The 144179-nt window shown below is 38.4% G+C and overlaps 5 protein-coding genes across 6 annotated transcripts; 3 read left to right on the forward strand and 2 right to left on the reverse strand.

Moving 5' to 3' along the window:
- Nucleotides 1–22390: 22390 nt before the first annotated feature.
- LOC117297698 (hyalin-like) lies at nucleotides 22391–24531 on the forward strand. The gene is made up of 3 exons (XM_033780844.1): nucleotides 22391–22463; nucleotides 23392–23649; nucleotides 24158–24531. The coding sequence occupies exons 1-3, from the start codon at nucleotides 22391–22393 to the stop codon at nucleotides 24433–24435; spliced, it is 609 nt and encodes a 202-aa protein (XP_033636735.1). The 3' UTR covers nucleotides 24436–24531.
- Nucleotides 24532–25818: 1287 nt separating this feature from the next.
- Nucleotides 25819–66684, forward strand: LOC117297699. The gene is made up of 34 exons (XM_033780845.1): nucleotides 25819–25834; nucleotides 28462–28584; nucleotides 29834–29968; nucleotides 30865–31179; nucleotides 31476–31610; nucleotides 32308–32439; nucleotides 33412–33669; nucleotides 37338–37460; nucleotides 38719–38853; nucleotides 39743–40057; nucleotides 40240–40374; nucleotides 47719–47850; nucleotides 49942–50088; nucleotides 50952–51257; nucleotides 51905–52213; nucleotides 54150–54443; nucleotides 54626–54766; nucleotides 56035–56193; nucleotides 56534–56637; nucleotides 57484–57697; nucleotides 58036–58147; nucleotides 58489–58635; nucleotides 58980–59169; nucleotides 59377–59419; nucleotides 60529–60695; nucleotides 61628–61844; nucleotides 62377–62487; nucleotides 63030–63193; nucleotides 63492–63605; nucleotides 64358–64428; nucleotides 64766–64806; nucleotides 65168–65264; nucleotides 65933–66038; nucleotides 66418–66684. The coding sequence occupies exons 1-34, from the start codon at nucleotides 25819–25821 to the stop codon at nucleotides 66487–66489; spliced, it is 5280 nt and encodes a 1759-aa protein (XP_033636736.1). The 3' UTR covers nucleotides 66490–66684.
- A 10118-nt stretch (nucleotides 66685–76802) lies between these two features.
- LOC117297700 lies at nucleotides 76803–78490 on the forward strand. The gene has a single exon (XM_033780847.1). It carries the CDS (start codon nucleotides 76803–76805, stop codon nucleotides 78426–78428), a length of 1626 nt encoding a protein of 541 aa, XP_033636738.1. The 3' UTR covers nucleotides 78429–78490.
- Nucleotides 78491–89524: 11034 nt separating this feature from the next.
- Nucleotides 89525–116944, reverse strand: LOC117297558 (kinesin-like protein KIF2A). Of its 2 annotated transcripts, XM_033780654.1 has the most exons (19): nucleotides 116754–116944; nucleotides 115245–115339; nucleotides 114055–114244; nucleotides 111203–111205; nucleotides 109114–109227; nucleotides 108146–108264; nucleotides 107861–107956; nucleotides 106448–106502; nucleotides 106147–106309; nucleotides 103966–104056; nucleotides 101603–101758; nucleotides 100903–101045; nucleotides 99162–99283; nucleotides 97482–97681; nucleotides 96846–96913; nucleotides 95693–95840; nucleotides 94378–94479; nucleotides 92621–92693; nucleotides 89525–91398 (listed from the first exon to the last, which is right to left on the reverse strand). In XM_033780654.1, exons 1-19 carry the CDS (start codon nucleotides 116806–116808, stop codon nucleotides 91259–91261), a joined length of 2133 nt encoding a protein of 710 aa, XP_033636545.1. In that variant the 5' UTR covers nucleotides 116809–116944; the 3' UTR covers nucleotides 89525–91258. The 2 variants fall into 2 exon arrangements, with proteins under 2 accessions (XP_033636545.1, XP_033636546.1); XM_033780655.1 differs by lacking the exon at nucleotides 111203–111205 and having other exon boundaries at nucleotides 91259–91398.
- An 8096-nt stretch (nucleotides 116945–125040) lies between these two features.
- On the reverse strand, nucleotides 125041–132839 carry LOC117297850 (alpha-amylase-like). Its single transcript, XM_033781013.1, has 3 exons — nucleotides 132639–132839; nucleotides 128944–129173; nucleotides 125041–128072 (listed from the first exon to the last, which is right to left on the reverse strand). The coding sequence occupies exons 1-3, from the start codon at nucleotides 132782–132784 to the stop codon at nucleotides 125734–125736; spliced, it is 2715 nt and encodes a 904-aa protein (XP_033636904.1). The 5' UTR covers nucleotides 132785–132839; the 3' UTR covers nucleotides 125041–125733.
- Between the last annotated feature and the right edge of the window lie 11340 nt (nucleotides 132840–144179).

Raw genomic sequence — 144179 nt, forward strand, 5'->3', positions numbered from 1 at the left:
TTTATATCTTAAAAAATTCATTAAAAAACCCTGATCCGAAACAAACAAAATTGAAGAAACGCAAAAACAAAATGATGTTTTCCCGAAAATACTATTAAACGAAAAAACAAATATTGCAATTCATTTTGTTAGAAATGTCCTCATCTGTGCAAGATACTGACATTTCCACAGTTTTGATGCCATGTTTGGTCATTAAAACAAATGGCTTTGCTTGCAAGAAAATTCATCCCTTTTTGAAAATTTTACTAAGATTTCCACAGTTGTTTTTAATGTTTGGTCATTGAAACAAAGTTAATGGCTTCAGTTGCGAAAAAAGGCATTAATTTGTTAAAGTTTCACTCTTTTAAATGGTCTCGCTTGTAAGTAGGAGCAGCTCGTACATTTGACTGAAATAATTCAAAGACATATGATTCAGAATTGAGCATAGTCAAAATTTGTCCGTACTCAACACACAAAGGAATTAAGTGTGAGCAACTCAGAGTAACACCAGGGAAATTGTCTGTACTTAAAACACAAAGGATGCAAGAGCAACTCAGAGAAACACTTTCAGGGAAAGTGTCTGTACTCAACACACAAAGGAAGTGTGAGCAACTCAGAGAAACACTGGGGAAAGTGTCTGCACTCTACGCAAAAAGGAAGTGTGAGCAACTCAGAGAAACACCAGGGAAAGTGTCTGTACTCAACACACAAGGGAAGTGTGAGCAACTCTGAGAAACACTGGGGAAAGTGTCTGTACTAAACACACAAAGAAATGTGAGCAACTCAGGGAAACACGGGGGAAAGTGTCTGCACTCAACACACAAAGGAAGTGTGAGCAACTCAAAGTAACACAAGGGAAAGTGTCTGAACTGTACACACAAAGGAAGTGTCACAACTCAGAAAAACACTGGGGAAAGTGTCTATACTCAACTCACATAGGAAGTGTCAGCAACTCAGAGTAACACAGGGGAAAGTGTCTGTACTCAACACACAGTGTGAGCAACTCGGAATAGCACAAGGGGAAGTGTCTGTACTCAACACACACATAAAGTGTGACGCACCCCTGGCACACCCCGAAACGTTGAATAATCTACAAAAACAATAAACTAATAAATAAAAAGACAAATTTTGTTTGACTCCTAAGAATTTAGACACTAAAGTGTCTCGTATTTCAGTCATGCAACTCTGTATTTTGATAAAAGATTTGACATTTCCATAAGACCAGGCACAGCAAGATTCTGTGCTGTGTTTTTTACATTGTTATGGCTGTGAAAACCAAAACCCTACAAATCAGATATTGCATGCCTGCTAATTGCTGATATATGAGATGGGCCAAAACCCGTGGGGAAAAATTCCCATGCCGGCTCCACTATATGGCAACTTATAAGTTTGTCAACTTCATACATCAGCATACATCTAAATTTAGTGAGCTTAATGAATGTGCTACAATAGCGAAACATTCTTCCAACTCAGCCCTAGACAACGTTTCAGTTTATAAACTTGATAATTCACGACACAAAGTAATAGTATGAGCCACTCATAGTGGAAGTGGGAGAAATTCACAACACAAATTGGATGTGCAAGAAATTCACAACACAGGGGGAGTGCAGAATTTCACAGGGGCAAGTGTGATCAATTCTCAAAAAGGGAAAGTGTGAACAATTCACCACACAATTAACAACTTAAAATCTATACCTGTAATCTACAACTAATTACAAACTGTACAAAAAGGTTGAGGCATCGATGTTGATGGTTGTATGATGAGCTGCAAACTCCTTGTGAATATACGACACTCTCTGTCTGGATTTTAGTTGATCTGCAGAAGATGGAAAAAAGGGAACAAGAACAAGATTTAACATCTTTGTTGATATAGCAATCATCATTTATTAATAAGGCAATGTAAAACATATATGCGACTCAATGATTGAGGCACCCCAGGGTAGAACTCTTAGTCGCACAAGTACTCTTTGGAGTTTAGTAAATGTCGCATCACACTATGCTTCTTGATTACAAGCCATGATAAAGAGGCAAAAGTTTGAAAGTAACCAAGGAATTCCAGGGTATTAACCCAAACTACTTGGATTTTCCTTAGAAATATTAAATCTGTTTGTCTCAAACCAATAATGTTTACATACCTGTAAAGTTGATTGATTGCTCAAGGCAGAGGTATACACTCCCACTCTGAATGAAGATCTGACACTCTCAAATGTCTGGATTAGTTGATCTGAGTAAATGAAACAAGGTTAGAAAACGAGTTTAAAAGCCATGTACAGATATTTTAAAGAGCAAATTCATTTGAATCTATAGACCATGTAACCTGTGACATCAAAACATGTTTAAAGAAGATCCATCACCGAGGCTGGACTTCTATTCCTGCTGGCATGATATGTTCATGTAAGAAAACGTTGTATGATAACTGTAATGTCTGATTTTTATCAACCTTTGATATAATACCCCCTGATACCTCATCTAAAACAAAGGGGGAATTTTACAAGACAAATTAACAATAATAAGTTGGGGGGGCTAATCATCCTTACTTGCAGCTATATATTTTTTTGACATCGAAATCGCTGATGTCACTTTTATAATCATATCGTAATATCGGATTTTCGATATATATCGAAAAATTTCGATGTTTTGAAAATTTCGATGTTCCTAAATGATATCGAAAATACCAAAAGAGTGTCCGATTATTTAAAAGAAATCTGTGTTTGAGTATTAGAAAAGCCGTCGTCGTTATGTAGTTTCATCATTTTGAGTTGCCCTATTAAATAAAATACGTTTTACAAGCAAGTATGTCTGCATGTTCTTTGTGTTTTCGCTATCAGCCGCCGGCCCGCCGCAGAAGTTCACGACCCCGCGGGGAGCGCACGGTAAAACCTCAAAAGAAACCGCCGCTGCTACCCTAGCCTATCGGCTGTTTAAGATGCAACTTCCCATTGTGCATGTGATCAAAATCAATGCGTCTTCATCACAGCATTATTGACTTTGCAAAAATACCCCGCAAAAACTTCCCCGAATCAACAAGACAAAACAAAACAAGGAAGAAAACAATCTTACAATAATCTTTCTATCAATCCAAGGTATCGTAATGGCGTCATTTTGGTCAAATAAAGTTCGGGGGGTCAGACAAAAACAAGTTGAAATGTAACCTTATTAAACTGTCAGTCTATGGTATAAATATTTCTACCTCCATGAGTATACCAAGTGCTGTTTTTAGGCTTCCATCTTGCGTGCGGGAAATACTCGATATATCGAGTATACTCGATATTAAATTTTCAATATATCGATAATGGGAAAAAACCGACATCGACGGACGTTATCGCACCAGGGTCACCTTGGTGAGAGGCGAGCGCTTTACTCGCAAGCCAACCATGTCATCCTGAGATAGTGTTTAAAAAGGAGTGCATCATACCTTTGATAGTATTTAGATCTACGAAGTCTACTCCTGAAGGTGTAGTTTGGGTCTCTGTCTGGGAGTAGGGTTGACTCTGGAGAATGCTTGATGAGCAGGACAGTCAGTTGACTCTTGACGGTTCGCTTCTCCAAGGGGTTCACTTGCAAAGGACAACCCAGTGGTTTGAGTTCATCAGGGTGCCTCTAAGCATCATCTCAGGACTCTGATGGTCATGCATGGATCCTGTTTGGACAGAAAAGAAATAAAAACAATAAATACATGCAGGGTTACAGTCTTTGCTAAACAATCATACGTTGTTGTAAAGCAGTCTAAGTCTCAGCATGGAGCAATAGTCTCAGTTTGTGTGAAAGGTTCATCATATTTTGAATTGACAGAGTGATAAAAGGGGCATGTCGTGGTCGATCAGTTTAGAGCATCGGACTTAAGCTGTTTTTGATTATCAGAGTGTTATCGAGTCCAAGCAGTGTCATACGCTGAGATAGTGTTTAAAAAGGAGTGCATTATACCTTTGATGGTATTTAGATCTACGAAGTCTACTCCTCAAGGTGTAGTTTGGGTCTCTGTCTGGGAGTAGGGTTGACTCTGGAGAATGCTTGATGAGCAAGACAGTCGATTGACCTGAGGGCTCGCTTCTCCAAGGGGTTCACTTGCAAAGGACGTCCCAGTGGTTTGAGTTCATCAGGGTGCCTCTAAGCATCATCTCATGCAGGACTCTGTTTTGTCATGGTCATGCATGGATCCTGTTTGGACAGAAAAGAAATAAAAACAATAAATACATGCAGGGTTACAGTCTTTGCCAAACAATCATACATTGTTGTAGAGCATTCTATAGTCTCAGCATGGAGCAATAGTCTCAGTTTGTGTGAAAGGTTCATCATATTTTGAATTGACAGAGTGAAAAAGGGGCATGTCGTGGTCGAGCAGTTGAGAGCATCAGACTTAAGCTCTAGGCTGGATTTCACAAAGGTAGTCCTAATATAGGACTAGTCCTCGGCAATGCTAAGAGATAGGACCAGCATTGCCTAGGACTAGTCCTAAGTTAGGACTACCTTTGTGAAATCCAGCCCAGAGTGTTTTTGATTATCGGAGTGTAGTTTCGAGTCCAAGCAGTGTCACTTGATCATGCAGTGGGTGTTTTCCTTGCTGATAAACTTAGTTAGGTGGTAAACCATTCAAACTGATAGTTAAGTGAAGGAAACACATTTATGCATCTGGCAATTACATCAACACAAACCAAATTGATACACGCTCTTTTTCCCCCAAACAGAGGACACTGGCCAAAATATACCCTTTAAGGCAATTTTACAGCTTGGAGGTGATTGGCAAAAATATGAGCGAGTGCCAGCTGTCGCCAGTAGCAAAGTGGGACATCTCATGTTTGAATGGGAAAGGGAAATAATTGTTTATCTTACCTTTGGTTCCTTGAGATCGCCAGTGTTCATGTTTGGGGCTCGAACGGAGGACGATGGACGGTTTGTTAACTCTTGGGCGGGGTAGGGGTGTCTCTCCTGAAGGCTCGAGCAAGAGGAGTGGTCGACTCTTGACTGTTTGCTTATTCAAGGGGTTCACCTGCAAAGTACGACCCAATAGTTTGAGTTAATCAGGGTGCGAAAAAGCTGAGTAAAAACATCACTGCGTGCGCGTGTCTTCGGTAACGCAGCAGTGTTACTGCAAGGCATATATTACTAGCATTCGGCTTCTAGTTCTACAATTAAAAATTGTAGGCCTACGCTTTGTTTGTTTTGAAAGATCTTTCATTTTTAATCAAAATGACAAAGATCTACTTGTATGTTATATAAAACAAATAATGAATGTTTTTCATTCGTGCAATGGTGCGAATAATGATGTTCATTCGTTGAAAGCTGGAATGTTCCATTCAACTCGTTGAATAGAACATTCCATCTTTCAACTTATTATATGAACATATTCGCACCATTGGATTGCACTCATAAACATTCATTAAAATCATTATGTGTGTACTATGTTACTTTTTGTATGTGTACTGTTGCGGTCATCCAATCCGAATCCAACCAAAACAAAAATTACAAACTGACAAATAAAAAATAAGTTTCTTATTTTAAACATTAAGCTCCGGACACCCAGAATGCAATGCGAATCATAGAAAATGTGTCTGTTTCTTTAATTTTTGAAGAAACAACTAGGCTACAGAAAAACTTGATTTATATCAGAAATAACGATTCAAAAAAGAAACTAAAACTTACCACAATGTTCCTTAATACTTGTAAATATGTGGCTTAAAAGGTGTAATTTTTGATGGTTTTCCAGTCGAGCGGCCTGGCAATTGTCTACGTGTGCAGCGCCATCTTTTGGAAACGACCGCGTAACACCTCAGTCAGAAAAAAACCCACCTACGCCGGGATCTTTAAGGTCCTGTATTAAAAACTACATTATGTTTAAAAATTTATCCAAAGCGATCTTCAACTTCTGTCAAATAATTTAGCTTGGATTGCTGATGCCTATATATTTAATGGCAAAAAGCATCTTTATTTTCACAGCAAAATCTAGCAGGCGGAGGAATATTTCAATAAGTAAATTCGGGACCTAACACTTTTCACTACGGGGGTGTTTTGTTGTATTTCCAACACCCCAGCAAGAAATAAAATGGCCACCGCTCTCCACCCAGAATGCAATGCGAGTCATCGAAATATTGTCGCTACTTAATTTGGAAGAAACAACTAGGTCAAAGAAAACAACTTTATAGTGAAAATTTAAAGAAAGATAAAATAAATATCTCCTGGGAAAGTTTCAGTTGAATAATGGTGCCTACTTGTTGAGAACACAGCACATTTTCAGGCAATTTCAAGCAAAATTTGATAAGTATACATACCGGCTAAAGTCCATTGTACACATTTTAGAGCAAAATTTGATGAGTAGGCCCTACAGTACATAGCCTTGTAAACATTTTCCGGCAAATTTTAATAAGTATACAAGGTTATAGCCTTGTTGCAGTTCTTGGCAAATATGTTGCATTTTTAGGTAAAGTTTGATATGCAACTAGGCTATATTTGCCTTGTACACTTTTTCAGGCAAAACTTGATGAGTACACAGCCTTGTTCTTTTCAGGCAAAGTACATAAGTTCTTTTAAATATTTTCAGGCCAACTTGACAAGTACACAAGGCTATAGCCTTGTTGCAGTTTCATGGCAAATTTGTTGCATTTTGAGGCAACATTTGACATGTACACATTGCTATAGCCTTGTAAACATTTTCAGGCAAATTTTGATAAGTACACAAGGTTATAACAGCCTTGTACACATTTTCAGAAAATTTGATAAGTACACATGGCTAAAGCCTCGTTGCAGTTTATGGCAAATTTGTTGCAGTTTTAGGCAAAATCTGATATGTAAACAAGACTAATAGCCTCGTTGCATTTTAGGGCAGGTCACTTAAGATGGAAAGCATGTCAGATTAATATTCAAATCATAAATTGAAACAATACTGTACAAATAACTTGCCGGGAAATATTAGGAGGGTAAAATTCTGCATTTCAATAATTTGATGTTTAATTCTCATTTTATTTCAATTCTTCAAACGATTTACAGGACTTCCAATTAACAAATAAATAAATGGATCTTTAACATTCCTCTAAAAGACCTAAGAAGGTCAAACCGAGGGATATATCTCTTTATAAATGCAGATATATAAATTAAAACTATCATTTCAAATTTCAAATTGGTCTTGATTTTGAGATAATATCGTTGAAAAATTGCAGTGAATATTTCCATAGAGAATCCCTAAATACGACTACAAAATCTTAAAGACAGTGAACACTATTGGTAATTGTCAAAGACCAGTCTTCTTACTTGGTGTATCTCAACATATGCATAAAATAACAAACCTGTGAAAGTTTGAGCTCAATTGGTCGTCGAAGTTGCGAGATATGAATGAAATAAAAAACAACCTCGTCACACGAAGTTGTGTGCTTTCAGATGCTTGATTTCGAGACCTCAAATTCTAAACTTGAGGTCTCGAAATCAAATTCATGGAAAGTTACTTCTTTCTCAAAAACTACGTCACTTCAGAGGGAGCCGTTTCTCACAATGTTTTATACTATCAACCTCTCCCTATTACTCGTTACTAAATGAGGTTTTACGCTGATAATTATTTTGAGTAATTACCAATAGTGTCCACTACCTTTAAGGCACTGTACACGTTTGGTAACTACTCTGTTGTTGTGATTCTTGCCATGTCTTTTTGTTAGTTTGCATTTCTAGCGCATTTGGGTAACACATGCATTTTTGTCTATCTTGCACTCAATACACTTTGAATTGCTTTGCATACATCTTTGAATTGAACTTATTCAGCAATATGTAAAGTTACCCCGATTAGTTAAATTGAAGGGCATAGGAATAATCTCACACACAAAAATGATTACCTCAAAATACTTCAAGAAAGTTGTACACATTAACATGGTAAATTAGGCTACATACTTTGTGGAGTTTTTACAATAGGCCTATTGCACATTATTTTACAAAGCAGTGTTGCATATTAGACCTTTATCACAGTGCAGCCATCTTGAATTTCTCCTGATGATACAAATGTTACCAAACCGAGGCTGGAAGAACAAACTATAGCCTGGTTCCTAAATGCAAAATGATTATCAGCATTCATCATTGTTATTCGATACCAGGAACATGACCAAGATGGAGGCAGCATGATAAAGGTCTATACAGACTAAACCGGAGCTTTTTTTGTTTTCTAACTTTTCTGAGAACTGTAATGTGCGATTAATTTGGTTAAATTCTCCAACTTCATTCAACTTAAGTATTGTTCAGATTTTTCCCTCATTTGAAGTCAAAAGGTTTTTGCACAAAGTACAAACATCTCATGATTTAGTGGATTGTTTTGGGGTTGTTGTGTTTGTTTTTCTTTACAAAAATTGCACCATCTTTAGAGTTGCATTCCTATAAAAACTACTTTGACACCATCAAAATCAAACAGGGTATTGTACTTAAAGTAAATAAATTTAATTGTTCATAATGAACTAATCATGCTTGGAATGAGGCAAGGCTTTTATTAAGTACAGAGGTATTTGTACAATCTGTGATTGGATTTTGATGGATTCAAGATAAAATCACAATAAGGCTTCATCTGAATTAGTGGCTTAGGATTAAACCTACTTAGGATGTGGCTCGATTGTCACATGTGCCAAAGGATAGAGCGAGGCCCATAGCAACAGCTGCAGCCAAATCCGTATAACCACAAATTCAGATATGGAAAAAGATTGTCCTCCTCTTGAGTGTCCACTTGCAGTAAAGCCCGGTTCATACTTCCTGCGACTGGGATGCGATGCGATGTGATGTGATGCAATGTGAGAAATCACGTGGCTGTTTTTGCAGCAAAAGTTTTGCAGAAGTTGGGCACAAGTCAACTGATGAGAATTATTCATTGTCAATTTGTGACCTAAAAATTGGTATCGCAGAAAGTATGAACTGGGCTCTTGGGCCCCATCATGGTCCAGCTTCAGTTGAGGTGAATCATCATTTGGCTACAGAACTGACACAGTCATTTCTGCAGTTGTTGACAGTGCGAAAACATCACTATCGTACATCATTTGTGAAAGTTAAACTTGTAGTGGAGAATCGTCTCGCTAGAGTTGATAGTCGATTATTTGACAGTTAGTGGCACACAGTTAGAGGCAGTGGTGATCCTCGACGTCATTATGAACAATGACGCAGTTATTCAGCTGTCAGGTCCAAAATGAGGGGGTTATCCTCAACATCCCCTATGTCACTTGGTAAGGTTCAAACTTGTAGTGGAGATGCCTCTAGCTGGAACTGACAGTCCTACAGTTAACGGCGCACAGTCCAAAGGTGGTGGTGATCATCAACATTATTATGTCACATAAACGATGAAGCAGTTCTTCAGCCGTTAGTCTGTGGTGGTTATCCTCATGTCAGTTGGTAAAATGTTAAAACTTGTAGTGAGTAGCCATCTGGCTAAAGACTTAACACAGTTTTTCATCAGATGATAGGTCATCAACTTCCAAGATCGTAGGTAAACCTCATTTCCCTTAGCCACTTGAGCGGTTGAACTTGAAGCGGAGAATCATTTAGCAAGACTTGCCAGACTTCAGCTGGTGGCACTCAGTCCCAAAAGTGTTGGTACGCCTCAAGAGATCAAAGGTCATCGTCTCAATCTGTGGTAGAAATTAAACAATTTTAAAAGATGAGTTTAGAGAAACTATTTCAATTAAAAGTGTTAGTTGTTTTGATCCTCCAGTGTGAATCAAAGTTCACTCATTGAACAAGCACAGATAACAAAACTCAACATCCCGGGTTCAGTTGGACTTTCTGTGTCAAATAAAAATCTTTTCTGACAATTTTGACCTCCTATTTTAATAAGTTTCCCAACAGTAAGTTGAATGGTGTGTTTATTGCAAACTAAGACTGTTTCAAATTGATGATATGAAACCTTCACAGATGCTGATTTTTAAACATTATCCTTTTGCCAAATTTGTAGTTGAACTGACTAAATTTACTTCTATTTTTAATAAAGTTTTACACCAGTTTGCAAACTTAAGGATGGGATGAATGTGTTCTTTCAACCGATGACTTGAAACCATCAAAGGTGCTAACTTTGAACAAATATTCCTTTGCCAAATTTGTAGGATGAACCTTTTCTTTAGAAAAAAGTTTTCTAACTTACCAAGTGGTCTCAGTCCAAAAAGTGTAGCTATATCCTGAACACCGCTTCAACAGTTCAATCTGTAGTGGGATGGGGAGTCATCTGGCTCACTTGACAGTAAACTGGCTAGACTTGACACAGTCCTTCAGTCCAGATTGGCCTCAAGAGGGTATCTCCAAGATCATCGTCTCAATATAAAAGCAGCTCTATAAAACTTGGCCCAGTTCTTCAACTCATTGCCCACACAAGATGATGATTCCAGGTTGTGTTTTAAAAAATCTTCTTCTGCCAAAATTGGCTTTCTCTTTAGAATTAAGTTTTCCCTCCATATCGGGAAGTAAAGGACGGTAATGAACGTATTATTTCAAAGCAAGGATTTGAAACATTAAAAGATGCCAATTCTTTAACCAAGATTTGTTTACTTATTTTGCTTTATGGGACATCACAGGTCTGATACTTCACGTTGGCCCCATGCCCCCCTCATAGGGATGCCCTTTTCCAAAGAGAAAATCCCTTGGTGCCCTTACTCTTACAAAAACACAGGCCCCTGTCTACTAACATCAATGTTTTGTTCTAAAACTTACCAAGTGGTGGTCTGTACGTTGTTGGGCATTTTGCAACTGTAAAACTAACGAGATTTGATACAGTCTTTTTTCAGCTGGTGCTACAGTCAACAGGAATTTAACCTCAATGTTCTGGGTGTATGCCATCTCCCAGATCATCGTCTCAGTCTGAGGTAAAAAAACAACAATTTCTAAAGATAAATTTGTACAATTTTTTTGTATATGTATTAATTTTGTTTTTACCCAAATACACAAATGTGTGTTAGGACTGTAAACAATACTTTTCCCGAGCTCTGTGAAAACAAATCATAGGCATTTTATTCGGGTGGGATTAGAACCCCTGACCTTTGCAATTCTAGAGCAGTGTCTTACCAATAACCGACTACAGGATTCAAGCTGCCTCTAGCTACCGAGCAATCCAGGTTGTCTAGTTGGCAAGACACTGCTCTAGAATAATATTCATATGATTTGTTTTTAAAGAGCTCTGGAAAGTACCGACTATACAGTGCTTACACACATCGTTGTACATATGTAAAATCAAAATTAAAATTTCTTATCCCCGATGCAATCTAACACACATCAGTGTATTGGTAAAAACCAAAATTAATGTTCTTTATCCCCGATGCAAATTTAACATCTATTATATCCTTGCGGTACCTGCTGCCAAAACATAGGATTCGAACTGCATCTAGATGCCGGGCAACCTCGGTAGTCTAGTTGGTAAGTACTGCTCTAGAGTTGCAAGGATCGTGGGTTCGAAACCCACCCGAGTAACATGCCTGTGATATTTTTGTACAGGACTCGGGAAAGTACTGAGTATACAGTGCTAACACACATCGGTGTATGGGTAAAAACCAAAATTAATACCGATGCAATCTGTTGAATTGTTGATGTAGCTGTCCGTTTTTCGGCGTAATAATAAAGTCTAAATGCCATCATGTGCAAGACAATTCTCCGATCAGTTTTTAACCATGAACAAACACAGACATGACGTGACACAATACTCCAGGTTTTGTTGAACTTTTGTGTTTTTTGTTAATTCTCTGATGAACTTTGTATGTATTGAAATTTTCCATCAGGGTCCGATTTCATAAAGCTGTACGGGTCAAGCTGTGTTAAGCAATAATTTTCTTTGCTAAGCAAGTTTTTAATGCTTACATGCTTTATGAAATTGTGCCCTGATACGTTACCAATCTCTGCATGACTCCATTCTCTGCTAGTAGACATCACGCCATCTCAGTGAAGACTTCAGCACAAGTTCATCATCTTGAAGAAAACATTCGCTCTGTGGACAAAAAAAGTCTACAAAATTAACATTTTGGGTCACATCAATGGGAGACTTTTGAACACTAGGTGGCAGCAGACTAACCCTATTGCAAGTACTCAGTACCGACGTGTTATGCGTGGAATGAGGTGCATGCTGGTCTAGCTAGAGAAGTTTGATCCTTAGCTAGACCAGCATGTATCTCATTTAACAGTTAGCACTTGTGCAATGGGTATTTGCAAAGAGATCTACCTGGTATAAGTCTGCTGCCACCTAGGGTCTTAGAAGTCTCTGATCAGCCAAAGTAAATTTCACCATACACACCTGAGCTAACTACAATACTTTACCAAACGGCGTCATACACAGAGCAGCCATTTCTGCATATAAAAGAACAAGCATGGTGCATTATTAGTCTCCTTTATTATTATTATTTGTAATAGCCTTTAAGGAGAGAAAGTCTCAAATCAGCCAAAGTAAGTTTCACCATACACATCTGAGATAACCACAACACTTTACCAAACGACGTTATCTACTGTGTCCCAGAGGTGCCATCTGCAAAAACAAGCACAAGCATGGCACATTGTTAGTCTCAAATATTGTTATTATTTGTAATAGCCTGTGGAGGGAATCGTACAGTAGCTATATAGAGAAACGTTAATACATTGTGCAAGCGGAGAAAAGACTAGTTTTGCTTTCCAACTTTACCCATAAGCCTTTATTTTATTTGAGGTATGGCGGATGTGATAGGAGTGTACATGTACTGTGTGGTTTGGGGGTATTTACACAAATTTACCCAAACCAAATTTACCCAAACCTTACGAGGTTGTAGCATTGTGTCCGCCATAGACCAGCATGCATCTTATTTAACAGTTGCGCTTGCGTAATAGGTATTTGCAAAGAGATCTACTCGGTAAGTCTGCTGCTACCAAGGGTCTACAAAGTCTCAAATCAGCCAAAAACAGAATACATAATTGAGCTAAAAACAATACTTTACCAAACGACGTATCGACAGTGTCCCAGGATCTCTGAAAAAACAAGCACAAGCATGGCGCATTATTAGTCTCAAATATTATTATTTGTACAGCCTGTGGAAGGAATCGTTAATAGCTGTGGAGAGAAACGTTAACACATTTGTACAAGTGGAGAAAAGACTATGCTTTCCCAGTTTACCCATAAACTGAGGTATGGCGGACGTGATATAAGAGTATACATACTGTTTGGTTTGGGGGTATTCACACAAATTTACCAAAGCCTTACAATGTTGTGGCATTGTGTCTGCCATTATCTCAAAAAGGCTTAACCTAACTGATACTTGACCAGCAGCCAATATCACAAAACTTAACGCAACTGCGTAAGTCCACTTGTGCAATGTTTATGGCGTAACTTGTGAGCCACAAACGTTGCGACTTACGTTGGATTTGCGCAGTTGCGTAAAGTTTTGTGAAAATAGACTGCTGTTTTTATACTCAACCATTTGTTCCAAACTGCCAACCACCGATTTCCAGTCACTCGGGGACATCAGAGGGAGTCTTCATCGTCTACTCAAATTCCGCGAGTACCGATGACAGCGTAGTTCTTAGTCTTAATTCAAGACAATATCTAATATTTATTTAGGGACATGTTTTTACTGTCAGTAGCTGAAACTGCATTTTTTGCATCACAGCCTAGGAAACTAGTTGAGCATCTGGAAATAAAGACTAAGTACTACGCCAGTCACACCTCATACTTAACCTCATATACTTAACCTGTTGCGGCCACCTGTTGAGAAAGAAGACATTTAGTCTTATCTCTAGGCCTAACTATAGGCCTTTAATGGCTCATCATTTATACTTACCCAGGGTGCGTTTGTGCAGTCGTAACCAATAACTGTTTCAATTCATTGGCTAGTGATTAACCAATGGCCAATACAAACAAAGCAGTTATTGGTTACTGACGTGCAAAACACACCCATTGAGGCATCACTGACGTCTGTCTTTCTTCTCTAGATAATCTGCTCTTTCCCGTATCTTGTCTTCTCTCTCGCCGTCTGCAAGTTCTTTTCGCTTTATCTTGCTTTTTTTCCGCTTTTTTTTTCGCAGCGCTCCAGGGAAGGATTTGCAATGAGCCCTACGGGCTTTAAACTAAGAGATTTGCATTTTGTGAGATTTTAAAAGGCTTCCCCCCTTCAAGGCTTTAATTTAAACCTAGATCTTAAAAATTTCTACACTCAGAATTAATGTAAACACTTATATTAGGAATATGTAACTATGTATTTTAGTTGTTCAAAAAGTATCTATTTAATACTCCTAAATCGAGCATTAAACATCACAAGAGCAATGTTGTTTATTAATTATCTTATTATTATGTACTTTTTAAGGACTTAATTTAATAAACATTTTTACATACTAACATTTAAACATTGTTGAGTTAACAATTAAGTTAATAACACAATTTATTAATATGACAACTGACAATTTGAAGTATCAACACCGACAGAATCTTCCAGTAAGACTAGTCTCCTAATTAAAAAGCATCACTGGCTTCGACCAATATGCATAAAAAAAATGCCAAGAAACGTTTGAAGACGCCTTGAAAGAATCATAAGTAAGGACAACATCAACAAGATCGCAGATTGGGGCAAGGGGGCGTTACAAAGGGGGTTGGACTCTGCAAGAGAGCGGGTTAGATCTTCTCTTACACTTCGAAGTCTTTGTCTTGTCTTGGTCTTGATCTTGACTTAGGTCAACTTGCGTAATCCGACCTCCACTAAATTGGCTCGAGGATAACTTTCCGTATGGTGCCACCACTTTTTCACTAATTTTTACAAAAAGGGATTTCTCAGTGAGGTATGTTAGATACTATGTTATTTCCTATCGAATGAAAAAGTGGTGGCATCATACAGATATTTGTCCTGGCTCTATGAATAATCTAACTGTTGCTTCATCTTTTTGTTTTTGAAAGGTCAACAATTTTGAAAGGTCAACAATTATGACAGGTCAACAATTTAGAAATGTCAATAATTAAGGTTAACTGTCTTTCAGAATCATCGCAGCTCATAATTAATAGAGTTGTACTTGTCAATCAATTCAATTCAATTTTCAACTAAAATAATCATGGTTTTTGGGGTTGAACAAAGAATTGACTAGAGTGGGATTCGAACCAACGACCTCCGGATTAACGTGCCGGCGCTCTACCAACTGAGCTATCTAGCCCTATATTGGCGGTGTCCCTATTTTGTCAATATCTTTGTTAGAGCACATATGTTTGTGAGAGCACATATGTTTGTTTTTCGTATAGTGCATCCATTAAACTTTTTTTGTAAAAGTATATGTCTTTTCTATAAACTGTACTAGTTGTTTTTTTACTGCCATTCCAGAGTTCTGGATAAGTAAGTGTACTGCATCTTTTAAACTTGCCTTAAAAAACTTTTTGGAGACAGTCCATGCTTCCATAAACCTTACTAGATTTTGTTTACTGCCATTCCAGAGGTTTTTTTTAACAGGTGAATCGTAAAAGCGAACTTTTAATTGAAAAGTGGAGGTCGGATACACGGCAAAGTTCTCCTTACCATGGTCCATTGGCGAATCTCAAATGTTGTACGTCCACATACCACACGGCAAAGTTCTCCTTACCATGGTCCATTGGCGAATCTCAAATGTTGTACGTCCACATACCACATCCATAGATCTTCAACCACACATCCATAGATCTTCAACTCCCATCTGCCTGACCAAGATCTACATGATGATGTAAAAGAGAATCAGAAATTTAATAGAAGGAAATTTACATCTGTCCAGATGCCAAAGAGACATACAAAAAAACTATAATATTAACAATATTAATAATTTTGGTTGTTAGTTACAATGTGTTTACATTGTCCTTTCTTGTCCTATAAACCAGCATGCTAAAAACACAATTTGAGAAAAATATGACGACCATTTGCAAAATGATTTTAATTGAAAACATCACTTGGCACATCATTATTACTTTCACAATAAAAATACAAATTTTAAAAAAGGGACATTTTGCTGAAAAAGATAAACTGCTACTAGGTTAAGAAATCGTAGCTGATCAAATTAAAGATGGTATTGTTCAACAATAACATAATTGGCTTATTAGAAATGTGAATAGGAAACATTTATATTCCTTTTGTAAAAATGAGCAAAACAGTGTTGGCAGGATACGGACAGTCTTCTTTTTTTAGTAGACTGGGATAAACTACTTTAGTTGAAACCACTTGTCTCACCCTTAAAGTTTAACAAGTTGCTGTACACATGACTGCCCATGAGTGTGGTGAAACGACCCCAAGTTTTTTTGGCAGAGAGCTGAAACTGTGAAGGCCCCAATGCATGCAAGGCCCATGTCATCACGCGAGGCAATTTACAGGCCAGTTCGAGGCAACTTATGTTTCTTATCGGGCAAGACATCGTTTGAAAAATTACTCAAGTGCTACCAAGGTGGTCTTGTAGCGGCCAAAGTGGTCTTGGTTGAGCCTCAAAGCTGCCTGTAAAAGTTGCCTTATGTGACAAGACCTTAATGCTCCCCGCCCGAGCCTTACCTTAACCGTCAGGGTCCATGTGTTCAGCTAGCATGCCATGGCCGTGATGTTCCTATCCGGATCACAGCATGGAGGAAGAAATAGCAGCTACCCCCTCCCCCGCCCACGAAGAGCCAATTTAAGCTCAACATTTTATTTTAAAAGTTCGTAGTCGGAACACGAGAACTTTGTGGAACTCTTGACATGTACTGAATGCTCAACAGTGAATTTTGTTTTGAGGAGGCCTACTGCAGTTTTATTTTTTTTTAATTTTTTTTTCTCCAGTGGCAAATGATTGTGATCCCCCAAAAATGAAAACGGTTCTTCGTATGTTCTATGACTACAAGATTTTGGTGGGGAATGTCACAAACCTAAACGTGCAATAGCTTTTGTATAAAAAGTTCTGAATGCATGAGGCTTCTACTACTCATGAATATCGTAAAATTAACAAATAAAGTTCTTCAGAAAACGCGACGTCCAAAATGAATGCCGAGAGATACGGCAATGGCGGTCCATCCTCCAGCGCGACTTGTCCAGTAATGCCCAGCCCGTGCCCATCCCATGCCATGCGGTATGTATTGACTACAGTGGCTGCTTCAAAAACGGTGGGTAGAGCTCGAGAACAATGAAGACGTTTTCAATAAGACATTCCAATTACATTCCTTTCTCTTTTTTTCTTCCCTGTTTGTACCGTAAAGTCCATGCTTGAGAGGAGTCCACTTAACAAATATTGTACATTTATCTTTGGTTTTAAATGCACTAGACTGCAATCTGGGGCATCATTCTTCATGTTTTTTTGTCCGAGTTTATAAAATTTTGGTAAAAAAAAAAAATCACAAGGGGTAGGTTCAACACTTCATCATTATTGGGTCCAAAAGTTAAAGAAAAAATATCATAACGAGTGGAGTTAGTCCAGCATTTTCATGATATAAGGGGGTAAGTTTTTATCAAATTTGGGTCCAAACATTGAAAAATAATTCACAAGGCATCCAATATTTTACCCAATTTGGTTATAAAATGAAAAATTCACAAGGGGTAAGTAAGTTCAGCATTTTTAGTAATTAAATTGAGTCCAAACTTTAAAAACTCACAACGATTGTTCGGCATTTTTTATCAAATTTAGAAAACTAAAAAACGGTAACGCTCGAAAAAAAAAACCTGTACCCGAAATATACATTAAAACAACAATCAGCTGATTTCGGATGTATACATTCACAATTAAAGACAATGTGTTTAACATGTTTAAATTGTACGTGTTTCTCGCTATTTGTTTTACTCATCACTACACAAGCCCAAGTTTGCCAGGATTTTTTTTTTAAATATACATGATTGATCACATTGAAACGTGAGCATGGGGTAATTGCTCACTCAAATATTTGAATCTGAACAAGCCTGAAGCCACAAATTTTGTGCAACAAGGATGTTTTGCTGTTATTATTTTCTTGCAATTTCGATGACCAATTTGAGCCCAAATATTCACTGATTTGCTATTTTATGGGATACACTAAGTGAGAATACTGGTCTCTGACACTTATTTTTGTGCAATTTTGACGACCAGGTGGGTCCAAATTTTCACAGACCTGTTGACAATTGCCAAAAATTTGGCCCAGGTGAAGCTGTTTTCCTACATCCATAACACGTTTAAATTCCACCAGCTAAAATGATAATTAACTCACTAAGTCTGATACTGGCAAATATATTTATTTAAAGGCAGTGGACACTATTCGTTGTTACTCAAAATATTTATCATCATAACACCTTTCTTGATTACGAGTAATGGGGAGAGATGGATGGTATAAAACATTGTGAGAAACAGCTCCCTCTGAAGTGACGTAGTTTTCGAGAAAGAGGTAAATTTCCACGAATTTGATTTCGAGACCTCAAGTTTAGAATTTTAGAACTATTGGTAAATGTCAAAGACTAGCCTTCACAGTTGGTGTATCTCAACATAAGCATAAATAACTAACCTGTGAAAATTTGAGCTTAATCGGTCATCGAAGTTGGGAGATAATAATGAAAGAAAATACACCCTTCTCACACGAATTTTGTATGCGTTTAGATGGTTGATTTCGAGACCTCAAGTTCTAAATCTGAGGTCTCGAAATCAAATTGGTGGAAAATTACTTCTTTTTCGAAAACTATGTCACTTCAGAGAGAGCCGTTTCTAACAATGTTTTATACCATCAACCTCTCCCCATTACTTGTCACCAAGAAAGGTTTTATGCTAATAATTATTTTGAGTGTCCACTGCTTTTAAGACATAAATAATTTCCGGATTGTTTTCTATTACCATCGTCATTAGACCGTGTAAGTTTTACTCTTCAAGACGAGTTTGTTTTATTACCAGTTCTGTAGTGTTCCTTGAAGACACATACACAATGTTTTAATACAAATAAAAAGACTAGTTCAATAGAAAGGCTCACTATCCAACTCCTTCGAGAGAAGATGACATACAGTTACGCAAACGAGGGCCAGTGTCACATGCAATTATTTCATCTATGCAATACTATCCGGAGTACATTATTGCATATGCAATACTGTTTGCCGGACGGTTTTGCATATTCAATCGTGTCCGCCCGGACGCTGCTGCATAATGCAATTGTGTCCGCCCGGACACATTTGCATATGCAAATGTGTCCGCCACCGTGCAAAACCGTCCTTGTAGTATATTAAACGCCCTTGGTCGATGGAACACGTTCGCCATTGTTTGCAAGCTAAGGGCATGTCATGAATGTCATGGAAAGGTTCGGCCGTTGGGTATTCGCTGCAATCATAAAACGTGAATATTCATGCTGCATACGTAGGTTCAGGACGGTTTTTGCATAGCCCCGGACACGATTGCATATGCTAAAGTGTCCGGAGCGGACAGTGTTGCATGGCGGACACAGTTGCATCTGACACCGGTGTCCCATGGAAATCTGCCCGAGATCTCGTCCCCCATAATGGAAACTAACATGGGTTGAAGGTGGATGATTCACAAGAGGGCGCTAGCAGAGGAAGTTTGTACACAGATCCCCATAATAATTTACTTTTTTAAATGGGGGTGAACCCATTATGCCTTGAATTTCAAGTTAAACCATACCATACCATGCACCCAAGAGAAGGGTGTCAATCAACATGGGTCAGGAGAACAACGTTGTCAACACTGTACATTGTTTATGTTTTACCCATTTCTAAAACATTGGATCGTTAACAAAATTCACGAGTCACAAGGCTTGACTTTTGACGACATTAAAGCCAACATCGTGAATTATTGTCATGAATATGGCGTTAATGATGTGGTTGAGCACAACATGGAGGAATAAATTATTCCTCCATGAGCACAAGTAGTGATTTTCTCCCATGGATAGTGGCGTCAATGTGACTATTCTTCATCATGCAGTGATGCTAATTAAAACGTAAGAAAAGACTTTACTTTAATCAGGAAATGAAACTTCTTTGCTAAACAAAACCAGAACAAGCATGTCAGTGTTATTTTCCTACTAAAAAAATAACACTGCCTTTAGTTCCTTCTCAATTAATAACTGTTAACACAGGACTGTTCAATCAGTAATTAGGTTTATTCCGGGACAGTCTCATCATCATGAACTCCAACTTTTTAAAGCTGGAGTTGATGTTTAAAAACTCTTGCCAGGTTAATACAACATTTATGAGACTCAGCTTTTTTTCAAAAACTTGTCTTTATCAGTTATTCGCTTTAGCGGCTACCCTGCCACTTTCTGCATGTACATTAGTTTTTGCTAATAGTTTCCTTTGTAATCTCTCCGTGCATTTTTTTCACAGAACTCGGGAAAGTACTGGGTTTACTGTGCTTAATTTTAAAGACACTTGACACTATTGATAATTTTCAAAGACTAGTCTCCTCACTTGGTGTATCTCGACATATGCATAAAATAACAAACCTGTGAAAATTTGAGCTCAATCGGTCGTCGAATTTGCAAGATAATCATGAAAGAAAAAAACACCCTTGTCACACGAAGTTGTGTGCGTTTAGATGGTTGATTTTGAGACCTCAAATTCTAAACTTGAGGTCTCGAAATCAAATTCGTGGAAAATTCTTTCTCAAAAACTATGTCACTTCAGAGGGAGCTTTTTCTCACAATGTTTTATACCATCCATCTCTCCCATTACTCAAGAAAGGGTTTATGATGATAAATATTTTGAGTAATTAGCAATAGTGTCCACTGCCTTTAAGGGTAACAAGGACGTATTATAATGATACTTTGTGGATAGATACAATTTATGTGGAAACACATTAGAAATGGAAAAGAACATAGGTTACACAATTTTTGATTTTCAGGGTTTTTTTTTTGTGGTAACATAAGCCATTTCGAGGTATGGTCGACACGATACTATACCGCTGTGAGGCTTGGGTAAAATTGTTTGTATACACGCGAACCCAACAGTGAACTCCTACTCCTATAATAATATAGTTTCTCAAAAAGGCCAAGTGTAATTAATAGATTTGAAGTGAATTTCTAAGTTTCACTTCATTATTGAGTCATTCCGTCAGACTTAGTTTCACTTTCAACAAAAAGTAGTTTTTAACAAAAAGTAGTTCTATAAAAGAAGACATTGATACAACCGCCTCTATGAAAACATGTGATGTTCCCGGATGTGCAGTGGAGTTGTTGCACAGCGTAAAACAGATTAACCGTGAATTTGTCTTTTAGAACCTTTTTGCAAAGCGTGGAAAGCGGGTGTCAAGTTCATTGGCAAGGGACTCAGGGACTGACAACCCATGGTTGAGCGGTTCCGCAAAGCCCACCTATTGTAATGGTAAGTTCTGCAAGGTGGGGTTTTGTAGCGGCACCAGACTGTCGGTCCATACAAAGTTCTTTATGTGAATTGCTGTGCTGACACCATACGATAGCTTTAGTGGTATTGAATGTCTGATGTCTAACCATGGTCGTACGCGGAAGTAAAATAAATTACTAAATAATTTGGTAAAAATTGTGTTTGTATGAGTTTGTTTCACCATGGAGTCAAACAAAAACACGAAAACATCGTATGTACATCGTATCGTAAGTAAAACTCACTTGACTTTCTTCTTTCCGAACAATGTCTAAAAATGTGAAAAATGTGAAGAAAAAAATCAGTAAAAATGTGGGAAGGGGGTCTTTGCGTAAAAAAACACCCATGCTTAGTATATCCAGCAGACTATGCATGAGATGCCTACTCGTTAAGTTGTAACATTCAAATTATTTCATACGGTTTTGATTTTTCTAGAAATCTCGAGCTGCAATGGAAGTTGCGATGGTAGGTCTTGTCTACTTTTGTTTGATACTACTTCCAACATGTCAAGGTAAATATTGTCAAGTTGTCCCTGATTGTCGAATATCAGTTAGATAAGTAGACAGGTCAATTTGGTGAAGCGGCTCCCTTTGAAAATTTGAGCTCAATATTTTAATGGTTGTCGAAGTTGCGAGATAACTTTGAAAGAAAAAAACACCCTTGTCACACAAAACTGTGTGCGTTCATAGATGCTTGATTTCGAGACCTCAAAATCTAATTCTAAGGTCTCGAAATCAAATTCGTGGAAAATTACTTCTTTCTGGAAAACTATACGTCACTTCAGAGGGAGCCGTTTCTCACAATGTTTTATACTATCAACGTCTCCCCAGTACTCGTTACAAAGTGAGGTTTTATGCTAATAATTATTTTGAGTAATTACCAATAGTGTCCACAGTTTTAAAAGTTTTAGTTTTACAAGTTTTAGTTTACATTTTGATAGAGTCATTGGTCTTCATAGATAACGAGCCTCAATAATTTCCAAGAGATCTTGATGCACCAACCTCTGGTAGAACTTTGGACAAATTGCCCAAGCAGAGCAGATTTTGGACCGTCTCATAGTCAAAAATCTCATCAAGTTATAAAAAGAACACAAAGAAAAAAGATCAATTCTCTTGTTGAGGCTATACTCGATGCAGTTACACAATTCTTGATCTTGTTTGTTTACAGCTCAGTGTAGTGGTTTACCATGTGCCATCGATGCAACTTGCATGAATGATGGCATGGGAGGTTTTACCTGTACATGCAATGCTGGATATATTGGAGATGGATTGACTTGTGTCGGTAAGAGTGTATTCTTACTTTGATTTTGTTTTTTGTGCTGTCGGTTTGCCCTTGTAATTCCTATAGCCTACTGTATGTTTATTGTCTGACTGAGTTGACACACAGTGACAGAATACCGCATTGTGAATTTTCCTAAATTTTCGTTAATTATGTAAAAAATAACGGACAATAGACGAAGGTCTGTGGCAGACTTGTTGACCGCACCAACACAGATGGCAGCTATGTATGCACACATACAACAGGCTACACTGAAGATTGAGTCATGTGATAATAAATGCATTTATGTTACACAAAAAACTTGTCTCTTACCTTTTATGAAATTCTTAAAGGTGATTTGGAAGTTGATTGATAGACATACAGCCATAATTTAAATTGTCTGTGGACCTTTTCTTAAAAAGTTTTTCAAGCCAGTTTCATATGACATTTTTATGTCATAGGTATTCATGTATAGTACCAGAATCCAAGATTTCAAGTTGTAACTTGTCTAAGTTGTAACTTGAGCTACAACTATATTTTAATTGTTAATAATGAATTAACTTTGAATCAGTTGAGAGGAGTTTCCAAATATTTTCTTCTTCCAAATCTAATTTAATCTATCTCTTTGGATACTGAACTTCCACAATATCAAGCACTTGTCTGTCAGATGAAGTGGCAGAAGCTGGGATGACTTGCTAGCCAATTTTTGGAGCTGTCAATAATGGATTAGGTTTCAAAAAGTTGAGAGGGGTTTCAATAAATATATATTTTTCAAGAACTTGTCCGTCAGATCATAGAGCTAGGACCCAAATGGTCAGATATAGATGAAGTGGCAGAAGCTTGGATGACTTGCTAGCCAATTTATGGCGCTGTCAGTAATGGATTAACGGTCACTAAGATGAGAGGGGTTTCAAAATATATGTTTTCCAAATTTAATATGTAACCTCTTTAGATACCGAGCCTCCACAATTTCAAGATGGAACTTGTCCGCCAGATTTAGATGAAGTTGCAGAAGCTGGGATGTCAGACAAAATGGTGTCTTGGACTGATCCATCAGCTACTGATAATACCGGTGTTGCTCCAACTATTGTATGTACACCACCGTCTGGCAGTAATTTTATGATTGGTACTCAAGATGTCACATGTACAGCTACTGATGCAGCTGGGAATCAGGCTACACCAAACTGCATTTTTGAAGTCGCAATAACAGGTTACTTATATTTTATTTGACTTCATCTTCCTCAACAGTTTGGACTTTTCTTTATATCATCAAGAAAAACTGATAGATCCTTCTTATCAATATATATTTTAAATCATTAAATTCGATTTCATTCTTGGATTAGACCAGAAAAGAACATCCCCACTCAGTTCAACATTGTGGTGCCATCATTGATTTCTTGTCAAACTTTTGTGGTATGATAAAAATAAATTATATTTATTTCATGAATCTGCCGCCATAGCAAAATTGTTGTAAATTTCTCAATCTTCATCATCATTTTTAAGTAGCAAACAATAATCAACACAGACGGCGGTTATAGTTGCGTGTGTAAAGCTGGCTACATGGGAGATGGAATAACGTGTACAGGTGACATTATTTACAGAGCTTGCTTGCCAACTTATGGAGCTACAACTCATCTGCATTGTCAATAATGAATTCACTTTAAATCAGTTCTGAGAAGTAATTTGTTTTGCAAATTTAATTTAATCTATCTCTTTAGATACCGAGGCTCCACAATTTCAAGATGGAACTTGTCCGTCTGATATGGATGTAGTTGCAGGAGCTGGGATGGCATACAGAATGGTGTCTTGGACTGATCCATCAGCTACTGATAATAGTGGTGTTGCTCCAACTATTGTATGTACACCACAGTCTGGCAGTAACTTTATGATTGGTACTCAAGATGTCATATGTACAGCTACTGATGCTGCTGGGAATCAGGCTACACCAAACTGCATTTTTGAAGTCGCAGTAACAGGTTACTTATATTTTGTTTGACTTCGTCTTCTTTAAAGGTTAATCAACGTCAATACCTTCATCATAATCTTCATAATGTTTCTATAATCAATAATAACCATCCCGTCTTCAAAACCGTCTCCGTCATCAACTTCTTAATAGTTATCTATTATCATCTACTTAATAATCTCTGTTATAATCTTCATAATCATCTCTATCGTCATCTTCAAAACCGTCTCCATCATCACCTTCTTAATCAATCTCTATTAACATCCACTGGATAGTCTCTGTTATAATCTTAAGAATCATCTTCATAATCATCTTCATCATAATCTCCATCATCTTTATAATCATCTCTGTCGTCATCTTCAATTTTCACTGAACCTATTGTTTTATCCCACCTTCATCAACACCTTTTGAAGGGTTATTTCCAAAAGGATCGTTAAAGTCATTGGTATACATGTACCTGACCCCCTGACCTGACCATTTCTTCTTCAATATGTCCCAAGAAATTAATCCAATTCTTAAATGTTAAATCCTGTACCTCTGTGTAACGGACAGTTCTTCATTTCTTGTTCAGTATACATATCTTATTGTACCTGACTATTACTTTGTATTCTACTTTTTCTTTTGTTGCATCTCATATTTAAATGCCGCCTTTCTCATCTGATTATTCAAACTTCTCCTTCCATTATTTGTTCTCCGACTTAAACACATTCTTCAAACCCAAAACCTTAGTCTTTTCTCTCTGAATGGCTGTCTTTGTTGGTATGGATTTCTCTTTATATCATCAAGAACAAACTGGTGGAGCCCTCTTTTCACAATATCCTTCAAATCGTTAGATTAGACTTAATTGTGGATTATACCAGACTGGAAGACCAGCGTTTAGTTCAGATGAAAGCATTGTTGTCATCGTGCTGCCATCTTATTGTTCACTGTTACTACTTTGTTTGTACTTCTTCTTTTGGTGCATCTCATTATAATAATCGCCTTTTACATCTGTCTATTCCAACTTCTCCTTCCATTACTTGTTCTCCGATTTAAATACATTCTTCAAACAAACCCCAAACCTTTATCTTTTCTTACGGAATGGTTGTCGTTATTGGTTTGGATTTTTCCGTATATCATCAAGAACAAACCGGTGGAACCTCCTTTACACAATATCTTTTGATTCATTAGATTATATTTAATTGTTGGAGTAGACCAGACTGGAAAGCCAGAGTTAAGTTCAGATGAAAGCATTGATGTCATCGTGCTGCCATCTTATTGTTCACTGTTGTTACTTTATTTGTACTTTATTTGTTGCATCTCAGATTAATAACCGACTGTCTCATTGGTCTACTCAAAATTCTCCTTCCATTACTTGTTCTCTGAATTAAACACATTCTTCAAACAAACCCAAAACCTTTATCTTTTATTCTCGGAATGGTTGTCGTGACTGGTTTGTATTTTTCCTGTTATCATCCAGAAAAACCAGTGGAACCTTCTTTTCACAATTTCTTTTGAATCATCACATTAGATTTCGTTTTTGGAATAGACGAGAAAGGAAGACCCGCAATTAGTTTATTGTTGTCATCGTGTTGCCATCAGGGATTTTTGTGCTGGAAAGACAACTAAATGGTCTCATGCATCTGGTGTCATGGCAAGATTGTTGTAAATTTCTCAATATTCATCTTCAATTTTTGGTAGGGAACAACATCAATCTAATTCCTTATCCAGCAAAACTCTTTCAGTGTCCATAAATCTTGAGGTGGTGCCCTTAAATCTTAAGGTGATGCCAAGGGATGTGACAAAGACAGCAGTCATTACAAACTGTGAGAGCTCATTTTCAGCACAATGACATTGTTAACAGGGCTTGCTAGCCAACTTATGGAGCTACAACTCATCTGAATTGGCAATAATGAATTCACTTTGAATCAGTTCTGAGAAGTAATTTGTTTTGTCAAATTTAATTTAATCTATCTCTTTAGATATTGAGCCTCCACAATTTCAAGCTGGAACTTGTCCGTCTGATATGGATGAAGTTGCAGGAGCTGTGAAATTCTAAACTTGAGGTCTCGAAATCACATTCGTGGAAAATTAAATCTTTCTCAAAAACTACGTCACTTCAGAGGGAGCTGTTTTTCACAATGTTTTATATTATCAACCTATCCCCATTACTCGTAATCAAGAAAGGTTTTATGATAATAACTACTTTGAGTAATTACCAATAGTGTCCACTGCCTTAAACAGCTATAATCAGTAAGCTTGATGTTTTATGGCATACCATATACCTGAAAAATATTCCAGAATTGTCGGCTACGGCTGTTTCCGACGTCATCATGCGTTGAAGATTGGAACGTTCTAGCAACACCCTAAGCAACATTCGTTGTCATAGATGCAGTTCGGACACCGCTTACCTATTTTATTTAAGTGTAATCATCTTTTGCCGTTAATGTTGAACCTGTTTCGTTTTGGGAAGTTTGCGTTACTTTGTAAACCGACAACTCGAAGCAACGTCTAAACAAGGACTGACTTTGTCATCAGAGCGTAAACGATCTAATTTACATCTTTAAGTTGTAATAAGTACTAATTTTGTTTTTTGTTGATGACAGTGAGAAAGGACCAGCCTGATTTGGTCTTATTTTTCTAACTTGGCTCACTTTTGAATAATTTGTCTGTTTTTTGGGAAGATTAACAATTTTGTTTTAACAGTAATGTCTCCAGTTGACAAAAAGAGACTGTTTTATTGGACAATTTTATACAACTGTTACTCATGTTAGTAAAATGAGAAAGTATTATTCAATGTTTGAAAGGATTCAATCAAACAGTCGACTTCCACAACAACATTTCCAAATGAAGCACTCCACTGTCTTTATATTCATTTTAAAACCATTATACACTATCGGTAAACAGTATTGTCCAAGTCCCACACTTCGTGCATGTATCACAACTTATATATAAAATAACAAACTTGTGAAAATTTAGGCTCAATCGGTCATCGGATTCGGGAGAAAATAACGGGAAAACCCACTCGTGTTTCCGCACGTTTCACCGTGTCATGACATGTGTTAAAAATAAATCCATAATTCTCGCTATCAAGAATTTATATTGTTTTAACGTTTTCTCAAAAAGTAAAGCATTTCGTGGAATAATATTTCGAGAGAAGTCTTTCACCATTACCTTCTGTAAACCCTGTAAATTATTTGTAAATCTGTGAACTTTTTTTTTTTTTTTTTGTTCTTTTCCGAAAGTGTATAATGGCTTTAAAGGCAGTGGACACTATTGGTAATTACTCAAAATAATTATTGGCATAAAACCTTTCTTGATGACGAGTAATGGGGAGAGGTTGATGGTATAAAACGTTGTGAGAAACGGCTCCCTCTGAAGTGCCATAGTTTTCGAGAAAGAAGTAATTTTCCACTGATTTGATTTCAAGACTTCAGGTTTAGAACTCGAGGTCTCGAAATCAACCATCTAAACGCACACAACTTCGTGTGACAGGGTTTTTTTTTCTTTCATTATTATCTCTCAAGTTCGATGACCGATTGAGCTTAAATTTGCATAGGTTTGTTATTTTATGCATATGTTGAGATACACCAACTGTGAAGGCTAGTCTTGGACAATTACCAATAGTGCACACTGCCTTTAATGGAGTGTTGAATACCATGGTACTGATGGTTGACTAGACTTCCAAACGAGTCATTCGAGTATATGTACAGATATGTGCAGAACTGGGAATATGTGTGCTGGTCAATGGACAATCACGGGTCAACTAAATGTGCCAGTCGGACTTGCTCGAAGATGTCCCTTCAGAAAGAAAAACATAGCTTAATAACAACACTAAACCATAAAAAACATACATGTTTTCATGACCTGGAGGACTTTTGTACTACTTGTTTATTAATTCTAACAACTAAAAAACATTGAACTTGTTAACATTTCAAAATTTTGTTTTAACACACCGATGAGTCCCTTTTGTAATCCAAACACTAATACTTCGATGGTGACATTTAGATAAAAAGCTGTCAAAGAGTATTAATTAGAGGTAGGCAGAGAGCAAATTATTATATTTTTAATTTTTAATAGATTATAACGAATGTGAATATGGTCCAAGTGTCTGTGACGTGAATGCCGACTGCACCAACACACCAAGCAGCCATACGTGCACATGTAGAGCTGGATACACTGGAAATGGAGACACATGTACAGGTAGAGTTTATTTCACCTCTTAACTTTATGAACACTGGTGTACATGTGAAGTTAATATTTACAATAGGATTTATAAAGATGTATAGACTTTGAAAGGCTGCAAAAGAGATTAATGGTGGTGATGCTTCTTGTCACGCGACGCAGTGAGACTCAAACCCAAGACCAGCTTTCCTGTGTCATTTTCTCATCCTCACCACAGACGCTACTCTGTGTTATTTTATGTGCATTACAGTGACCATCTCTCAGTAAGGAATGTAGCTTACTCCCATTGCACCTATTTGACTATTCGGCAATACATATTCATATTATTTTTGCCATGACATTCGTAGATGAGTCGACTGTCAATGAAAACCACTTATGTTCAATTACGGTAAATATATTTATAAGTTTATTTCATAAAAACATTACAAAGGAATGAACAGTACGACAACCGATATGGTTGAATTGCACTAGAACATGTACAGTATAAAACATTTCTTTAAAAAGAGCTAAAAGGTTAAACGGTTTAAACACACAATAGGTGATGAGCAAGTATTACAAACAATCAAAACAACAAACAATCAACCAGCACTTAACCAACAAGAATGAGACTTCGAAAAAATAGATGTAATCAAAGGGACACATTGTGGATAAAAAGCCAGCATTAAAATCCATACAGTTCAATTTAAAAGAAGTAGGGAAAAAAAGACACATACATACACCAACAACTTTGAAAAGAACTAAGCAGATGAGAAAGGGATACAAATAGCAAATGTTTGTATTGTATTCAGTCGTGATTGAATGCCTGTTTTAAACATTCTAATATTTCTTGCCTTCAGGCATAATAACACAAAATGTGAACCACTCTGTAAAAATGAATCGCATGTCGCCCAATGCAGTATTAAGTAATGGACAGTTTAATGTGGAAAATGAATTTAAAAAAATATAAAAAATGATCATACTTATGTCTAATTTGTATCCTTTTGCACACAATGGTAGTTTAAAATATCATTTTACTTGTAATTCGTTTTTAAAAAAAATGGTGTAGTGGCTAATTTCAAACGGGAGTAACTCAGCAACGCGATAAACCCCAAAGCTTAGACACATTACCAAATTACTGCTGCTGATGTGTTCTTTCCAGCCATGCATACAACTCAATTCCTGAAATTGCCTACATCTGACTCATTTTCACAGAGCGGGTCACAAATTACCTTTAATTTAGTATGACTTACAGATTTAAATTTTATTGAATTTTGTTGACTTCTTCTAGAATGTGATGACGGGAAATATGGACTGAATTGTGCCTCAGAATGTTCCTGTGTATCACGTGGTACATGTAACAAAGTGACTGGTCAATGTACATGTAATCCTATACCTGGTTTTGATGACGCTGTATGTGACAAAGGTAAATATCTAGGTTTGTTTGTAACACACTTAGACTCTATGGGTCAAATTGAAGAATTTGGAGACTCCAGGGCCCAATTTCATAGAGCTGCTTAAGCACAAATTCTAGCTTAAGCAAAAAAATCCTTGCTTAGTAAAATCAGATTACCGATTAAGACTCCACTCAACTGTTATGCTAAGTAAACAACAGCTAAACACTAGTTACAAGCAATGTATATGGCATGACATTTTTGCCAGTAACATGTGAAAAATAAGCAAGCTATTTTCTTTGCTTAAGCAGCTCTATGAAATTGGCCCCTGGATTGATTTGAAGTTTATTTTCTCCACTGATCCTTGTGTCCATCACTCTCCTCCTCAATAGCATTTTATCTGGACATGAATTCAACCAAGCTATCTTTGACAATGCCAATATGATATTTTGAACATGTTACACCAAATGATGTAAACTGCACAGAACACTTACGGATACAATAAACCAGTTTAGTAATGTTTTTGGGTGGGGAGGGGATATTTATAACGTGTTGCCTTGTAGTAAACAAGTGCAATTAAATAAATAAATTACTCAATTATAATGTCAGTATAAAAAATAATTATTGTTAATGAGTGCAATGGTCCGAATATTTTCATGAGTTGAAGGATGGAATGTTCCATTCAGCGAATAAAAATATCCTCATTGTTACGAATGAAAAACATTCATTTTTTGTTTTATACAACATCCAAGTAGATCTTTGTCATTTTGATTGGAGGATGCAACTTTTGAAACTAATGACCAGGGCACTAATGCAAAGGACATTGATATGTTATTGTAAAATAAGAACTTGTTATTATTGTTATTATTAGAATAAAATATTAAATGATAAATTCAATAATGATACTTTAATCATGATTGCTTTCCAGTTGACTTTCAGATGTCATTGACACGAGCTGATGGTATGACTGGACCTGTTCTTGACACTCAAGCCATCGATGATGTGGAACTCATCTGCACTGTGAATGTATTACCAGCAGACCTGGTTGGCCCTGTTCTAATAAGATACCCAGATAGGAATGAATTCCCAACCACACTTGATTCCAATCAACATGTCTATAGAGAGACAGTTATGGATGTACATCCAGGAGATAGCGGTGACTACACCTGTGTCATCAAAATCCTTCCTCGACCATCTGATTCCATTGAAGATAAAACAAGTGTTTACAGTCTATCCGTTGTAGGTGAGTCAATAGGAATGATGACAGTGTAGGAAGATTCTATGTCACTTGTTCCAACCTTGTTTCACATTAACATTTGACTTTATCTTCAAGTGCGCGCTAATCCTCCAATCCTCCTTCGGCCTCGTTGGATATGGGACGCAGAATCGCTATATTTTTCCGTATTCCACTCGCGCTTGTGTGATAACTTATATTATTTACATGTTCTACTCTTTTGTAACATTGAGAATAAAAAATATGTATTACAATGTTACTATTTCCATATTCATTCTCTTACCATAACATCAATAACATTGCAGATCTGGATGAGTGTGCAACAAACATGTTTCAATGTGATGTCAATGCCAACTGTGTTAATGAGGATATGGAGGGAGGATACAACTGTGTGTGTAATGATGGCTACAGGTATTCTGCTGATGGGAGCACTTGTGAAGGTTAGTCCAAGACAGACACTGGTCTTACAGACACAATGATTTCATTGGATACAATGATTTCATTGGATACAATGGATGGTTTCATTGGATACAATGATTTCATTGGATAAACATGCTGTGACGCAAGCTTTCCTTATCTGTGTTTTGATTGGTTCGAGATGACGAAGTGTCAGCTTGCACTTTTGACCCTCTGCATGCAGCAATAAGCAAGCACAATGTGAGGTACGACATATAGTGTTGATTTATTCACTATGTACTACATACATGAACTGACTGAATCTCTATGTGAAATTAATGCGCTATCGAGGTACATTTGTGAAGATCCGAACATCCGATCATGCAAGTATCTGGCGTTATTCTGGATCCTTTTTGTGTGACGTCAGATGTTCAGGCTAAGTGACGTAAGATGTTCAGTCCAACTTAACAAAATGTGCCCTCTATGGTTACCATACTCACTAGTATTAATTTGAGTTTTCAATAAGAGTGTATTACCAGACTACATGACCCGCTTCAAACCACACTTTGTCGGGTCCCTGCCTCCATACTTACTGCTATTAATCTTTCATTATGTTACTAATCAGACTTATCATAAAATAAGAGTTGAATTTGATTCAAGCAAATCTGTCTGATACATATCATGACTGATTAACTATTGTCTATAGTCTGTTAATTTAAAGTGTATGATTATCATTGACAGATATTGATGAATGTACGGATGCTACAGTGATGCACAACTGTGTCATGAATGCTGACTGTACCAATACAGCTGGCAGGTTTTACTGTACATGTAAACCTGGCTACTCTGGAACTGGAAATGTTGCATGTCAAGGTATTCAGTATTCTAATCTTTATTGATAATAACCCTCGCATGTAGGCATTATCATTCGCAGCTCTGGCCTCATGTTTATGTTCAGTTTAATATAAGGTAATAATAATCAAAGGGTATCTCCTTATGCAAGGCCTCAAGGCCCTTGACATGATATAAAAATGCATACTTGTAAAAAGCAACACTAACTATAGAAACTACACGTACAGTTAAAAACTATAACAAAACACAAAGGAGCAAAACTTTTTAAAAGGGTAGATACTCAAACGAAAAACTGGCTGTTTTAAAGTAATAAGGAGTACAATGTTTGTAGGATGACTGTCTAAGATTTTACTCTGTACACAAGAAATAAATGCAATTCATTCAGAAACCATGGTGTTCGTGGAGTTTAAAACTCTCTCTGTGCAACCAGAACACGCTATTTGAACTGTGGGCTTTGCATTATTGCGATTGATATTGAGCTCAGGCCTGATACTTCATGGAGGCAATGAAGGCGATTGCTTCCATGCCCCCTGGTCATTGCCTTGGTGCACTTGAGATGCTACAGTAGAAATTCACAGTTAGGGTGCCCCTTTTTACCGTGGAGAAAATGCCTTGGTGCCCTTGCCCTTTCAAAAACGAAGCATGCAGGCCTGTGAGCTACACTGAATATTTACTAATGAGGAGGGCAGAGATTGTTCTTGTGATTGATTTTAGTTTGGTGCGCTTCATATTAGCAGCACAGTCACTTGAGGTTGTGTGCTTTCAGATAAAAATTTACTTCGCGACCTCGCCTAATTCCGGGGTCTCGAAATCAAAATACCTGAAAAAGTACTTCTTTCTCTCAAACTACGTCACTTCAGAGGGAGCTGTTTCCCACAATGTTGTATTGTCACCTCTCACCTCTCCCCAAGAAAGGTTTTATGCTAGTAATTATTTTGAGTAATTACCAATAGTGTCCACTGCCTTTAAATCTAATTTAATCTATCTCTTTAGATAATGAGCCTCCACAATTTCAAGATGGAACTTGTCCGTCTGATATTGATGAAGTTGCAGGAGCCGGGATGTCAGACAAAATGGTGTCTTGGATTAATCCATCAGCTACTGATACTACTGGTGATGCTCCAACTATTGTATGTACACCACAGTCTGGCAGTGACTTTATGATTGGTACTCAAGAAGTCATATGTACAGCTACTGATGCAGCTGGGAATCAGGCTACACCAGACTGCATTTTTGAAGTCGCAGTAACAGGTTACTTATATTTTGATTGACTTCATCTACTTTAAAAGTTAATAAACGTCAATACCTTCATCATAATCTTCATAATGTTTCTATAATCAATAATAACCATCCCGTCTTCGAAACCGTCTCCGTCATCAACTTCTAAATCATTATCTATTATCATCTACTTAATACTCTCTGTTATAATCTTCATAATCATCTCTATCGTCATCTTCAAAACCGTCTCCATCATCATCTTCTTAATCAATCTCTATTATCATCCACTTGATAATCTCTGTTATAATCTTAAGAATCATCTTCATAATCATCTTTATCATAAGCTTCATTATCATTATCATTATTATCATTTTTATAATCATCTCCATCATCTTTATAATCATCACTGTCATCATCTTCAATTTTCACTGAATCTATTGTTTTATCCCACCTTCATCAGCACCTTTTGAAGGGTTATTTCCAAAAGGATCGTTAAAGTCATTGGTATACATGTACCTGACCCCCTGACCTGACCCCCCCCCCCCTGATTTCTTCTTCAATATCTCCCAAGAAATTAATCCAGTTCTTAAAAGTTAAATCCTGTACCTCTGTGTAACGGACAGTTCTTCATTTCTTGTTTAGTATCATTCCTTTCTCATCTGATTATTCAAACTTCTTCTTCCGTTACTTGTTCTCCAACTTTAGCAAATTCTTCAAACCAAAAACCTGTATCTCTTCTCTCTGAATGGCGGTCTTTGTTGGTATAGATTTCTCTTTACATCATCAAGAACAAACCAGGTGGACCCTTAGTCACAATATCTTTCAAATCATTAGATTATATTTAATTGTTGGATTAGACCAGAAAAGGAAGACCCGCAATTAGTTCATTGATGTCATCGTGCTGCAAACTTATTGTTCACTGTTATTACTTTGTTTGTACTTCTTATTTTGTTGCATCTCATTATAATAATCGCCTTTTACATCTGTCTATTAGAACTCCGCCTTCCATTACTTGTTCTCCGACTTAAACACATTCTTCAAACAAACCCAAAACCCTTATCTTTTCTTACGGAATGGTTGTCGTTATTGGTTTGGATTTTTCCTTATATCATCAAGAACAACCCGTTGGAACCTTCTATTCACAATTTCTTTTGAATCATTAGATTAGACTTCGTTTTTTCGATTAGACGAGAAAGGTAGACCCGCAGTTAGTTCATTGTTGTCATCGTGTTGCCATCAGGGATTTCTGTGCTGGAAAGACAACTAAATGGTCTCATGCATCTGGTGTCATGGCAATATTGTTGTAAATTTCTCAATATTCATCATCAATGTTTGGTAGGGAACAACATCAATCTAATTCCTTATCCAGCAAAACTCTTTCAGTGTCCATAAATCTTGAGGTGGTGCCCTTAAATCTTAAGGTGATGCCAAGGGATGTGACAAAGACAGCAGTCATTACAAACTGTGAGAGCTCATTTTCAGCACAATGACATTATTAACAGGGCTTGCTAGCCAACTTATGGAGCTACAACTCATCTGAATTGGCAATAATGAATTCACTTTGAATCAATTCTGAGAAGTAATTTGTTTTGTCAAATTTAATTTAATATATCTCTTTAGATATTGAGCCTCCACAATTTCAAGCTGGAACTTGTCCGTCTGATATGGATGAAGTTGCAGGAGCTGGGAAATTCTAAACTTGAGGTCTCGAAATCACATTCGTGGAAAATTAAATCTTTCTCAAAAACTACGTCACTTCAGAGGGAGCTGTTTTTCACAATGTTTTATATTATCAACCTCTCCCCATTACTCGTAATCAAGAAAGGTTTTATGATAATAACTACTTTGAGTAATTACCAATAGTGTCCACTGCCTTAAACAGCTATAATCAGTAAGCTTGATGTTTTATGGCATACCATATACCTGACAAATATTCCAGAATTGTCGGCTACGGCTGTTTCCGACGTCATCATGCGTTGAAGATTGGAACGTTCTAGCAACACCCTAAGCAACAGTCGTTGTCATAGATGCAGTTCGGACACCGCTTACCTATTTTATTTGAGTGTAATCCTCCATTGCCGTTAATGTTGAACCTGTTTCGTTTTGGGAAGTTTGCGTTACTTTGTAAACCGACAACTCGAAGCAACGTCTAAACAAGGACTAACTTTGTCATCAGAGCGTAAACGATCTAATTTACATCTTTCAGTTGTAATAAGTATTAATTTTGTTTTTTGTTGATGACAGTGAGAAAGGACCAGCCTGATTTGGTCTTATTTTTCTAACTTGGCTCACTTTTGAATAATTTGTCTGTTTTTTGGGAAGATTAACAATTTTGTTTTAACAGGAATGTCTCCAGTTGACAAAAAGAGACTGTTTTATTGGACAATTTTATACAACTGTTACTCATGTTAGTAAAAGGAGAAAGTATTATTCAATGTTTGAAAGGATTCCATCAAACAGTCGACTTCAACAACAACATTTCCAAATGAAGCACTCCACTGTCTTTATATTCATTTTAAAACCATTATACACTATCGGTAAACAGTATTGTCCAAGTCCCACACTCCGTGTATCACAACTTATATATAAAATAACAAACTTGTGAAAACTTAGGCTCAATCGGTCATCGGATTCGGGAGAAAATAACAGGAAAACCCACTCGTGTTTCCGCACGTTTCACCGTGTCATGACATGTGTTTAAAATAAATCCATAATTCTCGCTATCAAGAATTTATATTGTTTTAACGTTTTCTCAAAAAGTAAAGCATTTCGTGGAATAATATTTCGAGAGAAGTCTTTCACCATTACCTTCTGTAAACCCTGTAAATTATTTGTAAATCTGTGAACTTTTTTTTTTTACCGAAAGTGTATAATGGCTTTAAAGGCAGTGGACACTATTGGTAATTATTCAAAATAATTATTGGCATAAAACCTTTCTTGATGACGAGTAATGGGGAGAGGTTGATGGTATAAAACGTTGTGAGAAACGGCTCCCTCTGAAGTGCCATAGTTTTCGAGAAAGAAGTAATTTTCCACTGATTTGATTTCAAGACTTCAGGTTTAGAACTCGAGGTCTCGAAATCAACCATCTAAACGCACACAACTTCGTGTGACAAGGTTTTTTTTTCTTTCATTATTATCTCTCAAGTTCGATGACCGATTGAGCTCAAATTTTCATAGGTTTGTTATTTTATGCATATTATGTTGAGATACACCAACTGTGAAGGCTAGTCTTGGACAATTACCAATAGTGTACACTGTCTTTAATGGAGTGTTGAATACCATGGTACTGATGGTTGACTAGACTTCCAAACGAGTCATTCGAGTACATGTACAGATATGTGCAGAACTGGGCATATGTGTGCTGGTCAATGGACAATCACGGGTCAACTAAATGTGCCAGTCGGACTTGCTCGAAGATGTCCCTTCAGAAAGAAAAACATAGCTAAATAACAACACTAAACCATGAAAAACATACATGTTTTCATGACCTGGAGGACTTTTTTACTACTTGTTTATTAATTCTAACAACTAAAAAACATTGAACTTGTTAACATTTCAAAATGTTTTTTAACACACCGATGAGTCTTTTGTAATCCAAACACTAATACTTCGATGGTGACATTTAGATAAAAAGCTGTCAAAGAGTATTAATTAGAGGTAGGCAGAGAGCAAATTATTATATTTTTAATTTTTAATAGATTATAACGAATGTGAAGATGATCCAAGTGTCTGTGACGTGAATGCTGTTTGCACCAACACACCAGGCAGACATACGTGCACATGTAAAGCTGGCTACACTGGAAATGGAGACACATGTACAGGTAGAGTCAACTCTCACCTCTTAGCTTAATTAACCTAGATGTACTTTGTAAATTAATAATTACAAGAGGATGTATAAAGATGTATAGAGTTTGAAAGGCTGTAAAAGAGATTAATGGTGGTGATGCTTCTTGTCACGCGACGCAGTGAGACTCAAACCCAAGACCAGCTTTCCTGTGTCATTTTCTCATCCTCACCACACACGCTACTCTGTGTTATTTTATGTGCATTACAGTGACCATCTCTCAGTGAGGAATGTAGCTTACTCCCATTGCACCTATTTGACTATTCGGCAATACATATTCATATTATTTTTGCCATGACATTCGTAGATGAGTCGACTTTCAATGAATACCACTTATGTTCAATATACGGTAAATATATTTATAGGTTTATTTCATAAAAACATTACAAAGGAATGAACAGTACGACAACCGATATGGTTGAATTGCACTAGAACATGTATAGTATAAAACGTTTCTTTAAAAAGAGCTAAAAGGTTAAACGGTTTAAACACACAATAGGTGATGAGCAAGTATTACAAACAATCAAAACAACAAACAATCAACCAGCACTTAACCAACAAGAATGAGACTTCGAAAAAATAGATGTAATCAAAGGGACACATTGTGGATAAAAAGCCAGCATTAAAATCCATACAGTTCAACTTAAAAGAAGAAGGAAAAAAACCCACATACATACACCAACAACTTTGAAAAGAACTAGGCATATGAAAAAGGGATACAAATAGCAAATGTTTGTATAATTGTATTCAGTCGTGATTGAATGCCTGTTTTAAACATTCTAATATTTCTTGCCTTCAGGCTTAACAACACAAAATGTGACCCACTCTGTGAAAATGAGTCGCATGTCGCCCAATGCACTATTAAGTTATGGACAGTTTAATGTGGAAAATGAATTTTAAAAAAATATAAAAAATGATCATACTTAGGTCTAATTTGTATCTTTTTGCACACAATGGTAGTTTAAAATATCATTTTACTCGTAATTCGTTAAAAAAAAAAAAAAATGGTGTAGTGGCTGGTTTCAAACGGGTGTAACTCAGCAACGCGATACGCCCCAAAGCTTAGTAACATTACCAAATTACTGCTGCTGATGTGTTCTTTCCAGCCATGCATACAACTCAATTCCTGAAATTGCCTACATCTGACTCATTTTCACAGAGCGGGTCTCAAATTACCTTTAATTTAGTATGACTTACAGATTTAAATTTTATTGAATTTTGTTGACTTCTTCTAGAATGTGATGACGGGAAATATGGACTGAATTGTGCCTCCGAATGTTCCTGTGTATCACGTGGTACATGTAACAAAGTGACTGGTCAATGTACATGTAATCCTATACCTGGTTTTGATGACGCTGTATGTGACAAAGGTAAATATCTAGGTTTGTTTGTAACACACTTAGACTCTGTGGGTCAAATTGAAGAATTTGGAGACTCCAGGGCCCAATTTCATAGAGCTGCTTAAGCACAAATTCTAGCTTAAGCAAAAAAATCCTTGCTTAGTAAAAATCAGATTACCGATTAAGACTGCACTCAATTGTTATGCTAAGTAAACAACAGCTAAACACCAGTCACAAGCAATGTATATGGCATGACATTTTTGCCAGTAACATGTGAGAAATAAGCGAGCTATTTTCTTTGCTTAAGCAGCTCTATGAAATAGGCCCCTGGATTGATTTGAAGTTAATTTTCTCCACTGATCCTTGTGTCCATCACTCTCCTCCTCAATAGCATTTTATCTGGACATGAATTCAACCAAGCTATCTTTGACAATGCAATTATGGTATTTGGAACTCGTTACACAAAATGATGTAAACTGCACAGAACACTTACGGATACAATAAACCAGTTTGGGTATGTTTTTCGGTGGGGAAGGGATATTTATAACGTGTTGCCTTGTAGTAAACAAGTGCAATTAAATAAAGAAATTACTAAACTATAATGTCAGTATAAAAATAATGATGGTGCGAATATTTTCATGAGTTGAACGATGGAATGTTCAAATCAACGAATGAAAAAATTCTCATTGTCACGAATGAAAACAATTCATTTTTTGTTTTATACAACATCCAGGTAGATCTTTGTCATTTTGATTGGAGGATGCAACTTTTAAAACTAATGACCAGGGCACTAATGCAAAGGACATTGATACGTTGATGTAAAATAAGAACTTGTTATTATTGTTATTGTTAGAATAAAATATTAAATGATAAATTCAATAATGGTACTTTAATGAAGTTTTACATGATTGCTTTCCAGTTGACTTTCAGATGTCATTGACACGAGCTGATGGTATGACTGGACCTGTTCTTGACACTCAAGCCAACGATGATGTGGAACTCATCTGCACTGTGAATGTATTACCAGCAGACCTGGTTGGCCCTGTATTAATAAGATACCCAGATAGGAATGAATTCCCAACCACACTTGATTCCAATCAACATGTCTATAGAAAGACAGTTATGGATGTACATCCAAGAGATAGCGGTGACTACACCTGTGTCACCAAAATCCAGCCTCGACCATCTGATTCCATTGAAGATAAAACAAGTGTTTACAGTCTCTCCGTTGTAGGTGAGTCAATAGGAATGAACACAGTGGAAGATTCAATGTAACTTGTTTCAACCTTGTATCACATTAACACATGACTTTATTTACATGTTCTACTCTTTTGTAGTATTGAGAATAAAAACTATGTATTATAAAATTACTCTTTCCATGTCTGTTCTCCTAATATAATACCACTACCATTGCAGATCTGAATGAGTGTGCAACAAACATGTTTCAATGTGATGTCAATGCCTACTGTGTTAATGAGGATATGGAGGGAGGATACAACTGTGTGTGTAACAATGGCTACAGATATACTGCTGATGGAAGCACTTGTGAAGGTTAGTCTAAGACAGACTCTGGTCTTACAGGCACAATGATTTCATTGGACACAACGATTTCATTGGATACAATGATTTCATTGGACACAATGATTTCATTGGATACAATGATTTCATTGGATACAATGATTTCATTCGATACAATGATTTCATTGGACACAATGATTTCATTGGATACAATGATTTCATTGGATACAATGATTTCATTGGACACAATGATTTCATTGGACACAATGATTTCATTGGACACAATGATTTCATTGGATATAATGATTTCATTGGATACAATGATTTCACAATGATTTTATTGGATACAATGATTTCACAATGATTTCATTGGATACAATGATTTCATTGGATACAATGATTTCATTGGATACAATGATTTCATTGGACACAATGTTTTCATTGGATACAATGATTTCATTGGACACAATGTTTTCATTGGACACAATGATTTCATTGGATACAATGATTTCATTGGATACAATGATTTCATTGGACACAATGATTTCATTGGGTATAATGATTTCATTGGATACAATGATTTCATTGGATATAATGATTTCATTTGATACAATGATTTCATTGGATACAATGATTTCATTGGATACAATGATTTCACAATGATTTCATTGGATACAATGATTTCATTGGACACAATGATTTCATTGGATACAATGATTTCATATGACACAATGATTTCATTGGATACAATGATTTCATCTGATACAATGATTTCATTGGATACAATGATTTCATTGGATACAATGATTTCATTGGATAAAATGATTTCATTGGACACAATGATTTCATTGGACACAATGATTTCATTGGATACAATGATTTCATTGGACACAATGATTTCATTAAACACAATGATTTCATTGGATTCAATGATTTCATTAGATATAATGATTTCATTGGATACAATGATTTCACAATGATTTTATTGGATACAATGATTTCACAATGATTTCATTGGATACAATGATTTCATTTGACACAATGATTTCATTGGATACAATGATTTCATTGGATACAATGATTTCATTGGATACAATGATTTCATTGGATACAATGATTTCATTGGATACAATGATTTCATTGGACACAATGATTTCATTGGACACAATGATTTCATTGGACACAATGATTTCACTGGATACAATGATTTCATTGGACACAATGATTTCAATAAACACAATGATTTCATTGGATACAATGATTTCATTGGATATAATGATTTCATTGGATACAATGATTTCACAATGATTTTATTGGATACAATGATTTCATTGGACACAATGATTTCATTAAACACAATGATTTCATTAAACACAATGATTTCATTGGATTCAATGATTTCATTAGATATAATGATTTCATTGGATACAATGATTTCACAATGATTTTATTGGATACAATGATTTCACAATGATTTAATTGGATACAATGATTTCATTTGACACAATGATTTCATTGGATACAATGATTTCATTGGATACAATGATTTCATTGGATACAATGATTTCATTGGATACAATGATTTCATTGGATACAATGATTTCATTGGACACAATGATTTCATTGGACACAATGATTTCATTGGACACAATGATTTCACTGGATACAATGATTTCATTGGACACAATGATTTCAATAAACACAATGATTTCATTGGATACAATGATTTCATTGGATATAATGATTTCATTGGATACAATGATTTCACAATGATTTTATTGGATACAATGATTTCATTGGATACAATGATTTCATTGGATACAATGATTCCATTGGATACAATTATTTCATTGGACACAATGTTTTCATTGGATACAATGATTTCATTGGACACAATGTTTTCGTTGGACACAATGATTTCATTGGATACAATGATTTCAATGGATACAATGATTTCATTGGACACAATGATTTCATTGGGTATAATGATTTCATTGGATACAATGATTTCATTGGATACAATGATTTCATTGGATACAATGATTTCATTGGATACAATGATTTCATTGGACACAATGATTTCACAATGATTTCATTGGATACAATGATTTCATTGGACACAATGATTTCATTGGACACAATGATTTCATTGGATACAATGATTTCATTGGACCCAATGATTTCATTGAATACAATGATTTCATTGGACACAATGATTTCATTGGACACAATGATTTCATTGGACACAATGATTTCATTGGACACAATGATTTCATTGGATACAATGATTTCATTGGACACAATGATTTCATTGGATACAATGATTTCATTGGATACAATGATTTCATTCGATACAATGATTTCATTGGACACAATGATTTCATTGGATACAATGATTTCATTGGATACAATGATTTCATTGGACACAATGATTTCATTGGACACAATGATTTCATTGGACACAATGATTTCATTGGATATAATGATTTCATTGGATACAATGATTTCACAATGATTTTATTGGATACAATGATTTCACAATGATTTCATTGGATACAATGATTTCATTGGATACAATGATTTCATTGGATACAATGATTTCATTGGACACAATGTTTTCATTCGATACAATGATTTCATTGGACACAATGTTTTCATTGGACACAATGATTTCATTGGATACAATGATTTCATTGGATACAATGATTTCATTGGACACAATGATTTCATTGGGTATAATGATTTCATTGGATACAATGATTTCATTGGATATAATGATTTCATTTGATACAATGATTTCATTGGATACAATGATTTCATTGGATACAATGATTTCACAATGATTTCATTGGATACAATGATTTCATTGGACACAATGATTTCATTGGATACAATGATTTCATATGACACAATGATTTCATTGGATACAATGATTTCACAATGATTTTATTGGATACAATGATTTCACAATGATTTCATTGGATACAATGATTTCATTTGACACAATGATTTCATTGGATACAATGATTTCATTGGATACAATGATTTCATTGGATACAATGATTTCATTGGATACAATGATTTCATTGGATACAATGATTTCATTGGACACAATGATTTCATTGGACACAATGATTTCATTGGACACAATGATTTCACTGGATACAATGATTTCATTGGACACAATGATTTCAATAAACACAATGATTTCATTGGATACAATGATTTCATTGGATATAATGATTTCATTGGATACAATGATTTCACAATGATTTTATTGGATACAATGATTTCATTGGATACAATGATTTCATTGGATACAATGATTCCATTGGATACAATTATTTCATTGGACACAATGTTTTCATTGGATACAATGATTTCATTGGACACAATGTTTTCGTTGGACACAATGATTTCATTGGATACAATGATTTCAATGGATACAATGATTTCATTGGACACAATGATTTCATTGGGTATAATGATTTCATTGGATACAATGATTTCATTGGATACAATGATTTCATTGGATACAATGATTTCATTGGATACAATGATTTCATTGGACACAATGATTTCACAATGATTTCATTGGATACAATGATTTCATTGGACACAATGATTTCATTGGACACAATGATTTCATTGGATACAATGATTTCATTGGACCCAATGATTTCATTGAATACAATGATTTCATTGGACACAATGATTTCATTGGACACAATGATTTCATTGGACACAATGATTTCATTGGACACAACGATTTCATTGGATACAATGATTTCATTGGACACAATGATTTCATTGGATACAATGATTTCATTGGATACAATGATTTCATTCGATACAATGATTTCATTGGACACAATGATTTCATTGGATACAATGATTTCATTGGATACAATGATTTCATTGGACACAATGATTTCATTGGACACAATGATTTCATTGGACACAATGATTTCATTGGATATAATGATTTCATTGGATACAATGATTTCACAATGATTTTATTGGATACAATGATTTCACAATGATTTCATTGGATACAATGATTTCATTGGATACAATGATTTCATTGGATACAATGATTTCATTGGACACAATGTTTTCATTGGATACAATGATTTCATTGGACACAATGTTTTCATTGGACACAATGATTTCATTGGATACAATGATTTCATTGGATACAATGATTTCATTGGACACAATGATTTCATTGGGTATAATGATTTCATTGGATACAATGATTTCATTGGATATAATGATTTCATTTGATACAATGATTTCATTGGATACAATGATTTCATTGGATACAATGATTTCACAATGATTTCATTGGATACAATGATTTCATTGGACACAATGATTTCATTGGATACAATGATTTCATATGACACAATGATTTCATTGGATACAATGATTTCATCTGATACAATGATTTCATTGGATACAATGATTTCATTGGATACAATGATTTCATTGGATACAATGATTTCATTGGACACAATGATTTCATTGGACACAATGATTTCATTGGATACAATGATTTCATTGGACACAATGATTTCATTAAACACAATGATTTCATTAAACACAATGATTTCATTGGATTCAATGATTTCATTAGATATAATGATTTCATTAGATATAATGATTTCATTGGATACAATGATTTCACAATGATTTTATTGGATACAATGATTTCACAATGATTTCATTGGATACAATGATTTCATTTGACACAATGATTTCATTGGATACAATGATTTCATTGGATACAATGATTTCATTGGATACAATGATTTCATTGGATACAATGATTTCATTGGACACAATGATTTCATTGGACACAATGATTTCATTGGACACAATGATTTCACTGGATACAATGATTTCATTGGACACAATGATTTCAATAAACACAATGATTTCATTGGATACAATGATTTCATTGGATATAATGATTTCATTGGATACAATGATTTCACAATGATTTTATTGGATACAATGATTTCATTGGATACAATGATTTCATTGGATACAATGATTCCATTGGATACAATTATTTCATTGGACACAATGTTTTCATTGGATACAATGATTTCATTGGACACAATGTTTTCGTTGGACACAATGATTTCATTGGATACAATGATTTCAATGGATACAATGATTTCATTGGACACAATGATTTCATTGGGTATAATGATTTCATTGGATACAATGATTTCATTGGATACAATGATTTCATTGGATACAATGATTTCATTGGATACAATGATTTCATTGGACACAATGATTTCACAATGATTTCATTGGATACAATGATTTCATTGGACACAATGATTTCATTGGACACAATGATTTCATTAGATACAATGATTTCATTGGACCCAATGATTTCATTGAATACAATGATTTCATTGGACACAATGATTTCATTGGACACAATGATTTCATTGGACACAATGATTTCATTGGACACAATGATTTCATTGGATACAATGATTTCATTGGATACAATGATTTCATTTGATACAATGATTTCATGGGATACAATGATTTCATTGGATACAATGATTTCATTGGATACAATGATTTCATTGGTAACAATGATTTCATTGGACACAATGGTTTCATTGAATACAATGATTTCATTGGATACAATGATTTCATTGGATACCATGATTTCGTTGGATACAATGACTTCATTGGATACAATGATTTCATTGGATACAATGATTTCATTGGATACAATGATTCCATTGGATACAATGATTTCATTGGACACAATGATTTCATTGGACACAATGATTTCATTGGACACAATGATTTCATTTGACACAATGATTTCAGTGGACACAATGATTTCATTGGATACAATGATTTCATTGGATACAATGATTTCATGGGATACAATGATTTCATTGGATACAATGATTTCATTGGATACAATGATTTCATTGGTTACAATGATTTCATTGGACACAATGATTTCATTGAATACAATGATTTCATTGGATACAATGATTTCATTGGATACAATGATTTCATTGGACACAATGATTTCATTGGATACAATGATTTCATTGGACACAATGATTTCATTTGATACAATGATTTCATTGGACACAATGATTTCATTGAATACAATGATTTCATTGGACACAATGATTTCATTGGATATAATGATTTCATTGGATACAATGATTTCACAATGATTTCATTGGATACAATGATTCCATTGGATACAATGATTTCATTGGACACAATGATTTCATTGGACACAATGATTTCATCGGATACAATGATTTCATTTGACACAATGATTTCATTGGACACAATGATTTCATTGGATACAACGATTTCATTGGATACAATGATTTTATTGGATACAATGATTTCATTGGATACAATGATTTCATTGGACACAATGATTACATTGGATACAATGATTTCATAGGATACAATGATTTCATTGGACACAATGATTTCATTGGACACAATGATTTCATTGGATACAATGATTTCATTGGATATAACGATTTCATTGGATACAATGATTTCACAATGATTTTATTGGATACAATGATTTCACAATGATTTCATTGGATACAATGATTTCATTGGATACAATGATTTCATTGGATATAATGATTTCATTGGATACAATGATTTCATTGGATACAATGATTTCATTGGATACAATGATTTCATTGGATACAATGATTTCATTGGATACAATGATTTCATTAGATACAATGATTTCATTGGATAAACATGCTGTGACGCAAGCTTTCCTTATCTGTGTTTTGATTGGTTCGAGATGATGAAGTGTCAGCTTGCACTTTTGACCCTCTGCATGCAGCAATAACCAAGCACAATGTGGGGTTCGACATATAGTGTTGATTTATTCACTATGTACTACATACATGAACTGACTGAATCTCTATGTGAAATTAATGCGCTATCGAGGTACATTTGTGAAGTTCCGAACGTCCGATCATGCAGGTATCTGGCGTTATTCTGGAGCCTTTTTGTGTGACGTCAGATGTTCAGGCAAAGTGACGTAAGATGTTCAGTCCAACTTAACAAAATGTGCCCTCTATGGTTACCATACTCACTAGTATTAATTTGAGTTTTCAATAAGAGTGTATTACCAGACTACATGACCCGCTTCAAACCACACTTTGTCCAGTTCTTGCCTCCATACTTACTGCTATTGTTCTTTCATTATGTTACTAATCAGACTTATCATAAAATAAGAGTTTAATTTGATTCAAGCGAATCTGTCTGATACATATCATGACTGATTAACTATTGTCTATAGTCTGTTAATTTAAAGTGTATGATTATCATTGACAGATATTGATGAATGTACGGATGCTACAGTGATGCACAACTGTGTCATGAATGCTGATTGTACCAATACAGCTGGCAGTTTTTACTGTACATGTAAACCTGGCTACTCTGGAACTGGAAATGTTGCATGTCAAGGTATTCAGTATTCTTATCTTTATTGATAATAACCCTCGCATGTAGGCATTATCATTCGCAGCTCTGGCCTCATGTTTATGTTCAGTTTAATATAAGGTAATAATAATCAAAGGGTATCTCCTTATGCAAGGCCTCAAGGCCCTTGACATGATATAAAAATGCATACTTGTAAAAAGCAACACTAACTATAGAAACTACACTTATAGTTAAAAACTATAGCAAAACACAAAGGAGCAAAACTTTTTAAAAGGGTAGATACTCAAACGAAAAACTGGCTGTTTTAAAGTAATAAGGAGTACAATGTTTGTAGGATGACTGTCTAAGATTTTACTCTGTACACAAGAAATAAGTGCACTTCATTCAGAAACCATGGTGTTCGTGGAGTTTAAAACACTCTCTGTGCAACCAGAATACGCTATTTGAACTGTGGGCTTTGCATTATTGCGATTGATATTGAGCTCAGGCCTGATACTTCATGGAGGCAATGAAGGCGATTGCCTCCATGCCCCCTGGTCATTGCCTTGGTGCACTTGAGATGCTACAGTAGAAATTCACAGTTAGGGTGCCCCTTTTTACCGTGGAGAAAATGCCTTGGTGCCCTTGCCCTTTCAAAAACGAAGCATGCAGGCATGTGAGCTACACTGAATGTTTACTAATGAGGAGGGCACAGAGATTGTTGTTGTGATTGATTTTAGTTTGGTGCGCTTCATATTAGCAGCACAGGCTGTTACTCCGAATGAAGCTAACATGGTTTAAAGCCATTATACACTTTCGGTAGAGAAACAAAAAAAAGTTCACAGATTTACAAATAATTTACAGGGTTTGCAGAAGGTAATGGTGAAAGACTTCTTTTGAAATATTGTTCCATGAAATGCTTTACTTTTTGAGAAAACATTCAAACAATATCAATTCTCGATAGCGAGAATTACGGTTTTATTAATAGCACATGTCATGACACGGCGAAACGCGCGAAAACAGGAGTGGGTTTTCCCATTATTTTCTCCCGACTCCGATGACCGATTGAGCCTAAATTTTCACAGGTTTGTTATTTTATATATCAGTTGTGATACACGAAGTGTGGGACTTGGACAATACTGTTTACCGAAAGTGTATAGTGGCTTTAAGGAATGAAATAATTGGCCCATTAGTGACCGGGGGTAATAATGTTGGAGCACCTTCCCCAGTGTGGTATAGAATCAACCTGACAAGGAATTCAGTTCTTTGTAATAAGGAAATGTGTGTATTTTAAATGCTAACCCAAAATGTGCGGGCATCAGTTTCAACCTGTGCACACAAATTGAAGCCTATTTTGTTTTCTGCATAAAAGTTCTCTGAAATGAGATCCTTCCTCAATCTTGCATAACGCCATGAACATCTGGGCCTGGACGACTTCAGACGGTAGCACGTCTGGAATCATGTCTTAGCTCCCTATAGTTACTACATAGCTTCTCAATCTTGCATAACACCATGAACATCTGAGCCTGGACGGCTTCAGACGGTAGCACGTCTGGAATCATGTCTTAGCTCCCTATAGTTACTATATAGCTTCTCAATCTTGCATAACACCATGAACATCTGAGCCTGGACGGCTTCAGACGGTAGCACGTCTGGAATCATGTCTTAGCTCCATATAGTTACTACATAGCTTCTCAATCTTGCATAACACCATGAACATCTGGGCCTAGACGGCTTAAGACGGTAGCACGTCTGGAATCATTACTTAGCCCCCTATAGTTACTACATAGCTTCTCAATCTTGCATAACACCATGAACATCTGGGCCTAGACGGCTTAAGACGGTAGCACGTCTGGAATCATGTCTTAGCTCCCTATAGTTACTACATAGCTTCTCAATCTTGCATAACACCATGAACATCTGGGCCTAGACGGCTTCAGACGGTAGCACGTCTGGAATCATGTCTGAGCTCCCTATAGTTACTACATAGCTTCTCAATCTTGCATAACACCATGAACATCTGGGCCTAGACGGCTTCAGACGGTAGCACGTCTGGAATCATGTCTTAGCTCCCTATAGTTACTACATAGCTCTGGTTTAAAAGATTAACTACTTATGTGTTTGTAACTTTCCCAGTCTGCAATCAGGGTTACTATGGATTAGGATGTACTCAGGTTTGTACGTGTGTAGCACCAGTACCTGCACTAAATGATGTCATGTGTAACAATGTTGACGGTACATGCAGCTGTGATCAAGAATTTCCAGGAAAAGCTTGTGATAAAAGTAAGTTACTCTTAATGTGTTCACAAACATTTGAAGCATACTTGGCTAATAATTTATTAGTTATATGTGGTTTCCAAAAGGTAATTATGTAGAGACGCGGTAAGGGAGAGCCGGTCCTGTAATTAATAAAGGACGAGCATTCGCCAAAATACAATCAACGATAATAAATGAACAAGCCAATGATGTCAATGCGATAATAAACTTCTCCTGTGTAGGTTTATTTCATTAAACCCATAGCACACAAACAAAAGTTACAACACTACAGTATGCATATACATTACAGTTACACAATGCACAATGAAAGTTCACAAAGAGGTCAAACATGTGGCTTCCATGCTACACACACACGGACGGACGCACTACACACGATCTATAAATAATCCGATCCAAACATTACCCTAAAAATCACACTAATTCAGGTATATGAGGGTTTAAGCATAAAACAATACTCACAGAAAGCTCTATGACCCTACCGCTCCCATAACAGGAGCATGGCCAGAGCCATGCTCCCTATAAAATTACAGAAAATTACCACTCAAATAAAATGTGCTCTTCAAACAACGAAGCTATTTAAAAAGAGAAAGATCGTCACATGACAATCGTAAAAGTATACTTCTTAGAAACAATGAGGGCGCACTTGGCGGATCCCTACAAATACATAAGTGAAAAATATATTTTTATTTATATGCATTTTTTTTTTTGAGAAATGCTGCCCTTTAGTGAAGTTAAATGGTTTGTTAAATGGTCCTCTTTTTCATATTTTCTGTAAAACTATTAAATGCAGGTCATACAAGTTGACCCAAGCATTTAATACCAGTCTTATATTAATCATATTATTGTGATACTTTGTTTGTATGGAACAGGTGATCTCCTTGTTACATTGACATCGGACCCCTTTCCCGTCCTGGACACACCAGGAGTAGACAACGTAGCATTAGTTTGTTCCGTCAACCTCCATTCAAGGGATCTTGATGGGTCAGTTGATATCACTTTTCAAAATGGCGCACAGATACCGAGTACAACATTAAGCAATCCCTCTGAAGGCAGATATGAGCGGACTCTAAATGACATCTCTCTGGCAGACAGTGGTACATATAGATGCACAGCTACAACCAGGATTAATGGAGTACCTTTGACGGAACACGGAGATGTCACCTTGGATGTTCTTGGTAAGTCAAACATTTTTAACTCGACAAAGTCAAACTAGGGTCCTCGGTCTCGGGCAACAGTTGTCTTGACCAAGATTGTTGGTCAAATTCAAACAGGATCTTTCACGCGGCGCAGAAACAAATGTCCTGTGTCACAGAACTTTTCTCTTTTGTGGTGTTAAAGGCAACTGATATCCCCACAGCCAGCATAAAATCACTGATGTATGTGTTAATTCCCAATTATTTTCCCTCGCTGTCATGAACCAGCCCCTAAACATTTTTTGTTTTCTGGTATAACAGGGTATATTGCTCAATACCCCTGCTTTCCAGTTTCACGTGTATTAAACGTGCAACAGACAGCATGCACGCACAAAGTTTACAATGTTATTTTTGCACTGTCCGTATGACGAGCATGGGGCCTTGACAATAACAATACGCAGTGTTCAATATTAAAACTGAAAGTAGGTTATATCTTTTTATACCACCCTCCAATTTGAGCTTGTGATTGGTGGATTAGCGCAAACTGGAAGATAAAACAATTTAAGTACAGTGTTGGCCTCAAATTGATTATAACTGCACAATAATACTCAAAGTATGACAAATCTCTACCCAGAATGGCTGTCCACTGATTATGAATTATAAAAGTTGTCTTTTTAATTTTTTTCTAGCACCTGGACGAATCATTTCGGTCACTGAAAAGGTAGAAGGTGAATTAATGGCAACTGTCTCAGTTGACTGCATAGTGTATGCAGATCCTGCTCCAACTATCACCTGGTATGATCCTGACTCAATGGTGATCGTAAACGATAACTTGAAATACTCAGTTTCATACTCATTGGACGTCGGCCAGGGGCGACTGACCAGTTCTTTATCTGTGAGGAATCTTATCAGAGATGACGGTGGAAGTTACAAGTGTGAGACTCAAAATGATTTAACAGATGAAAAGGATGAAAAGCTTGCAGAAGTTGTCATCATAGGTAAGGAGAATTAATGATGAAATTTAAATAATGACTAATAATTGATTGGTTGAAACTACATTGATATTAATTTCCTATCTTACTAACAGAAAGTTGTGTGTTATGACCACTAAAGATAAGGTCATTGATTGGTTTTGCACAACTTTATAGTAAGTTATAATAAAAGTCACATGTAAACCAAATCTGCCTCAGTGTTTAAGAATGTATGTGCCTAAGCGCCTGCACACACACTTTTGGATTTTTTTTTTTTCACATTTGGAAACATTTATCTAATAAATAACGTAATCGCCGACATAAACACGTTGTATTATACCATTGAAAAGAGGACAAAATTCGCTGTTGTATGATTTCAAACTCGTCTCACTTTATACATGTATGTGCCATAATGATTTACAGTTTTGTGGAAACTTGAACAACTGAAGAATAAAAAAGGGTTGCTTCTTGGACAATCAAAAATACTGATCATAAACCAAATTTGAAAAGAGTATCGTGGCTGGACAGAGTGTTTCCTAAGCTTCAAAATGATACATAACTTGTCGTCACGTTAGTGTACATGTACCATTTGACATTACATGTATAACAGTCAACAACAAAATGTTTTCCTTGAAAATTGTCTCTGTCTTATCGGAAAAAATTCAGCTCAAACATTGATCAAAATTTACATGAAACTCGGCGAAGTATGGCAAAAAAACTGTAGTGTATGTTGAAGCAAAAAGATTGTGGGATACATTTATCAGTCTATAAACTGTCCAAAGGGGTTTTCCAATAACGAGGAGCGTAACAAGCAAAAATTTCGCCACGAAGCTCTGCGTTTGTAGCAGTTTTTTTTTTACTACGGTTTAACACGCAGCTTGGCAGATATGGGTTATTGTATGTATATATGAACCAAAATATCCTTTGCACCAAACCAAATGTATTCTGCTGATTGGTAGTGCCTTGTTACATCCGAAAGTCAGTAGTATTTCCCGAGTGATAATGCCCTCTAGTGATAAATGTAAATCATTGGTAAAACACGTGTGTTTAATAACACTTTTTGAGTATACATGTACATGTAAAGCAGAATCTACCAGTACATCTGTACATGTACCATTATGGTGCTTTCGGAATACATGAAATTAATCAAACATGTACGACTTTGGCACTGAAAGAGTTCAGGAAATGTGATTTACAAGTAACCAGAACAAGATCAGAAGTCTTATGATGTGACCTTGAGATAACATCATTGCTTTCTTTCACTAAAATAAAATATAGTATTTGTGATAACAGGTTTGCAGTATCACAGTATACAAATATTGACTGCTTCGAGTGCTATGGTTAATACTATGACTCCCGAGGTGATCCCCGGAGCGTTCTATTTTCCCAAGGCGCAGCCGAGGGAAAATGGAATGGTTCGGGGATCACAGAGGGAGTCATAGTTTTAACCATTGCACCAGTAAAAGCAGTCAATATTTGTTTTATAACACCCCAATGTTTCTAAATACTGTACTATTATTATTAAGTTACAGACCTGAATCCACGGACGACGCGAATACAGATTGCAAAAACTTTTACTGTGCTGCATGTAGTGTCGTGCAATCCGAAATGGTTACAGACTATTAATTTATCATCCTCGTACACTCAACGGACGTCTGGGTACTGCACGCCGTGTGCTAGTCTTCGGACTAGCGCACGGCAAACCGACGCACTATCACACGGCAGTCGTCTAGCAAAACTAAGACATGTCATGTGACGGGCTCTAAATCAATGAGTAGGCAGAATACTTGTAAGGGGTGTTATAATAGAAATTATGGACCTCAAAGTCAAAACTCTCACATGATTGTCCTTCTCATGGTAAAAACATAACAAAATGCAGTTCAGGAATGTATTAAAATGGTTGATTAACTTTCGAAGTTGATGTTGATTTTTGTTCTGTCACACCCATTTTGTGCTTTTACAGAGGTTCCAGAGGTAGGCCCCGTGGCTGCCACTCCTGTGAGCTCCGAGGCAATTGATGTGACTTGGGTAGTAACATATGATGGTAATCTACTATTCACATGTATAGTGGAGTATAGAGTAGATCCAAGTGGCATATGGATGGAATCTACACCGGGTCCTTCCCAACAGTCTCAGGCACATCAAGTAACTGGATTGGAAGCCTTCACTTTATACTCAATACGAGTTACTTGTAGGAACAGAGTTGGAAATGGTATACCTTCTGTACTAATCACTTCAGTTACATCCGAACAAGCTGGTAAGAACACACACACACACACACACACACACACACAGTATAATCATTTTCAAAGCAAAATTAATATTGTGATTGGGAGTTACCGGTGCATTCCACAGGGTTAAACAGACATGGAAACAATCTGAAGTACAATTCAGAATAACATTTTCATTAACCCGTTTTTGTTTACGTTTTGTGTATAGCCCCAAGTGCGCCTCGAAACCCAGAAGTAACCGAAGCCACTTCTGAGAGTCTTACTGTAGCATGGGAAGAACCTGAAATGAAGAGAGGAACTATAGCATCGTATCGTGTAACAGTTGAAGGAGTAGTAGAAACCTACCAGAGTAAGTCATGGCTCATTGTTGGACTTTTGTTCTGATCACGATGATCAGGGCCTGATTTCATAGAGCTGCCTAAAGCACAAACAAATTAGCTAGTTGGTAAGACACTGCTCCAGAATTGCAAGGGTCGTCGGTTCGAATCCCACCCGAGTAACATGCCTGTGATATTTGTTCACAGGACTCGGGGGGGGGGGGGAAGCACTGAGTATACATGTACATTGCTATTCACACATCGGTGTATGGGTAAAAAGCAAAATTAGTAAACAATTTTTGCTTACTAAATTAAAGTTACCAGCCAAAATACCATTTCACGTGTACCAATTGTAACTGGTATCCTGCTTTTTTTCCTAAACAGAACACCGTTAAGCAATATTAATTGTTGCTTAAAGGCACTGGACACTATTGGTAATTACTCAAAATAATTGTTAGCATAAAAACTTACTTGAGCAATTGAGAGCTGGCGATAGTATAAACATTGTGAGAAACTGCTCCCTCGGAAGTAACATAGTTTTTGAGAAAGAAATCATTTCTCACTAAAATATTTTAATTGAATTCAGCTGAGGTCTCAAACTCAAGGCATCTGAAAGCACACAACTTGTGCGAAAATGCTGTTTTTTTCTTCCATTATTCTTTCGCAACTTTAATGACCAATTGATCCCAAATGTTCACAGGTTTGTTATTGTATGCATGTTGTATACACCAAGTGAGAAGAGTGGTCTTTGACAGTATTACCAATAGTGACCAGTGCCTTTTTAAAGGCAGTGGACACTATTGGTAATTACTCAAAATATTTATTAGCATAACACCTTACTTGGTAACAAATAATGGGGAGAGGTTGGTAATATAAAACATTGTGAGAAACAGCTTCCTCTGAAGTGGAGTAGTTTTCGCGAAAGAAGTAATTTTCCACGAGTTTGATTTCGAGACCTCAGATTTAGAATTTGAGGTCTCGAAATCAAGCATCTGAAAGCACACAACTTCGTGTGACAAGGTGTTTTTTCTTTCATTATTATCTTGCAACTTCGAACGACCGATTGAGCTCAAATTTTCACAGGTTTGTTTTTTTATGCATATGTTAAGATACACCAATTGAGAAGACTGGTCTTTGACAATTACCAATAGTGTCCACAGCCTTTAAGTAGCCCTATGAAATTCGTAGAGAAGTAAACAGGTGGTTTATTTTGTCAAGATGACTTTGTTTCTTGAATACTCATCATGAGTAAATGTCATTTACAGAGAATAATCTTTTCCACGTTACACTGAATCTGTAGCTTCAGGTCCTGGTAATCCAGCACCTCTCTTCCTCAATGTAACTGGACTGAATCCCTTCACAAATTACAACCTTTTTGTAACTGCATTCAACGAGGAAGATTTAGTTCAGCTGATGGGAGAAGATTCAATGACAATTACCGAGAAAACGGCTGAATCCAGTAAGTATTAACTCGGGAAAATCAAGGAAATAAAACCAAAGAGTATAACAGAAGAGAAAAAAATGACACGCATGAGTAGTGTGAGTTAAGTAGAACCCAATCTGAATAATAACAAAGTTTTGGAGAATAAATGAAGCCACAACCTGGCGTTTGTGGCCTGATAATGGAAGAAGATAGTCTCAGAAAAAATAACTCAGGAAAGGCATAGATGAAGGAACACCAGGAATCGTCAAAAAAACAGGTTGGGAGAATCGTTTTTTAGAATTTTTACAACGCCGATTATTGTCGTCTGGCATTCATGTTTACAACAAGCTAATTGCTTTATTTTATTTTTTTTAAGCACCAACATCTCCACTCAATGTTAAATTGAACAGCACGGGCAAGACGTGTGTCGTCACTTGGGATCGACCTCAAAGGGAGAATGGCATCATCATGACATACAAGGTAAGGTATTATTGTCTGCTATAGATTATTGTCATCAAAAAACAAGTATTTATCAGCTTGACAACAGAAAATCTTGTCTTGGAATTGGTTTTGATAGAATCGCAAACTATAGAACTGAGAATCAAATTTTTTTTTTTACTTGTATATTCTGCGAATCTCAAACTTTATGATCTTTCATTTTGGTTGCTCTATACGCTAAGTATGGACATCTTGCCCTGTCTAGTCTCACTGGACTGCAATTTTAGATGGAAACTTACTATAGCATTATTATATGATGGTCGCCTGCACAAGGACATCTTCGATGGGAACTGACTGATGCCCCATGCTCTTTAAGCTGCCCTTTAAGGATGTCCTTTAAGGCAACCTAAAGCGCCACACCAGGCTGCTTCCACCAACCCGGTTGCCACCTGGCAGGCCTTAAAATAACCCACTGCACCCACATCAATTGCCGTGGTGCCCTGTGCTTTTAATCTGGTGCCTTTTTGGCAAAGTTCCAATACAATTTTTTTTTTATCCTCACTCAATTCATAGAAGTACCCTTTACCAGGGGAAACTTGCTGGGCCCTGTCAAGAACGAAGTTCAATGCCTGACTTGGGAAACTGTTGCACTGGATTGCTCAGTTTAGTCCCAGTCTCACATTGTCGATTGCGACACACGCCAAACTTATCGTCAGTTTTGGTTATTTTTCTAGATTAGGTTGGTTCGTGGTTTATTTGAAAACATTCAGCAAATTTCCACCAAATTGCATTTTGAATTTAAAATAATCAAAAACACACAAAATAGGATGAGATGGTGATAATGTCTCTCTAAATAATTGTATTCATGTTTTACTTTTTTCTTGACAGATTTCTAGGCTTGCGCACTTCTATGATGGTCTGGATCCAGACTTGAGTAAGACTGATACAGTTGAAATTTTAGGAGATCAAAGGTCGTACTCTATCGACAAAATCGATCTTCAGGCGTACGCTCAGTACAGGTTTGCAATCACCGCTTCAACAACCGTTGGAAAGGGACCCCAAAGTGAAACGACCGTCGCCACATGTAATTCTCCACCTTCAGGTAAATCAAATAGGAAAACATTACCAAAAGGTTTTAGTTAGTGTCTAGTTTTATTCATCATTTTGTGCAACAAGTTGTGTTTTAGAGGTTGTGTTCTAAATATTTGTCTCGTTCGAAATGCACAGAAGATTGTTGTTTGCATGTTTGGACTATTAACTGTTATGAGTTGGTACGTGTTTAAAGAGACTTTGTGGCGTGCTGTGTCGTTGCCGAGCACCAGACTTAACCTCTGGTGTTTCTGATCTGGTGTTTCTGGGTGTGGGTTCGAGTCCCGGTTGTTGCACTTGTGTCTTTGGACGAGATAATTTACTCTCTTTATCTCCGTTTTAACAATTCAGCCCCTCAAGCACCAGCACGTCCAGTGGTATCTGATTATTTACTGGACTCGGTAACCGACAGTTCATTCAAGGTAGTAGTTGCACCCACCAGCCAACAAAATGGACCAATAAGGTAATTGACCCAGGTCAGGGTTCACCAACCAAAGGTCATGGTTCACAACCAACATTACACAAATCGTAATTCAATCAACATAATGTATAAACGCAGGGAAGGGGTGGCGACTTCCGAATCGAAGACTCATTACGAAAACAACTTAAAATCAAAACCAAACCCAACAAAACACCTATGACACATCATGGAGGTACTTTGGACACATCAAGACATACACCGATGGTTGTTCATGTCAACAAGTTTCAACAGCATTTTCAAATTCAAAACCACCCAGTATGATATTCAGACATCTTAGCCAAGTATAACTTATCAGTTGGTGTGCATTTTCTTGCTCATAAAAGCTGTTTGGAGTTAACTTTGGTGCAGCTCAACAGAAATGAAGGCATCGATGGAAAGGTTCCTGATATCTTGTACCATCCGGATCAACTCGGAACCTACCAGGAAGCACAGGAGTCAATGGCGCCTTACGTTGCCGTGGTGTTCACAGGGTGACTCAAATCAAATTTTAATATTCAAAATCAGTATCACTTATAAAATGTTTCAAGGTGACTTAGTTATCCATGATTTGTTCGCCCCCTAAAACGAAATAAAAACTAGTTGATTACCGCCACTATGCTTATTTATGACAAGTCGTGTTTAAATGAAACACATAACATCGTGTAAGGAATAAACCGAAAGTAACGAGCACCTTTTCAATAATGTATGTTTCAGACATTCATGTTACAACTCACCGTATCGTGTAAAGTATTAGACCCGTCATAGTGGCCTAATCTTTATAGCATTTTGCAAGAATTCGTGTTTTCCGTTCATAATGTTATAATTTTGACATCAGAAGCGAAATCACTGACAGTATGGAGGTTGAGATTGGAGTAGGGGGCTTGACGTCTTGCGGAGGAGGTAACCTTTCAAGGCGGAAACGAAGACAGTCGAAGCGGGAACATGTCGGTGATAATGGCGCTTTGAAACCAAATACGAGATACACAGCTTTCTTGAGAGCTTATAGTGTATTCGACAATGGAACGGTAAATCATGGATTTTGTGATTCAAAAGTATTTTAAAACACTTTTTGTTTCAACAAGTCCGTTTACTTTTGTTATTTTCGGAATTCAACTCTTAAATCGAAGACAGTGATTTACTTTGCTGAATGAATCAAAGGAATTGAAATAATTTTGAATTTACTGTCGTATTAGATGTTATTGATAAATTGACCACCAAATTTTTCGATGCAGGAAGTTTATTCTACTAGTCCACTGATGCAATCAATCCAAACGGGTAAGGAAACACAGCACGTGGAAACGTTGAACATTGTTTTAATGATTGTATTGAACCGTTAATGTATGTCACATACTATGTAGGCGGATCATTCTATAATGGACTATCCGTGGGATTTAAAGAGTTTGAACTCATTCGAATAAACATGCGTACCATAGTTTTGTTATCCTATTTGAACTTCATTCATTCATTCATTAGTTTAAAGGGTGGCTGCATTTTTTGTTTATTCATTTAAACGATTAAACATGACTTTTTAAACCTGAAATATTTTTATATATTTTTTATTAAATGCGCAAGTATTTTAAAAATGGTTTTCAAGAGATCATGGGAACCCACCCCGCCCCTAAAAGGGAGCCTTCATTTGCATAAACGTGACGTCATGTCGGTAACCCGAGCCGTCGGGCCCCTGGCCGTGTGCATACAGAGACGTGTGCACTGTGTGGCCTGGTACCTAGGCGCGTGTAGTTAGGGACCAGACTCTTTTTGCCGACGATATGTTTGAATTCCCGACGTGACGTCGATGGTAGGGGGCGGTAACAATCCACAAAAGGGGGGCATGACTTATTTGCTAATTACGCAAGTCGGATATGTCGGGAATAAACAAAACACATTCTATTGATGTTCAATACATATATCAGAAATAAATGACAGCAAAATTAACTGTTTTATTTGAATTCACTGCAACATCCCTTTAAAAATTTTTTAGCACAAAGCTTAACTATTTGGCATTTTTAAAATAGCATTTTGATCAAAGACATAATGTAGCAGCATCGCAGAACGGGGGTATAAATAACTACGTTTCAGTGAAAATAACGAAGTGTTGTCAGGAGTTTTTTAATTCGGACAAAACTCTTTGTTGGCAGGGGCCGCCCAGGGTTAGGCAAAAGATTGAAACATAATCAGTTCTTGAAGTACTGTACTTACCAAGCAATCTGGGCTCTCACAACAATTTTCTTCCAATGACACATTCCAGCTTTTACCAGATAACTTTTGTGAAATCTGTATATAAAAAAACCAGTCATACATTGTTGTTCGGGTAAAATCAAAATAATATGCATTATTTATTCTCAATAAATACATTTTGATATAACTTTTTGGCTTTATTTCAGGGGAAACGCCATCGAACAATGTTGCTATCTTCGCTGTAATCGGTCTTTTAAGCACGCTTCTGATAGTTGCCGTTGCTGTGGTGATTGTTTTTGTTATGAGGTCAAAGGTGAAACGTGAATCGCACAATGCACAGGACACTCGAACAGTTGGTGCTCCAGTGGAAATGGTAAAGATAAACACTTAACAATATATAGGCCTAGCTTGCTCAAAACATTTCAGACAATGCAAGTTGCACAAAGGTTTGAGGATATTATTGCCGTTGGCAATTTTATAAATTAACTATCATTTATGTTTGGAAAGAGGTTTTGAAAGTAAAACAAAATGATCTAAACAAATATCCCTCGTACTGCGGTTTTCTATTTTACTTCCTTAACTAACACTGTCCTTTTAGTAATATTCTCAAAATAAATATATCAGGAAAGCCACACAATTGCGTAAATTGTTCTACTTTAAGAAGCATCTTTCCAATTCATTTATATTATTTTCATCAAATACTTTTTAAAGGCAGTGGACACTATTGGTAATTACTCAAAATAATTTTTAGCATAAACCTTACTTGGTAACGAGTAATGGGGAGAGGTTGATGGTATAAAACATGGTGAGAAACGGCTCCCTCTAAAGTGCCATTGTTTTCGAGAAAGAAGTAATTTTCTACGAATTTGATTTCGAGACCTCAGATTTAGAACTTGAGGTCTTGAAATCAACCATCTAAACGCACGCAACTTCGTGTGACAAGGGTGTTTTTTTCTTTCATTATTATCTCGCAACTTCGATGACCGATTGAGCTCAAATCTTCACAGGTTAGTTATTTTATGCATATGTTGAGATACACCAGCTGTGAAGGCTAGTCTTTGACAACTACCAATAGTGTCCACTGCCTTTAAAGCCCAAATCTCAAAATCAAACGCAACGTATATAGGCAGTCGTTGCTGTTTTCATGAAGTGGCGAATCCGTCCAAAATTATGCAGTTTGGGCAATTTTCGTTTTTGTTTGTTTTGTTTTTTAAATTTTTTCTTAAATGTGTTTGGTGTCCTTTATATTCCTGCAAACTTTAAAGGCTTGATAATATGAACTTCCATTTTTAACATTCCAATCAGAATTCAACAGATTATGAAGTAACGATGGATTCAAGTACAGAAGCTGTTGTTTACGAGGATGTAGGACTGCCCTCATGGGCTGTCCGATGGAAGATCCTCCGGCGCGATCTTGGCGTTGATGGTACGGTACTGGGAAGGGGAAACTTCGGTGAAGTGAGGTCTGGAACTGTAGACCAAGGCGGCCAAAGGACCAAGTGTGCCATCAAGATATTGAAAGGTATACAAAGTATTGGACAGTTGAAAGTGTTTTATACTTTGACTCATTAGGGAGGTTAAGCTTCACTTTCTGCAAGCAAACGAACGTGAACGTCAACAAATTGTGTTGTTTCTAGGTGATGTCACCACTTTGGATGCACTTTCCCCTCTAACTTACGACGTCTGCGCGCACGTACGTACCTGTCGTGAAAAACTTGACGTATGCTAAAAACGTGAAATTTTTACGACATAATTTTGCTGACGTTCACGTTCACGTTCACGTTGCTCACGGGACGTGCAACTAATGTCGGGATAGACTGACTTTGAAAGTGATACATAGTGGGTTTTTTTTAACTCGGATTATACGTAATTTTGACAAATTTCTGGGTCATTTTGACCCCGGGTTGAGAGTGTACAAAAGCATAACAGGAACGAAATATATGAAGACATAAAATATCTGCATGATTTAAGTATTTTTTAAGCAATATTGACGATGGAGCCTTTACTTAATGACACTTGTTTATGTATGCCCTAATCCTGAAATGCATCTTAAGGTCGAGCTTCCCCGACTGACAGACAGGATTTTCTGGAGGAATTTCGAACCATGACCAAGATTGGATATCATCCCAATGTCGTCTCGCTCATAGGTGCTTGCCAACATCAAGGTAATCTAAGCTTCTTGAATTTGTCCCAAGTGCAATCTGTGCACATTTAGTAGAAATCATCTGTGCAAAATTTGGCTCATTTTGGTCATCGAAGTTGTAAGTAAGAAAATTAAAGAAAGAGCACCGTTGTTGCACATTAGTTATGTGCTTTAAGATCCCTGGAAAAATGTTTAAGAGGGTTATCTGTCTGTTAAAAACTCCATTATTACTTCAGGGGGAGTCGTTTCTCACAAAGTTTTACACTTTCACAGCTTGATAGTTAGTAATTTGTTATGCTAACTTGTCTTGAGCCATTACCAAAAGAGTACAGGGCCTAGTGATCAGATTTCTCAAAACTAATTTAAATGGGTAAACTCGCCACACCCCCCGAAACTCCCGAGTCAGAATTAACTTAAATTTTGGGTTGATGGGCCTGCGCTAAAACCCGGACACAGGTCAACCAAAATGGAATTTTGTGTTTTGTTTTTGCCGGCTGGAATTTTTATTAGGGCCATTTTAAAAATTTTATTTAATGTACATTTTCAAATGTGTACTTGTTGTAGATGTGTTGTACGTAGCGTTGGAGTACCTTCCCAACGGTGACTTGCGTAATCACTTAAGATCATCTCGTCCGGACACCGACTCTGAACCATCTCTGACGTCAGAGCAACTCATCAAATTTGCTCTTGACGTTGCCATGGGAATGGAACATCTTGCATCGTCAGCGGTATATAATCATAATGTTGTTATAAATGATAACGGTGCCAAATAATTACTAATAAGGTATTTATTTTGGTTAAGTATTGCCGTGTTCATAAATTGCATCCTAAACATTTGCGGGTCAAAATTACTCGAGTTTGGGTCCCGGCGGTGGGTTTGACCCGTGGTCGGGGATTTGGATTCAAAATCTGCGTCAGTTCAATGACCCCAAATCCGGGTCAAACTGCAGGACCCGTGTTATCTGACATCAAGGTCAATGGGAGCTTTTTTTTAGAGTGAGCCGTTTGTGTTTTGTTGAGTTTCAGGTCATCCATCGCGATTTGGCCGCCAGAAATATCCTACTCGGCCGTGGATTTGTGGCAAAAGTGTCAGATTTTGGACTTTCCCGGGGAGAGGACATCTATGTTCAAACATCAATGGTATAATTGTTTATTTTATTCAGTTTTCATCATTTCAAGACCCTGTTTTGATTAAGATGTAAATACTAGCACGGTCCTTCCAATTTAGCCTAAAAAACATTCGATTTAGCGCCCTCTTCCGGTGAATAATAAACAAAAATAAGACTAATTTCTCCGGAAGCAAACGCAACTATTGCTTCAGGCCTGTTATCCAATGTTGTGATTAATTTATTTAGATGTTTTATTTAGATTAATTAAGTATTTTAGATTCTAACAAGTACGGTCGCCCCATCCCAAAGTCGCCCATGTTGAAGTAAACGACCCCAAAAATATTTTGGCCACTTCAAATACAATGTTTTCAGAATGCTGTATCTCAAAAGTTAGGCCAAGTAAAAAAGAGGAGGATGAGGGCCTTTTTTTGTTCAGAGCCGGCCGCCAAGCATTTTATTTCAAACTGGCCACAAAATCTTCAGTTTGAATTCACCATTTACTTCATGAACAACTATAAAATAATATATGAATAGTAAACTTGCGGGTACAACCATGGGTAAAAACTCTTTTGAAGGAGTGGTGGCTCTGAATACAGCCGGTTTAGTCTCGACGTTTCGAACAGTATTCTCTGCTCGTCTTCAGGAAGTTTACAAGTTCTTTAAAGATTAGTCAGTTGAATGAGAAAAACACATAAAAATAATTTCTCTTTTTGAAAAGAAAAAGGAAAAAAAAAAAAAAATGCATTAAAGGTGAATATGCTGTCGTTATTTCTTTTTAAACAGAGACGAGTACCAACTCGCTGGTTATCCATCGAGTCTATTATGCTGAAGACTTACACCACCAAGAGCGATGTGTAAGTTATCATTCAGCACCGAGTTGAATTCCTCGGGAAATTATTAACGGCTTTATGTCCGTAGGGGGCTAATTATAAAAACAAACAAATAATTACATCAACACAAAATAACAAATAAACAATGCTAGTAAATCTTTCGTCATTCGGGGGTCGCCGAAATTAGCAGACAATTTGCACTGATTACAAAGGATGTTGCTATCAAAATCACAATAATGGACCACAATTCATGAAAACAATTACTTGTACCCGGGCCCCTAGGTTTACCATTACAAATGATTTTGTTCAAAAATAACAGATTTCCAACACTAACCTCAATACTTAACTACTTATTTTTCAGATGGTCCTATGGCATTCTCTTATGGGAAATCGCAACTTTGGGTAAGACATCGAGTTTAAATTTCCTTTCATAAGATGCATTATAGCTATTGTCTGTTCTGGACAGCTCAAACCCTCTCTTTTGTGTAGTAATTCTCACCATCAACATAACAAGGAAAAAACTCATTATTTTTTTTTTTTACTTTTTGTCTGGTCCAGACTTTTATTTACTTGTTCCAGCGCCTTGAGGTGGAATCGACCTGCTAATGTTTTGCGCTTTATAAATTGTTCTTTATTGTTATTATTCATGACGAGTGAAGGATGTTGAAACTTTCACATTCACAGTTATAAATTTAATTTATTTGTGTATAGTGCTTTAATATACTTATTTGTTTTGTTTGTTTGTATCATGTCTATTTTGCAGGTGGCACACCATATCCGTCTATTAGAACCAAAGACTTGGCAAGTCAACTTACCGATGGATATCGTATGTCAAAACCACAAAATTGTGACGAGAAAATGTACGTATAGTTTTAAAATAATGAAGAGAAAGATCAATAAAAGAAAGACAAAATAATGGGGGAAAACAGCGATGTGTATCTTACAAGATGATTGTATTATACAAATTGAAGCACCCAATGAAACGTTACCTTTCACAACTGGATGTTCACTATGCTGATGTCAACAGTGTAACAATATATAATTATTTGGGGATGAAGTCAATTTGCGAAGATAATTCAAGATACAACCACAAAAGAAATCGAAAATAATATTTCACTACATTCAGTCTCCTGACGATGACTAGAGCAATCTAGTCGAAACGTTGAGACTTATTAAGAACTCACTTTGTGGTATACAAGTTATTAAAAAAACGATCCTAAAAGCTAAAGTGTAGTCCCAGCCGATTTTCTACCTTCCGTCCAGGTAGTAGTTAAAAAGCAGGACAGTTCTTTTCAGAACTGAGAAGTCACCCGAAAAATCCAAAAAATCTACTCCGCGGTAGTAGAATATAATATCAAGACAGTTCTCTAAAGAAACAAACTCTACCTGGCAAATAAGACAGACACATGGTGTTACCGCAAACCAAATATATATTGATACCTCACCATGCAATGCCTCAAACCCTTGAATAATTTGTTGGATATGAATAACTTAATGTTACCTTTTCAATATTGGAACGTGATTGCAGATACATGTTGATGATCCGATGCTGGGAAGAAAATCCAACCAACCGACCCTCCTTCTCTGACTTGGTGACGGTCCTGAGTGGAATGAACGAAAGCCAGATTAACCACGTGAGTAATTCAATCATTTTCACACACAAAAACAAGTTTTAAAAAATCGGGTGTTCAAATTGACACCATAGGTGTTGCCACATATAAATACCGATGAGAGATTCAAATGTAACAGCGTAGGGTGTTAAAATAATACTAATTTTTGCAAAAACGTCAACTTTTGTGTTATTTTTACACCCTGAAGATGCTAGTCGATACTACCTAATGTGGCAACACCCATGGTGTCAATAAAAAAATGCTTATGGTGTCGTTGAAAAATAAACATTTTTCTTGCTTGACATAATATTGTTCCGGCAAGCCATATACTTTTTCCTGGCCAAAGAAACAGGCGATTTCAATAACGGCTGAATGTTATGTAATGGTTTATGGTTTACTGCAGACCTACATGGCCTTCCAGCGACCACACTACGAGAATTTCAGCGTCATCAGACCAGAGTTAGATGACAACTAAAACAACTTCTCCCGTTGGATCTCAACAATCGCGTCCGGGCATAGATGAAGCAGATCAGCACCTTCTTTACCCAAGTTTCTGAATTTAAGTAATTTTCTTCAAAACTAGCGCGAAGAGATGGAGCCGAAAGCTGGTGTCACAACAGCTTTATTCCACGTGCTGCAGCTCTTTGAAACTCCTTGACGGGTGCATACATGTTCCTACTAATCCTGCATCTAGACTGCTTTCTCAGAGGAATATCAATTCCTACCTCCAGCTCCCCTATAGGTTATTTCATCTTAAATATGTTCCTCTAGTAGTTCCCTACAAGAGTGGCTTTCAGCCTGAACTTGGGGCAACTTTCATTAAAAACAAAACAAAAAATAAACTCTCAGATTCTTTTAATTCATACATCACTCCTCCTCACAATTATCGTAATAGTGATAATTTGCTGATACTCTGTTTGTTATTATCGTCGATATTATGGGTTGGTGATGTAAGATTCAAGTTGAAATTTACGGTTCTTTTCATAACATGGTGTTACCGCCAACAAGAATGTTAAATTATACAATGGGACGAGGAATTCGGATAGGAGAGGGTGATTGGGGTACTTTAACAAATCAACATGTGATCAATGACCTAACTTCTCATTAATGTATATACAAATGTCTACAAGCTACCATAAAGTAGAACGAGTACAAGGTTTTTGTTCTTCTTCTTCTTTTTCTGATTGAAACGTCGAGTTGAAACCAACGGTTCTTTTCAGAACCACCCCAACTCGTTTAGAGAATATCATTACATGCATGGTGTTACCACAAACCTTACTACACTAATGATACAAGAATGATCAGCGATACGTTGGGATGATAAATAATAGGTTAGGGGGGGGTGACTGGGGAACTTTAACAATCCAATATAATCATAATGACCCATGACTTATCTTTTTATTAGTGTATAAAAAGTTTTAAAATTTATACAAGTTCTAGACTAAAGTATAACAAGTACAACGTTGTGTCATTTTAATCGGTACATATTGCATTAATCTCATATACTCAGCAGTTTATATCTAGCATAAGAACTAATTAATACAATACGCGTTCTATATAGAAGGACAGTGCTATAATGTTTAGTACAACTTGGATAGTTTTATTTAGTTAAGATATAGACTGAATAAAATGATATTATGAAAGATATGGCTTATCATAGTATCGCTATCAATTGCGATCTTGTATATTAAAATCGATCTAGAAAATAAATCAACAACGAGGCTGATGAAGCGTATAGGCCTACTAAAACTTGAGCGATGTAGATAATGTATATTCAATGTTTCAACGTTCTTATGAAAGAAATGACGTCTATTCTGAAAAATGTAGAGTATTTTAGTCTCGCTTTCAATATTTAATCCGGCGTCGATCTAGTTTATTAAAGGCAGTGGACACTATTGGTAATTGTCAAAGACTAGCCTTCACATTTGGTGTATCTCAACGTATGCATAAAATAACAAACCTGTGAAAATTTGAGCTCAATCGGTCATCGAAGTTGCGAAATAATAATAAAAGAAAAACAACCCTTGCAACACGAAGTTGTGTGCGTTTAGATTGTTGATTTCGAGACCGCAAGTTCTAAACTTGAGGTCTCGAAATCAAATTCGTGGAAAATTACTTCTTTCTCCAAAACTATGGCCCTTCAGAAGGAGCCGTTTCTCACAATGTTTTGTACCATCAACCTCTCCCCGTTACTCGTCATCAAGCAAGGTTTTATGCCAATAATTATTTTGAGTAACTACCAATAGTGTCCACTGCCTTTAAACTACACCTAAATAACATAGAGGCTGATTAACCGTTACACTACTAAGTACTACAACTTTAATGGGTCGATTTAGATAACATATATTTAATACAATATTCTTAAGAATGACTACCATTTTGAAAAATTAAGAAAATTTCAGTCTAAACACTATACTCCGGTGGCGATCTATAGTATATTAAACTACTCCCATGACCTAGAGGCCGATGAACTGTACTACTACTTTAATAGTTTGAATGGTTAAGATGTAGTTCTAATAAAGTACTCTTATGAACAATACAACTTATACTTTTTATTTAAACTATTTTATTCTCGCGATAATACTATGGTGGGGAACTAATAAAACACAAGACATTTTTCCTTTAACGTGTTATCAGTAGGCCTAATAGAAAGAATGTAGAACTAAAATTAATATTGTATTGATGTAATTTGTTTGTTAAATATTTTTATTAAATGTTTCGTTTGCCGTGAAATAGGAATCAAAATATTAATATTAAATATATTTCTGAACAAATAAACAAACAAATACAAAAGTCGATACTGGTTGAAAGAGAAGTTCATTGGATGGTAGGTTGGGATGGGAGTTTGGAAGACAAGTTTGGCCAAGGTTTGGAAACTCAAGGGGGCGGACTGCTGCAAATGGTTGGTACGCAAGCAAGCCTACTCCGAATTGTCAGCACGAAGAGTGTTTTTTAAATGTTAATTTTTTATAAGCCGTTCTGGAAAAAAAGATACGATGTAAAAAAGTCTCATATCATCCTCAAACAAGAATGGTGTTGTGATAAACACAGATGCCCGCTAAGGTTCATCTCACCTACAATAAATGGCCATTCAATTACGAACAACATAACACGCTACGTATTCTACATATTATTGGAATGCAAGATTTAAAAAAATTACGTAACCAAAGTCTTTCCATTTCGTTTCTTTCGTTGGGCTAAATAGGTATTTTGAGTCATTCGTATACAACCTGTATCTCGTTTCGCAGGTGTGATGACCATGTGGTTTGCCCAAATCTATAGGGCCTACAGTCAAAGACTACTGGGCAAGCAATGGGTTCTGTTGTGAGCAATGATCATGGTATTCACTGGACGTTATACGCTTATATTATCTGGCTCCATTTCAGCAGGGAATCGCTCATGTTAGAAAGCATTGATCAATGTCTTCATTTGTATGCATATAAAAAGAGTTGCTTGCGTCCAGTGCACATTATTTTAACATTTCAACCCATTGTTGGTCCTGAGATGAGGTATTGTGTGCCCCCCCCCCCCAACATCATGTCTTCATTGTGTGCTGCTTAGAGTCTCAGAAATCACTATGGATTTTATTGAGGGTTTTTGTGCGCAAGAAGAAAATTCAATGGAGACCGCCAACACAAAACTACATAGCCCAGTCGGTAAAATGTGTGATAAAATAGCCAACTATGTAAACGGTGGACAACATATTGTGTGCTTACACTGCCAGCAACTGGTTTGTTAGCAAAAACAATTATGTAACGTTCCTTTATAAGACACTGGACACTATTGGTAATTGTCAAAGACCAGTCTTCTCACTTGGTGTATCTCAACAAGTGCATAAATTAACAAACCTGTGAAAATTTGACCTCAATTGGTCGCCGAAGTTGCGAGACAATAATGAAAGAAAAAAACACTCTTGTCATTTGAAGTTGTGTGCTTTCAGATGCTTGATTTCGAGACCTTACTTTAAAATCTAATTCTGAAGTCGAAGTCAAATTCGTGGACAATTACTTCTTTTTCGAAACTACGTTAACTCAGCAGAGGGAGCCGTTACTCGCAATGTTTTATACATGTACTATCAACCTCTCCCCATTACTCGTCACCAAGATAAGGTTTTATGCTAATAGTTATTTTGAGTAATTACCAATAGTTTCCACTGCATTTTAACAATATTTTCCGTCAAGCACAAGCTTATTATTATATACCTTACCTCGACAGCAGAGGCGATGGGCAGTGTCCCTCAATGGGGTCCCTTCAGCGCGAAGGTGTACCGTGCTCGCCAGCCATGCTCTCGGGTGCAAGACCTCTCTAAAACCACCAAACATCTTCGGCTAATTTGAGTACTTCCAAGATAAAGTTGCTGTCCCTATAGGTGCCAGTCAATACTATGAACTATCCCGTAATTGACAATGCTGGAATGAGTTTGTCATCGTTGAGAGAAAGACACTAATTCTCGAGAAATGAGGCGTTTAAATCCACAGCAGTCCAGTCGCCATTTTACTTACTTTCAAACGTAATGTACACACAGTACATCATCCTTTCTCTTGTGCCAAAAGAGCATTCGAACAACAGCGCCCGAAACTCATTTGCATATCAATAGACACCTTCATGAAAAGTATGTGGAGAATTTCGGCGACAAAACTTTAGCTCCGCCCAGTTGCTCTGCTTTATAGGGTTGTTTGGGAAATGTTTTGCCGAGTTCTCAAGTTCGCAACGAGGACAAATTCATTCCATTTTTGCCGACCAGTTACGGGACATTTCACAGTACTGACCCTAATTGATACATTCCAGTTTTCTAGCATGATTGTCATGGCCAGTGAAACTATTTTTATTTTATAATTATATTTTTCTCTACAAATAAAAAGAAACTTTTGGGGAAAATGAAGCCGAATAGACTGAATTTGCCAATATATATTCGAGTTTTCTAGCATGTTGGTCGTGGCCAGTGAAACTATTTTGATTTTATACTTTATTTTTTCTCTAAAGTAAGTAGATAGTTTTTATGGAAAATGAAGCTGAATAAACTGAATTTGCCAATGTTGTATGTAGCCATTAATTTATATAATATTCCATTTTTCTAGCATTTTCGGCATGGCCAGTGAAGCTATTTTTATTTTATAATTGTTATGTTTCTCTAAAAGTAAATAAGTAGTTTGTTTAGACTGAATTTACCAATAATTATTGTAATAGCCATAATAGTTTCCCTCTCGCAAATTTGATTATTATTTGTCTCCTTTCTGAAGTCCCTATAGGCCTTGAGTGATAGGGATGCGAATGTATTGGAATGTGACAAAGAAGGTGATTCCACAATGGGAGACTTTCTGGGACGATAGAGGGCAGCAGACTTACCGGGTAAATCCATTGTTCTCAGAATTATGCGCATGTTCAGAACTACGTAAACAATGGAAATTTACCCGGTATGTCTGCTGCCGCCTAGAGTTGGAAAGTCTCCTATTAATCCAATATCATTGAACATTTTCTTTCTAGTGTACTTTCTCGATCAAGTTCCAGCGCCCTCTGGCGACTATGGTGTCAGTGTTGGTGGTGGTGGTGTGTGTGTGTGTGGGGGGGGGGGGGGGGGTATCGCGACGCATACCTTACAATTCTTTGTTTACTCAAATTCAAATTCCACTTTAGAAGTTCCAAAGAAACGTTTACAGAATATAGATAGCCTTTGCTTTTTTTCTCAATGGCGGAGGGGACTTTGACTCGAATGTAAACAAACATTTTGTTCGGAATATTAATTGTGTTTTGATGACGACAATATCCAGCATTCGATCAACGATAACCGCTTAAAATAAAATAAATAAAGAAAAAAAAGTGTTCTCTCATAACAATTTTTTTTCTCTTCACATTTCAAGTTATCAGTTTAACCCAGTTTTTGGCTACTTCAATGGTAATTTTGAGTGTTACTTGAATGTTGGAGCGGGGCTCTTGAGTTAGTGGATTCCATGTTTCATCCAATCCCTTCCGTTCATATGTACAGTGCAGTTACTGATTCCTGGTTGGTGTACTGTTACAGGTCTGTTTCGTTAATGAAGTAAGTAATTAGTAGGATTAACTAAACAGTCGTCTGTAGTTTTGTTTTCTGGCTCACACGGGCTCGCTGTGTGCGAAATGAACAAGTTGGATATGATCAACTGACATAATATTATTGGATGTAAAGCTTCTGAATTCCCGTGGTGTTTAGTAAGGAGAATGTGATTTGATTATTTTGTGACAATCATTGCTGTGAAGTGAAACTTACTTTTAATAAAGTGATCATCAACTCTGCGCGCTGCAACACATGGACAGGTGTGATTTTACTTTGTGTGGACACTCAATGTAGATCTCGTTGTGCTTATTGCTGGTTCCAGTTCATGGGGCAGTATGTGACTTTGAGACCGTGGATGAAGGACAAAGATCACGGTGGACTTGATTATGCGGAACTCGCTTTGAGTTCTTTCGAAACAACTTCTATCAACAAAACGTTGAACTTGTGGTTAGCACTCTCGCCTTGGTGCCTGACGTTTCAGAAATCGAAGTTGAATTTGAAGTCGAACACAAAAGGTGAGTTTGTGGCCCTTTTTGTGAAAGATGCAAAAAAACACGTTTTTTTAAGTACATAACATAACATACGATACAAACAACCCTGAGAAAAGTTCACAAAATTCGTCGGTCATGTTTTCGAGCAGTATCCAGTTTTATAAAGGGAATGTGATTTGGGTCACAGCTAAAAGCGTGACAATCGAAATTAGGAATGATGTCTGATTTTTGGGGCTATCCAAAGGTATTTCTCTCAACAATAATTTCAGGCGGATATTTCTCTGGAGAAAATTATACTGATTATGAATTTTGCTAACTAGTAAGCTTTGTGAAATTCCCCAAGTAATTGCATCTATTAATGTTGCGATGGTTTTTGAATAATTGATTAAATCTATAGAAAACAATTTTGTGGAAAAAAATGTTATTGGAAAACATATATCGCCTCTTGAAAAACCCAAACTATCCACCGGAACAAAGTTATAATCATTAATTAAATAAATAAACAGAAATAAAACAATTAAATTGGGCGAAATTATTTAGATACCATGGCTTATAATTTGGCTTTGGCTCCGACTGTAGGCTTTGTCAGTATGTGCGAGAAGCTGCGATTTCAATACGGGGCTTCCCACAGGCAGACATTGCCAAAGCCTGGAGTCGCTGCTGGAAGCTCTGGTTTCGAAAATACATTAAAGTAAATTTGAAATAAGACTGTCCTTGTGATTTTGATTTGATTTCGTTATCTCCCAAAATCATTGCACAGAGACCGAGCAGATGCAATATTGCTAAAAAAAATTCTTTTCTAAACAAAAGTTTCAAACGCAGCTTTTAAAACACCATAAAGAACCTCACCCGTCCGTGTGTGCATTGGATACGATGAATACATAATTTTTCAAGTTGTCAGATTTCCAATCAACATACTATAATTGACTTACCTTGTTGGGGTGATAATACCAAGCATGTAAAATTCAATGGCAGAGTTGCTGAATATCGGTTATAAATTGGAGTGACAAGGTTAAAAATGGCAAGATTTTCCTTGAAATATAATTTTTTTTAAATTACCTATTTTTTATGATTTTTCAATGAATTTAGATTGATTGTGTTGTTTCGAAATGAACAGTATGAAACAAGAAGTTCGCATGCCACCGACACTGCGTACAAAAACATGGAGCATGCAATTTTGGGAACATGATTGATGGACGTGAAATACTGATGTGATCCTGACGATAACCGAAAGCTTTTAATTTACACATAATCGCTCCGTTCTAAGAATGATCTTAGTAGCATGCCGTCTCCCCACAAACGTCTTGAAATGAATTATTACTTCAAACCACTCTCTGAAAAAATAACTCTGGGTCTACACTGATTGCTTGGATGGTATAGACAGAGGAAAAATTACCAAATACAGCCTTGCTGGGTGTCCCGTGCAGTATGTGTACTTTCGACTCCCCACAACTAATCATGCTCAATTTTGCTCCACGGTAATTTATCACCCACAAATATAATGTGTGTCATTAGCATGGCGAGCCAGAAAACAACGGTTGTTTAGCTCACGTTGTCGGTGGCTGCAAATTAATAATTTCCTGTGCTTGTCTGAAATATATTGCTCCGTGGTTGTTATTAAAACCGTCTACTCGTACAGTGATAATCATGCCAAATCGACTCTCACAAAAAGGGACCATGTATTGAGATTTTCCCCGTTGCTAGTGATGCAGATATTTAATTCAATTCAATTCAATGTTTTATTAGTCATATCTTTTTTTCTGGATGTGAAAAGTTTACATAAAAATATATCAAAAATACACGTGCACGTCTTGAACCGAGGGTTTGGGGCTTCTGGCTTCAACATCATTGGCCGAAAGATTTTGCTCCTTTTCAAAAACATGCTTTGCTCATGGCTTCCGTCGGTCAGGTGGAAAATCCTGTACCGAAAGCGCACGCCTTTCAAAATAACCAATGGAGCCGATAAGCCGAAGTCAAAGCACTGCTACACCATGAGCCATTTTGAGGTATGGTGGACACCGTTACTATGACACTTTGGTTTAGTTAAATTCGACTGTATACACCCAAACCAAAACAGTGCACTCGTAAAGTATCCACCATTATCTCAGAAAGGCTAATGAGGCTCATAGAAACCCCAAAACGTGACGTCACAAGAGAACTTAGCATATTGTTGTTTGAGTATACTGGCTTGGACATTTTAATTACATATTCATTGAGACGTGCAATAGTAATTTCACCGACAACAAAATTGCTCTTTCTACCCCCTCTCTCTTTTTATTTCTCTACTTTGGCAGCAGCATTTTTAAAGTTCTCATAATGAAGAGTTACCTTGACCAATTAGGAACCCTTAAAAACGGACATCTTGAAAGAGTCTTACGTAATGCACATTTGAGCGCTTGGCATGAAACCCCAGCAGATCTCATGGAATCAGCCTGTGTTGTTGTTGCCTTTCCGCCGAGTCACGGGACCTTTGCAACTCCATTTTAAATGCACTGGATACCTTTGGTAATAATTGTCAAAGACCATGTGTTCTCACTTGGTGTATCCGACCTGTGAAAATTTTGCTTCAATTGGACGTCGAGTTTGCAAGAGAATAACGAAAGAAAGAAAAAAGAACACCCTTGTTGCATGTGTACTTCCAGATGCTTCATATAAGGCTTCAGCTGAAGTTTTTTGTAATCTGAGTGAGAAGTTACCTCTTTCTCAACAACTAGGTTACTTCAGAAGAGGCACGCCGTTTCGCTCATGATGTTTTATACTGTATCAACAGCTCTCCATTACTATTTTCCACGCGGACAACATTGGAATTTTCACCACCAAGTCGGGGCCAGTGACTATTATGTACATAAAGATGATTCGAAAACCCTTCCATAGCAAGACTAAATCCTGCCATAAAAAAATAATGCTTTTTAAAGCCAGTGAAAAGTTAAACTATTATGGTTAAGTTTAGTTAACCTTGGTTCGTTAAGTGGTTAGCCTTAAAGGCACTGGGCACTGTTGGTAATTACTCAAAATAATGTTCAGCATAAAATATTACTTGGTAACGAGCAAAGGAGTTTTGTTGATAATACCAAAAAATATGAGAAAGGCACCCTCTAAAGTAACGTAGTTCTTGAGAAAGAGGTAATTTCTCACTCAACAAATTAACTAATTCAACTCTGAAGCATTTTTGTAATAGGCATCAGAAAGCACAGAAGTGTGTGTAACGATGGTGGTTTTTCCTAAATTCTCCCTTGCAACTACGATGTCCAATATTGAGCCAAAATATTCGCATATTTGTTATTGTATGTACAATGTGGGGATACACCAAGTGAGACTACTGGCCTTTTACATTACCAGCGGATACAGTGCCTTTAAGGAAAATTCTATTGTTCAACACTGTAAATTTACAGTGTGATGGGGATTTTGAGGTCCACAGAGTGTTTCAAGTACCTACATTACGTGGTCCTCAGTGTTGTTCTCAATTCCACACTTCGTAAAAAAGTAGCATTAAAACAGCAAAACTAACAAGCAAACAGACAACAACCTAAATAACTTTCCAGCTCAACATAGACCCCCCCTACTGTAAATATTATGTATTGCCTTGCATGCATTTGAACAATTTAAAACGACAAAGTATTTGCTGTCAACCCTCCTTCAATAAAAGTATCTTTTAAAAGATCAGTCATAAATCATTAGCGGGGGTTGCATAATTTACGCAAGGATAACGCGTCAATAAGTCAGAGTGTTTATTACAATGTCGACACTTTACCAAATTATGACAGCGTACTCGCTAAAAAGGTTTCACGGTGTAGCAGTTAGCATGTTATGATAGTATTCTTTGGTTTGTAATCTATTCATGAGCGCTTTAAGGTTCACAATACACTGAAAGGTACATGTCAAAAATCAAGGATTGTTGTCGTATTCAATGGAAGTAAAAACAAACAGATTTCCCTTAAAATATACAGCCAGCCTACGGCACATGGAATGTGCATATTGGACTGCGCATATTGAATTTGTAGTACTCTTTTCTGCAACTCAAACTAGGCTGATAGACAAAAGCTTTTGTAGAGATTCCCAAATTAGCTCTTGTCGCCACTAGTTCAAAAAGGAACCCTAATACAAACGGATTGGTTTTTGTATACATTAGTTTGTCTGTGTCACTTTTTACAAAGCCAATTACTCACGCTTCCCTGTCACAGCTTTTGTCACTACTTGGCGAATCAGTGTAAGATTATCCCCATTTTTTGTGTTTGGTTGTTTTCTCTCAAAAGATACCCCTTACGGATGGACGAAGAAGCCCGCTGGGCCAACCCGGTCCACGTACCGAGGCCACCCTCACTTAAGCCCGCACGAAGGTTCTCCGTCCCATCGGTGGTCTACTCCACAAAGACAGATTTACAACTGGATGAGAAATCAGGGTTACTTAGCAACGCACAGGGTGATTACGCTAATCAGCTAGGTCGACATGTCCCTGGGACGGGGCGGAGGGTGTTGTGGTGGGACGATAGTAGTGGACGTGATTGTCCCGCTCAGGAGTCGGCTTATTCAGAGATTAGTGCCGCGGATCCCAACGAGTGGTCAAATCAAAGGCCCTCGCTCAGTAAGAGGTTCTTGAGCTCGGATTTAGTGCAGAGTGAGAGTTTGGGCAAACACAACCCTAGCAGTTTAACTCGTCGTCCGGCCTCGAGCGGGGGAAGGACAGGATGTAGTCGCACCGGGCTCGACGCCCTGAGCTCACCGTCATCATCCCCACCGTCACACTCTGACATCGGGCTGCATCGACCACGCGTGGTTATGCAGCTGGCAGCAGACGCAGCGTTGCCAGGGGCCCGGGAGAGGAAGAGGCCCATACTGTTGAAACAACGGGAGAGAACACCTGCCTTGAATATCGACAACTCGACTGTGCTGCTCTCGTCACAACATGCGCCATCACTGCCACTATCATCGTCACCGCCGTCATTACCCGACACAAACCCAAGTCGAGCAGAGAACCGGAGGCGGAGACTAAGCTATGCAGGGGAATCTGTCAGTCTGGTGTCCTCATCTCTCGGAAGCAATCTATTGATCAGTAGCTCGAGTGCGAGAAACCGGAGGAAATCCACATCTGTCTTGCCGTCCATCTCACAGGCTGCTACACCGGAGATGTCTCTCCCTACACCGTCTCAACTCGGGCCAGATACCCGTAGAGTCCTCGGTGCACCGGGGGCTCTACAGACCCGCTCCCTACCAGAGGAGGGTCAATATGTGCCCGTAGTAGGTGAAAATGCACACGTGTTGAACAGGAAAAAAATTATCAACTCTAACGTGAGTTTGGAGTATAAGCGGGTCATGGGCGACTTGAAAGTCCCGGCTGGTGGTAAGCAGAACGCTCAAATGGGAAAACGCTTACTCAGTAAAAGATGGAGCTCACTTCAGACTTCAATACTCACGAAGAACCCCGCAGATGACGGTGGATCGTCGGGTGACGACGGGCAGGAATCATCGGGCATCAGCCACGGGAAAGAAAGTCCGATATATAGGGTCGGTACTCCGGACATCATCGCGGGCGAGCGGAACAACAACGACCCCGATAAGCATCCGCGCAGCCGGGGCTGGATCTTCATCAAAGACAATCTGAGGTCGATCGCAGACATGTCACCGAGAGACAGTATAGACTCCAAACCCCTGAGTTTCAAGAACATCGCCGATTTGGTCAAGGCGAAGGAGTTCAGACTGATGATGAAACGACGAGCGAGCTTCATCGAGAACGGCCGGTTTCAATTCGAGGAGGCCAAGCAGGATTTATACCGTAGGTACGGCAGAGCTAACGGCGACGGAAACGCTGCTGCTTCGGAGAAGAATCAGAGAAAACCCGAAGGAACTAAAGTGATTAACAGACGAAAACTTGGTGGAATATCGGGGAGTATTTGAAGCGAATTTTTGTATAATTTATATAAATGTAAAGTGCAGTAAGTTTGCAGTGTGACTGTGGTTCTTTGCGGCAAGTTTATAGTCATGTAGATGTAAAAAATAAAAAGTGTCTTTTAAGCTTGACTCAAATTCACATTTATTAATATTACCAATGCCCCTTTTTTTTTTCACAATGGAATTTCAGAGCTCTCAATATTTCACAGTTAAAGAGTTTAAAGTGTTACTCTTAATTATATTTTTGCAAAAAAACCCAAAACATTACCTTGCCGAGACCACAAGTAGCTTGATATGTTTACTGACAAATATAGTACTCAAAAAGTATACCGCCTTTGTCGAGATGTACGTCCAATTCAAAATTTTCAATTTCAAGAGCTCAAACTGCTCCCTAAATTTGCATTAGTTTAAATGCTACCTTTGATACTTAAGCAAAAAACAAACCATTGCCTTGCCAAAACAAGTAACTTTATGTTTACTGAGAAATATGGCAACGCAGTGTAATGTTGTTGTGATGATGTAAAAGCTCTAAAACCTTTCCTTTAGAGGTGGCTGTATTTGTTCACACAGTCATAAAAACCACTCGATAAGATACAATTTATATCTCTGTATTATTAGTGAGGGCTTCTGACAATAAACATATGTATTTAGTCTCGATGATATCTGGCCATTTTGCTTGACCGTGCGTGTCACGCGTCCGCACAGACAGACATTTTATTTCGTTTAATTTCAAAATGGTTTATTAAAAAGAACATGAAATGCAGCAAAAAGCTGAATTAATCATGGTTTATATTTGAAACAGCAACAAAGAAGACAGAGGAAATGTAACTTTAAAATTTACATTGAAATTACAACAGTGATACATGTAGTATATAGGCCATAGGTGATGGTGTTGTGCATTTTGTGGTAAGAATGAAATTTGACACACAGTTGTTAATAAAGATAAATTGCTTTATAGGGCCATTGCAGATTAATTGTTCTTTGAATAAAATATAAGGTATAGAATAACAAACAGGGTCGGCCATTAAGAGTTCACTGGGGTCCTTTGACAGTCCATTGTTGTTCGTTCACACGAAGTTCAGTTTGCAATGCTCAACCATGCTATCCATGCTAAATTGTGTTCGTGTGAAAAGGTCTTCATAAATTCTTGCTTGACCTGCAAACAGAACAAATCTACAATGGCCCTTTATGTAGCCAAATATCTGTCCCGTGAAATACTTCGTGTGACAAATTCATTGCTTGTAATATGTATCATCAAAGGAACATTTCCTCCAACTAGTTACCCACATCCAGGGGCGTTTACGTTTTGCAATCTGAAAGACCGTGTCCAATTAGACGGCTTCAGTAGTGCCTTCGGCAGCGGGGACGCCAAAAAATCAATCAAATTTCCACTGCTCTAAAATTGCAAGGGCCGTGGGTTCGAATCCCACCCGAGTAAATATACCTGTGATATTGTTTTTACAGGTCTCGGGAAAGTATTGAGTATACAGTGCTAACACACATCGGTGTATGGGTAAAAACCAAAAATTAATATTTGCATTGTTGTTGTTGCAGGCAATTGCCATAGAATTAGCCGCAACAGCCTCTAGCCGTAGCCGCAATCGCTCGATTTGGACGCAGGCTTTGATGGGTCACTTTATAATAAAAGGAACACCTTGCCTTGGATCGGTCGAGTTGGTCTTTGGAAAGCGTTTGTAACCGTTTGTTATAAAATGCATATGGTTAGAAAGATGTAAAAGTAGGATACAATGATTCACACAAACATGCCTCGAAATTGCACGGTTTTCCTTTTACCTCGTCGACTAGCATGGTCGGCCATTTATGGGAGTCAAATTTTTGACCCCACCCCCATAAATGGCCGACCGTGTTAGTTCGCAAATTAAAAGGAAAACCACGCAATTTCGAGGCAAATTTGTGTGGATTACTGTATTCTACTTTTAAAAAATCTGTCCAATCATATACATTTTATAACAAACGGTTACAAACGCTTTTTATAGACCAACTCGTCCGATCCAAGGCAACGTGTTCCTTTAAATCACTGGTCTCGTTCTCCATTTAAACTTTGTAAATACTGTACATAAGTTATAATAACAGTCTTCGAGTCAATGTATCTATTGCTAAATATCAACATGTGTCTTTGTTTTTGATGTTCTCAAGTGTATAACATCATGTGGTTTATTATTTTTGATATAAATAATTCTAATAATGGTACAAGTAAATTGTAACTGGCACGAGTTGAACAGATTTATTGTGAATCAGTTTTTAGTTCTCCAGAATGCATTTTGCCACTTTGACACTATCCAATGTTCCGTATTGAACTGAATTGTACTGAACTGTATTGAACATGAGGTGTTCTTTCATGATTATTTTTAAACATAATATGAAATTCATGTCTATAATTATCTAATTTGTTCATAAATTTTGCCGATTTTTATCACTCCTTTTTGAAAAAAAGACTCTCCTAAGGTCGAATCATGAGGTCATTTTTGTTTTGCCAATGTAAATTTAATGGTGTCTTTCATTTGTAATATTTCACTACAGACTCCCTGGCTGTTCAAATTAAGAATTGTTTGGCTTCGTTTATGTGAGCAGACGGTCGATTTCAATTCGGGTTATTTCAAGGGATGAATAAATATTTAACCAGAGAACGATTCAGGCTCTAGTGTGGCACAGTTGACTTTAAAGTCAAGCTGTGGGGGCTAGCTGCTCAGAGTGTTTAAAGGCACTGGACACGTTTGTTGATGTACAAAGACCAGTAATTCTCACTTGGTGTATCCCAAAACATGCATAAAGTAACAAACCTGTGAAATTTGGGTTCTTGGTCATCGAAGTTGCAAGAGAATAATAAAAGTAAATACACCCTTGTTGCATTACGTTGTGTGTTTTCAGATGCATAATAAAAGGCTTCAGCTGAAGTATTTTATTACTTGAGTGAGAAATTACCTCTTTCTCAAAAACTACGTTTCCTCGGGAGCTGTTTCTCACAATGTGTTTTACTATCAACAGCTCTCTATTGCTCGTTTATGCTAACAATTATTTTGAGTAATTACCAATAGTGTCCAGTTCCTTTAAGGGAGTATTCCAATAATGTGTGGGGAAATAACCGAAATCACGCTACGTTGTAGCAACAAAACTATTACGATGAGAGGTAAAGCAAGGAACCTCAGCTAAATTGCTTTCGTATGAAAAGGGCTTTGGTCGTTCTTGCTTGACCTGCAAACAGAACAAAATAATCTGCAAATATTCTCGTGGCATACTTCGTTTGACAAATCCAATGCTTGTAACATCAAAGGCACAAGTGTATTAGAACATTGTGAAAATACAGATTCGTAATGGTGTGACACTTGTTATTGGTAGCATTTGAATAAGGCTTCAAAACGTTAGTGAGCTCAAAATACACAGTGCATGTTTAAAGTGATGTATGATATTTTCACGGGTCGACTGTAGCGTTCCTTGAAAACCTAAGATGACTGGAATGAACTTACAAAACATAAATGAACCAAAAACAACGTGTGAATTTTGCTTGTTTTATATCTAGATAAAAGAACTTCGTCCATACTGTAAAAGCCACACTTGATATGGAAATTTAATTAAATCACTTGTTTACTCGTTTTGTCTGATGTAAGAGAGATGGCGCTGCTGTCGAATAAAGGTTAATAATTAACCATGTCTCAATATAGGCAGGCTGGCGAGTAGATGAACACATCGCTCAGGCAGTCTGTATTTCAAATTAGCGAGCAAATTTGAAAAAAAAAATATATCTTTCGTTTTCTAGTTAGGTTTGTGGAGACACAATGTGCATATAACTCTCTGCATGGGTCGTGGTGTTTCTGAAAAGAACAGATGGCAAAAACTGGACCAATTTCCAGGGGAAAATCTTCTACACACAGAAGGCATCTTTGTGATTGGTAAAAAGGGGGTTTGCAGTAGTTAACCACTTACAACCCAATGACCTAACTAAGTAAGCCATTTTCCCAAACAAAAAACCCAACCAAAATAAGGCAATATTTACGCAAGGATTTGTTACGTTTTCAAGTGATGGTTGCTACTTACACACACTTCTAGGTAGAAATAGACGCGAAAGGCCACTGACATACCGGTGTTTTTTGTTTAGTCAAACCCCTTGTGAACTAAACACAAATAAAGTGTTATTTTTGAAAGAGAGAAAGAGAGGGAGAGAGGGGGGGCGATGTTACCCAAGGGCGAGATGGGAAAATAAAAGCTCCTTAAAACTGGTAATCCCTGAGCCTCTTATCCCATGGAATTATCCCCCCTTGTTGTATTTCAAGGGAAGCCATGGCTTGATAGTTTTACAGTAATCCACTATGGAAAACGTAAGACGATGATCCTACGGGCTTAGTGTAACGGTCAGTAACGGTGCATCAAGTTTTAGAAATAACCCACATTCTTGTTGACATTAACAATCTTATATAACAGATCTCTCTTTGTAGACATTCAGAGAAGGCGTAAAACTGTGCCTTAAAATAGCTTCACCTATAAATGTGAAGACATAAAGGCACTGGACATTTGGGTAATTGTCAAAGTACTTTATCACTTGGTATACCTCAAACAGCATAACATAAAAAATCTGCGAAAATTTGACTCGATTTGTCATCAAACTTACAAAATGAAGGAAAACCACCCTTACTGCACAATAATGTGTGCTTTCAGACGCCTAACATTTGATTATTTGAGTAAGAAATTTCCTCTTTCTAAAAAACTACGTAACTTCAGAGGGAGCCGTTACTCACAATGTTTTAGCTCCCCCTTGCTCGTTGCCAAGTAAGTTTCTATGCTTAGCTAACAAATGTTTGGAGTAATTCCCAACAGTGTCCGAAAGAACAACCACGAAACACCAAAGAAACAAAAAGAGGACGAAATCGAACATGCGTTTTTCTTTTTTAGAACAGTTGAAACTGTTTTAAAATGGCGGTGCGTGTAGTATCACGTGACACTAAAAAAGGGTCACAGAGTCCGGACTTCATACAGTGACAATTTCTACACGTCTCAATGGAAGCACACATGACGTACATTTTGTGGAGATTGCACCGTACGATTTTCATCAACTCTTGATAGAAAGAAAGGAGCACATCTCAAAATATTTTCAGCTGGTACAATTACTGTTATTATTTTGAGGAATTTTTAATTTAAAAACGGTACCCCCAAATCCTTGATCAAAGATTTTCAGGGGGAAAAAATGTCAGCCGCAGACTGATAAAACTTGAATGTTATCTCTGGCAATACAATGGTTATTTGATTTCAGCAGCAATTTTTAAGTGGTTATGTATCAAATAACACAATGGTACAATGGGACTAGATAAGCCGTTTGAATGAAACTATTATAGAAGAGTTTTCACTGGTTGCCGGGCGTCAGTGATGGTGTGGTGTGGAACATATACAACGCCGTGTCTGAATGAGACACTTCGGCTACGGCTACGGCTGCGGCAGCCTCGCTAACATACTTATCGCAAATACTTGGTACGTGCGCGTTAGGCGTGGAATGAGGTGCATTCTAGTCAAGCTAGCGATCCAAGTTTGATCTCTAGCTAGACCAGCATGCACCTCATTCAACAGTTATCGCTCGCGTAGTCTGGTCCATTGCCCAAAGATTCCTTGACGTCTCTTGTTAAAAATCTTAGGTCAGGTATCACCCACGGTTAAAAATAGAGCATGACGCAACTTGTCAGGGTCGGGGGTCATCTCCAGGGAAACCATGTCTGCACGTACTACTAGTTGCGATAACGTAACCCTCCTCCCAACGGCCGCCAGGCCGGAGGGTTACGAGATTTTTTTGATCGTCAATTAATGACAATCTGGTTCAACACGTATAATTTCGACAGCTAGTCACCAGATTTGTTCCCATTTTTACCACTTCAATCATGAAACTTAATCCTCAACCAATGTCTAATGAACACTCAAGTCAAAACACCTTTGAAAAAATATTTTTGAAGAAAAAGGACAAAAACTTACCAGATCCGGAGCGATTTCCCAGGTTTATATTTTGAACAACGCTTTATTAAGGCACAACGCCTGCATTGGCAACCAATAACTGGCATAAAAACTCCTGGATCTACGGCCGACAGGTCTGGACTGACATTACGAGTCCGTACCGAACATGAACGATACTGTCCGAATGTTGACGACAACACGTTCGGAACCTTTCGGATAACTTCGAAAGAGGACGAATTCCTCCTTATTGGTCACGTGATTTTGGGTGATACCGGACCCTAAATTCGACAGAGCCTAGTCGGAGATTTTTGGGTCTGGGAACCAGACTAGCGCTCGCGCAGTGGGTATTTGCTTTGCGAAAAGGTCTTTGTTCTGTTTGGAATCCACGGTTTCGGCTTTAGATTCGGCTTAAAGGCAGTGGACACTATCGGTAATTGTCAAAGACTAGCCCTCGCAGTTGATGTATCTCAACATATGCATAAAATAACAAACCTGTTATGCGTTTATTAGATGGTTGATTTTGAGACCTCAAGTTCTAAATCTGAGGTCTCGAAATCAAATTCGTGGAAAATTACTTCTCTCTCGATAACTATGGCACTTCAGAGGGAGCCGTTTCTCACAACGTTTTATACTATCAACCTCTCCCCATTACTTGTCCCCAAGAAAGGTGTTATGCTAATAATTATTTTGAGTAATTACCAATAGACCTTAAAGTCACCTGGAAGTGGTATTTTTTCAAAATAAAGCTTTTGTCACTAAATGTGTTTTGATGAGTGGAATGTGAATAAACAGTTAACTAAGGTTTAAAAAAATCAGTTATTATGTTATTTACAAATTTAAGAGTAGACCCCGACCCGAGAGGGCGCTGTTCGTGATGTCAATCGAGGCAGACTTTGCCTGTAATGCGTAGAGTAAACACAATTGCAAATAGTACATGTACGGACCAAGTCGTGAGTTTGTACGTTTCCAAAAAAAAATTGTTTGGTTTTTTCCGGCAATGCCGACCAGGTGTATTGCTGCTGAATGCAGAAAAACACTTTCTGAAATGTACCAATTCACGACTTGGACGTACATGTACTTCGCACGTGTGTTTACTGTACGCATTGCAGGCAAAGTCTGCCTCGATTGACGTCACAAAAGGGGTAGGCGGAGTCAGCCCCACCAAACAACTTTATATATTTTTTAAACATATAAATCGTGACAAACAATTACAAAAAATATGTTTTATTGTTCGTAAGCATATACTCTTATGTTTGAAAGAAAACAAATTCTATTTCCAGGTGACTTTAAGCACATGACGTCATTTCAGTACGGCGTCCTCGCCTTGAGGTCAAAAGGAGGTTGTTCATTGGCCAATCTATGTCCGTTTCGAATGTTTCGTCACCGTTTGACCTCAAAGATGGCGGCAGGATGACGTCAATGCATAAGGTCTATAGTGTCCACTGCCTTTAAAGGCTCCGTCTTCTTGTCTGGAGCCCTGAGCACGTACGCAAAGCACGTGCAATTGTAAAAACGACCATGGGGCCAAGCTAGCCTGAGTTGTATCTGGAGCCAAAGCCGTGGTTTCGAAAGGGCCTAATATAGCGCCCCCTACGTTTCGAACAGTACATGATGCTCATCATCATGATGAGAGAGAGAGAGTACTTACTATTTGAGTTGGGAGTTTACCCAACACTCCTCTTATACGACAATTTACACGAAAAAAAAAAAAAAACACTTATCACGGCTAATGCACTTTTAAACAGTACTGACTGCAGCAGTTTGTCAATTTATTTCTCAGGTAATTATTTTTTAAGACGTTGCAAATTTAGGATGGAGGTGAATTGTTTTACAATTTACATGCTTAAAGTATTTAATACCAGTGCACAAATATTTTGATATTTTATCACTACTTATTTGTTTTTCTTAGACAGTGGTAGGCCTATACCTTTTAAAGGAATTGATTAAAGACAAAGTACACCATATGGTTAAAATAATAAAGTGTTTGAGTCTGACCATGAGGGGTTGACAACCAGACAGGGCCGGCCCCAATTTCATAGAGCTGCTGGAGCAAAACGACAAGTACATAAGCACAACAAGAAGCCGATTACCAGAATAAGGTTACCAGCTCAAACTCATGTTTCGTGTACGTACATGACCATAGTAATGCTCATTAAGCAGCGCTAAGAAATTGGGCAAAGGACCAAATTTCATTAACTTCGGACGTTTTCTACTTTACGGGCGGCCACTTAACCATTTTTATTTCGTACAACTGCTTATTATAAGCAAAGAAAAGGCACGCCGGACCATGTGACCTGTGACATAACATGTAAACATATGAATAATCATTTATTATTCTTTCATTTTTTTTCCCGTTTCTCGAAAGACGGCCGAACATAGACGGGGGCTGGAGTGGGCAGGCAACCGGGCTAAAATCTTTCTCTTTTAAAATACCCTTACACTTGAATTAATTTATATTAACAATTCATGTGGTACTTTGAATTTAGACACCAGACTAGCTATTGTTTTACATGTTGACTGTTTGCACGGCACAAGGGTAAAGAACACCAACCAGACATCAAATAATAGAAGTAATTTTCTTCGGATGAATTCTAAGTCTAGACATGAAGTTTGGGCTGAGAACGCATTCAAGTTAACTCCACATGTGAAGAATGCGAGTCAAGTGACCTACATTATTCATCCAAGTGGTGTAAGTGCATACAAATGGACGGATAAACATGAAACCCATACAAAACATTTTTTTTTTTAAAGTAAGGCAAAGAAACCACATTCAGAAATGAGCATAAACATTTATAACGTGGCGGGTAAGGGACCCCGTTAGTCTATGTTAACCCTTTCACTGACGCGCCAGACCTTTGCGTGACGTCACGAAAAGGTCTGATTCTCACATAGATTCTCACAACATGTGAATAAAACAAATTGTTTGGGATTCAAATTAATTGTATAAAGATCTTGAGCGTTCAAATGCGCCACACGTTGCATAAAATGCGTACTTCAGTATATCGTTATGGAAAACCGACTCCCAAAATGAAACAAACAAAAGTTGTGACGATTACGTCAAGGAATTCGGACCAATAGGATTAAGCTACTGCATCTACAAGCCCCCCCCCCCCCCCCCCCCCAATACCACAAGGTCCCGAATCACGGCCTGAAGTTGGTACGAATGTCATCTTTTTCGAATGGTATATCAATCCCTTTAAAGGGATTTTGGTGCATAGCAGCATGAGTTTTCTGTTTAACACAATCACGCACTTAGTATCGGGTCCAAAACGTTCAAATGCGCACGGGACATGTGTTCAGTCTATTATTGAGTAATTTACACGCTTAATACACAATACATGTAGTTTTACAGTAATTGCATTTTAGTATCTCTATGCATTTAATGGTTACAGGCTTTTAGTTGTCAACGACAACGACACCTGCAGTTTGAATTTCTCTCTCTGCGTAATGGCACAATTATCTTGATCATATAAATCATGTGTAACTGCTTTAAATAGTTTCACGACAGGTTAAAGAAAAGTACTTATGGCACTGGCTACGGCTAACCCACCAAGCTTTCCTATTCTTCAACATTATGTTTGCATTCAACAGTCATAGCCGTATGTAGCCAAAGTCGTTTGATTCCGACGTTGCATTACATTTGGGGTTGGATTTGATTAAATGCAGTGTACACTATTGGTAATTGTCAAAGACTAGCCTTCACAGTTGGTGTATCTCAACATATGCATAAAATAACAAACCTGTGAAATTTGAGCTCAATCGGTCGTATAACTTGCGAGATAATAATGAAAGAAAAAATAAGCTTGTCACACGAAGTTGCGAGACCTCATGTTCTAAACTTGAGGTCTCGAAATCAAATTCGTGGAAAATTACTTCTTTCTCGAAAACTATGGCACTTCAGAGGGAGCCATTTCTCACAATGTTTTATACCATCAACCTCTCCCCATTACTGGTCACCAAGAAAGGTTTTATGCTAATAATTATTTTGAGTGATTACCAATAGTGTCCACTGCCTTTAAAAACAGACATAACAACGATCTATATTGATGCATTCATTAAAAATGATTTAAAACCATTTTGTACCTTGTTTTTTTGTTAAGGACAGAACACCTTCTGTTGAGGTCTTTTAAATATTTATCCCGTTGGACTATGAAGACAGTTGATAAACCAACGAAACCCAACATCAGGAAAGACAGCATCTTGTACAAAACAGTTTGAATTGTTGAGTCAACATACGAAATCCAACAAATTGTTCAAATTTTCGCTTCATACAAAATCCAACAAAACTTGAAATTGTTGGCTTCACACAAAAACCAACACAATTTGAAATTGATGGCTTTACACAAAATCCAACAAAATTTGACATTGGTAGCTTCACCCAAAATTTGACATTATAGCTTTACACAAACTTTGACTTTTTTGGTTTCATACAAAACCCAAATTTGCTTTGGTTTGGCAAAAAAAAAGTGTTGTTGACAAAATAAATGATGCCGTCAATCCTTCATGGTTGGGTAATATCAAAGGTAGGGTAAAATGGTGTATTAGTCTCTATACCTGAGACCTTTAACAGACAGATACTCGTCTTGATATTTATTTGGAATTAAAATAAGTGTCTTGTACCTGGCCTACAGCCATCCTATCCCTGGCGGCCTTACACTTTCTTATTATGTGTACAGAGAAAAAGTCCTAAATAGGGCTAACAGCCATCCATACCTTTCCTTTAAGAATTGGGATTGTGTTTTACTTCTCACAAGTAAAGGGGTAGGGTGGGGTTTTGAATTTGATGGGGGCTGGAGTTCACTGTGCATAACATCTGTTTCATGAGCATGTTTTTAAAAGCAGCTTTATAAAATTAGGCCATGAAGTTGAGTTTGATACAAACTCAAAACAATTCTCTTGGATATAAGTTGCCACTTTCAGGTATGGAACTACACAGCACCAGCCGGCAAATGCAGTCAGTGCCCTTGTAACTGGCCGGGGTGCCCTTGAAAATTTGCCCTGCTCCAAGACCAAAGTGCCTTGACCTTAAAACTTTGTAATCCCAGGCCTGCAACTAGCGTCAACTATCCCATTGTGAGGCGAACTCATAAGTGCACAGTACCATTCATAATAGGCAAAAAGTTATTAGTTTATAAGATTTTGTTTTTTTTAAATGAAGCCTTTGTACAAAAGTTTTTTGAATTTACAAACTTTAATGAACACATTCACAGCTGAACACCCTGCAGTTGCAAATCAGATTGCATTCACGCTTTATATACACACACATAGAGGGCGGGAAAAAAAAACGGGAAAAAAAACACCACTTCAAGTCATTTACACAGTGATATAATTAAAGGCTGTACATTTTGCTTTTAAGCGTGCTTTGTTTTGATAAGCTTAATTCAGTAATTTACATCACAAGACCATTAATTTTGATTTTAACGTGTATATTAAACTTACAAAGTTCTCACAAATCATGTCATCTGGGCCCAATCTCATAGAGCTGCTTCGGCAAAACAAGTAGCTAAGCAGAACAACATTGTGCTTACCAGATTAAGGTTACCAGCCACAATGCTATTTCACATGTACAGTTTGGGACTGCTTAGTTCTGCTAAAGCCCCCCCCCCCCCCCACCCCCACCATCATTGAAACAAACCAAATTATAACTTAAATACAGCGTTGGTTGAAAAAGACGGCCTCACCGTTACAGAGGCCCACTGTCTTGTACCTAGACTTCATCTTCATAATACACAATGGTGTTGCATAAAGTGTGCCCTCAACAACATGGCGGGTATAAAATATAATAAATAGATAAACTGTACATAGACTTTGACAACACATCTTAAACTAGACTAGACCCCTAGGAAGTGACCTCTTGGGATGTTGTGACCTCTACGAGGTGACCCTTAAGGCCGTTCATAGGCGATCGCGCGATTGAAATTTTGACGCGCGACACAGTTTTACAGTCATCGCAGAGGCCTAAAAACTATGTCTTTTTTTTATCACACGTCAAGATTTCAATACCATCGACGCGGGACCGACTACAACTTGTAAATGACCTCTACGACGTGACCTTTGCTCTCTATGAAGTAACATGAAACTTCAATACAAACCACACAATATTTTAAGAACCTTGGGGACAGAGGAGCCTGACAGCATGGACATTTATTTATGCTGAACAATTTTGGTTCAAAGGCTGAAGTTAACTTCCGTTTACTTAATCACCAGGCAGAAGCAGCAATGGAGTTTGGGTTAGTTCAGTATTTTTGCTCCAAACTTTATGACTCCGTGATTTTCTTTGTACAACCAACTTGATTTTCACCTGCATAAAACCAACATCCTTATTTTTTATCCACCGCTCCTCCTCTTCCTCAAAAATTATTGAAGCCTCATTCATTACATTGCGTTGTTTCCCCTGTCAAGTGTTTCCCCTTGTCAATGAACTGGGCGAGATGGTCACAATACAAATTGATAGTTTGAAGCAAAATTTACCCACCCCGCAAACTGAGAAGAATGCAGCGCTCACGCAAACGTGCGATGGTCCCAATTTTTAGTCAAAATTGTGATTAAAAAAATTGTGATGGCAAATCTTCACCATAAGGTGGCGATGTTAGTATTGGCTGAAAAAAACTGAGTGAGATGGAAACTCCACGTAACAAGGTCCTACGCCTCGTACTTCACTGGGCAAAGGGAAACATCCAACTCGCCACAAAAAATATTTCCCCAACTACTGAGAAAACAATTTTAACAATGCATTTAGGTGTAGAACGGCAGTGCAAATAAAGAAATCTTTCAAATTGCGGAAAGACAGCAAAACAAAATTAACAAAAACGTGAACAGTTTGTGATGCATCGCGTCCAGATTGAGGGGGGGCAAAAAAGGGGGAGGAGCTATCTTCCCTCAATTCTTCAAGGTCCGGGCGGCCTCATGTTCTTGCTGGCTGTCTCCTCTGCCTGCAGCTGGCCGTGGAAGTTGTTGACTTTGTCTCTGAGCGCGACCATCATGTCGATCTTCTTGGTTAGGATGTCACCCAGCTTAGCTACGTAGTCTGCACGAGGAATAGGGAAAAAATGGTGTTCTGTTATTTTAACCTGGCAAGCAGAAATGTTTCAAGGGCAAAAGAAAACACCCCAACAAAAATTCATGGTCATTTTTACATTAAAGGTGTTTATTTATTTATGATATATTGCCTTATTGAACCTTTGGGTTTTGGCAGCCAGCTAGAAAGTGTATGCAATCTTACCAATGTAAGATATTTATTTATGAGATATGACCTGTTTACATTCAAACGGCCCGCTGTTGACAAAACACTGTATACGTCATGTTTCGCTGGGCAAAAAGACACGTAGTCATGGTAAGATTGCATACACTTTCTAGCTGGCTGCCAAAACACAAAGGGTTTTGCCCAGCGGTATGCGCGCGAATCATGTCATGGTTTTCGAGTGACGTCAGAGGTCACATCGTCTATACCACAAGGCCAGACAGCCACTCAAAGGTCACGGATACACTTAACTAATTTGGGCTGAGGATCAAATCAACTAACCGAGGGCATGTTGCCACCTAGGCTGAAAACAGGGTTACCCCCTTCACGCTCCCTATGGATTTAGTCACGAGTATCATTTATTAGGAGCCTGGCTGGTAGAGCAGAATGCACCACCTTCCCGATTTTTTTACAAAAACAAGTATGGTTAATGCCTTGCTTAAGTGGGGTGTCGTGGCCGAGTGGATAACATCACCGAACTCAAGCTCTGATGCTTCTGTTCAGCAGAGTGTGGGTTTAAATCCTGGTCGTGACATTTGTGTCCCTGAGCAAGACACTAAACTTTAATTGCTGCTCTCCACCCAGGGGTAAATGGGTATCTGTGAGGGCAGAGATGGTTCTTGTGAATGGTTTAGCCGAGAAGCGCATACAGTTGTCGCACAGGCTGTATACTCCCCAGGGAGCTGAGACCGTTTAAGGCCCAGTGACCAGGGGTAATAATGTCGGAAGCGCTTGGAGACACGCCTCGGGCGTGAAAAGCGCTATATAAAAACTGGTTGTTATTAAAATAATCAAGTGCACAAGTGTCAAAACCGGGATTCGAACCCACACTCTGCTGCTGACAACACCATTGAAGCTAAGGCTCGGTGGACGAGACTGCTCGGCCACAACATCCTATTTTTGGAGTTTTGCCTTGACTCATGTCAGATACATGTGAGTTTATTTATTAATTTATTTATGAATTCTAATTCTGTGTAGCGCCCTCTGTTGAGAACTTTTGGTGCCTCACCTTCTACATCGTAGTCCACTTCGTCAGTCATCTGAATCAGCCGAACTTCCTCAGCTGCAAGTTGCTGTGTCTCCTAATAATTGGGGAAAAAATAATAGTTTTGTGATTAAAAGTAGAAGATAATTGTTTCTTTCCTGGTGCCAATCATTCATTGATATTGTTTTGTCATTTGTACTTGTTCTTTGGTGGGGGTGAGGGGGTTATTATAATTAGAGCACATATAATGCGCTGGTATCCATAATAATTATATAAAGAATAACAATATTTTATTTTTAACATGGCGTCTTAAATGAAAAATCTCAAAACGCCGTACAGACAGTTTTTACTATTCACATTGAGCTAAAAAGAAGATGCTATTGGCACGAGGAAGGAAACATGTTTATCATATAAATAGCAGAAGTGAAAAAGAGGGTTTTGAGAGGCTCTTTGAACTTATGAATAGATGACATCTTACGGATATTATGAGGCAGATTGTATCACAGTAGAGGACCAGCATGAGAAAACGCTCTGTCTTATCAATTTTTGTGGGTTTGGGGAACAACCCTTATCTAAAGCCGGCCTCAGGTTGACCTTGCGTCAAAAAACAAAAAAAAGTCGGCGACTGACTTTTCAGGATCACACTGCGCCTGAGCTAAGACCATCAGCAACTTTTCAGTCTGTTTTTTGAATATTTACAACCTGAGCATAACTGTGATGGTTTTAAGACAATTGGAAACAGTCGCCGCTCGCAAAAGGTAACAGTCGCACGAGTAGAACAATTTCAACTTGTACGACGTGATCTTGACTGTCGGGAACCAATCACAGGCGCACAATTTCTCAGTTGTAGTGACCTGAGCATATTTTGTCTGTGCATTGCCGACGATTGTTGCGGACTATTTGTTCTGGCAAAACAAATATTTGTTCTGGCAAAACAATCACAAGTACATGTACACACATTAACAATATATTAAAAACTTAAAGGCAGTGGGCATTATTGGTAATTATTCAAAATAATTATTAGCATAAAACCTTACTTGGTAACGAGTAATGGGGAGAGGTTGATAGTATAAAACATTGTGAGAAACGCCTTCCTCTGAAGTGACGTAGTTTTCGAGAAAGAAGTAATTGTCCACGAATTTGATTTCAAGACCTCGAATTAGAATTTTGAGGTCTCGAAATCAAGCATCTGGAAGCACACAACTTCGTGCGACAAGGGTGTTTTTTTTTCCCATTAATATCTCGCAACTTCGACGATCGATTGAGCTCAAATTTTCACAGGTTTCACATTTTATGGATATGTTGAGATACACCAACTGTGAAGACTAGTCTTTGACAATTAACAATAGTGTCCAGTGTCTTTAAATATATATTAAAAACTTAAAGTACATAAGCAACAGTGCCCAGGAGAGCATAAAAGTTTAAAATAAAACTGTCGCCAAAAGGCACGTCTCCCAAATCAAAGAAAACATTAAGGCAAGAAAGGCCATAAACATACAGCACAAAAGAATAAAAAAGGTAAAGAATACATTCATTCGAATGAATAAAAAGGCAAGGATGAAAAACAAGTGAAAGTAAAGTATATTCAATGCGGTACTCAATGACTCACTGACTAGGCTTGTGGGGGAAAAATATAGCTTGCTGCGTCCCATATCCAATCTGCCTTTGGCCTCGTTGGATACTGGTCACAGAAGTGCTATATTTTTTCGTATTACACTCGCCTCGTGTGATAACTTTTATTGTAAATTAGAGAAGTTTAAATAAAATTCCTTCTCCCTTACCTCTAGGCACACTCGATGGTCGTCAACCACCTGCTCCTCCATCTCCTGGAGTTGATTCATTACTTCATGAAACGTAAACATCTCAGCGGACACCTCCTCTTCCTAACATCGGACAAATTAAGAAAGTTTAAGTTCCCTCTCCAAGTGGAGCTCAAAGATAAAAAATCAAAGACTCAATATTATAACGATAACTACAATAATATAACGATAACTACTTCTTAAAGGCAGTGGACACTATTGGTAATTACTCAAATATTATTAGCATAAAACCTTACTTGGTTACAAGTAATGGGGAGAGGTTGATAGTATAAAACATTGTGAGAAACGGCTCCCTCTGAAGTGCCATAGTTTTTGAGAAAGAAGTAATTTTCCACAAATTTGATTTTGAGACCTCAGATTCAGAATCTGAGGTCTCAAAATCAAGCATCTGAAAGCAAACAACTTCGTGTGACAAGGGTGTTTTTTTCTTTCAATGTTATCTCGCAACTTCAACGGCCAATTGAGCTGAGATTTTCACAGGCTTGTTTTTTATGCATATATGTTGAGATGTAGCAAGTGAGAAGACTGACTGGTCTTTGACAATTACCAATAGTGTCCAATGTCTTTAAGTTCCCTCTCCGAGCAGAGCACAAAGATCACAAATCGAAGACTCAATAATATAATGATAACTACTTCTTATATAGCACAGTTTACAATAACATATCAATGCACTTGACATTGGTGCCTAGCTGGTCATTGCCACTAATATTCCTTTCATCTTCCTCAGCTCCCTGGAGAGTGTACAGCCCTGAGTTGCTGTGGCGCTCTGAAGGCTTTTTTCAAACACAATATCAACCTTGACACTCGCAGGTAATAATAATAATAATTTATATAGCGCTTTATACACCCTAAGGGCGGCTCAAAGCGCTGAAACATACAGTAATTTATGCAAGATATGGGACTTAGTTTGAGTTGTGAGATCTACTTCTTCTACTACTTTTTTATGCAATATGCAGCCAATCAAAACAGGAACACCAGGGCAAACCCCTTCTCTTGTCTATAAAGTGCACTGGGTTATTTTACGTGCGTTAAGGGACCAACGGCTTAACGTCCCATCCGTAGGACGAAGCAATGGTTAAGTGTCTTGCTTAAGGACACAAGTGTCACGGCTGGGGATTCGAAACCCACACTCTGCTGATCAGAAACAACAGAGTTTGAAATCGACACCACAAGATAACCCGATTATACACGTTGGTAAGCATCTTGCTCCAAGTGTCATGACCAGTATTCCGAGACCACACCCGGATGACTTCACCACAAGATCTTGACTACGTACATTATGAGTGCACAGCATGGCCAGGTCACTGTTACTCGGGGACAAACACTCAGGGAGTTTCTCAGGACTCGGCGGCAGGTTGAGATCCGCGGGGTAGTCACCTCCTCCTGGGGAGTCGTTAGGGCCGCCTGGACCCAGTTCTTTCACCCTAGAAGATAATATAGAACATTCGTAGCTAAAACCTTTTGAAATGCATCACCAAGACATGAATGGAATTCTAAAAATTAGAACCAACTCATTATCTGAACTATTTCCTTCTCTTACCAAACTGCTTAGCCTACTAGTATTAGTGTGTTTAAAGTTTGTATTTGTTTGCATCTCTATAATATGTCTGCATAACATAGTGAGATAAAAGTGTGTACTTTCTGAAGTCTATCTTACCCGTCTGCATAGCATACCAAGTTTAAACTTGCGATTGCCCCACCCCTGTTAAATACTACATGACTGCAGCGTGCAATATGCTGGGAAACCCTGTATACCTATTTGCAATGATGACTTCATACTTTTTTTATAACCTTTCCAGACGTTGTAGAGATAGTTTGGCATAGCAGTAGTTTTGTACACAAGCCTTTAGAAAGTGTTTGCTAACTGGAGATTAAGCTTGGGCGATATCGATTTATTTTATTCACGATATATCGCCGACAATATATCGCGATATTCGATATAATCGCAATTAATGAACTCCAAGTGAAAGTTGTAGAAGAGACAGTCCTAGCATAAGAGAGGTGTTCTAATGACCTATTCTTCTGGTTTTACCCCAAACCTATGGGGTGCAAGATGTCTCAGCTAGCAAATACATCGCGATATTTAATCGATTTATCGCGATATATTGCGATATATCGCGATATATCGATATTTCAATTAAAACCAAATCCATCCGATATCGAAATCGTGTCCAAATTAATATCGCGGTATTCGATAATATCGTGATATCGCCCAAGCTTACTGGAGATTCTCAGTCCATGAGTCATACTGCCTAAAGGGTAATAGACCATGTTAGTAACTAAAATGTGTTTTCGGACTACAGTATCGGTGCACAAGCCGTTTTTTTTTTTTAAGTGTGTACTTTTTGGCATCTCTCTCGACCCTTCTGCACAGCATTGCAAATATTTAAAGTGTGTTTAAAGTGTGTACTTTTTGTCGTCTCTCTTACCTGTCTGCATAGCGTAGCGTGTTTAGAGTGTGTTCACAGGAGCTCATACCTGGTGATATCATGGCAATCTAAAGAAGCAAGAATGAAAAACAAAAACGAAAACACCGACATCACCACAATGGAAAACTACAGGGTTTAATATCTAGCAGTTGGAACATGTAGTTAAGTAAAACCCAGCCCTCCCAAAAGGTTTTAGGCACAAAACAATTTATTAAACTTGGGGTCGATGTTTGATAACATTGACATGCTTGACATACATGTAGTCCAAAATAATTCATAAAAATTCTCCACTCTATGGTGATTCTAAATGTTGGTGCTAGTAAACTTTTGATAAGATTGACATGCTTCCTGCCAATCCAATACAAATTTTTACGTCACAAATTCACAAGAAATGATTCGGAGAATTGAGCTGTGTTCAACTGATGTGAAATATTCGCACGGAACACAGAGCTGTGACGTCAAAATTGGTGTCGCATTGTATTCACACCTGGCTTAACTCAACACCCAAATGTTTGGACTTTGATAGGATAAAAGTTGTCTGGATCTTCCAAATTAACGAAAACATTTGGGGATAGATCATGGAAGATTCTGAGTAAGTGTTGGGGAAGGGGGAGGATGGGAGGGCCCCGTACATACCATGCAAGTCTTTGTGTTGTCTCCAATGAAGGAATCCCTCAGTACTTGGGTGAGTTTACTGGCTCTGAAGGGAACGTGAGCCCCCTTGTGGGAGAGGGAGCGGATGCACTCCTTGAGGGCCAGGAGGCTCTTGTTGATCTCCGCTCCTTCCATCCTCGTCTGGCGGTTGGAGCTCTGCGTGTCCTTCCCTCTCTCATTACCTATGGGTCAGAGGTCAAGAAAAGGTCACAGGTCAAAGGGTCTAAAGGTTTTTGTTTTTGTTGATGTTTATCTTCTATATATTTTATAAAATTATTGAGAGACGATGTCAGGTAATTTCCAGCTTCGGATTTAATAAAGTTGTATCTAAACTAATCGTATCTAATCAACAATTCAAGGAAACTTTGTGAAAACTTGTGTCCTCTATCTTGTGTTTGTGAATGGAGTACACTGCACAAGATTCAATCGGAGGTATTTGCATGGACCCTCAACAGGCATGAAAGGTCAATAATTTTCTAGTACAAGGGCTTACCTACATGTATATATAGTGTATTGTTTTTCAGGCTATTAAATCACAATCTTTCTGAGTTTTCAGGGGCAAACGAATCAGAAATCAGACCATTGTAGGAGGAATACATGTATCATGCCTGCCTTATAACAAGCACATTACAATAACCCTCTAGTCCCTGCACCGCCCGAGTTTCTGAAAACCAATTTTTCAAGATTCTTGCCGTAAACAACTGGAATCGTAGTTCAATTTTTAAAAGATAGCTTAATAGTTATGCACAATTTTTTACCCTTTCGGTAATGTTTGTATAAAAGTACAAGCTCCCATTGGGAACAATAATCAGCTCTCGAATATTTTTTTGTAAGGATCAAAATGGACACAATAGCTTTTCAAGGCTTTTATCTGACTCAATGCTCAAACTAATTAAATGCGAAGGCGTTAGTTTTCGACAATATCAATATTAATGATGAATAAATACAGTTTCCTTTGTGTTTACTAATTGGTATGAGCTAAATTATTTCATCGTCATTAGCTTCGATGAAATAATTTAGCTCATACCAATTAGTAAACACAACGGAAACTGTATTTATTCATCATTAATGATGATATTGTTGAAAACTAACGCCTTTGCATTTAATTAGTAAGAGCATTGAGCCAGATAAAAGCCTTGAAAAGCTATTGTGTCCATTTTATCCTTACAAAAAAATATTTGAGAGCCGATTATTGTTCCCAATGGGAGCTTGTACTTTTATACAAACATTACCGAAAGGGTAAAAAATTGTGCATAAATATTAAGCTATCTTTTAAAAATTGAACTACGATTCCAGTTGTTTACTGCAAGAATCTTGAAAAATTGGTTTTCAGAAACTCGGGCGGTGCAGTGACTAGAGGGATAAGCACCCCGTTCAGACCAGTTGAAAAACAGCTCGAATGTGACTGCTCGCGTCGTTCAGCTTTTTTGCTTTTCAGCTAAGAATGAACCGGGCAAAAGATGTTTCTAAAGCCGATTACGTATGTGAAATGTGTTCATGCGTGTTGTGTTGTCATTTGGCCTTCGAGAAAGACTCTAGTAGGATTGAAGCGTCAGGCCATCAAACTTCCATTATAACCAACGAATTCCCACTTCATTTCCAAACAGAAATGATTTTATTCTTCCCATTTCTAGGTGTTTTAAATTCAAATGTTTGCCTCACCTGCAAGATCAATCAGGGAGAATTTGCCATAGAGTCTATTGGCTTTCTTTGTCCGTAGAATGATCTGGAATACAGCGTGCGATCTCGATGAATGATTATTGGCTGACGTCTGGCCAGATGTCCTGAATGTGGTTAGAGAAGGAGTCATAACAAACGTCACTATTTTGAGTTTAAAAAGAAATAGCGCCATCATGGGGCTACAGATGACTCAATTGGTAGTTTTTTGGTCATCTTAAATTTGAGTGAAGTTTACACAATTGGTTTCTATTGTAATAATAATAATAATTATAATAATTAATAGGCAACATTTTTATCGCGCATAAGCAGCGGCATCAATACGCTTTTTTACCTAACAATAAAATTCTTATGCTATACATAAAGAAAAAAAGGAAAAAAAATACCTTACGCTACACACATAAAAATTGTTATAAACAAATGGTTAGTAAGATGCAGGAACAACAACAGTTTAAAAGTACACATTTTTTTGACACTGTCAAACACAAATTGCTAAAATCACCAAATATATAAAACACGGTGAAGAAAAGTCAATTGCTCGCAGAAACTGAAGAGTACAGTAATTCATTACTTGGTTTTTAGTATAGTAGCTTCATTCTCATCTTTAACAGTCCAAGCACGTCTTGAGCATATTTCAACGGGTTTTAAGGGAACCTTGGATCCCAAAATTTGTAGAGTGTCATGGCCAAGTGGTTAAGAGCATCGAATTCAAGTTCTGGTTCGTTTTCACCGGAGTGTGGGTTCGAATCCCGGTCGTGACACTTGTGTCCTTGAGCAAGATACTTTACTACAATTGCTTTTCTTCACCCAGGGGAATAAATGGGTACCTGCGAGGGTAGAGGTTGATATTGTGAATGAAAAAGCCTTTGGAGCGATATAAACTGTTGCCCAGGTTGTATACTCCCAAGGGAGCTGAGAAACATTAAAAAGGGATGTTATTGGCCCTATGACCAGGGCACTAATGTAAAGCGCTTAGAGAATTAAGTGTTAGTTATTAGGCGCTATATAAATCGAAAGTTATTATTATAATTGAGGCGATACAAAGTTGTTACACTGACATAACCATATGAGATGAAAACAAACTCAAGCACTTTAAGTTAAATCTTAATAGACCAGCACTGTCTGTTCATGCACCATGCGACCAACCAGAGAAAAACTTCATTAGTGAAAGCAATGAAAATTTGTTTATCCTTTAGGGGGGATTTTGGGCACATTTGGGTTGCTGCAAGTATAGGTTTTCTTGGTCAATTTCAACAAATGAGCGGCCAATTTTAATTTTCATGCTATCGAATTAAAGCTGTTTTGCCTCTCCAGATGCAAAATTGAATTCGGCCATTCAATTTTGTTTTGAGTTGAGTCAAATTCCTTTAGCGCTCTGTTCAATTAAGCGTATCGTCATTCTTTTTTGTGACACACACGCCTCAAGAAGCGTCTGTGAATTTGAATGCTGCTTTGATGAACTGCTAATTTGAATTTTGTTAAATCGAACGATGCAACATTTCATTTGAGTACCGGTAATCATAAAACGAAATCGACTGACCCTTGTCAGTAGCATTCGATTTCGCGCGAAGTAGAATAGCTTGGTAGTTAAATTGGCTGCTCAATTGCCAAAATTAACCGAGAAAACCTAAAAAAATAATAATTGGTTTATGTTGTAGTGGATATTTTGCGCACCTTGTGACTTTTATCGGCTATCAGGGACTACATGTACTGATCGGTGACTCACCTAACGTTGTTGCCAACCGTGATAAGTCGTAGTACATCATCAACCGAGTTGACTGACTTCTCTTCTAGACCCACCACTTGGACAACCTGCTTACCGTCCTCTAACACTCTTAGCTTGGCCTTCTTATTCAACAAATCAAACACCTGCAAAAATAGTATAAATAAGTATCACAGGCATCAGTGCGAGCTGTTCAACAAATTTGTCAAGAGGCCATCATTGCTGAATCTGGGGGAAATCTGTGCTGGGCAGCACAGTGTATTTTGCTAAGAGTGTTTGGTTAAATTTGTATCTGCTGACCTGGCCCAGCAACGCCCTATGTGGCTACAACACTGCAAGCATATAACATTTTATGGCTATATTTATAGCAATATTGACAGTTTGCCCATGAGCACAAAGTAAAGTATCTTGCCTGGCAAACAAGCCTTATATCTTACTGCCATCAACTAAGTCGTGTTTTCATGCAAGGAATGAGATTTTATTCATGTGAGAAAAAAAAATAATAGAAATGGCCTAGGCCTGGGCTTCCCCTTATTCTAGACCTAGCAGTACCTCTCAGTCGTACAATTCAGGATGTTAAGACTCAGTGTGTCGCCAGAAATACAAACCTACAGGTTTGAACAAAATGTGGAACATTTTCTTTCTCCCTTTAGTCACTAACATCCCACAAACAATGTAGAAAAAAACAAGCGTATTCGCTCACCTTGCCACTATAAATCTCAAAGAAGCTGCAGCTGACCACAAGATCTTTTTTCCGATTCTCCGCCTTGTGGTAGAGCTTGAATACATCGGTCGCTGCTAAGGCGTAGATTCCTTTGGTCACATCTTGGTTCTTCCCGTTAAAGTTACCTCCCATTGTCTACAAAAAGAGAATGAGAGAAAAAAGGTCATAATTTGTTTTCTTTTGGTTGGACATTTGCTCAAATTAAAGTATAAGATGGCCTGCTTGAGAACAAAATTGGGGGTTGCCAGAAGGGACAGACTTCGCAACACAAGAGTAAGTTAACTGCTTCACTACGTCTTCCAAAGATCTTCCAACTACAATTAGGAAAACAAAACTCATCTTGGGCATGTGAACAGAATGGGCAATGGCCGGTACCCGAAAATTCTCCTAGAAGCTCACATTGCAGGTAGCAGACCCAGAGGAAGACCAGGGAAAACTCTGCGAAGAGGCTGACATACCATCTGTGGCAGCAGCAGGCCACCTACAATCCTGGCCAAAATGCTTGGGCCACCCTTTCCTAACGTTGTATACAACGATTCCCTGTGCACTTCCCATTCACATTCAAAACATTTGTCCCCCGCCCCCCGCTCAATGTTGACTGTAACTCAGAACACAACTCAGAACACAATCAGCAATTAACTCAGAACACAACTCAGAACACAATCAGCAATTGGAACCAACATTGAAAGGGGGCAGGGGGGCCCAACGAGATATGGCCGGGATTGTAGCCAGGAAAAGATACCTACATGTACATGTATGGAGACTCACATTTGAGAAGCCATCTCCGGTGTGGCGGTTTCAGTCTTCCGCCGTGTTCAGTTTTCCGGGTGACATAGTCGGACATATCAGCACGTTGTTCGAACGGTTTTAGCTTTCCGGCGTGTTCAGTTTTCCGGGTGACCTGTCAGATACCGCCGCGAGTACCCTGGCGAGTACTGTAGTTCTCTCAGCAGTGACCCCACATTGTTTATATTATGATTCTTTTCTGTGTAGTCACATAATCTCTTGCCCCATCTTTACATGTATTCATGGGTACAACTTTAGGCAGGTCACACTCTGCTTGCATAAAAAACAACTCATACGATCCACGCGTTTGCCGCTAGTTGTACTCGACTCGTGGACGCCGCCATGACAGCTACCGGAGGGTAATGGATGACTCAATACAGCACTAAAAATTGACTACTTTCGCTTACTGTGCGCAGGCATCGCATGACGTAATGCTACCGTATTTGGTCATTCGGAAAACTGAACACAGCGGAAAGTTGAAACGGCCACACCGGGACCTAAATGTAATGTACCTCGGGAGGACAGCTATGATGATGATGATGATGATGATGTAACATACATGTAACAACATGATGATGCTATGGACAATGCTGGCTACATTGCAATCAATGTTCAGCATCGTCTTTGGAGATGAAATGTAGCGTGGCCGATTGGTCAAGTGAATATATCTTGAACACTTCTCTTGTGAAGGGGCGCAGCAGTTTTTCCTTTGGTAAGGGGCACTTCAATGGTAAAGACTGAGAGATTTTGGTGTGTCGTGGTCGAGCTGATAAGAGCTTTGAACTCAAGCTTTGGTGTTCATGGTGTTCGGAGTGTGGGTTCGAGTCCTGGTCTTGAAACTTATGTTCTCCATAAGCAAGACACTCAACCAGTATTGCTATGTTCTTTGGATGGGATGTGTAGCCGTTGATCTTGTGTGTTGCGTAAATGCAGGTAAATGATCCAACTACACTTATCGCTAAGGGATTTGCCCCGGTGTTTCTGACAAGGAAAGTTCTCTCATCTAAGTACTGACCATGGCGGATAGTGCAGGAACCTTTTGCTAATTATGTTGACGCTTTCACTGAGCATTGTGAGCAAAAAAACTTTACAACACAAAAACAAACACAAGTTCAGGCCTATATGCTTCGTTTTTGAAAGGGCAAGTGCACCAAGGCATTTTCTCCTTGGTAAAGGCCACCCTACGAGGAAATTATACATTCCTAGTGTAGCGTTTCAAGAGCACCAAGGCAATAACCAGGTGGCATGGGGGCATTTGCCTTTGTTTCCTACTTATCAGAACCAGGCCTGTTAGTTTGCTTTGTATTCGAAATGCAATACAATGTTTTGGGGAACATTGGAAAATGTCAGTTTCAAGGCAGAGAAACACTGCAGCGATACCTAAAACGATAACGATCAAGACGCTAAGATAATACATTCTATTGGTTTAATTGCTCCATGCAGAGTACGCACACGCTCATTCAACCATTACAATGCGTTCTCTTTGCGTCATGATCGTTTGTCGTTGCAAACTCAGAAAAATGTATTTTTATGTACAAAATGGTTATCCAACTTACATGCGTCTTTCCACTGCCTGTCTGTCCGTAGGCAAAGCAGGTAGCAAAACCCTTGCTGAATATCGTTTCTACCAACTTCTTGGCTGTAAATCTGGGGAGTCAAAGAAACCTGAGATTAGCATCTCTCGAGTGTGCACTTCCCCCCCAGGAAAGATTCATCTAGTGTGAAATGAACATAGGGTGGTGGTGGGGTTAAATATTCCCAAGGAGTTTCCTAGGGTTTCACTTCCGATGAAACGGCTCAGTACTCTCGGTGACAATGCCAGCGAGTTGACCAATCCTCCAAAACTATTCAACTTGGTGGCATGGGTAGCCAGTACAAAAAGCACTCGCCCCTCACCAATGTGACCCTGGTTCGATTCCAAGCTCAGGCCATATGTGAGTAGAGTTGTGTGCTGGTTCTCTCTTACGCCACTTGAGTTTTTCTTAGAGCCCTACGAAAAATCAAACACTTCCGATCTCTGTCTTTGCTAGCTCAATGGTAACGTCCGTCGATGTCGGTTTTTTCCCATTATCGATATATCGAAAAATTAATATCGAGTATACTCGATATATCGAGTATTTCCCGCGCGCAAGATGGAAGCCTAAAAACAGCACTTGGTATACTCATGGAGGTAGAAATATTTATACCATAGACTGACAGTTTAATAGGGTTACATTTCAACTTGTTTTTGTCTGATCCCCCGAACTTGTTTGTAGTCCAAACAATTTCAGATTGCGTAGTCCCGCCCCGATTATTTCTGGTTTTACAACAAAGTATGATCGCCGCTACCGCTGGCTTGGCCAATTGGTGAACGCTCACCACAATTCTCGATTCGTGATTGGCCATGATTGGCCGTCTCAAAATGACACAGAGCCTTTGTGAGCTGCGTGACTCGCCGACATTAAGGTGTCAGTTGCCGATGCATTGACGTAGAAGTGTCAATCAAGTTGTCCGACGGGCGCGCGGACTACCTTTACGGTTGAAAATGGTTGAGATAATCATCGAAAAAAAATCACTAGAAAGTCCCGCAAAACACAGACCTACCACTCAGCGATCACAATATACAACGCACGCAGCATGCAGTCACATAGTCTCCGATAAAGGCTCGTAGTCTTTTTACTTTGCATTCTATAACCAAGGCAAGAAACATTGAATGCTAGAACGCCCTCTATTGTCGAAATAACGCAGTGCATCACGCGATACCGCCTTGACCAAAGACTGCATGTGTCTGCGCATGCTTGGGCAAACGGGTTTTCCCCCCGAATTGCAATAACCATACACGCTGGTGTGCACGCTTAAACCGTACAACAGCATAGTCTTCGCTGGTACGCACGCAATAGCCGCCGACAGCGTGGTCTGCGAAGCATATAGTTCCTCGGAAATGTTAGCTTGTTCACCGAAAACAACACAACGTGTAGGCTTTATTTGACCAAAATGACGCCATTACGATACCTTGGATTGATAGAAAGATTATTGTAAGATTGTTTTCTTCCTTGTTTTGTTTTGTCTTGTTGATTCGGGGAAGTTTTTGCGGGGTATTTTTGCAAAGTCAATAATGCTGTGATGAAGACGCATTGATTTTGATCACATGCACAATGGGAAGTTGCATCTTATACAGCCGATAGGCTAGGGCAGCAGCGGCGGTTTCTTTTGAGGTTTTACCGTGCGCTCGCCGCGGGGTCGTGAACTTCTGCGGCGGGCCGGCGGCTGATGGCGAAAACACAAAGAACATGCAGACATACTTGCTTGTAAAACGTATTTTATTTAATAGGGCAACTCAAAATGATGAAACTACATAACGACGACGGCTTTTCTAATACTCAAACACAGATTTCTTTTAAATAATCGGACACTCTTTTGGTATTTTCGATATCATTTAGGAACTTCGAAATTTTCAAAACATCGAAATTTTTCGATATATATCGAAAATCCGATATTACGATATGATTATAAAAGTGACATCGGCAATTTCGATGTCAAAAAAATATCGAGTTTTTGAGTATTTTCGATATATCGACGGACGTTACTCAATGGTCATATATGGATTAATGTAGAAGGGTTGCCAGAGGCGCCCTTACATGCCATCAGCCCGGACACATTGTAGCCACGCCCTCCACAATTTCGGCTACCCAGCATGATGTAAGGATGATTAGCCTCCCAAATACTCATTATTATTATCTGCATGAATTTCTACTCACTTGTAAACTAACTCATTGGATGCGTGCTCGTCGAAGCTGTAATCGAACCGGAATACCTGGTTCTCAAGGTACTTGGTCAGGTCCACCTTGAGTTTTGGTTCATGAATAACCGTCATGTCTTTGGAGGGTATCGTAACCACGTCAACATCTCGCTTGCTATTTTCTGTAAAGAAAAGAGGAACTTGTTGTCAGCAAAATGACAAAATCAGACTTCAATGATACCTCGATACATAAACTATGCCAGCCTACTATATGACACCATGTGGTGAATGCATCTCCATAGTTAAAGGTTAAAGTTCACCTTTTTTATTGAGCGGCCTCTTCCTGACACAGACAGTGATTTGATGATCGTCTACCTGTAAATTCAAAAAGACAATACCAGTCATGATACTCAGAGTCTTGACTGCAAAACAAGCCGTCCCCAAAGTCTTCAGAAGAAGTTGAATCTTCGAGGAAACAAGACATTGTCACAAGCTGGGGTCACCTAAGCCTTGGCGATTAGGGAAATGAACTTCTTGACTAGTCACGCCTCAAATAGTCATGAATTCGACTCAAGTCAAGACTAATTTTTAATCCCCAGGATACGATCCCGCATATTGTTTGCCACTGGCGAAATATAGTAAAATATGCTGAAAAGATTAAAGGATTGTGTCACTGTTTCATATTGTAAGTAAATTATGTTGTTGTGACTAGTCGTGAGTGACACAATTGTCTTACACAGCAGGTAGTTGCAACTGTTTAAAGTAGTTGTGACTCGACTAAGCAATCAACAGTCGCGACTATGACACTAGTCGCACTAGTTGCCCAGGCTTACTCTCACAGTCCTGGGCCCAATTGCTGCTCAAGCACACATTTTGCTTTTAAAAGCAAAAAAAATCCTTGCTTAGTAAAATCGGATTACCGGCCAAGACTCCACTCAATTGTTGTGCTAAGTAATCAACAGCTAAATACCAGTCACAAGCAATGAATATGGCATGACATTTTTGGCCAGTGGCCAGTGAAAAATAAAATAGCCATTTTCGTGCTTAGCAAATTTGTTGCTCAAGCAGCTCTATGAAATTGGCACCTGGCTACGTTGCTCTTTAGTAAACATGTGATGCAACAGGTTACAAGATCTGCTCAACAGATTAATGCAATGGACTCAAGTGCTTTTGTTTCTAATAATCAGAGAGTGGGTTCCAGTCCCGGTCTTGGCACTTGTGTCCAAAGCAAGACACTTCATCATACATTGTAATTGCATCGTCCTTTGGATTGGACGAATAGCCACAGGTCTAGTGTGCTGTGTAATACACGTTTAATTTAAGGACCCAGTACAATAATCATAAAGAGAAGGGGGACAGCCCTGGCAGAGTTTCTGGAATATTGGCTACTGCACCTTGGAAAATCTCACATAAAATGGGTTTCATAGTTCATAGCTCTATAACCCCATAGGCCGAGTTACACTGCAGTGATAACGGAAACGATAACGATCACGACGCAAAGAGAACACACTCTATTGGTTAAATTGCTCCACGCAGAATCTGCACACGCTCATTTAACCAATATAATGTGTTCTCTTTGCGTCATGACCATTATCGTTTCCGTTATTGCTGCAGTAAGACTCGGCCTTAAACCTGTTCTCAAATCAGTGCCATGAGCACCCATCTGTGGTGAACACCAGCACTTTTTAAAGTGTTCATCATTATCCTTATTGTTCTCTATTCTGGTTACTTACACAATCGTTGTTTGTGATCGGCCGGAAGTCCAAGTCTTCTTGATATTCCCGTATCATTCGGATGAACTCCCACTGGGGATGGTTCCCGTCTCCCTCCTACAAGAATCAAAAGATTGTTCCAAAGGTTAAGACAACTCTTATAGTTTTATGAAAATTTAGGCCCAGATCCCAAGCATTATAAGTTTACTACAGCAGTCTTCAGTCTGACAGAATCAAACAAAACGCAGTTGGATTTTGAAGGGTTGGGGCTAGGTAGGGTTTTACAGGAAGTTAACAAACTCTTACGTTGATTCTTTGCATGACTTGCTCGGCTTGCTTCGCTCGTCTGACCTCCCGGTTCTTCTTGATTTTGTCCACCTCTTTCACCACGTTGCTGCGCCTGCGATTAGCTGCTGCTGCAGCAGCTGAGGGGCAAAGGTCAAATCAAAAACATCAGGTCAGGGAACAGGGGGTAGATTTCACAACAGTTAGTCCTAACTTAGGAAAAGTCCTAGGTATTTATTTAAAAAAAACTCTAAAGGCCGAGTCACACTGCAGCGATAACGAAAATGATAACGATCACACTGCAAAGAGAACACATACTATTGGTTGAATGAGCATGTGCGTATTCTGCGTGAAGCAGATCAACCAATAGAATGTGTTCTCCTTGCGTCATGATGGTTATTGTTTTCGTTATTGCTGCAGTGTGACTCAACAATTAAAGCGTTGTAGCTCAAGATAACAGTAGACTTAACTCTTTGTGATCCTTCCCTTGTTGGCAAAGTGACAATCTTTCCCAACACTCACAATGTGTCTGTTGGGACCACTCGGTTTAAATTCCAAGAAGTCTGATTAAGGTCTGAGTTGAGATGGGTTGTCTATCCCTACATGTACATGTACATCATCCTTAACTGAACATTTCTGCAATAGACCGATCCAGTAGGCTCCGCCCATGACGCACGTGTGAACAAGAACACGTGGGGCTCTCCAATGCCTTTCTGCACAACTCTGCCGCACGCGCCAAGCATACGCGCATGCATGTCGGACCTTAGTGTCGGACCTTCGTTGCGTTGTGATTGGTCAATACGTAATGCGGCGGACCTTAATGGATCGGTCTATTGGGCAATTGGGTGGTTTTCCTTTTTACAGTTTTACTTTATGAACTACTGTAACATGGTCTGCAATTATGTAGAAGTTGTTGACTTTACAAACTGGTCGACTGTGGTATTTTTTCACTTTCTCAAGCAAGAATAATTTGTTGGAAAAAAACCTACCAGCGGATTGTTTCTGTGCGTTTTGCACTGGTCCTGCTGGTGCCGGGGAATGGTTTGCGTTGCCATTCTCTGCAGCATGTAATGCGTTGGGCCGCCCCGCTCTGGCTGACGACACTGAAGGGTTTGGGTGAATAAAAATGAGAGAACTAAAGGTTAGGGAATTCGTACAAAATTTAATGCCTTAAAACTGCCATAAAGGATTTGGGTACTTTTTGTAACACAAAACATAATGTCCACAGATTAACATAAAACTTACTCAGTTTAAAGATAACGATGGTAGAAAGCTTCCCTTAAAATGTGTTACATAAAGTACCCAGACCCTTTAAAAAAATGCAATATTAAATCATGAACACAAAACACTTACAAATCCAACTCACTTTAAGATTATCTGATAGAACTTGTGTTTGCCAACGAAAATGTCCTTGCCCCATCACTCAACATTTCAATCAAGTATCGCCATTACCATTTTCTATTATAATACTTTCTGATTAAAATGAGTCTTTCTGTTTTTTGATCTGAACCAGTATGACTGCAACCGCTAACTGTAATCCATCAACTAAGATTGGTATTCTGTGTCCACGTCAAGGCAGGCCAGAAAATGCTTTCTAAAAGATTGTTTGCTTTAAAGGTACAAGAGGATCATGTGTACAGTACAGTGTATGTACTACTGTATTTTGATAACATGGACTTCATAAAGATGTGTATTTTTTTACCAAGAAGCCTTTAGACCTTTTCGCAAATACTGGGGCGCGCGCGTAAAGCTTGGAACTAGGTGCATAGATTTGTTGTGGTCTAGTTGGTGATCAAATTTGGTCCATATCTATCCGGATCCCACAATGCACCTCATTCAACAGTCTGCGCTTATATGCAATGGTAAATACCATTTGCGAAAAGGCAGGCCTGATACTTCACGGAGGCAACGGAGGCGATTGCCTCCGTTGCCCCTTGCCATTGCCTTGATATGCTCCAGTAGAAATTTACTCATAGGGTGCCCTTTGCCAAAGAGAAAATGCCTTGGTGCCCTTGCCCTTTCAAAAACGAAGCATACAGGCCTGAAAAGGTCTTTGGCAGTACATGTAAGCATCTCACAACTATATTTGCCTGAAATGTTCGTTGATTTAAAATCATTCAAAAAAATCCTGTGGTGTCCAGTTAGATGCTGCCCTCAATAATGGCCAGAAAAATGTTGGTCGCTGATTTCACAGGTTTGCAAGGGACTTGTGCTTCGTGTTCTAGTACCTTATTATTCCGGTAAAACTAATAACCCTTTTAGGCAAACAATTATAAACACATTTAATGTACACTTCTGCTGCCTGAACATTGGGTCTCAGACTCTCAGATAAATTAGTTCAGAAAACTGAAGTTCACAACAACACACAACAGAACTACATGGCATGCCTTTCAAAATCTCTACAACTACTGTAATGTAACTCTACGTAACTTTGTCTAATTTCATGGTACTCCTGTGACCTACGAGAAAACCACGCTTTACAGCCAACAGAATCATCACTTTACACGGCAACATCATGTGTAAGTGGTCATTGGTTTTTAAAAGCAGTGCCACAAAAGTAGACTCTCTACAGTACATCACAAATAATGTTTTTGTTTCAAATTAGTCAACAACAAAAGGCCTTTGAATTACAAAGAAAATGCAAAATAATCATAGAGCAACAAGAACTAGAGGGCGCACTGGCCTAAATACACGCCCCGGCATGCGAGCAGGCGGCCATTTTGTAAGTTCACAAAACAGGCACCCCACAGCGTGTTTGTGCGGCCAGTTGACACAACACCATCGCGCATAGCGTTCAATAAACACAAATTCCAACGTGTACTTCATATTCAACGCGCGTACAGAATGGCGCGCGTGTCTCCTTGCGGTCCCGTCGCGTTTGTGCAAGCAACATCACCAGTGCGCCCTCTAGTTCTTATACATGTGTATATAACTATGAAAATAATAAACTACACTACATGTATGTAGGTACGTAGGTACACATGTACATGTTCATTGTACCTACATAGATGCATCTAACGTAAAGACTAAGACTCGTTAAAAAGAAAAAGGAAATATGAAAAACTTGATTTGTTTTACCCTCTTTACATGCCGAAAGTGATAGCAATTCCAAGGGGAAACAGGAACATTTATTTATTCTCATAAGTACATGTAATGCAAGATAATGACTGCAATGTACAATGTACAAAATATTAATGGTTTGATTGAATGAATGCAGATTGTATCACTTTAAAAAATAGGAAAAAAAGAACGCCACTTCAAAATTACCTCAAATTACACTGAATATAATTTTTTTTTTACTAAATTACCAAAAGGCCTACTGAACTTAAAATATGTAAATTTGTAATGCCTCACCGAATTTGCATCGCATGTATGAAATTTGTAATCCCATTAAAAATACAAGTAATCTTGTATGCGTCAATCAAATACTTAATTCTAATGAATATTCGTATTAACCGCTTTTAAAATGATGGCACCAGCCGTGACCTTGTTGCTAATTTAACATTCGTGTGAAATCAAGGATAATAAACCAACTACTGCCATCTGTTCCCCAGTAGACAATCATTCCAAATACATGTAGGTGTCGACACAGCACATGTAAAAGAAAACACCGCCTAAAAACAACCCCAAAATGATTTTCCATTTTCTAGGAATTGAAACCAACCAGAACCTAATTCAAATTGATTACTACATGTACATGTAATTAAGGTTTTCTTTTCACCCAAACACTAAACAGGTTGAGTGAGCTAAAACAAAGGCAGCCACCATCCCATTGATGTTTGGATGACTCATGAGTGTGTTATGTCAACGAGCAGGGTGTCCATGATGATGATGACACCAGCCGACACTGTGACCACCCCCCTCCCACATCATTAATAATGATGTTCAGCTCTTCAACGTACAGTGTATTGTGAGTGAATCATTTAGGTTGAACTATTCCTATAATGCCAATAAGTGAATGAACTCTCAACCCCCCCCCCCACCCAATCCCTACCCGAGTACAGTATGTTATGTAAATAAATGTTCAGCTTTTAATGTGTCATCATGAGTTAATTTTTCAGCCTAACCACAAAAACTGTCTGAATAAGCACAAGTCATTCAAATTTATTCTTAAAATCGTTTAGGCCCTAAAGAAACCCCCAGGATTTTTATGTAAACAATTTTTGAATAAAATGTGCACTTTTTGTTGTCGTTGCAGATTTGTAGATTGTGCATGCATGCAGTCCTATTTAAACTCACAAAAAAATAACTTAAATTTTGTTGCGTCTGTGCAAAAACCTTGCATCTCGATTTGGCAAAAATTATGTATCTCGCATTCCATCGTGCAAAAAATTGGGCCTCAGCTAATTAATCTTGGCACTTGGCACTTGTTTGACAGACATTTGCGTTTGACAATTTGAAACTTTGGCGTAATCCAGTGTTATTTTAGAATGGATCTATTTTTTACACAACGATCATAATGTAGATTATAAAATATATAAATATTAGAGCCCATAAAGTATGCTGAAAAATAAAAAACAGAAGAACTAAAAATCACAATGCTCATTTTCTTTACGTTCTCTTTTACAGATCTTTTATGAATAAAATGTAATTATGTTTAACAGTATGTTGCTAACTATTGCTGTTCGCTTGAGCAGTATGCTAATTTCAATAACACAGTTGAGCGCACCCACGCTCTAGAGTCACATATTGAATTATTCCTTCATGAACAGTACTTGGAATTCCTAATGAGTTGATAGCTGACAGATCCAAGAACACTCTAAGGGTGGTAATGTGGTGTGTATACTGTAATGTACTTACATTTGTAGCTTGGACGATACCACAATATTATCCAATGTCGCGATACTAATTTGGAAACGATTTCGATATCGGATCGAGTAGGTTTTAATCGAAATATCGATATATCGCGATATACATGTATCGCGAGTATCGCAATATCGCGATGAGACATCTTACACCCCATAGGTTTGGAGTAAAACCAGAAGAAGAGACGATGTGACCTCTGACGTCACAAGAAAATCATAACATGATTCGCGCGCATACCGCCTGGCAAAACCTTTGTGTTTTGGCAGCCAGCTAGAAAGTGTATGCAATCTTACCATGACTACGACTCTTTTTGCCCGGCGAAACATGACGTATACAGTGTTTTTTCAACAGAGGGCGGTTTGAATGTAAACATACGTACATGTAGGTCTATAGGTCATTAGAACACCTCTCTCATGCTATGACTGTCTCTTCTAGAACTTTCACTAGGAGTATGAAGACTGATGATGTTAAATTTAATTAATCGCGATTATATCGAATATCGCGATATATTGTCGGCGATATATCGTGAATAAAATAAATCGATATCGCCCAAGCTTATAATGTACTTGAGTTATTGTTACATAATCAGGAATATCACAACCCTCCTCCGTATATGACCATTCAATCTCATCCTCTGTGGTTTTTAATATTGCCAGCCTGCAAAATCTGAAATATTGGTTCACAGTAGAAGCCAGGGATGAGAGTCATTACTAACGAAAAAGTGTTAAAACTTGGATACAAATTCAAAGGTACTGTATGTATGTTGAAATGATGCCATTTCCACCGTTTGGTAACCCCTGGGGTTATATATTCCAGGGGCGGATTGCAATAAAACGGTCTTAGTCAGCAGTCTAAGACCAGTCAGTTATAGCCAGCTATCTGCCTTAGACGGTCTTAGCTTAGTCAGTCATTAAGCCTATTGCAATAAGTCTTTGATAGGTCCGCGAAAGTAATGCAATACAAACACATGTCCCATAATACATAGCACATCTACAGCACTAATTAAACAGCATTGTTCTTATTGCATCGGTTTAAATCATCGAATATCAAGTCTGTGAATATTTGTTTTACTCCTGGGAACATATTTTTCGATACACTGTATCATCATCATAACACCCCCTTACCTCTGTTTTGTTCCCTGGCTGGCTTGGCTGCTTGCTGCTGTTGAACATTGGCTAGGGGCATCCTTGCACTGCTTGGCCTGGCTTTGATACTGGACACAGGGGCAGGGGGCTTGGTGTGGGCTAAGGGAACATCTTGAACCATCTCTGGGCTCAGCTCTGGGTTTAAGGCATACACCTGGGATATCTCCACCTGAAATAAGAATTATAGTAACATAGGCTGAACCAACCACAAGAACCATCTCTGTCCTTACAGGTACCAGGCCTGTATACTTCGTTTTTGAAAGGTCAAGGGCACCAAGGCTTTTTCTCTTTGGCAAAGGGCACCCTATGAGGAAATTGTAAATTTCTACTGGAGCATTTCAAGGGCACCAAGGCAATGGCAAGGGGCAACGGAGGCAATCGCCTGAATGAAGAGAAGCAACTAAATTTAAGAGTCTTGCTCATGGACAAAACTGTCATGACCGGGCTGCTACATGTAATACCCCCCCCCCCTTCTCTCCAACCCTGAATCGAAACAAGAACTTGGGTCCACACACCATTAATACAATCACTGTCAGACCTGATAATTCACGAAGGCAACAAAGGCGATTGCCTCCAAGCCCCCTGGTCATTGTCTCGGTGCTCTTGAAACGCTTACACTTTACAGTGGAAGTTTCTTTTTGGGTGCCCTTTACCAAGGAGAAAATGCCTTGGTACCCCTGCCCTTAAAAAAATAACAGCATACAGGCCTGCACTATGTTACAGAACCTATGAATTTGTACACAACTGCACTCCTACGTGAATAGAAGCAAAGTGCTTTCCTATGAATCAATCTCTGCTGTGACAATCCTGCAGAGATTTCAGACCTCTATTCTTATGAATCTAGGGAGGTAGATGGGATCGACTGCGACAACCAGGTCTCATTGCCCCCACCTACATGTATTCTCTCATAGTCAAATATAACTGTAAACGTATCAAACCCACATAGTATTAATTTCAAAGCTGGGTAGGACACATTAGAAGAGGACTTAAAGGGGCACTATCATCATGAATAAAGCAGGCCTGAGGCTGTACATGAAACTACACGTATTGAACTCTCAACCACTTCGTCGCCCAGGCTTATCTTTGATCTTTTAAGGATACTAGGTGGCCCCCATAAGGATACTAAGCTAAGGGCAGCAGAGGTCATGACCACTGTGTAGTTCTTGTACCTCTTTGCCTTTGGTTTCTCCTCGTTCAAACCACTCCACAGTGACACTGTCTGTAGCTTTGCTGATGCCACTTATACACGCAGAGTGAACTCTCCCTGTGTTAAAAATACAAACAAAAATCATTAAAATTAGTAAAGTTACAATTTTTTTTCATTCAATTATCTTGTTTTAATTATTGTACTGCCTTTTTGATGAAAACTACATGTACATGTACAAGGATCAATTTTGTTTTGCATTTTTGCCTTGCTAAACAGTTTGACAGGAAAGGTTTTTTTTAGTGCCATCTGAGTACTGTGGCAGTGGATACGTACACCCAAGCTCATCTGAACATCTTTCCTGTTTTTTAGCAAATGTTAATTTCATGGAGCGGCACTAAAAATGCAATAAAACTGACAGTTAGGGGGGACTTGAAATATTACTGTGATTACATGTCTGATTAAAGCTATCAAGTGTTTGTAGGAGGCCAAAAAAATGTGTAATTTGTGTTTGCATCAAAGAGGGCGCTATACTGTAAACACCTTTAAAAGAAATACTAAAAGAAAAGATTTAAGCAGTGCTGAATTTACATCAATATCAATTATTATTATTTTGAAAAAGAGTATTGTTTAAAAGTTCCCAAGTGAACTTTTTTGTGACAGTTTTCTATGATTATGAATATGACTATGAGTATGATATCCAAGGAAAATTATTGATTAGTGGATATTTGTGTTTTCAATTTTCAAACGAGACAACAATCACTGATCAGACAATGGAATTTGGGATAACTTTCGAAATGGCGCAACCACTTTTTCACTAATTTTCACTATAAAAAAGAAAAAGGGAAATCTCATTGACGTATATAGTATATACTATATTATTTTGTATCGAAGTGGTGGCGCCATACAGAAACTTTTCCAGAATGGAAAAGTTTCCGTATGGCGCCACCACTTTTTCATTCGATATGAAATAATATAGTATCTAAGATAAGATTCAGACTACACTGTACACATCCATTCCATAATGGCTATTCATTCAATCAAGTCAAAGTTAGTTATCTTCTCTTAATTATCTTCTCTTGTGTTCAGGACTGTTGGTGTTGTTTTGTATTGACTATTGTTGTAGGCATACAAGTTACAATTGACAAACAAATAATTTAGACAATTTAATTTGGACTCGAGACTATAATCATGAAAAAACCCATTGTCAATTGTCACGATTGTAAAATTAAAAACTGTCAATTCGAGCATGTTGAGTTGACTTGTATGAAAAATCAGAGTCAAAGAAAGTTTCCCGGCCTTCTCCACCCCCTTCACTAGCCAACCATTCGTGCCATTCTAAATCATTATAACCGTAGCAAAAACTAATCGTGTTGTCACGGCCACAACTGAAAAGTGACAAGACTGCCTGCATTGCCAAGGCGCCTGGCGATGATGACACATCCAGAGACCAATTCTGTATTCAAATACGCACAATAACAAAATGACACACCGGTTTACCAATGTCTACACAACAAAAAGAGGATCAATTTACCATCACTTCGCTGTATATCCACATTCATACCGACATCCAGTGTACTGGCATCCATTTTGAGTGCTTTCCACCTGGGCCAATGTGTTTTGGAAGTAAATTCTTTGAACTATTTGGAGGAAAACTCGACGATGTCTAGCGATCGAGGATTTCTCCCGTTGAAATTTTGAACAACCTGCTACGCGTGCGCAGACACCGGGCCGGGCGCCGTCATTCCGTAATTTTGTAAGGGCGCCCTCTCCTGTAAAATAGCATTCTGCTTCAAAACTCTTGCTTCAGTTCATTCGAGGGGGGGGGGGGGGGGTGTGGGGATGGTGGGTGGGGTGGGGATGTCAGTATTTCGTGTCAACTATAGCTTGTATATATTGCATGGATGTCCTACATATTTTAAGTAAGACCTCAATGACTGGTCTTTTAAAACGAGCGTGTGCCCGTGAATTAAATGTTTGTGAACAAAGAGGAAAACAGTGCAAGTACTAAAATTGAGAAAGCATAAGTTTATTTAAACAAAGTCCTAAATCCATGTGATATCTGACCCTCATTAAAAGCATTAAGCAGAATGAACTTCCTTCCAAAAAAATTAAAACACACTGAAAACAGGTTAATTTAATAAACTTTTTATTTATTTAGAATAAGATTGATAAATTTTTCCAGCATTGACCATTTTACATGACATTTTGCAAGGTATGAACTAATTATTGCAGGTAAAAGAAATAACAAGTAATAAATTACTGATGTCATTTGAGACAAGGGCCCAATTTCATAGCGCTGCTTAACGGTAAGCAAATTTGCGTACTTACTGTAGCAGAATTCATAGGTTAGCAGAAAAATTGGGCGGCCATATTACGTGTTTACCGTGGATTTGCATTGTGACGTCATTTATGTTTGTGTGGTAAGCACAGGAAGGTTAGCATGCCTTTTCATGTGCCTACGGTTAGCAGCGCTATGAAATAGAAATTGCACAGTAAGCACAAAATCGGCCGCTAAGCAGAGCTATGAAATTGGGCCCTGACGTTAAACTATTGGTGCCATTCCTTTTACAGCAATCAATCAATCAATCATTGTGCATTTGTAGAGTGCAACCACTAGTCTCTTGCAGTAACACCAACAATCAATATTACTTTTCCAATATTGTCGATATACCGTGGATTCCTTTGAGTACTTCTGTTGGGTGCAAACTTGAAACCAGCTCAAGTTTAAAGCGGGTCATTGTGTTAAACAGGGCCCAATTTCATGGCTCTGCTTATCCGCCGAATTCTGCGCTTATGAACACGATTCCCCTGCTTATGTGCAAGCGCCGAATTTCTGCGCTAGCCTTGTAAGCATAGAATGCCTAGTAACGCGGAGTACGCATGCGCAGAACCCAAAATTCACCGCTTACCCGTGAAATAATGCTTGCCGTAAGCACAGAATTCCCTGCTTCTCTACCAACAGAGCTATCTAGGCCTAAGCTGGCAGTTTCCCTATTTTGTCCATATCTTTGTTTGGGGGGGGGGGGGTACAACCGTTTACTGCAGTGCATGGCCAGGGATCACACCCAAATTAAGACACCGTACAACCTGGGAAGCGGCAGCCAGGGGATCACCTTTGAAGGAGGTTCAACTTTTTATTTCGGATTAACATGCCGGCGCTCTACCAACTGAGCTATCTAGCCCTATGTTGACGATCCTCTGGCTGCCCCTTCCCAGGTAACGTAACTTCGGTGTGATCCCTGGCTACACAACGGCAGTTAATGGTTGCATGGCTTCTGACCAGCAACCCCCGAACAAAGATATTGACAAAATAGAGAAACAGCCAAAATAGGGTTAGATAGCTCAGTTGGTTGAGCGCCGGCGCGTTAATCCGGAAGTCATTGGTTTGAGTCCCATCCACACAAGTGGGGCTAATCCTATCCCAGTAAATATTTCTTTGTTCGAACCCCAAATCATTTACAACAGTTTACCCAGTGAGTTTCCCTTGTGGAGTATAGGGTAAAACTCACAAAAAGCCACTTTTTATAGCATTCATTACATGTTTGAGTTTAGCCAAGGCCACCAGCCTTCTATCTTGCCATTGTCGTCTCTCTTGTATGTAGTTGATCAAAGTGAAATCTTGCAGCACTTTCTGCAAAACTTGCATCACTTTTTTCTACCTTGAAGGTTGGAGATGGTCCAAATGATTAAGTGACTCTGTTGATAGTGGCACCGTGACGTTCCATGTAGTTGGCTGTACCTGAACGAGTTAAACATTAATTTATCAGTGTCAGATTGTTAACCAGAAAGCCTTGATTTTTTTAAAAGACTTTTGCATATCTTGTTCACGAGGAGGGCCAAAAAGTATGTCTTGTGTTTTTGTTGTTGATAGTTCTTACCCTCGGCGTTGAGATGAATTACTTTAAGATGGTCCAAAAACACATGCATTGTACACTGTACCCCACGTACTATGAGGAAACATGCTAAGTTAATATCAATAACTGATGCTATTCAAAATCTTGAAAAAGGAATCTTTGGATCTCTGCCTGCCGAGTTTGCTTACCTTCCTTGTGATCAATTCTAGTTTGGGATTCCCTCGTGTCGTGAAGAGATGGTAGTTTGTACCCACAGAAATGGCAAAAGTTCTGCCAAAAAAGTGAAGAAATTATGAACAAATTCAAAGTTTCAAAACTGAAGTTGAGCTGAGCTGCTAGCTTAGTTAATAATAAATAGAGGTCTTCGTGTTGACGACATGCACAACATATGGACTGTGTTTTTAATTATTGCACCAACACAACAAAATGAGGGCGCAATGCTGGTTTAACGGTGGTATTTTGTTTGCAGGTGAAAAATTAACGGTTGTGTTAAATACCGCCCTCTTACGTGTGGACAACTGCTGCTCTATGATTGGTCTGTTGCGCGTAAGTTAATAACCAAATTAGACCAGTTGGTTATAAACTTACGCGCAACAGACCAATCATAAAGCTTGGTTATTAACTTACGCGTAACAGACCAATCATAAAGCAGTTGTCCACACGGGACGTAAGAGGGTGGTATTAAACAGAACCGTTAATTTTTCACCTACAAACAAAATACCACCGTTAAGCCAGCATAACTTACGCGCAACAGACCAATCATATAGCTTGGTTATCAACTTACGCGCAACAGACCAATCATAAAGCAGCAGTTGTCCACACGTAAGAGGGCGGTATTTAACACAGCCGTTAATTTTTCACCTGCAAACAAAATACCACCGTTAAACCAGCATTGCGCCCTCATTTTTTTGTGTTGGTGCAATAATTAAAAACAAAGTCCACATGTCATGCATGTCAACACGAAGACCACTAAGCTAGCAATTCAGCTCAACTTCAGTTCTGGAACGTTGAATTTGTTTATAATTTCTTCACTGTTTTGGCAGAACTTTCGCCATTTCTGTGGGTACAAACTACCATCTCTTCACGAGGGAATCCCAAACTAGAATTGATCGCAAGGAAGGTAAGCAAACACTGTCGGTGTCACTGCGCTGCGCTCACTCGGCAGGCAGAGATCCAATACTAGGCCTATAATGCAATACTACCTTGAAGTTCGAAGGTTTATCTTTTATCGCGATTCAGAACCGCAATGCATTGTGGGTAGGCAGAGGGGTCAAAACATAGAGTTATGCATGCGCTCATGCGGCCATTTTGTAAATTGACAAAACAGCATCGCATAGCTTGTGTTCACATGGCCGGTGTGTGGCCGGTGTGTTATCAACACACACTCTCCCAAGTGTACTTAATAATATTCAAACGCTCATATAAAATGGTGCGCATATCTCCTTGTGACATTGTGTGGTCCCGTCGCGTTTGTATGTGCAAGCAGCATCACCAGTGCGCCCTCTAGCTAGTTCTTAATCGTGTAAACTATGGGTCTTAATTAGACCACGCAACTGGGGGGCTAGATTCCTTTTTTCGAAATTTTGAATAGCATCAGTTACTGATATTAATTTAGCATGTTTCCTCATAATATGTGGGGTACAGTGTATGTGTTTTTGGACCATCTTAAAGGAACACGTTGCCTTGGATCGAGTCGAGTTGGTCTTCGAAAAGCGTTTGTAACCGTTTGGTATAAAATGCATCATGGTTAGAAAGATGATTTAAAAGTAGAATACAATGATCCACACAAATTTGCCTCCAAATTGCATGGTTTTCTATTTACTTTACGAACTAACACGGTCGGCCATTTTATGGGAGTGAAAAATTGGACTCCCATAAATGGCCGACCGTGTTGGTTGACGAAGAAAAAGGAAAACCACGCAATTTCGAGTGATACTTGTGTGGATCATTATAATCTACTTTTAAAATATCTTTCTAATATATATGCATTTTATAACAAACGGTTAAAAACGCTTTTCAAATATCAACTCGACCGATCCAAGGCAACGTGTTCCTTTAAAGTAATTCAGCTCAACGCCGAGGGTAAGAACTATCAACAACAAAAACACAAGACATACTTTTTGGCCCTCCTCGTGAACATATGCAAAAGTCTTTTAAAAAAATCAAGGCTTTCTGGTTAACAATCTGACACTGATAAATTAATGTTTAACTCGTTCAGGTACAGCCAACTACATGGAACGTCACGGTGCCACTATCAACAGAGTCACTTCATCATTTGGACCATCTCCAACCTTCAAGGTAGAAAAAAAGTGATGCAAGTTTTGCAGAAAGTGCTGCAAGATTTCACTTTGATCAACTACAGGAGAGAGGACAATGGCAAGATAGAAGGCTGGTGGCCTTGGCTAAACTCAAACAGTTAGGCCTAATGAATGCTATAAAGAGTGACTCTTTGTGAGTTTTACCCTATACTCCACAAGTGCAACTGACTGCTGTTTAAATGATTTGGGGTTCGAACAAAGAAATATTTACTGGGATAGGATGGGACTCAAACCAATGACTTCCGGATTAACGCGCCGGCGCTCAACCAACTGGGCCCAATTTCATAGAGCTGCTTAAGCACAAAATTTTGCTTAAGCAAAAAAAAACCTTGCTTACTAAAACCAGATTACCGGCCAAGACTCCACTTAATTGTTATGCTAAGTAAGCAACAGCTAAATACCAGTCATAAGCAATGTATATGGCATGAAATTTTGGCCAGTAACATGTGTGAAACAAGCGAGCTATTTTCGTGGTTAAGCAAAATTTTTGCTTAAGCAGCTCCATGAAATTGGCCCCAGAGCTATCTAACCCTATTTTGGCTGTTTCTCTCTGTTGTCAATATCTTTGTTCGGGGGTTGCTGGTCAGAAGCCATGCAACCATTAACTGCCGTTGTGTGGCCAGGGATCACACCGAAGTTACGTTACCTGGGAAGGGGCAGCCAGGGGATCGTCAACATAGGGCTAGATAGCTCAGTTGGTAGAGCGCCGGCATGTTAATCCGGAGGTCGTTGGTTCGAGTCCCACTCTAGTAAATTTGTATTTGTTCACCCCAAATCATTAACAAAATTTACCCAGTCAGTTTCCTTTGTGGTGTATAATGTAAACATCTGAAAAAATAAAAAGTTGAGTCTCCTTCAAAGGTGATCCCCTGGCTGCCGCTTCCCAGGTTTTACGGTGTCTTAACTTGGGTGTGCTGCACTGCAGTAAACGGTTGTACCACCCCCCCCCCAAAAAAACAAAGATATGGACAAAAATAGGGAAACTGCCAGCTTAGGCCTAGATAGCTCTGTTGGTAGAGCGCGGACACGTTAACCTGAAGGTCGTTGGTTCATGTCCCACTTTAGTAAATTTTCCTTTGTACAAAAACATAAGGAAATTTAGTTGTGACTCGAAGTATGACATGTTGGCTTGTTACTGCGAAACAACCAAAGAAACAATGAGTTTGTAAAACTAAAAGTGAAAAGTTGATAGGGTTTATTGAGCACAGTGAAGTTACCTGGGCCCAATTTCATGGTCTGCTTACCGTAAGCACAGAATCGCCGCTTACGGAAGCAGGGAATTCTGTGCTTACAGCAAGCGTATTTCACAGGTAAGCGGCGAATTTTGGGTTCTGCGTGTGCGTACTCCGCGTTACTAGGCATTCTACGCTTACAAGGCTATCGCAGAAATTCGGCGCTTGCACGTAAGCGGGGGAATCGTGTTCGTAAGCGCAGAATTCGGCGGATAAGCAGAGCCATGAAATTGGGCCCAGTTTAACACAATGACCCGCTTTAAACTTGAGCTGGTTTCAAGTTTGCACCCAACAGAAGTACTCAAAGGAATCCACGGTATCGACAATTGGAAAAGTAATATTGATTGTTGGTGTTACTGCAAGAGACTAGTGGTTGCACTCTACAAATGCATAATGATTGATTGATTGATTGATTGCTGTAAAAGGAATGGCACCAATAGTTTAACGTCAGGGCCCAATTTCATAGCTCTGCTTAGCGGCCGATTTTGTGCTTACTGTGCAATTTCTATTTCATAGCGCTGCTAACCTAAGGCACACGAAAAGGCTTGCTAACCTTCCTGTGCTTACCACACACAAATAAATGACGTCACAATGCAAATCCACGGTAAACACGTAATATGGCCGCCCAATTTTTCTGCTAACCTGTGAAATACACTAGGGCTTAAGCAAATGTTTCTGCTACAGTAAGCACGCAAATTTGCTTACCACTAAGCAGCGCTATGAAATTGGGCCCTTGTCTCAAATGGCATCAGTAATTTATTACTTGTTTTTTCTTTTACCTGCAATCATTAGTTCATACCTTGCATAATGTCATGTAAATGTTTTTATAACCTCTAAATGAATTTTTCGCACACATCTATTATTTAAAATGGTTAATGCTGGAAAGATTTGTCAATCTTATTCTAAACAAATAAAAAGTTTATTAAATTAACCTGTTTTCAGTGTGTTTTTATTTTTTTTGAAGGAAGTTCATTCTGCTTAAAGGATTTGGGTACTTGATCAAAATTTCCACAGATTGACATTAAACTTACAGGGTTTGAAGATAATGATAGCGGAAAGCTTCCCTTCAAGTCTTACTTACTGAGGTGCTGTAGTATTTGAGAAATGAGTAAAACAATGTCATTAATACGTTTGTAAATGATTAAAATAATTATAATAATACGAGCTGCCTGGAGTCGGGCAGCGCAGTAGTAGTTGCGCAAACCAACGGTTACTTCCAGAACCACCCCAACTCATTTAGAGATAGTCATTACATGGTGTTACCGCAAACCTTTCCATAATTGTTTTATCGATCGATTCTAATTAATATACGATTAATTCACAAGTTTGTTTAGAATCTGTTTGTTATACCCTCCATCAACAAATTTCTAAACGATTAAAGCTACCTCCCCCACCTTAAAATGTTAAGATTAATATCTAAACATCCCAATGTTTTGTGGGTAACATCACCTATTGGTTTTGTACACACTTTTGAACCGGGGACTTTAATTCCAAACCAACAGGGATCCCATTGTCCTCTTTTGTTAGAGGTCCCCGATGTGTACACTGTACCCCCCCCCCCCCCCAAGGATTAAACCCAGAATCAAAATGGCAGACAATTGGCGGATATGAGGTCAAGTTCGCACAAGGATGTAAAATGGTTAAAGGAACACGTTGCCTTGGATCGGTCGAGTTGGTATTTAAAAGCGTTTGAGGTCGTTTGTTATGTCATGAAATGTAAATGGTTATAAAGATTAAAGACAATGGACACTATTGGTAATTGTCAAAATCCAGTCTTCTCACTTGGTGTATCTCAACATATGCATTAAATAACAAACCTGTGAAAACTTCAGCTCGATTGATCATCGGAGTTGCGAGATAACTATGAAAGAAAAAAACACCCTTGTCACACGAAGTTGTGTGCTTTCAGATGCTTGATTTCGAGACCTCAAATTCTAAACCTGAGGTCTCGAAATCAAATTCGTGGAAAATTACTTCTTTCTCGAAAACTACGTTACTTCAGATGGAGCCGTTTCTCACAATGTTTTATACTATAAATCTCTCCCCATTGCTTGTTACCGAGTGAGGTTTTATGTCGATAATTATTTTGAGTAATTACCAACAGTGTCCACTGCCTTTAAAGATTAACAATATTTATTGTCGTGATAAAAAACATGAAATGAGATAATTTAGAATATAAGTAGAATATAAAGATCCACACAAACATGCCTCGCCCGGTTTTCCTCTTACGACTCGAAGAAACGCGGTCGGCCTTTTTGTGGAGTCAAAATTCTCAATCCATAAAATGGCAGACCGTATAAGTTCGCGACGTTAAAGGAAAACCGTACAATTTCGGTGTTTTTTCTTTCATTATTATCTCGCAACTTCGATGACCGATTGAGGTCAAACTTTCACAGGTTTGTTATTTTGTGCATATGTTGAAATACACCAAATGTGAAGACTAGTCTTTGACAATTATCAATAGTTTACACTGCCTTTAACACTACCTTTTCTAAAGTAATCTATTGTGGGGATCAAGACAACCTTATATTGGTGAATGACCGTTGTTATAAACAGGCTCCACATCCGGCCATTAATATTCCCTATAAAAAAAGTATCAAAGTTTTAAAATTAACTTATTTGTTTTTAAAGGCACAAAAGATAATGTTAATCCCAAACAATAATTTATTAAAAAGCAAATTTTTGTCTTTTATTTCTTATTTTCCCCAACATAATATCCTCCTTTTTAGTCTCATTAATTGCTATTAATTGTTCCTTCCTCTTCCTATGTTTGATTTAGTAGTGTCCAACTTCTTGTGTTCAACCCAGCACCTAATTCCCTCCACCCACTACACCAAATGTTCTAATCGCCAGTAGGGCAAGTCAGACGATGTTTCTACTAAGAACACCAGAGTACCCATAGTTAAAAGTTTACCGATAATTACCAACCCAAAAAAGTTAAACCTTCGCGATCTAATTAAGTAGTCTTGGTTCAAGACTCTCCTGTTATTAATATCTCCTTGGCCCATTCTCGTTTAGATATCAGCCCATGGTGAGAGCGCGCCCTCTTGTGTGGTGGAGGATCGTGGAGAGAGATGTAACGGGAGAGTCTTGAGCCAATACTAGACCTAGTTGAGCGTGTCAATGATGCATTCGTTTTGCCCAAACCTGAAGACATTAACAAATCCACACCTAGCGAAGTGGTTGTTTGAAGAGTGGGGTCGGCTTCCCCCAGCAGATCCGGCACAGTTCTCCTCTTGAGACACGTCGTTCTCCCATCCTGAGCTGCCGGCGTTCGTCAAGAACCCCTTCATCTCAAACCAGCCTCCTTCCGTCTTAGAACAGTCAACATCAATGTCCACCATCCAGTAGTTGTCTCCCCACTGGTTGAGCGGTGTATACCCATAACCATTCACAGAAACTTCCGCGCCGTTGCTTGGGTTATTGGTCGTCCAGATCATCGGCGTCCCTCCTGCCTGAACGTCATCGTGGGTGCCCTGTCCTCTCTCAGCCCCGTACCAATCCAGATAGTTATCACCGGTCTGCCATGCGGTGAAGTATGGGTTATCTCCTTGCGGGTGGTGGCGGATGGAAATGGCACAAGCGCTCGTGTATGCGTCTACCGTGCAACCAGACCTTAGGTCATGGCTGATCCCACCGCGAAGGAACATGAACTGACCAAATTCAGTGTCTTTGTGCAGGAAGATCATCGTACGGTTCATGGGAGTTGGTGTGGAAGTGGTGGTAATTGCACCTTCTGTTGGCTCTTTGGTTGATGTTTGAACTGTTGGTTGCATGGCGGGCTTTTTTGTCACCGCTTCGGGAAGGTCAGTGGACCCTTGCTCTTTTGGCACTTTGGTTGATGTTGGAACTTCAGTTGTTTGCATGGTGGTTTTTTCTGTAACCGCTTCGGGAAGATTGCTGGACCCTGGTCCTGTTGGCTCTCCTGTTGGTACTTTGGTTGATGTTGGAACTTGAGTTGTTTGCATGGTGGTTTTTTCTGTAACCGCTTCGGGAAGATCGCTGGACACTGGCTCTGCTGGCACTTTGGTTGATGTTGAAACTTGAGTTGGTTGCGTAGTGGGGGTTTCTGTTACCGCTTCAGTAAGGTCCCCAGTCCCTTGCTCTTTGGTAGATGTGGGAACTTGGGTTGGTTTCACACTTGGTTTTACTGTTGCTGCTTCTATTATGTCAACAGACTCGTCATTTGCTTCTTCGGTAGGGGTAGTTGTAGATGATGGGCTTTGACCAGAAGTAGGTTTTGTTGCACTTTTTAGGGTTGTTGTTGCGGTGGTGCTTCCAGGGCCTGGTTCTTTGTTGACGTCCTTGACCAAGGCATTCGTATGGATTGCAACAACTTGAGTGTCTGAGTTGTCGAGCTCGAACAGGACAAAGCCCGACCCATCCACTGTTATGGTAGGACCAGAACAGGTGCACAACTGTGGGTCAAACTGGCCGTTATAAACGTCGCAATATTTCCCTTCTGGCAGTCCGGTGGGCAGTTTTTGAGAGAGTAGATTCCCTTCGTTGTTGAAGACGATAAATGCCTTGTCACCTCGACCGAAAGCAATCTGTTGATTCCCGTTGCTCCAAAAGTTTGCGAGAGGTTGGTCTGCCGATGCGTTTTGGAAGCCAACCAGATTCCTTATACGAGCCCAGCGGTGCTCACAAACCCATCCGTTACCACACGAACTGTCTGTCTCGATGACTGGTGGTAACGTCTTACCATCTTCGTCTGTTGGTGGCCCGTCACTAGCTTCGGTGAATTCGTAGCTGCTCATTACCCTAGTAAGACCGTACGGGTAGGCCAACATGAATGCATTTGCCATCGTGCTGAGACCAGGCTCTCGGAAGCTGGATGAGGAACTTGACCGTTGAAGAAGAGGGGAATCCACGAACACGAATGCACTTGTACTTGGCATGAGATTGAAGTCAACTTGTAAGTTTTCTAAGCTAGCTATGGTCTTTATGGTTCCTCTAAAGGACTCCGAGACAGCTCTACCGTAAGCGAACTCCGTCACTCTACCCGTGCTAAAGTACTCAGACGGCTTGACGGGGAAGCCCTCTGCTGCCCTCACTCGTTGAGATATAAACGGCCTGACTCCAGGCTCAAAGTACTCTTGATTCAGATCTTCCAGAGAGTTGAACATCACGTCCAGGTCTTCTGGCCAAATGTTCTCTGCCATGGCCACGAAGAATCCCGCAACACCAACATCGATCAACTTGTTCAGATAATCCACGATGGAGATTCTAACGTGAGCAACAGACGTGTCTAGATCAGGAAAGCCGAATAGATTGCAGTAGCGGACCTGTAGTTTGTCACCGAAGTCTTCGATGGCGCCACTGCTGCTCGGACATTTGTTGTTGTGAACATTAAAGTCGAGTGCTGCGTAAGGTACTGCAGGGTAACTGAGTGTTGACATGTCGAAGGAACTTCCAGCAGAACCTTTGCCAATCGTGGAATAATCTGAGAGAAAGAAACATAATTTATTAAAAAGTATAATCGTTATTTATTGTAATTAACCAAAAAACTCATTAAAGATACTGGGCACAATTGGTAATTGTCAGAGACCAGTATTCTCATTTTGTTTGTGTATCTCAAAATAATGCATAAATAATAACAAACCTGTGAAAATTTGAGCTCAAATTGGTCGTCGAAGTTGCGAGATAATATTATGTAAGAAAAAATACCCTTGTCACACGAAGTTGTGTTCTTTCAGATGCTTGATTTCGAGACCTCAAAATCTAATTCTGATGTCTTGAAATCAACTTTGTGGAAAATTATAACTTGTTTCTCAAAAACTACTTAAGAGGAAACCGCTTCTCATAATGTTTTATACTATCCACCTCTCCCCATTACTCGTTACCAAGAAAGGTTTTATGCTGATAATTATTTTGAGAGTAATTACCAATAGTGTCCACTGCCTTTAAAGGGTCTGGGTACTTTTTGTACGACACAATGTCTACAGATCTACACTAAACTCAGACGCTTTTAAAGATAATGATATTAAAAACCTTAACATTTTACTTGCTGGGGTGAGGTATATTGAGAAAAAATGTCACGAAAAAAGAAATTCGTATATCATGAAATTTACATAATTTTAGCATGTATGGTACAAGTGTTTTATACCAGAGAACTGGTAAAAATGACGCGACACTCCTGAAAACATCGTTCTGTGATTTCACTTTTTGTTATCTTTGTTAAAAACTTTGACGACTAATCAAGCTGCAACTTCTGCAAGTAAGTTATATTACATACATATTTATTCACAGTGAAAAGGCATTCATGTCATGGCAAAAAACTTTATCTACAAAAGGGAAATAAAAAACATTTTTACCATTAGGTGCCATGTGATTGATGACGACATCCGCGTAGACTCTCACGCCAACCTCGTTGCATCTTTTCACCATGTCACGAAGCTCATCCTCGCTCCCAGAGGCGCTCTCCAGCTTGTAGCTTACGGGCTGATATCGCTCAAACCACGTTCTCTTGCCTTCAATTACGTCGATTGCGTGTTCATTCGCTGGCATTATCTGTACGCCTCCAAAACCATTGGGACCGAGGTAGCTGTGTGTTTCAAAAAGGGTTTATGTAATAAAAATGCATACTGTCAACATACTGAACAGAGAATTTAACACATCTCAGATTCAAAACTTTAGAAAAGTACTAATACCTTTTTACATAACCACATTACTTCGACGTCAAAATGTTTCTCAAACTGCTTTACACTATCGATGATGCGCCTCTAAAATAACCAAACGTTTTTATTGCCGTAACCTTTAAGAGTATAAATTTCCAAACGTGTATTTTATTTTAAATCTTCGGACATAATTCTACCTTCGCTCTTAAGTGTACCTTCGCTTTTAAGTGTTGGCCCGCAACAAGTTACTATGCCTACACAATAGGAAAAGTACTTCCTTAAAACTATAAAATGAGAACAACATTTAAAAAGATAGATGCGTATAGGACGCCCGCTATCCCCTCAAAATCAGGCATCATAGCTTGTTACTGGAATTAAAAACAAAAGAACAATTCGAAAGGTTGACCAAGTACGTAAGGTGATTGCCGCAACATAACTAAAAACAAACTGTTTCTCTATCGTGTACGTACAGGATATGTCGATACTTAAAGGGACACACCGGCTCACCGTTTATGTATTTTAGGGGTGTAGAATCATAAATAATGTTTTTATAGATGGTTGCTGTAAAAACAAATCATCAAAATGTCACGTAGTTAGCGAAAAATGATTAAAAATCTCCGAAGGTCACGTTGGTTATCCGAACCAAAAAAGTGGTTCGGATAACCCACGTGACCTTCGTTTGCTGAAAAATGCCTTTAAACGGCCAAATTTGATGGTTTCTTTTAGCAACTATTCTTCAGCATTCCTGGAAGACCTTTGAAATCATGTTTTAGTGTATTTTGTAGCCCAACGAGGCCGGTGTGTCCCTTTAAAGGCACTGAACACCTTTGGTAATTGCCAAAGACCAGTCAAAGACCAGTCTTCTCTTTACTGGGCGTTTCTCATCATTATGCATAAATCACAAACCTATATGAACATTTGAACTCAATTGGTCGTCGAAGTTGAGACAGAAAAATAGAAGAAAAAACACAATTGTCGCATAAGTTGTGTGCTTCAGATGCTTGAATTTCGAGACCTACTTCTTTCTCAAAAACTACGTTACTTCAGAGGGAGCCGTTTCTCACAACGTTTTATACTATCAACAGCTCACATTCATGCTCGTTACCAAAGTGAGTTGTTATGCTTCCTAACAATTACTTTGAGTAATTACTAATTGTGTCCACTGCATTATTAAGAGAGAAAATAAATGTTTTAATTGATGTGTCGGCAATACGATTCCTTGGCACAGGAACACAATTCTAATTCAGTGTTCAACCGAAAAGCTAGATGTAGTCATGTACAATAATTATATTCAAGTAAGATGATATTCATATCCGTGTGTCAATTTCCTAAAGTCTCATTTCGTGACCTTTCATTTTCCCGCTCCTTTCCTGTGTGGCCGGTTCTTGTAAGAGCCTGTTGTGATTTTGTTAAAAAATATGGCTTCGGTTGAAACTGTCACATTGTCCCCCGATTAGCGCCTAGTAAAACCTTATTATAAAGGTGTGACACGTGACTGGTGAAATGCCAGCAAAAACAAAATAAGTAAAACAAAATGTCTTGCACATTTTAAAGCTTAAATTGTACTGAACCTATTATATATTTGTTTCTTGGCGTGATCAGTGTTCGCGATCATCTACACTATCTGTTGCACCCTGGCATACCGAAATAATACATAAACCCCAATCAATATTCGATATTTTATCAAAAATTACACTGTCAATTTTATTTAAAGCCATTATACACTTTCGGTACAGAAAAAAAAAAAAATTCACAGATTTACAAATAATTTACAGGGTTTCTCTGGGACTATCATTCCATGAAATGCTTTACTTTTTGAGAAAAAAATTAAAACAATTAACCATTCGCGATATCGACAATTACGGATTATAGTAAATACATGTCACGACACGGCGAAACGTACGGAAACAAGGGTGGGTTTTCCTGTTATTTTCTCCCGACTCTGATGACCGATTGAGCCTAAATTTTCACAGGTTTGTTATTTTATATGTAAGTTGTGATAAACGAAGTGTGGGCCTTGGACAATACTGTTTACCGAAAGTGTATTAATGGCTTTAAGGTTTACGTCTATTATACGCGAGTGAGTTTCCCACGTTTTCTTAAAAAAAAAACTGTGCTTTGTACATCAGGCGACGTTGGTTTAGTTTTGCACCAGTGTTGGTAGTTATACCATTGATATCCATTGAGTTTCCCACGTTATTTAAAAAAAAATGTGCTGTGTGCATTGGCGACAATTGTTTAGTTTCACCAGTGGTGGTAGTATACCATTTTTATCCCATTGAATTTGTTTCATACCAGAGATCAATGAGTTTGAGGAATTCCAAATCTTGACACGCATCGTTTGACTCAGGAACAAAATGGCAAAGTTGACAGTATATAAGTCAATTGCTCGCGCAAAGATTAAACTCAGAAACAAAATGGCAGACAGTGGGTGGACTGTATAGGTCAAGTTCGCGCAAGGATTAAACTTAGAAACAAAATGGCAGACAGTTGGCGGATATGAGGTCAAGTTCGCGCAAGGATGTAAATGGTTAAAGGAACACGTTGCCTTGGATCGGTCGAGTTGGTATATAAAAGCGTTTGAGTCCGTTTGTTATGAAATGCAAATGGTTATAAAGATTAAAGATTCAAAACACTTATTGTCATGATAAAAAAAAAACATGAAATGAGATGATTTAAAAAGTAGAATATACAGATCCACACAAACATGCCTCGTCCGGTTTTCCTCTAACGACTCGAAGAAACACGATCGGCCTTTTTGTGGAGTCAAAATTCTCACTCCATAAAATGGCAGACCGCGTAAGTTCGCGACGTAAAAGGAAAACCGTGCAACTTCGAGTGCTACTTGTGTGGATCATTATACATATGTATATATATATTTTAAAATATATTTCTAGCCATATACATTATAACAAACGGTTCCAAACGCCTATTAAAGCCAACTCGTCCGATCCAATGCAACGTGCTCCTTTAAAGGCAGTGGACACTATTGGTAATTACTCAAAATAATTATCAGCATAAAACCTTTCTTGATTAGTAATGGGGAAAGGTTGATAATATAAAACATTGTGAGAAACAGCTCCCTCTGAAGTGACGTAGTTTTCGAGAAAGAAGTAATTTGCCACGAATTTGATTTCGAGACCTCAAGTTTAGAATTTGAGGTCTCGAAATCAAGCATCAGAAAGCACACAATTTCGTGTTACAAGGGTGTTTTTTTCTTTCATTATTATCTCGCAACTTCGACAACCGATTGAGCTCAAATTTGCACAGGTTTGTTAGTTTATGTTGAGATACACCAACTGCGAAGACTGGTCTTTGACAATAACCAATAGTGTCCACTGTCTTTAACACTTGTTCCAATACACCGGGCTGCGTGAGTCGGGGCATCTTACCGTTCACACTCCTCGGCGATATCTGCCCAGTTCCAGCCCATCATAAATACGATCGTCTGCCTGTTCTCTAACATGTGTGGATCCAGATAAGACGCACAAGTCACAACGGACAATGCGGCTAACACCAACATCAGAGAGGCTGCCATGTTGTTTTCTAAAACTACACAACTTGGAATGGTGAAGCCACAACGTCACGATCCGTGTTTGACAGTAAAGTTGCACAATATTCCTGCACGTACATAGGAAGGGTAGGCGGGGCATTGTTGTACACCACCTCCGCAACTATGACCCGCATAGTATGACCTCTGAATTTCATTTAAAAAAAAGAAAGTTTCTTGCTTTGTTTGGGCTTCTATTACTGTCTTTTGTTCGACCGTGAAGTACTCTGACAGCTCAATGAATTTTACCTTGGTCTTTAATACAATGAAAGTTTAGAACTCGATTTCTGGAATCGGCACTGGGACGGTTCATGGTCATTGCGTTCCAGCAGCCATTTATAAGTCTTTTGAGGTGACGGTCTCGTTTATTCTTATTGTACTCTGGTTGCTTTCATTTAAATTCATTCAATCGACTTTTCATCTAGTACTTATTTTCCTGTGCTAAATATTTTTGTAAGCGCTGTGATATAGTTTTCGTAGTAGAGCGTATTTAAAATGCCGTTTATTATTATTCTTCTTATTATTTTTTCTTAGTAGAGTTCAATAATATTTGTAGAATTTAAAGTGTATTGGCGAATGAAAGTTTTAAGCACATTATGGTACCCTATATTGGACACTTAAAACGGGGAATTTTTTTCCACGTGGTGATTCGATTATTTGATTTTCGCACAAACCTCCGAATCCTATACGCCTCTCTTGATATTTATGCATGGCGTCATATTATTCTTACCCAAAATGAGGCGATGGGCGCAAGTCCCCATCGCCTCGTCTTGGATTAGCATTATGACGTACCTCATGCATAATATTAAGAGAGGCGTATATCCCATGTCAAGAAACTATGGTAGGACAATACCGAATATCGCCGCGCCCAGGCGGATTACTATTCCGCCCGGGCATATATTACCAAAACATCACAGCACATCCTCATTCCACTGTATATTCCGCCCGGGAATACTAATCCACATACTCGGGCGGACTAGTGGAGCTAGCTGCAAACTAATCGAAAATACAGCCGATTTTGAAAAAGTCCAATCGGTAAGACGTCTTTAACAGGTAACAGCGCCCTCTTGTAATTAACCTCCGTCATTTAGCTTGCGAGTAGGGGCGCGCGATAGATTATAATTATTATAATGGATGCGTTCGATTAGCTTCCCCGTGTCGACCCCGCGGGCTGCTCACTCAGTTGGTGTGACGGACTCAGAGCTCCGGCGTACTCAGAGCTCCGAAATACCAAACGGTAGTATTACGGCATGCCATGCCTGCGCACACCAAGCGAAAGTAGTCGCTTTTAGTGCCGTGCCTAGTCGACCCTCTACTCGTTGCTAACTGTCTCGCGGCGTCCACAAGTAAATCGTGTGGTGAACGAGTGGAGCGTCTACGACACTAAAAAAGTAATCACATAATAAAGTATTTGAGGAGTGTGAATTTACAAAGAAGGTTCTTCTGAAAGCCAGAACAGAAGAGGGTTTTGGATTGCCTCAGCACACAAATTGTAAAGCGTATAGCATGAAATTTCTTGATAAAAACAAGATAACCAAATACCGCAACCAAATTAGTTTCCATGATCATGTGTTGTATAATACTTGGTACTGGTTATTAGCTGTTGTGCTGATCCTGAAAATAACGATGAAATTTGATTGACAATTCTGTTTTTCTTAGCTCAAATCCAGTCAATCGTGGAGACGCTAGCGGAACGAATGTCATACTTCTGAGTTCAAAGAGTAAGTAATGTATGCATCGTCTTACACTAGACTGTGTTACGTTTGGGTTAACATATTTTTCATCATGCACAAAAGTATATCACTACGCTCAAAAACCACATAATTCACCAAAAGAAAACGCTTAAACCAGGGCTCAAAATCCACATAATGAACAAGTTAAGGACGTGGGGGGGGGGGTCCCAGTCCCAGTGCCTTTAAGCAGCTCTGGATTGAAGTTGCACTCATGGTCAGGCCATGATCAGACTGGGCAGTAAATTTTTCCTGGGGACTTATGGCGGCAATTCAAGGCAGATCTAAAAAATGTGTTACAAAATACCGCGTATTTATACCCCTTCCTTTAGATCTAAACCGACCAGTTGAGCCTCTGAGAAAAACTTTCAGCAAGATAAACAAACACCGAAACAGAATCGCCTCAAACCGATGTCGTCACTGGTCGGCAGAAGAGTGGTCCAGTCGTTAAAGTGCGTAGGCCCTCTCGCGTTCATTATTTTCCATTCCGAACATTACAAAATGTATGGCGAGCCGTGCATTTTTTCTCTACAAATTAAGGTCCTTGAATGCAAATGCAAAGCAGCCTTTTATGGGGAATGTTTACTTTCATATGAAGTAAATTTTTACGTGTTACGTATCCCTTATCCTATAAATACACCATTTCACTGTCTGTTATAAATACCGACAACTCTAAAACACACCATTGTTGATTTTACACGAATCATGTTGAGACATTTTTGCAGAGTAATTTTGTGATGTTTACGGCGGGCCATATTTCGTCGGGACCGCCGTGTTAGCTGGGGGATGGTGTAGCGGACCACACACGTCGAGCAGCCGGGGCCGAGTTGGACCGCCCGTGGTGAAATCTCCTGGGTGGGATGGTACTGAACTTATCGTGTAAACATTGCAGGGCCAGAGCAATATGAAGACAAAATGTGTGGCGTACACATTTAGCAGTGGTTGCTTTTGGATTGGAAATACATAACTTGTTCTTCATTTTTTAAGTCGGGCCTGATACTTCACGGAGGCAATGACGGCGGGTGCCTCCATGGGCCCCTGGTCAGTGCCCTGGTGCCCTTGAAATGCTCCGGTAGACATTTACAATTTCCTCTGAGGGTGCCCTTTACCAAGGAGAATACGTCTTGGTGTCCTTTCAAAAACGAAGCATTACAGGCTAGGGCAATAATGACAACAAATGTGTGGCGTACATTTTTAACAGTGGTTGCTTCTTGGAAATGCATACCTTTTTTCTTCTTTCTAAAGTCAGGCATGATGACTATACTTCACCCACAGAGGCAATGGAGGCGGGTGCCCCCATGCCCCTGGTCATTACCCTGATAGCATGGAGGAGGGTGTCCTTTACCAAGGAGAAAATGCCTTGGTGTCCTTGCCCTTTCAAAAAGGCATACAGGCGGTCTGTCCATTATTATAGGGATGGGTCAATATTGGTAGAGGTCCGTAGCTGTACTTGGAAATCGTGTTGTTGTTCTTTGATAATTTTATTATCTGCCATTCCTGATTCCTCTATGTCTGAAAGAAGGAGGAGGGATGTGACATTATTGGTGTAGGCCTAATCTGGGCTGTGATTAACATGGTGCCCAAATGGGTGTACAATGGTTGATTAACATTGTGCTCAATTACCGTAACAGAATTACCTATTGGCTCATCTCCAAACTAGAAACCTGTTTCGAGTTCAAACTAACACGGATGTGTGAACACTTTACATTGTGCAGTTACAGCCCATCCAGCTGTAGATTCACGTATAAAGCCAACTATAAACCAGTGGAACGTCGGTGAGGTATACTGGCACCGAACCCGTATAGCACTTACTCCTTCAGTTGGGCCAACCATGGAGGTATAATTTGTCTACCTCCTTGGGTCAACTGAAGGAAACGGTGCTGGATAATGCACTGTCACTCTGGTCTTTTGATAAACTTGTTGACAAGAAAGAAAACGAGTAGATCTCAAAACTCGTCCAGCTCGTAATTTTTTATTAAAAAAAACCCATCCATGAATGTGTATTGGATTACACAAATTATGGCATGTTCGCCCAGTGCAGTCTTGCCTTCCAGAAAGGCCTTGGAATGTACAAGGCCACTCTTGTGTAACATTGAGATCACTAGTTTGGTCTACCAAATCATTTTGAACGCACTTTACTTTTGTAAGAGATTGTCAGCGGCTCGATCCTCTAAAAAGTTGTGCCGGTCGAAGTCACCATTTTTGGTTAGGAAGTATAGCTCTGGGGAATGCAAGGGACTCGTCAAAACTCTGGCAGAGGCACGCAATCACCAGTCCATTGCAATGCCGGGGATACTTGTGTCCATTTGAAGGAATAATATTTGTAATGAAGCAATTGCAATGGTGGCATTAAGGAATTCGAAGAAGTAAACCAAGGATGCGATCTGGTGGCGAAGGGGGGGGGGGGGAATAGTGGGTTGGGTATGGAGAGAAGAGAAAAACTGCCAGATGGAGATGATGAATGATGAGGGGGATGTTGGGGCAAGAGGGGGTGGGGTTAGTTGATGGAGGAACAGGCGGAAGAAGGGAGCGATAGATAATAACTGACTCAAGACGAAGGTTAGAATGCATTAGGTAAGACCAATCTCTCCTAGCTCTAGATGGTAAGACGTCTAGAATAAACTTATCGGCTCTTCTTAGGCCAACAACTCTTCCTTGAAAAAAATACCATTAGGCTCACATGACGTAATAAGTTTAATCAGGGTAGACCACTCGTATGTGTTAGCAAACAATGAAACCATATGCAAGCACAGGTACTCAGATGGCGTACGGATCGTCACCAAAGTTTCTAATTAGCATTTTTGGTTTGGAGTTGGAACCGGAACTGCATGGGACCGAAATTGTGACCCCGAAATATTTGTGTTGAAGCGCCCTCTTGTGAGCTAGAACACCACATGATGTTGATGTCTGTTCGAACACTGCACAGTCCAAGTAAAGAGCATGACTTGTGGGGTTGAGCGAGTCTGTTCAAGCTTGATCCACTTATTAGCGATTTAATGTTGTTTCTAAGTAAATTCTTCCCCTTCCGATCCCTCCATAGTGTATAGCATGGAGGATGATTATAGCATGGCGTTAAAGGAAAAGGAACACGTTGCTTAGGATCGGTCGAGTTGGTCTTTGAAAAGCGTTCTGTAACCGTTCGTTGAAAAATGTGTTTGGTTAGAAAGATATTGTAAAAGTAGAATACAATGATCTACACAAATATGCCTCGAAATTGCGTGGTTTTCTTTTTACCCTGTCGACTAACAGCGTCGGCCATAAATTGCCGACCGTGATAGTTCGCGACGTAAAAGGAAATTTCGAGTGATACTTGTGTGGATCATTATATTCTACTTTTAAAAAGCCATTGGACCCTTTCGGTAAACAATACTGTCCAAGACCAACACTTCGTGTATCACAACTTCTATATCAAATAACAAACTTGTGAAAATTTAGGCTCAATCGGTCATCGGAGTCGGGAGAAAATAACGGGAAAACCCACCCTCGTGTCCGCGCATTTCGCCAAATAAATCCGTAATTCTCGACAACGAGAATTGATATTGTTTTACTGTTTTCTCAAAAAGTAAAGCATTTCATGGAATAATATTTCAAGAGAAGTCTTTCACCACTACCTTCTGTAAACCCTGTAAGTTATTTGTAAATCTGTGAACTTGTTTTCTTCTTTTCTGTACCGAATCATATGCACTTCATAACAAACGGTTTCAAACGCTTTTAATAGACAAACTCGTCCAATCCAAGGCAACGTGTTCCTTTAAGCAATAATATGTATAATGCCCCTAAATAAATAGCGAAATTTATCGTTTTTTTCATGGTTTTTATCACGAATGAATGATGTCCCTTCCATCATGCTCATTACAGACACCAACCCTAAAAATTAAATCAATTTGTTACACACGATAAAGCCTTGACCTTTTGACTTTTATGTCAAAGTTCAAACTTTATCAACGTTTTTCTACGGTCACTTTTATTTTTTTATACAAAAATCAGTAATTTTAAGGTAATTAACCCTATACGCCGCTCTTAATACTTATGCATGACGTCATAATTCTTACCCAAAATGAGGCTATGGGCGCACTTCCCCCATCCATTGCAGTGGCTGCGCCCATCGCCTCGTTTTGAGTTAGCATTGTGACGTACCTCATGCATGTAGCAGCATCGGTGCAATCACTGCAAAATTTACACGGACATGTTTTCAACCCGAACCCAATCAACCATGTCGGTAAAACTATGACATGGCGTCATTAGTACTTTTAAAGACCACCTTTAAAAAAAACAGACGCTTGACAACCATTTTGCTCATCCAATTATCCAATTTACACACAACATCCCCCTTCACTGGCAACCGGTTGAATGGAGCGAGATGCACTGAGGATTCTAAAACACGGACCCCCAAAGAAAAGTTTTAGATAGTTGTATTTCGAGACTTTACTTAGCTCTCACGATAATGGGTTAATGAGAGTAGATACGCACGCGTCTATTGGTGCTAGACGCCAGTGACTCAGGGGTTGTTTATCAAATGTGACGTCGATCTAGTCGGAAGTGGTACCTCAACGCTTTGTTTGGGTCCCAAAGGAATGATAAAAAACCCGCCTATTCTATTCTCCTAGGGAGGTCCGAACGGCGAACTGTCGTCTGCTCTCTCTGCAGAAAAACCGATCGCCAGACAACAGTCATATAGATCGTTTTGCATTTTGATTGGAAACGCAACGGGACGTCCGGGGGACGGGGGGCCCGACTCTGTGCATGTACCGACGCCCCTGATTGGTCGGATTGCTAGTGGTTGCTATGGTTACGCAGGATCGCGTAGTAGGGTCCCATAATTGAGCATTCACACCATGTGTGTATTCCTGATTAGCGAATTTCAGTCCCGTTTATACAGGGGTATGATTTACAACTCAAACGCGTGCTCGATCGGGGAAAGCAAAAAGTAAAAGATAAAAAAGCTGAAAAAAAAAGATAATAAACTACGCAGGTCATCCAAAACCTGCTTAAAGAAACTCCCTCGTCAACAAAGCTGTGACATATCGAACTCAGCGACGAGTGATTAGAAGGATTCTCCTCAAAAATTGAGTCCGGGCCCAGTCAAACAAATCGCAACCGTTGTTCTGTGAAATTTCTTTAAAACACTTAAAAAACGAAAAGACAGGGACATCTGCAAATTTGTGTTTCTTGCTTTTGTATCATACCGTACCATCTGCTGTTTGTCCTGGTCCTAGTTGTATATAATTCCAGACATTCACTTCCTCGTATGTTTAAATACCACAGAGACTGACACTACAACATTCTTCGTCCAGGACCGCGATATATAAACATTCAAAATAAGGAACATCTCGGATGAGTCGGTCAGATCCTGGTTAATCTACAACGTGGATATCAGTCTCACTTCGTTCTTGTGAAGAAAAACAAAATTGAAGTTTGGATCAAGATAAACGAGTGAGATTAGCCGGTTGGAGACGGAGAATGCATCATCGCTGATGAGGCTGCTATTGTTTATTCTTTGAGTTATCTTCTTCAATTGTCTCCCTTGTAGTGTTCGCATGGTGTGTGCGAGTCTGACGTTCATATCAAATCAAAGTTACGCTTTTCGTAGATTCTTATCTATAAACGAACTCTAAATAAAGCAGACTTGATTTCCCAGCGCTGTTTTCTACCAGTGTTCCACCTGAGGCACTCTGGTTCGACTCTTTTGGAGTCCACGTCAATCTATATTCATCTTGCTTTATAGACGTGACCTCGACCGGGCATAGCAGCTAGCCAATTCCGCGGCCACAAACTCCAGAGGACACGGCACAACATTGCTGCGGCTGGCGCGCTACGGTCAGGCCGAGGAAACCCCGCTGCTAGACCCACCAAGTTGCGGACATTTCCGCCTCCTCGGTGGCCTACATCGCAGCTCGGGTTCAACGAGTTGAACTTGGAGGACACATATTTTGTTTGTTCTTTGACTGATTTCAATTGCGTTTTGAAGAGGTCATCAGACGGTCGACATGAAGTTGAATCTAGCTCAACGGTTGTTCAATGGCTTTCATTTCATTCGACAGGTAGGAACTTATTTTTCTTCTTCTGAGTTTCACTTTGTGTGGTTAAAAAAAAAAAGTAACTTCAATTGAAGATTTGTAAGCATAATGTGTCAATGCAACGGAAGCTTCAGGCTTAAATAGAAATCTTAAAGGCAGTGGACACTATTGGTAATTACTCAAAATAATTATTGGCATAAAACCTTTCTTGGTGACGAGTAATGGGGAGTGGTTGGTGGTATACAACATTGTGAGAAACGGTGCCCTCTGAAGTGCCATAGTTTTTGAGAAGGAAGCAATTTTCCACGAATTTGATTTCGAGACCTCAGATTTAGAACTTGAGGTCTCGAAATCAACCATCTTAACGCACACAACTTCGTGTGACGAGGGTTATTTTTCTTTCATTATTATCTTGCAACTTCAATGACCAATTGAGCTCAAATTTTCACGGGTTTGTTATTTTATGCATATGTTGAGGTTGAGATACACCAACTGTGAAGGCTAGTCTTTGACAATTACCAATAGTGTCCACTGCCTTTAAGTTAGGCTTAATGGATAGAATTGTTCTGCTCCGTTTTCATAGCTCACACAAAATACAAACACTTTCAATTGAATTGATCTACCAAATGCACTGTGTTTCTCTTGTTTTTTTTATACGCATTGTTGTGTGATAAGCATTGTATCCATCACACATTCATTGATGAATATGGATTACCAAATTTAATAATGTGATATATGATTAATTTGATTTACCCATTTTACTCTACAACATCGCCCTATTGAAGAAGGGTTACAAGTATGGTACTTTACAAATTTTATTACAAAGAGCGTTCATTTTATACCTTTGAACATAAAGTATAGCACTAATGCCATTATAGTTGGAGGGTGCTGCAATAGTACGTTTTGTTATTGAAACTTTTATGTGTTTGTGATTTGGCCAATCCAACTGAGAACAAGTTTCTTGAGTGTGCAAATAATTATTATTACACCGAAATGTTTTCTTCTAATGGCAAAAAAGAAAGAAAAAAAAGTCGATTAATTGTGTAATCATTGCATAGCTTTTTGTATAAATTTGTTTTCACATTCATTAAAACCACACGATGATAAAGGCAGTGGACACTATTGGTAATTACTCAAAATAATTATTAGCGTAAAACATCACTTTTTAAATAAGCAATGGATAGCTGTTGATAGTAAAAATAAAAATAAAAAAACATCGTGAGAAAGTAACGTAGTTTTGAGAAAGAGGTTCTCACTCAAAATAAAAGGTTAGGGCGTACGCTTCTTAAAAGTGAAAGCCACCCTTTGTGCAACAATGGTGTTTTTTTCCGGTCCTACTACTTGCCGTCAACTCGCCGACTTGCCGTCAACTCGCCGTCAACTCATTTTCGTGCCGTCAACTCATTAAATTTACATGAAAAATCTATAAAAAGGGGGCACGGAAGTGTTAAGTCTGGGCTAAACTACATATTTCTCATGGTTTTCGGTACAAATTCATTCACAAAAACGACTTTGTGTTGATAAAAAAAAAGTACCAATCATTGGCATCTTTGGCCAAGACTAATAATTGTGAAAAAGCAAGATGGCGGCCGACAGTTTTTTGGCTTCGAGAATTTTTTTTCACGAGAAAAAAAATCAATTTTTATTCCGAAATATGACCTAAAACTTACGCGAATGCTCTTTGAGCTGATACTTTACAGTTCTATGCTTCTTTTGTGGATTTTAAATGTATATTGGAGGAGTTGACGGCGAGTTGACGGCGCAAGTGAGTTGACGGCGAGTTGACGGCAAGTAGTAGGACCCGTTTTTTTCTTCATTCATTATTCTCTTGCAACTTCGATGACCACATTGAGTCCACATTTTCACAGGTTTGTTATGTTATGCATATGTTGGTATACACAAAGTGGGAATACTGGTTTTTGACGGTTACCAATCATGTCCAGTACCTTCACATATATTTCCCAGACCCAATGTGATAATACATCGTGTTTGTAACTATTTTGCGTTTCTGATACATATCCGACAGATTTGTTGAACTTGTACATTTTCTTGTAGGACATGTGTAGATTGACCCGTGAAAAAAAAATAGCTGTTTTAAATTGCTTTCTAACAAAGGGACATGTGGTGTTTAGGCACAAAGTGGCAAAGGACGCACATTTCGCACGTTTCGCACAACACCCAAGAGTCTTTCTAATTATTTTAGCCTTTGAGAAAGACTTTGCTATTAGGGGTCGAAACGGCAAGGCCATTGCCACTCGATTTGATCAGGGCCCAATTTCATAGAGCTGCTAAGCACTAAAATTTGCTTAGCATGAAATTTCTTTCTTGATACAAAACAGGATTACCAACAAAATTTCGGTTTGATGGATATTGCCTGTTACTGGTATTCAGCTGTTGTTGGCTTACTCCTGAAAACCACATGGAAATTTGGTTGGAAAAACTGTTTTTATGAAGGCAAAAATTTCATGCTTAGCAAATTTCTGTGCTTAGCAGCTCTATGAAATTGGGCCCTGATGCTTAGCTATTTTGAAATCAAGGCAAGGTGAAGTTGCTTTCTTTGATTATTGCAATTCCCGTCGTCTGTCTTTCAAAGTATCCATATTAATTTGTACTCAAGTTGGCTCTCTGCTCTTGAAAACAAAATATTCATATTGGTGCTCGCTAATTTGCATGGTGTAGGGTATCCCCACTCCTATTATTATTGTGTATCCATTGTTTTCTGTGAATCTCCGTTATTATTTAGAGGATTTTTAGGGGTTATTCTTGTTCAAGAAAAAAGGGAGGTGCTAAAGTATTGAGAACACGGATGGACACAAATTGGTTCCTGAAAAGAAAAATGGGAAAAAAATAATAATAATGTTCACGACCAAAGTACTTGCTTTGACTCTTGAATTTTCACCAAGAGAGGGCGTCCGCAATGCTGTGAACCTTGTACACAGTCATTAGGGGCAAATGAGCTCAGCTCCTCCATCGATGACGAGGATAGCGTCTTATAAAACAATCGTACATTTTACTATACTTTCCCTTGTGTATACTATGTACAGATAATGATCACGATGCACATGAAGTCCTAAACAACTTAACAATAGGTTAGAAACGGTTGTTCCTTGCTCTACGGTTAGGCCAATCTCTTTTTGTGTAGTGAGAAGAGCGCCGACTGTATTGACAATTCTCTATTACGAGTACACTATACATGTGGTAATAACAGATTTCGAATTCTGCGAAGAATAGAAAACAGGCCGTGTATATTCTTTTTGAACATGGAGCAAGCGTGATGAAGTCTGTGTTTCAACTAACAGAGATGCGGCATATTTCAAGTGTATAACCCCAAAACAGAACTCGCGTTACCTCACGCAAGAGCACCGCCCTCCGCGGTCTTCTTTTTCTAATTCCGGGCGAGGAGGACAAATATTTTGCCTCGGGTAAGCCCTCTGACGAAGTCCACACTCCTAATAGTTCCGGGCATGGTTCATGCCATCGTTACACCTGTTTCCCCATGGCAAGAAAGTGCCTCCAGTTTGTTGATCTAGTTTCTCCCAAAAACTTGTGTTTTTGCTTTGATGCTGTGCCAGTTCCCACGCCCGTAGGCCTACATAGTGGCAGACCAAAAACTACAAACTAAACTGTAGGAGCTTA

Source organism: Asterias rubens, chromosome 12 (assembly GCF_902459465.1).
Source record: "Asterias rubens chromosome 12, eAstRub1.3, whole genome shotgun sequence".
Lineage (NCBI taxonomy): Eukaryota > Metazoa > Echinodermata > Asteroidea > Forcipulatida > Asteriidae > Asterias > Asterias rubens.

Bases quoted from the DNA above. Each gene is read 5' to 3' on its own strand.
- LOC117297698 (XM_033780844.1), top strand. From the start codon at position 22,391: ATGAATGATGGCATGGGAGGTTTTACCTGTACATGCAATGCTGGATAT. The intron at 22,464-23,391 runs GTAAGAGTGTAT...TAACCTCTTTAG, and splicing joins AGATGGATTGACTTGTGTCG to ATACCGAGCCTCCACAATTT. The intron at 23,650-24,157 runs GTTACTTATATT...CTATCTCTTTAG, and splicing joins TTTTGAAGTCGCAATAACAG to ATACCGAGGCTCCACAATTT.
- LOC117297558 (XM_033780654.1), bottom strand. From the start codon at position 116,808: ATGGATGCCAGTACACTGGATGTCGGTATGAATGTGGATATACAGCGA. The intron at 107,957-108,145 runs GTAAGAGTTTGT...TGATTCTTGTAG, and splicing joins AAGTCATGCAAAGAATCAAC to GAGGGAGACGGGAACCATCC. The intron at 106,310-106,447 runs GTGAACTTTAAC...TTTTCTTTACAG, and splicing joins GAGGCCGCTCAATAAAAAAG to AAAATAGCAAGCGAGATGTT.
- LOC117297699 (XM_033780845.1), top strand. The intron at 33,670-37,337 runs GTTACTTATATT...AATTTTTAATAG, and splicing joins TTTTGAAGTCGCAGTAACAG to ATTATAACGAATGTGAAGAT. The intron at 56,638-57,483 runs GTAAGGTATTAT...TTTTCTTGACAG, and splicing joins GCATCATCATGACATACAAG to ATTTCTAGGCTTGCGCACTT.
- LOC117297850 (XM_033781013.1), bottom strand. From the start codon at position 132,784: ATGGCAGCCTCTCTGATGTTGGTGTTAGCCGCATTGTCCGTTGTGACT. The intron at 129,174-132,638 runs GTAAGATGCCCC...TGAAACACACAG, and splicing joins ATCGCCGAGGAGTGTGAACG to CTACCTCGGTCCCAATGGTT. The intron at 128,073-128,943 runs GTAAAAATGTTT...TCTTTCTCTCAG, and splicing joins CAATCACATGGCACCTAATG to ATTATTCCACGATTGGCAAA.
- LOC117297700 (XM_033780847.1), top strand. From the start codon at position 76,803: ATGGACGAAGAAGCCCGCTGGGCCAACCCGGTCCACGTACCGAGGCCA.